Here is a 143,452-nt window from a genome sequence, read left to right as displayed (position 1 = left end):
TTAAGCATTTCAGCTGCCACCTCAGCTAAGGGTCCACTGAGCTGCGGCCTCAGCTCTACCATTTATTGGTCTGTAGAGATGCTGTACCCAAGGCAGACCTTTTCAAAGTTTTCTAAGAAGACCTCGGTATCATCGCCTGCCTTGTAGGTGGGAAACTTTCTGGGATGGGAAGTGGTACCTGGAGAAGGATTGCTAGGTTTTTTGGTATATTCTGCTGAGCCTTTGTCTTCTCCATCTCCAGCGCATGCTTTCTCTCTTTTTTCCTTTTCCTCCAGTTCTTTGTCCCTTGCCTCCATAGCTCTCTTGTGGGCAGCCTCTTGGTTTTTTTCTGCCTCTTTCGCTGCCTCCATTTCTTTGTCCTTTGCTCCATATCTCTCCTGTGGGCAGCTTCTAGGGCTTTTTCTGCCTCTTTCGCTGCCTCCAGTCTGATTAACTCCAATTTCTGTTGTGTCTTGGTTTCTGTCATCTTTGCCTCTGTTTTTAACTAACTTTACACCCAAGAGTTAGAAATAAAACAAACAAACAAACAAAAATTTGGCTTGTAAAATTTTGCTGTGCTGTAATATGATACCTACATTCTCTGATAGTGATTGTCAGCCTACAGAAAAATCCTTTAAAAAAAGAACAAAAACAAAACAAAACAAAAAAACCCTAACTCCTTTGTCTCCAGGCAAATAGACAGAAAACCCCTCTAGTTGCTCTTAGGTAAAAAAAAACATCTTCAGGTCTGTGAAGACTTATAAATTTCCCTGCAGGAGGTTAACTACCCTGCCTTTAGGTAGATAAAAGTCCAGCTCACAAAAGACAATTCCCTTTTGTCGCTGCTCTGGCCCCCAATCAGAGAAAAAAAAATCCTCTAACTGCTTTCAGCTTAAAACCTGCTTTCCAGCAGCCCAAAGGAAAAAAATATTTCCTTTTAAAATCTGTGCTTCTGGTTCAAAAAATCTCAAATTGATTTCAAGTTAATCCCACCACTCTGCCACCATGTCAAGGTTCCTTCCCCACTCTGAACTCCAGGGTACAGATGTGGGGACCTGCATGAAAACCCCCTAAGCTAATTTTTACCAGCTTAGGTTAAAACTTCCACAAGGTACAAACTATTTTCCTTTTTCCCTTGGACTTTATTGCTGCCACCCTCAAGCATCTAACAGATATATAACCGGGAAAGAGCCCGCTTGGAAACGTCTTTCCCCCAAAATCCTCCCCAAACGCTACACCCCCTTTCCTGGGGAAGGCTTGATTAAAAATCCTCACAAATTTGCATAGGTGAACACAGACCCAAACCCTTGGATCTTAAGAAAAATGAAAATGCAATCAGGTTCTTAAAAGAAGAATTTTAATGGAAGAAAAAGCGTCTGTTGTGGGGACAGTTTGACAGTTTGACCATGTGCTTGATTGGTGGTTTGAAAAGTGTGAATTGGGAGTGCTTTGTTCCAGGTGAGCCTTGAGTGGGCCTGACTGTATAAAAAGCCAGTCAGCTGTGAACCAACTGAGCGGCTAACAGCAGAGTGACTAACAGAGGGAGTTCGCCTGGGGAGAGCCCGCTAAGGCTTACATCTTGCTGGCTTCTCTGAGTAGTTACTACAACTCCTGAGGAAACTCGTAGAAGGAAGGCAATATGGATGGGGGGTGTTCAGCTGTTGTGACCTGCACTGGATGTGCCATGTTTGTCTTTCTTACACAGGACAGAGGCAACTTTGTCTGTACAAAGTGCAAGCTGGTCTCCGTATTGGAAGAGAAGGTTCAAGGTCTGGAACAATGTTGCATAAGAACAGGTTTCAGAGTAACAGCCGTGTTAGTCTGTATTCGCAAAAAGAAAAGGAGGACTTGTGGCACCTTAGAGACTAACCAATTTATTAGAGCATGAGCTTTCGTGAGCTACAGCTCACTTCCTCAGATGCATATCGTGGAAACTGCAGCAGGCTTTATATATACACAGAGAATATGAAACAATACCTATTCCCACCCCACTGTCCTGCTGGTAATAGCTTATCTAAAGTGATTTCCAGCACAAATCCAGGTTTTCTCACCCTCCACCCCCCCACACAAATTCACTCTCCTGCTGGTGATAGCCCATCCAAAGTGACAACTCTTTACACAATGTGCATGACAATCAAGCTGGGCTATTTCCTGCATAAATCCAGGTTCTCACATCCCCCCCACCCCCATACACACACAAACTCACTCTCCTGCTGGTAATAGCTCATCCAAACTGACCACTCTTCAAGTTAAAATCCAAGTTAAACCAGAACATCTGGGGGGGGGGGGTAGGAAAAAACAAGAGGAAACAGGCTACCTTGCATAATGACTTAGCCACTCCAAGTCTCTATTTAAGCCTAAATTAATAGTATCCAATTTGCAAATGAATTCCAATTCAGCAGTTTCTCGCTGGAGTCTGGATTTGAAGTTTTTTTGTTTTAAGATAGCGACCTTCATGTCTGTGATCGCGTGACCAGAGAGATTGAAGTGTTCTCCGACTGGTTTATGAATGTTATAATTCTTGACATCTGATTTGTGTCCATTTATTCTTTTACGTAGAGACTGTCCAGTTTGACCAATGTACATGGCAGAGGGGCATTGCCGGCATGTGCCAGCAATGCCCCTCTGCCATGTACATTGGTCAAACTGGACAGTCTCTACGTAAAAGAATAAATGGACACAAATCAGATGTCAAGAATTATAACATTCATAAACCAGTCGGAGAACACTTCAATCTCTCTGGTCACGCGATCACAGACATGAAGGTCGCTATCTTAAAACAAAAAAACTTCAAATCCAGACTCCAGCGAGAAACTGCTGAATTGGAATTCATTTGCAAATTGGATACTATTAATTTAGGCTTAAATAGAGACTTGGAGTGGCTAAGTCATTATGCAAGGTAGCCTGTTTCCTCTTGTTTTTTCCTACCCCCCCCCCCCAGATGTTCTGGTTTAACTTGGATTTTAACTTGAAGAGTGGTCAGTTTGGATGAGCTATTACCAGCAGGAGAGTGAGTTTGTGTGTGTATGGGGGTGGGGGGGATGTGAGAACCTGGATTTATGCAGGAAATAGCCCAGCTTGATTGTCATGCACATTGTGTAAAGAGTTGTCACTTTGGATGGGCTATCACCAGCAGGAGAGTGAATTTGTGTGGGGGGGTGGAGGGTGAGAAAACCTGGATTTGTGCTGGAAATCACTTTAGATAAGCTATTACCAGCAGGACAGTGGGGTGGGAATAGGTATTGTTTCATATTCTCTGTGTATATATAAAGCCTGCTGCAGTTTCCACGATATGCATCTGAGGAAGTGAGCTGTAGCTCACGAAAGCTCATGCTCTAATAAATTGGTTAGTCTCTAAGGTGCCACAAGTCCTCCTTTTCTTGTTGCATAAGAGAAACTGAAGATTTCCTGGACAGACATCAGAATATGCTTCTATGGGCACAAAGTTCTGAAGATTCAGAGCAGGCTGCGCAGCGGGGACAGGAGGACGGTGAAGAAATTTGGCAGCATGTGACCTCCAGAAGAAGAAAGAGGAGCGTCCATGTACCAGCAATGCAGATACAGGTAAGTAACTGTTTTCATGTTCTCTCCACAGGTACTAATGCGGAGAGGGGACTAGATGATACATCTGAGGGAAGGGAACAGAAGGAGACTCCACCAATTGGAAGGCATGAGATGCACTGTCCTAGGGTTGGGGGTTCCACGACCACCACTCCCAAGAGAAGAAGGCGGGCGGTGGTGGTCGGGGACTCTCTCCTCAGGGGGACTGCGTCATCTATCTGCTGCCCCGACCGGGAAAACCAAGAAGTCTTCTGAATCCAGAAACTAGGATTCACGATGTGACAGAGAGACTGCCGAGACTCATCAAGCCCTCGGATCACTACCCCTTCCTGCTTCTCCACGTGGGCACCAATTATACCGCTAAGAATGACCTTGAGCAGATCACTGCAGGCTATGTGGCTCTGGGAAGGAGGATAAAGGAGTTTGAGGCGCAAGTGGTCTTCTCGTCTATCCTCCCCGTGGAAGGAAAAGGCCTGGGTAGAGACCGTCGAATCATGGAAGTCAACTAATGGCTACACAGGTGGTGTTGGAGAGAAGGCTTTGGATTCTTTGATCATGGGATGGTGTTCCAAGAAGGAGGAGTGCTAGGCAGAGAAGGGCTCCATCTAACGAAGAGAGGGAAGAGCATCTTCGCAAGCAGGCTGGCTAACCTAGTGAGGAGGGCTTTAAACTAGGTTCACCGGGGGAAGGAGACCAAAGCCCTGAGGTGAGTGGGGAAGTGGGATATTGGGAGGAAGCACTAGCAGGAGCACGTGACAGGGCAGGGCTCCTGCCTCATACTGAGAAAGAGGGACGATCAGCGAGTTATCTCAAGTGCCTATACACAAATGCAAGAAGCCTGGGAAACAAGCAGGGCAAGGGCAAGTCATGCCTGACTAATCTAATTGCCTTCTATGACGAGATAACTGGCTCTGTGGATGAGGGGAAAGCTGTGGACGTGTTGTTCCTTGACTTTAGCAAAGCTTTTGACACGGTCTCCCACAGTATTCTTGCCAGCAAGTTAAAGAAGTATGGGCTGGATGAGTGGTCTATAAGGTGGATAGAAAGCTGGCTAGATTGTCGGGCTCAATGGGTAGTGATCAATGGCTCCATGTCTAGTTGGCAGCCGGTATCACGTGGACTGTCCCAAGGGTCGGTCCTCGGGCCGGTTTTGTTCAATATCTTCATTAATGATCTGGATGATGGTGTGGATTGCACCCTCAGCAAGTTTGCAAATGACACTAAACTGGGAGGAGAGGTAGATACGCTGGAGGGTAGGGATAGGATACAGAGGGACCTAGACAAATTAGAGGATTGGGCCAAAAGAAATCTGATGAGGTTCAACAAGGACAAGTGCAGAGTCGTGCACTTAGGAAGGAAGAATCCCATACACCGCTACAGACTAGGGACCGAACGGCTCGGCAGCAGTTCTGCAGAAAAGGACCTAGGGGTTACAGTGGATGACAAGTTGGATATGAGTCAACAGTGTGCCCTTGTTGCCAAGAAGGCCAATGGTATTTTGGGATGTATATGTAGGGGCATTGCCAGCAGATCGGGGGACGTGATTGTTCCTCTCTATTCGACATTGGTGAGGCCTCATCTGGAGTACTGTGTCCAGTTTTGGGCCCCACACTACAGGAAAGATGTGGAAAAATTGGAAAGAGTCCAGCGGAGGGCAACAAAAATGATTAGGGGACTGGAACACATGACTTCTGAGGAGAGGCTGAGGGAACTGGGATTGTTTAGTCTGCGGAAGAGAAGAATGAGCGGGGATTTGATAGCTGCTTTCAACTACCTGAAAGGGGGTTCCAAAGAGGATGGTTCTAGACTATTCTCAGCGGTAGAAGAGGACAGGACAAGGAGTAATGGTCTCAAGTTGCAGTGGGGGAGGTTTAGGTTGGATATTAGGAAAAACTTTTTCACTAGGATGGTGGTGAAACACTGGAATGCGTTACCTAGGGAGGTGGTGGAATCTCCTTCCTTAGATATTTTTAAGGTCAGGCTTGACAAAGCCCTGGCTGGGATGATTTAGTTGGGGCTTGGTCCTGCTTTGAGCAGGGGGTTGGACTAGATGACCTCCTGAGGTCCCTTCCAACCCTGATATTCTATGATTCTATGAAAAAGTAAAAGAATCACCTCTGTAAAATCAGGATGGTAAATACCTTACAGGGTAATCAGATTCAAAACATACAGAATTCCTGTAGGCAAAACCTTAAGTTACAAAAAGACACAAAAACTGGAACCTACATTCCATTCAGCACAGCTTATTTTCTCAGCCATTTAAACAAAACCAAATCTAATGCATATCTAGCTAGATTACTTTTTAAGTTCTAAGACTCCATTCCTGTTCTGTTCCCGGCAAAAGCATCACACAGACAGAGAGACCTTTTGTTTCTCCGACCTCCCCCCACAGCTTTTAAAAGTATCTTTTCTCTTCATTGGTCATTTTGGTCAGGTGCCAGCGAGGTTATCCTAGCTTCTTAACCCTTTACAGGTGAAAGGGTTTTTCCTCTGGCCAGGAGGGATTTTAAAGGTGTTTATCCTTCCCTTTATATTTATGACAGCCACCATCTTCATACTCCCTCAGCACAAATGAACGTAACAATGCCCTGTTTGGGTCATCTGAACCTGGGAGCTCTGGATGAGAAGCCCAAGCTGCTTCTGCAGTGGTTCTCAGCAAGGGGTGCATGTATCCTCTTCCTTCCAGGGGGTACATCAGCTCATCTAGAGCTTTACAACAGGCTACATTAAAAGCACTTGCAAAGTCTGGTACAAACAAAAATTCCATACATTCAGTGACTGGTTTGTACTGCTCTATGTACTATACACTGAAATGTAAGTACAATACTTATATCCAATCAATTTATTTTATAACTGTATGGTAAAAATGAGACAGTCAAGTCTTCAGTAATACTGCACTGTGACACTTTTGTATTGTTGTCTGATTTTGTAAGCAAATCGTTTAAGTGAGGTGAAACTTGGGGCTATGCCAGACAAATCAGACTCCTGAATGGGGTACAGCAGTCTGGAAAGGTTGAGAGCCACTGAGCTAGAGAATGTGATCTCCTAACACAGAAACAGTATCAGAGTCATTAAATGTGATACAGCTGCTAGTGGGTGACCCAAAGCCCCACTGTAGCGTGAGTTACACAAACACCTAATTTGGCATGTTCCTTCTGACAGTCTGTCTGGTAAAGTGAGCCTTGGCTGTGCTATCTCAGAGCTCTCCCTCGAGTGAGCTGGGTAGCTCTCAGTTACCTTCGCTGGGAATGGCTAAAAATAGCCAGAGCTCCGCGAACCAGCTGAGCAGCGGGGAACAGCTGAGCAGCGGGGAACAGCAGAGCAGCACACAGCAGGAGTTTGCCTGGAGTGAGCCTAGTGAGGCTTACATCTTGCCAACTTCTCTGAGGAAGCTCATAGTAGGAAGGTGATATGGAAGGGGGGGGGGGGGTTTCAGCTATTGTGACCTGCACTGGATGTGCCATGTTTGTCTTTCTTCCACAGGACAGAAGCGACTTTGTCTGTACAAAGTGCAAGCTAGTATCCATATTGGAAGAGAAGATCGAAGGTCTGGAGCTACAGATATCGACCCTGCGTTGCATATGAGAATCTGAGGATTTTCTGTATAAAAGTCAGGATATGCTTCTACGGGCACAAAGCTCTAAAGATTTAGAGCAGGTTGCACAGCGGAGCCAAGAGGCCAGTGAGGAAGCTTGGCAACATGTGACCTCCAGAAGAAGAAGGGGGAATGTCCGGGTACCAGCAACGCGGACACAGGTAAGTAACTGTTTTCATGTTCTCTCCACAGGTACCATTGCGGAGAGCAGACCAGATGATACATCTGGGAGGAGGAAGCAGAAGGAGACTCCGCTGGTTGGAAGGCATGAGATGCACTGTCGTGAGGTTGGGGGTTCCAAGACCACCACTCCCAAGAGAAGGAGACGGGTGGTGGTGGTCGGGGACTCTCTCCTCAGGGGGACTGAGTCATCTATCTGCCACCCTGATGGGAAAACAGAGAAGTCTGCTGCTTGCCAGGGGCTAAGATTTGCGATGTGACGGAGAGACTGCCGAGACTCATCAAGCCCTCGGATCGCTACCCCTTCCTGCTTCTCCACGTGGGCACCAATGATACTGCCAAGAATGACCTTGAGCGGATCACTATGGACTACGTGGCTCTGGGAAGAAGGATAAAGGAGTTTGAGGCGCAAGTGGTGTTCTCGTCCATTCTCCCCGTGGAAGGAAAAAGCCTAGGTAGGGACCGTCGAATCGTGGAAGTCAACGAATGGCTACGCAGGTGGTGTCGGAGAGAAGGCTTTGGATTCTTTGACCATGGGATGGTGTTCCATGAAGGAGGAGTGCTGGGCAGAGACGGGCTCCACCTAACGAAGAGAGGGAAGAGCATCTTTGCGAGCAGGCTGGCTCACCTAGTGAGGAGGGCTTTAAATTAGGTTCAGAGAGGGAAGGAGACCAAAGCCCTGAGGTAAGTGGGAAAGCGGGATACCGGGAGGAAGCACAGGCAGGAACGTCTGTGAGGGGAGGGCTCCTGCCTCATACTGAGAATGAGGGGTGATCAGCAGGTTATCTCAAGTGCCTATATACAAATGCACAAAGCCTTGGAAACAAGCAGGGAGAACTGGAAGTCCTGGTGATGTTAAGGAATTATGACGTGATTGGAATAACGGAGACTTGGTGGGATAATTCACATGACTGGAGTATTGTCATGGATGGTTATAAATTGTTCAGGAAGGACAGGCAGGGCAGAAAAGGTGGGGGAGTAGCACTGTATGTAAGGGAGCAGTATGACTGCTCAGAGCTACGGTATGAAACTGCAGAAAAACCTGAGTGTCTCTGGATTAAGTTTAGAAGCGTTTACAACAAGGGTGATGTAGTGGTGGGAGTCTGCTATAGACCACCGGACCAGGGGGATGAGGTGGATGAGGCTTTCTTCCGGCAACTCGCAGAAGCTACTAGATCGCACGCCCTGATTCTCATGGGGGACTTTAATCTTCCTGATATCTGCTGCGAGAGCAATACAGCGGTGCATAGACAATCCAGGAAGTTTTTGGAAAATGTAGGGGACAATTTTCTGGTGCAAGTGCTAGAGGAGCCAACTAGGGGGGGAGGTTTTCTTGACCTGCTGCTCACAAACCGGGAAGAATTAGTGGAGGAAACTAAAGTGGATGGGAATCTGGGAGGCAGTGACCATGAGTTGGTTGAGTTCAGGTTCCTGACACAGGGAAGAAAGGTAAGCAGCAGAATACGGACCCTGGACTTCAGGAAAGCAGACTTCGACTCCCTCAGGGAACTGATGGGTAGGATCCCCTGGGGGACTAACATGAAGGGGAAAGGAGTCCAGGAGAGCTGGCTGTATTTCAAGGAATCCCTGTTGAGATTACAGAGACAAACCATCCCGATGTGTCGAAAGAATAGTAAATATGGCAGGCAACCAGCTTGGCTTAACGGTGAAATCCTAGCGGATCTTAAACATAAAAAAGAAGCTTACAAGAAGTGGAAGATTGGACAAATGACCAGGGAAGAGTATAAAAATATTGCTCGGGCATGTAGGAATGAAATCAGGAGGGCCAAATCACACCTGGAGCTGCAGCTAGCAAGAGATGTTAAGAATAACAAAAAGGGTTTCTTCAGCTATGTTGGCAACAAGAAGAAAGCCAAGGAAAGTGTGGGCCCCTTAATGAATGAGGGAGGCAACCTAGTGACAGAGGATGTGGAAAAAGCTAATGTACTCAATGCTTTTTTTGCCTCTGTCTTCACGAACAGGGTCAGTTCCCAGTTATCTTTGAAAACTCGTGGCGAAGTCCCGGATGACTGGAAGTAGGGGCATAGCCAGCAGATCGAGGGACGCGATCGTCCCCCTCTATTCGACATTGGTGAGGCCTCATCTGGAGTACTGTGTCCAGTTTTGGGCCCCACACTACAAGAAGGATGTGGATAAATTGGAGAGAGTCCAGCGAAGGGCAACAAAAATGATTAGGGGACTGGAACACATGAGTTATGAGGAGAGGCTGAGGGAACTGGGATTGTTTAGTCTGCAGAAGAGAAGAATGAGGGGGGATTTGATAGCTGCTTTCAACTACCTGAGAGGTGGTTCCAAAGAGGATGGTTCTAGACTATTCTCAGTGGTAGAAGAGGACAGGAGAAGGAGTAATGGTCTCAAGTTGCAGTGGGAGAGGTTTAGGTTGGATATTAGGAAAAACTTTTTCACTAAGAGGGTGGTGAAACACTGGAATGCGTTACCTAGGGAGGTGGTAGAATCTCCTTCCTTAGAGGTTTTTAAGGTCAGGCTTGACAGAGCTCTGGCTGGGATGATTTAATTGGGGATTGGTCCTGCTTTGAGCAGGGGGTTGGACTAGATGACTTCCTGAGGTCCCTTCCAACCCTGATATTCTATGATTCTATGACCCCCAGAATATGAAACCTTGGCTCCCATCAAGGGCACAGAACAGCGGACAGGTCAGGCTTGACAAAGCCCTGGCTGGGATGATTTAGTTGGGGATTGGTCCTGCTTTGAGCAGGGGGTGGGACTAGATACCTCCTGAGGTCCCTTCCAGCCCTGAGATTCGATGATTCTATGACAGTAGTCAGTGGAGAAAGCCTGGGCTTGCGGGTCAGTATACCTGTCTCTAGGCTAGCGGACACCCTGTGTGGGGCTCTGTCTCTTTGGTTTTGCTTCCCAAAATCGCCTGACGACGGGAAGCGTCGATGCTATGGCGGGACACCCTGAAGCAGGGTCAATGTCACATCACATGAGTGAGAGCTGGCCACCCTGGAGTCACAGGGTGTTGGAATGTGCCACCCACCCCTGTCCTCCGTCCCCGTCCCCAGCCCTCAGGTACTGGCTGACCGGCCTGCTCCTGGCCCCAACTAATGCTGCATCTGGACAGCAGCCTGATCTGACATCAGCCCCACCACCAGTGCTGCGCTTGGCACAAGCAGGGTAGCTAGACACACAGAACCCCTCCCCCCACCTTCTTTCTTCCCATCCCCTCTAGCTGCTCCTCCCCCTCTCCCCAGCATCTAGCTCCCACCCAGCACACTCCGGGTGCAGCTCCCGGCAGGCTGCACACTCTGCAGGTGGATCATCAGCAGCAGCCCTTTGGGTCTAGTACAGCTCAGTAAACAAGCTGGGCTTCTTTCGCTGCTCCCTTACTCAGCTCTACGCCATGCAGCCCCACTGATTTCAGGGGAGCAACACAGCATCACACTGGAGTATTGGGGTAGCACTCACTTCAGCCTGGATGTCATTTTCCTCACCGTTCTGTTTAACAATCCCCTTGAGGCCTGAAACCTGTCTTTTTACTATAATAATGTATCCCTCCTTTGTATGTACACTGATTGTTACTGTAGGGCTGCACACACCGTTTTGTTGTCGTAGGACTACACACTGATTGTTATTGTAGGGCTGCACACACCATTTTGTTGTCGTAGAGCTACGCACTGATTGTTATTGTAGGGCTGCAAACATCGTTTTGTTGTCGTAGGGTTACGCACTGATTGTTATTGTAGGGCTGCACACACCGCTTTGTTGTTGTAGGGCTACGCACTGATGGTTATTGTAGGGCTGCACACACCACTTTGTTGTCGTAGAGCTACGCACTGATTGTTATTGTAGGGATGCACACACCACTTTGTTGTCGTAGAGCTACACACTGATTGTTATTGTAGGGCTGCAAACATCGTTTTGTTGTCGTAGGGTTACGCACTGATTGTTATTGTAGGGCTGCACACACCGCTTTGTTGAATCATAGAATCATAGAATATCAGGGTTGGAAGGGACCTCAGGAGGTCATCTAGTCCAACCCCCTGCTCAAAAGCAGGACCCATACCTAATTAAATCATCCCAGCCAGGACTTTGTCAAGCCTGACCTTAAAAACTTCTAAGGAAGGAGATTCCACCACCTCCCTAGGCAACGCATTCCAGTGTTTCACCACCCTCCTAGTGAAAAAGATTTTCCTAATATCCAACCTAAACCTCCCCCACTGCAACTTGAGACCATTACTCCTTGTCCTGTCCTCTTCCACCACTGAGAATAGTCTAGAACCATCCTCCCTGGAACTACCTCTCAGGTAGTTGAAAGCAGCTATCAAATCCCCCCTCATTCTTCTCTTCTGCAGACTAAACAATCCCAGCTCCCTCAGCCTCTCCTCATAACTCATGTGTTCCAGACCCCTAATCATTTTTGTTGCCCTTCGCTGGACTCTCTCCAATTTATCCACATCCTTCTTGTAGTGTGGGGCCCAAAACTGGACACAGTACTCCAGATGAGGCTTACCAATGTCGAATAGAGGGGGGACGATCACGTCCCTCAATCTGCTCGCTATGCCCCTACTTATACATCCCAAAATGCCATTGGCCTTCTTGGCAACAAGGGCACACTGCTGGCTCATATCCAGCTTCTCGTCCACTGTCACCCCTAGGTCCTTTTCCGCAGAACTGCTGCCTAGCCATTCGGTCCCTAGTCTGTAGCTGTGCATTGGGTTCTTCCGTCCTAAGTGCAGGACCCTGCACTTATCCTTATTGAACCTCATCAGATTTCTTTTGGCCCAATCCTCCAATTTATCTAGGGCCCTCTGTATCCTATCCCTGCCCTCCAGCGTATCTACCACTCCTCCCAGTTTAGTATCATCCGCAAATTTGCTGAGAGTGCAATCCACACCATCCTCCAGATCATTTATGAAGATATTGAACAAAACCGGCCACAGGACCGACCCCTGGGGCACTCCCCTTGACACTGGTTGCCAACTAGACATGGAGCCATTGATCACTACCCGTTGAGCCCGACAATCTAGCCAGCTTTCTACCCACCTTATAGTGCATTCATCCAGCCCATACTTCCTTAACTTGCTGACAAGAATACTGTGGGAGACCGTGTCAAAAGCTTTGCTAAAGTCAAGATACAATACATCCACTGCTTTCCCTTCATCCACAGAACCAGTAATCTCATCACAGAAGGCGATTAGATTAGTCAGGCATGACCTTCCCTTGGTGGATCCATGCTGACTGTTCCTGATCACTTTCCTCTCATGCAAGTGCTTCAGGATTGATTCTTTGAGGACCTGCTCCATGATTTTTCCGGGGACTGAAGTGAGGCTTACTGGCCTGTAGTTCCCAGGATCCTCCTTCTTCCCTTTTTTAAAGATTGGCACTACATTAGTCTTTTTCCAGTCATCCGGGACTTCCCCCGTTCGCCACGAGTTTTCAAAGATAATGGCCAATGGCTCTGCAATCACAGCCGCCAGTTCCTTTAGCACTCTCGGATGCAACTCATCCGGCCCCATGGACTTGTGCACGTCCAGTTTTTCTAAATAGTCCCTAACCACCTCTTTCTCCAGAGAGGGCTGGCCATCTATTCCCCATGTTGTGATGCCCAGCACAGCAGTCTGGGAGCTGACCTTGTTCATGAAGACAGAGGCAAAAAAAGCATTGAGTTCATTAGCTTTTTCCACATCCTCTGTCACTAGGTTGCCTCCCTCATTCATTAAGGGGCCCACACTTTCCTTGGCTTTCTTCTTGTTGCCAACATACCTGAAGAAACCCTTCTTGTTACTCTTAACATCTCTCGCTAGCTGCAGCTCCAGGTGCGATTTGGCCCTCCTAATTTCATTCCTACATGCCCGAGCAATATTTTTTACTCTTCCCTGGTAATATGTCCAACCTTCCACTTCTTGTAAGCTTCTTTTTTATGTTGTCGTAGGGATACGCACTGATTGTTATTGTAGGGCTGCACACACCGCTTTGTTGTCGTAGGGCTGTCCATAGGCACTGGGCTGAACACCTTAGGGTAGAGAAATCTGTGCTGCATTTCTGGCAGGTCTTCCCCTTAAGCAAAGGAAACCCTGTTCCTTAGGGAGGGGGCTTCCCAGGGCCCACTCCTAAGAAGCAGGCCCTAGACCTATGCTTCCTTCACCCTTCCCCACTCCCTGTTCAGGGAATGAGCCCCCCGCCCCGCACACCTGAGGAGGGCAGAATGGGTGTGTGTACAGGTGTGGATGGACGTGCTGAGAGCAGGTGGGCTCATCCATGCTCCACACACCCTTACGTAGTCCCCACACTCAGCCATGCATCAAACTCTCCGAGCTAGAGCACTGCATCTTGGGACAGTTGTTCTTGAAGGGCTGCCCCACATTACAGAGGAGAGAGGCTGTAAGACACAGTCTAGCTCTTGGTGGTGTTCAGGGTCTAGAACTTTGTGGGTGGCATTTGTCCCTGTAATGATATTCCAGCCTCTTCTCCTTGCAGCAAAAGCACCTCCTGGGAACTAGGACGGGGCCTGCGTGCCCCCAGCTGAAGCAAAGCTCTGAGCGTTACTCCCCCTCTTGCCATATTTCACTATAGCCAGTTTTTAAACTTCAGGCCATTTGTTTCCCTACAGGATGGTGCTTCCTCTGGACATGCTCCTGCTCCATCCTCCTCCAAGGACTCTCTGCTTTGTGTGGGTGACGGGTTTCACTCACCATTGGGCCTGGGAATCAGCTCTTGTCCAATCTAGCGCCCCCTTTAGTTACTTGGTCGCTCGCCCCATGCCCCCTCTCGCTCTCCAGGACTCAGGGTGCTCTCTATCTGTGACTCAGCTCTCTGGCCAGGGCACTATATACCCTTCCAGGGTATTGCTGGGTCATTGGACCACCTGTCCAGATGCCACCTTCACCAGTCCTGTGCCACTTCCCAGTGCTGATCGGGGAACCCAGGCCTGCCTGCTGCTCCGGGTTCCAGTCCAGTGGCCTTATAAGCAGCAGCTAAGGTCTACGCAGTCTCAGCCCTCACTGCTCTTTCCCTGGCTTTTTCCTGCTCTGCCTTCCACAAGCTTTCTTCCCCGCAGCTCCTCTGGGAAACCCCTTCTGTCAGGGACAGGATCCCAGGTGGGCTTCCTCCTACCACCTCTCTGTGCCCAGAGAGTGACTGCGGACTCTCTCCCTGCAGCCCCTTTCTGCTGCAGCTTCCTGGCTTTGCATCTTACCCAGTGTCTCCCCCAGCTGGGCTTCATTGGCAATCGGTAATTTATCGACCACACCTGACTTCTCCAAACCCAGGTGTAGCCTTCAAGATTAATTGGCCCCTTCTAAGACAACTTAACCCCTTCAGAGCTGATGTGGGGTGAACACCCCATCATATACTTTCCCCTTCAAGGCTGCAATCCTGCAATGATTCAGGGCAGGAGAGCATTTGGGGCAAATGTCCCAAAATCTGTGAAAAACTGAGACATCAGAGAGCAGAGCTTGATTTCAATAATCCCGTGGACAATTCTGGATTGCAGGACATGGCCCAAAGACAGCTCAAAAGAGAGGTGCTGACCAGAGTGGCTCAGCGTCCCTATCTTTTGAGGCAACTCCAAACCAAACAATGTCTGATGCAGACAGGTGGGAGGAAGGCTACAAACCTGTACACAAAGGGGGAGCCTGCGGCAAATGCAGACAACATCAGTTAGAAAGAAAAGGAGGACTTGTGGCACCTTAGAGACTAACCAATTTAAATTGGTTAGTCTCTAAGGTGCCACAAGTCCTCCTTTTCTTTTTGCGAATACAGACTGACACGGCTGCTACTCTGAAACATCAGTTAGATGAGTGTCCAGCAGGACAGATGTGCCCCAAATGCTGAGCTCTTTCAAAAAGGTGCCCTTTAGTGTCACTAGAGCAGCTGCTGAGCATGTTGTAAAATCTGGCCCTTTCTTGGATGCCTGAATAGGAACTGAGTTCTTTTAAACCCCACTCTAGTTGTGGGCGCTGAGCACTTGGAAGTCTTGCCCTAGATGCCAGAAGGAGCAGTCCAGGGTTATCTGTATTGTGGGGACCCTCCTCCCCGCTTTCTCACTGAAGAAAAAGGCGTAAGAAAGTTGAAAATTTAAAAATATCATTGGGGTGGGGAGGGAGAGGGGCTATGTCTCTGGAACTCCTTGACCAAATGACCCCAGTTTTGTACCAGAAGCTCTGCCTCAGGCCCTGAACTAGTGTGCCACATTTCAAGCCAGTCTACACTATGCATATGGTTTACAGAAGGAGTGGCCAACCCATGGCTCCGGAGCCCCATGCGGCTCTTCAGAAGTTAATATGCGGCTCCTTGTCTAGGCACCAACTCCAGGGCTGGAGCTACAGACGCCAACTTTCCAATGTGCCGGGGGTGCTCGCTGCTCAACACCTGGCTCTGCCACAGCCCCTGCCCCCACTCCACCCCTTCCCGCTCCCTCCCCTGAGCCTGAGGTTCCCCCCTCCCCCCAGAGCCTCCTGCACACCATGAAACAGTTGATCGGGAGATGCAGGGAGGGAGGGGGAGGCGCTGGGAGTGGGGTGGGGGAGCTGATCAGGGGCTACTGACGTGTGACTGTGACTCTTTGGCCATGTACATTGGTAAATTCCGGCTCCTTCTCAGGCTCAGCGTGGCCACCCCTGTTTTACAGAGAGTTTTGAAAGCTGAGCTTTAAACAGAAACCTTGCTGCCATCTTAACTATGAAGGTGCTGTTGCTCTTTTAATAGCAAACTTGGTAAATTGTAGGTTTCAGAGTAACAGCCATGTTAGTCTGTATTCGCAAAAAGAAAAGGAGGACTTGTGGCACCTTAGAGACTAACCAATTTATTTGAGCATAAGCTTAAATGCATCTGATGAAGTGAGCTGTAGCTCACGAAAGCTGATGCTCAAATAAATTGGTTAGTCTCTAAGGTGCCACAAGTACTCCTTTTCTTTTTGGTAAATTGTATCTTCTCTTGTATAAGGTGATGTACTATCCTTGGGAGACACAAGACGGTGCTGTTAATATTGTCTTACAAGGGGCGTGGAACTGAATGTATAGGCCGTTAGATCTTGGAGAAATGCTGTGTTAATTGCGGTGCCGGTCTTTTTTTTTCTTTTTTTTCAAGCTGAGAATGTCACCAGTGAAAGGTTGTTCATTGCCAAAGTCACTCAAAATAGTTTCCTAGCTGCAGTGCTGCTATCTATAGGATCTACCCCCCTGGAAACTAACTTATTTCTTCATATCAAAAAACTGACACCAGCAAACTGGGACCCTAGTACCGCTAGCAGGTTAGCAGTATGCCAAAGGAAAGACTGCTCTTGGAGAAATGCTGGGTAATGGCTCCCTCCCTTCCTGCCATCCCCAGGCTACCCATGCACAGAATGTCAGGGCACGCATTGCCCCGGGTTGCTGGGGGAGAGGCAGCGGTATTGTTGCTGAGCTTAGGGAGGGCTCTGCTCACAAGGGATCCCAGCTTGACAAAGGCAGGGGCAGGAGAGGTGGGCTGGGAGAGTTCAGGGCAGCTCAGCTGCCAGGAAATTCATTCCAAAATGAGGACACAGAGAAGAAAAGCCTGAGGAGGAAAATCAGCAAGGGCAGCGGGAGAAGATCCAAGTGAAGGAACTGCTTTGTGAGGGCAGGGACTCAGCAGCCGCGGCTGTCAGTGCTGACACCAGGGGACTTACCAGGGCGCTTTCTGCAGCCTGGAGTGAAACATCTCTCAGCTCAGCCACATCCATCTGTCCAGCCTCTCCTCCCGGAGAGGCGGGTGTCTCTGACAGGCACTTTGCAGAGGGGAAATAAAAAACCCCAAGCTTCCAAAAATCAATTTCCTTCCCGGCCTCCTGTGCAGTATGTGAGGGGAATTTTAAAGAGGCCTCAGCGGCCTGGTCCCTGGGGTGTTAGGCATAGGGCCCTGCTACCTGCTGAAACTACACTACTTCCAAACGCAGCGTCCTCCTCCTCTCCACGGGCCTGCTCGTCAGGGCTCTCTGTCTGCCACCATGCTGGGAGGGAGGGGTTAGGGATGGCGAAACTGGGGGTCCCTGGCCTCAGCAGCAGCTCCACCTCAGGGAGAGACTAAGCGCGCTGGGGGGCCGTGAGCTCTGTGTCGGGGCCGTGTGTTGGAAAAGAAGATGAGCTCCAGTAGTGGCCAGGGCACATCCCTCTGGCCCTTGGGCAGAGCTGCCTCAGGGGCAGTCGTAGAGGGGACTCCACCACCGGAACCCGGAGACAGTCACTGGCTCCAGTCTCACCACCCAGCTCCAGCCCCAGCCCCAGCCCCAGCCCCAGTCCCGCAGGCAGTGAGCCAGGCCGCTCAGCAGCTGTATTTATTGGTGCCGGTGCCCCCGATGTGCCAGGAGGTTTCCAAGAGTTCCCTGATACTCCCGGCTCGGAGGAGCTCACAAGGCTGAGGCTGGGGGAGGGGAATACAACGGCAGCGCAGATACCAGCGATAGAGCCATCTAGAGTCGCTCTCAGCAGCACAGCAGAAGAGGGTTTAACGAGGAGGGATGGAGCAGGGGTCTTGAGGATGAGCTCAGGTGGGTGGGGCTCTGCACAGGGGGCCGCAGAGATGCTGGCACCAAGGGGATTGTGTGAGAAGCTGGCAAATGGTGCCCAAGGCTGGGAGCGTTGTTGGAGTCAGGGGGACTCAGAGCTCACCAAGGGATATGAACAAATAAAAAAAAAACATTTTCATTTTGTTGAACAGGCATTTCCTGTGGCAAAAAGTTTCTGTCTGTCTAAGGTGCTTCCCTGGCCACATCACGGCAGTGCGCGAGTGCCTCACAGCCTTAATGGGTTTCTCTCACATACCCTGGGAAGCAGGGCTGGGCTGATGTCTCCACTGGACAGATGGGTTCCAGAGGAACCAAGTGACGTGCCCAAGGTCACACAGGGAGCAAGGATCTGAGCCCAGGTCACCCAAGTCCAAGGCTGCTCTCAACCCATGGCTCCATCCTTCCTTCCCTTCTGGCCTGCTCTGCCTGCCGCTGGAAGTTCTTCTCCGGGTCCCACTTAATGCCCTCCCCCCCAATAGCTCATTTCCTTTCAATGACCCACAAACCTCCAGCTATCCAGTCCTAACCATTGTGACCTACTTGCTCTCCTTGAGCCAGATGCCCCCCAGTGGCCTAGGTGCTCCCCAGATAAGACCCCCCTCAAGTGACTTGATCTCAGGAGCAGCAGTAAATTCCCACCAACACTCCATCCCTTGCACGTATGCTCTGTGACAGTGTCAGATTCTTTTATTACAAGATCTCAAAGTCCTGCAAGAGGAGACTTCAGGCTCAGCAAATAGGCAACGCAGGAGCATGGACTTTAGAGAAGGAAAAGGCCTACCTGAGTCCATCCAGCCTGTGCCCTGGGGCCAGGGTAGGGCTGCTCCCTGCAGTATATGCTCCAGTGTCCTGGTTCATCTAGTTTTAAATGACTCCTGCTTCTGCTGCTGTTCCATTTAATAGGTCTCTATGTTAGCATTTATCCAGAAAGGGGAGGAACACTCCAGGCAGCAAGCTCTCAGATTACAGACTGACCAAGGAGCGCTCCCTCGCTCTGGGGAGCCTATGGAAAGTAGTTGGAAACCATGAAAGCAGTTTTAATTTTGTTCACAAATTATCAAAAGGATATAAAGCTGAAAAAAGAATTTTCTCCATACAAATAACCATATTGGGGCAGGATAACAGGCTAAGGAGCAACCAGTGTGAATCACTAGATCCAGTGTCAAGTTTGAGACATTTGAGCTACTGGGGGAAAGCTTAGCTACTGTTTCATTTCAAACAGTTACTGTTCGCCAAATATTTATGAAAATAACAAGACAGAGCATTGTGACAAACTGAGTGTGCAGTACAGGTGAAAGGGATGGAAATCCTTGAGGAGTTTCAATCACAGAAATTCACAGCTTTGTGCAGCACAGAGTAATATCAGATATTCAGAAATATTTTGTTTCTATTTCCCATCATTTTCGAATATCTACCACACTTTTATTCTACCTAAAGCAACTTCAACAGCTACGGCAAAAAGATGTTTAAATGTAAGATATTTATCCTCTTTGAACACAATTTCTATGTTGCTATTAAGAAACTGGTAAATGATTTGTATACGTGATTGCAATTTGATAATAATAATAAATAACAGTAACAATAATGCATTTTCTAGTCAATGCCACTCCAGAACCAATGCATCATTTAGAAATAGTTCTGGGATGGAATATAATTCATTATTTTATTTTTCTTTCTCATAAGAACCTCATTGAATTTGTAATGCATGTTATATTTTTTGGCAAAGAACCATAAGGCTTGATCCAAAGCCCACTGAAGTCAATGGCAAGGCTCCCATTGATGTCAGGAGGTTGGATCAGGCCTACATTAATTCAGCTTCACTTTTGCTGTCCCAGCATCAGGTCTTCTTGAACTGCTGCTCACAAACCAGGGAGAATTAGTAGGGGAAGCTAAAGTGGATGGGAACCTGGGAGGCAGTGACCACGAGATGGTTGAGTTCAGAATCCTGACAAAAGGAAGACAGGAGAGCAGCAGAATATGGACCCTGGACTTCAGAAAAGCCGACTTTGACTCCCTCAGGGAACTGATAGGCAGGCTCTCCTGGGAGAATAACATGAGGGGGAAAGGAGTCCAGGAGAGCTGGCTGTATTTTAAGGAATCCTGATTGAGGTTGCAGGAACAAACCATCCCGATGTGTCGAAAGAATTGTAAATATGGCAGGCAACCAGCCTGGCTTCACAGTGAAATCCTTGTTGATCTTAAACACAAAAAAGAAGCTTACAAGAAGTGGAAGATTGGATAAATGACCACGGAAGAACATAAAAATATTGCTCAGGCATGCAGGAGTGAAATCAGGAAGGCCAAATCACAATTAGAATTGCAGCTAGATAGGGATGTTGAGAGTAACAAGAAGGGTTTCTACAGGTATGTTAACAACAAGAAGAAGGTCAGGGAAAGTGTGGGCCCCTTACTGAATGAGGGAGGCAACCTAGTGACAGAGGATGTGGAAAAAGCTAATGTTTTTTTTTGCCTCTGTCTTCATGAACAAGGTCAGCTCCCAGACTGCTGCACTGGGCAGCACAGCATGGGGAGGAGGTGACCATGTGGAGAAAGAAGTGGTTCGGGACTATTTAGAAAAGCTGGATGAGCACAAGTCCATGGGGCTGGATACGCTGCATCCGAGGGTGCTAAAGGAGTTGGCGGATGTGATTGCAGAGCCATTGGCCATTATCTTTGAAAACTCATGGCGATCGGGGGAGGTGCCAGATGACTGGAAAAAGGCTAATGTAGTGCTCATCTTTAAAAAAGGGAAGAAGGAGGATCCTGGGAACTACAGGCCAGTCAGCCTCACCTCAGTCCCTGGAAAAATCATGGAGCAGGTCCTCAAGGAATCAATTCTGAAGCACTTAGAGAAGAGGAAAGTGATCAGGAACAGTCAGCATGGATTCACCAAGGGCAAGTCATGCCTGACTAACCTAATTGCCTTCTATGATGAGATAATTGGCTCTGTGGATGAGGGGAAAGCAGTGGACATGTTATTCCTGGACTTTAGCAAAGCTTTTGATATGGTCTCCCACAGTATTCTTGCCAGCAAGTTAAAGAAGTGTGGGCTGGATGAATGAACTATAAGGTGGATAAAGAAAAGGAGTACTTGTGGCACCTTAGAGACTAACAAATTTATTTGAGCATAAGCATTCGTGAGCTACAGCTCACTTCAACGGATGTATTCAGTGGATAGAAAGCTGGCTAGATCATCGGGCTCAACGAGTAGTGATCAATGGCTCCATGTCTAGTTGGCAGCCGGTATCAAGTGGAGTGCCCCAAGGGTCGGTCCTGGGGCCAGTTTTGTTCAATATCTTCATTAATGATCTGGAGGATGGTGTGGATTGCACCCTTAGCAAGTTTGCAGATGACACTAAACTGGGAGGAGTGGTAGATATGCTGGAGGGTGGGGATAGGATACAGCAGGACCTAGACAAATTAGAGGATTGGGCCAAAAGAAATCTGATGAGGTTCAACAAGGACAAGTGCTGAGTCCTGCACTTAGGACAGAAAAATCCCATGCACTGCTACAGACTAGGGACCGAATGGCTAGGCAGCAGTTCTGCAGAAAAGGACCTAGGGGTTACAGTGGATAAGAATCTGGATGTGAGTCAACAGTGTGCCCTTGTTGCCAAGAAGGCTAACAGCATTTTGGGCTGTATAAGTAGGGGCATAGCCAGCAGATCGAGGGACGTGATCGTTCCCCTCTATTCAACATTGGTGAGGCCTCATCTGGAGTACTATGTCCAGTTTTGGGCCCCACACTACAAGAAGGATGTGGATAAATTGGAGAGAGTCCAGCGAAGGGCAACAAAAATGATTAGGGGTCTGGAACACATGAGTTATGAGGAGAGGCTGAGGGAACTGGGATTGTTTAGTCTGCAGAAGAGAAGAATGAGGGGGGATTTGATAGCTGCTTTCAACTACCTGAGAGGTGGTTCCAAAGAGGATGGTTCTAGACTATTCTCAGTGGTAGAAGATGACAGGACAAGGAGTAATGGTCTCAAGTTGCAGTGGGAGAGGTTTAGATTGGATATTAGGAAAAACTTTTTCACTAGGAGGGTGGTGAAACACTGGAATGCGTTGCCTAGGGAGGTGGTAGAATCTCCTTCCTTAGAAGTTTTTAAGGTCAGGCTTGACAAAGCCCTGGCTGGGATGATTTAATTGGGGATTGGTCCTGCTTTGAGCAGGGGGTTGGACTAGATGACCTCCTGAGGTCCCTTCCAACCCTGATATTCTATGATTCTATGATTCTATGAACACATGATTTATGAGGAGAGGTGGAGGGAACTGGGATTATTTAGTCTGCAGAAGAAAAGAATGAGGGGGGATTTGATAGCTGCTTTCAGCTACCTGAAAGGGGGTTCCAAAGATGGATCTAGACTGTTCTCAGTGGTGGCAGATGACAGAACAAGGAGTAATGGTCTCAAGTTGCCATGGGGGAGGTTTAGGTTGGATATTAGGAAACATTATTTCACAAGAAGGGTGGTGAAGCACTGGAATGCGTTACCTAGGGAGGTGGTGGAATCTCCTTCCTTAGAGGTTTTTAAGACCTGGCTTGAGAAAGTCCTGGCTGGGATGATTTTGTGGGTGTTGGTCCTGCTTTGAGCAGGGGGTTGGACTAGATGACCTCCTGAGATCTCTTCCAACCCTGATAGTATGTGATTCTAAGATCTAACCCCCTCTACCCTCCCCCACAGCAGCGCCAGGAAACCTAGAGACCTAATCCCCAGAGCAAGGATTATTCACTTGTGTAAGGTTAATGGGGGCAGGGAATATTGGTTTGCCTGGTTTTAGTTTAGAGGACACTGGGCATTTTTAATGTCTTTAGTATTTCCAGTCTACGCTCCATTAATTGTGGTAATGCCACAGGGCACCATGGCCAGGACGCAGGGCACCTAGGCAGGGCACCATGGCTGGGACACAGGGCACCGTGGCCGGGATGCAGGGCACACATCATAGCATGGATGTTGTTCTTGGCCTGTAGTATTTATTAACACATGAAAGGGGTGGTTTCAGTTGCAGCAAGACCCTAATGCTGGATTTCCTGCCCTTTCTGCATTTCCCAGCTTGGACCCCAGCACAGGGGAGCTTTGGGAAGGGAAGTCCCACAGCTTCCTCCAAAATAAAGGTCCATAAGTTGGTATTAAACTAGGCCAACATGAGCCCTCACCTGGCTGCTCACTCCTGCTGCCTCATGCGCTGAAGTGGCCTGTTTCACTGCGGTATCTCCTGGCTGGCAGGGAGCAAGGGGAGAAATTGGCAAACTTTAAACATCTATTTCTTAGGAGTTATGAAATTCACCTTTCCAGTGGGTGCAGCAGGCACAGCTTGCCTGGCTCTCTGGGGCAGGGCCCTCGGCCAGTCGTGCCCGCTGGGGCAGGGCCCTTGGCCTGTCACGGCCTTCACAGCAGCTGTGTGTTAATTTTCTGCTGTTTCCTTGCTCAGTGTTTTGAGCTGCACACACCCTCCTTGGGCTGCCAGGCCTCCACCATAAGGAGCCAGGAAGGCAGCTCTTAAAGAGCTAAACTTACAGAGGGGTGTGTGTGTGTGTGTGTGTGTGTGTGTGTGTGTGTGGGAAATGCCAGGTGTGTAGTGAGGATCCCGGCAGAATTATAACGGCCCTGAGGCTGAGCTCCCCAGCAGTGGCCCGGGCAGAGGGACATGTGGCCATGGGAGGCTGGCAGCATCTGCTAGAGCTTTGTGCTAGAGAGCTGACGGAGTCCAGTGCAAGGTTCCACCCTGCTGCTGCACTGATTCCTCTGTAAGGGCAAAGCAGCTGCTCACTGAGACCCCGGCACTCGCTCTGCTGGTGGACAAGCCTCTAGCAGCTCTCACAGCCCAGCTGCCAGCCCCGCACCTTTACTCCTCCCAGCATCATGTCTCCCTCTTCCCAGCAACCAGGCAAAGTGTCACATCAAAGAACGGAGCTTTTTGTTTATTACCCGTTTGAAGTGCTGCTAATTTTCAGTATGCATGCAGTGGCGTTCGGCTCTCCTCTCCCAGAATGGATGCTTATCGCATTGCTCTTAACTGACTGGAGACTTCCAATTTTAATCTTTTATTCATAATCTTCTTGCAGCTCAGACACAGAAAAAACATGTACATTCAAAACCTCTGGGAATTGAAAATTTCATAAGTGCTGCTGACCCTTCCCTGGCAGCACAGGATGTGAGAGGTATAAAGGAATGCTAATGAGACACTTTTCCTTTGGCTAACTGAGTGAGAGGGGCCCAGCACTGCCGGGTGCTGCTGTCCTCACTGGTCCACACATGCAGGGAGAGCACAGCCAGGAGGGCTGGAGCCAGACCATCCCTCCAGGCCTGGGGACTGCACACTCTGAATACATGCTCCCTCACATGCACACTCCCCTGCTTGCACCCTCACCTGCTCACACATATAATCATGCTCACATCCAGCTATGAGCGTGTGCACTTAGTCACCGACACATGCACACATGCCTGTTCTCCAGCACACTCACCCCTGCTTACTGTTTGCACCCACAAATGCACACCGGCTAACCCTCCCAAATGCATCCAAACTTGCAGGCACACTCCTTCACTCACACATGCTCCCTTGAACATGCCCATTCACTTGTATGCATATTGGATTACACACTCACCCTGCTGTATGCCCAGCTCCACAGCCATCTATACACATTCACCATTTGCACTAACTTGTCCGCAGTCTCTTGCACACTCACATGCTCAGCCTGACTTGCTCTCCCTCCACATGTGATCTTTTATGCTGAACCCTTGTGTGTAGTTGTGAAGGCTGGCGGGCTCCTCTGTATTAAGTGATGAATACTGTATGTGCAATATGATTGGCCCATTGCTGTAAAGGATAGTTTCTGGCTGACTATCTGGAGTTAATCTCTCACCAGCAGAAGTTGGGCCACTAAAAGATTTTCCCTCCACCACTTTGGCTGTCTCTAGGGCTTTAAGTCAAAAGGGATTGTTAGGAGAAAGAAATAGGAAGCGAGTCAATGCCTAGAGATAAGATGCCTCTGGGGTAAAACCTTCATGGTCCTTCAGAGACCAGTGACTGGGCTGTTAACTGGGAAGAGCCTGCCTGCCTGGGAGCAACTGCAGAAACAAGGACAGCTACAAGCAGATTGCATGGGGGATGCAGGCAAAGGGGTATGTCAGGGACCAGCAGCAGTGCCGCATGAAAGCAAAGGAACTCTGCTAGGCATACCACAAGGCCAGGAAGCACGGCAGTAGAGCTGGTGCTGCCCCCCAGACCTGCTGTTTTTACTATGAGCTGTAGGCTATGCTCGGCGGAGACCCCACCAGCGCCATGCAGACCACCATGGACACATTGAAGGAGCCAGAGGCAGAGACTCCTGCTGTGAACAGAGAAGAGGAGGAGGAAGGGGACTCCAGCCATCCCGTGAGCCAGGACCTCTTCAAGAGCCCACCACAGTCTAGCTAGCCCCACCAGTTGTTCAGGGATGAACCTGATGAAGAGGCAGAGACCTTCGGTAAACGTGAGTGCATTTTTCCTTACGCTGTTTACGTTTAAAGATGGCGCCCGGCCCATCCCCAAGTTAACAAGACACAGGTGTCGGGGGTTTTATTGCTTTACTGATACGAAAAGAGGTAGCGCTGTAACAAACAGAGGTAGCGCTGGGATCTGGTTTTCATTCCCTTGTTGGGCGGGCAGGGGGCAGAGTAGTTTATGTACACATCGGGGTGACCCTTTATCTTCCTGAGAGAACTCAAGGAAACATTCATGGAGGAACTCAGCCATACTCTGTAACTCTCCTGAAAGTTTCTAGGGACAGCAGCCTTATTTCTTCCTGCACTGTGGGACGCTTTCCAACACCACTGTGTGACAAGTTCGGCTGGCACCATTGCAGTAAACAGGCTAGCAGCATACAGGCCTGGGCAGTTTTGGGTTGCCAGTAGCAGCTGTGTTCTCTGTGCCTGTGTGACCCTCAGGAGATATCAGCTAAAACCCCCACTGCCTGTGGACCATCGTGCCAATATCCTGGGCCATTGCCCCATACTTGTACCTGGGTCACTACCTCCAGCGTTGTGAATCCCAGTGATTTTCAAGGCGTGGCGCTGCTGGGTGTCATCACACCTACGCTTCTCAGTGAATCAAGTGCAAGGAGTTTTCAACCCAGTAACTCCCAGGGTGTCACTCAAGTGGGGGTGGCCCCAAGCAAAACTGCAGCGTAGACAAGGCTCCAGCATGCTCAAGACTTTTTCTCATCATGTTCTCTGGGTTAGACGGCCTCATGGTGAATGCCCCAGCTCCTGGCTCTACATACAGCCTGCTCTAGTGCTGCCACTCGGGAAGCTGCACCCTCTGGGAACTGAATCCAAAAATGACAAGTGTAGACACAGCCTTAACCTGAGGGGGTTGGAAATCTTTCGCTACTTTTCCGAGGCAAGCCTTAATCCCTGTGATCCCGAAGCACTTCCTCCCGTTTGACTAAAGCTGAACCTCAGCTTGTTGCACATGCCTTGCTTTGACAATTGGGCACAACTTTCTCAGCAACTGGGAAATAACTCCAGGGTGTGGCTCTGGCCTCTGCTCCCGCTCCTGCGATTACTTGAGGCTCTCCAGAGCCAAGTCTGTTTCCAGACTGGGATGAAATGGGATTATGAGCTTTCAGAATGCGTATATTGATATCCTCTGAGGAGTTCTCAGGCTAAGAGACATGTCTATTGTGATTTACAACATAGATATTGTTTAAGGGAAATTTCTAAGGCAACTGTATCTGTGGAGCCAGCTTTTAACCAGTTTAACTGTTAGAACATCGATAGTGATGTTTCAATCTCCTATCCGTTTATGCGGAGTAATCTTCTTGAACACACAGCTAAGTGTAAAGTGAAGAGGGACGGGGGCCAGGAATCCAGTGTCCTCAGCAGTTGGGCTGATATGTGAGCAGATAGGAATATCAATAACGATCAAGCAGAAATTGCCCTTTGTTCACTTTAGCCACAGAGCGTGTTTGACCTCAGAAAGATTTCATAAAACTGACACAAAGAAGAGGGATTGTGCATGTGTAAAGTCAACGTGGGCAATGTCACGTAGAACTGCTGGCTCTTTTAAAGTCCTGTACCACAGTGACCAAGCACCTTAATAATGCTGACAGCATGCAGGGGTTTGTATTATTAATGATGTATCCCAGTTCAGCTTGGACAGATAGCAAAGCAAATATAGTGGGATTGCCTGGTCAGTACCTAAAAATGGCACTATCCATTACTAGAGAAGGAAATCTAGTCCACCAATGAAAGAATGGATTACTTGCCTTGATGCCTGGCTATCACTGCAACAGGATGTCTCTGCTTGGGACACAAACTGCCCTGGGGCCGAACCCTGTGAGGTGCTGGTGGGCACTGGCTTCCACTCTATGAAAGGAATTGATTTGGGCTGCGAGACTGGGCGTGACACTGTCATGATCCTTTCTACCTTTGCTTCTGTTCCATGCAGGGCTGGCCCACAACACTTTGGCACCTGAGGTGGGGAGCTCAAATGATGCCCCCATGCCCCCTTGCTTGGGCCAAAACTTTGAAAGTTCTCAATTCTGCCTTCTTCCTGTTCTACTCCTCTGCTACCAACCCCAATAAAGGAGAACTAACAACTTAAAATGCCTTGTTCAAAAATCTTAAATAACACTTCACTTTCAAATGCCTGAACAGCAAATGTAACTTTTCCTGTCTGCATAGTAAACACTGGCATTGTTATCTGTTTGAATAATCAAAGTGGTGCTTTCCGTGCTGTCTTGGTTGCAAAGATTTGAACTGCTTCCTGCTGAAGGTCCACAGTCTGCGCTAGCTCATGCTCTATTGACCACCCTCTCCTGTGTCTTTGTGGAGCGTAGATGTGTTTTTATTAACTTCAGCTTGGAGAAGCTGCGTTCTCCACTGGCAACTGTTACAGGAAGTGTTAGAAGTATGCGCAGAGCAACAAAAGCATTTGTAAAGAGGGTGATCATCTTATTTGTGCACATATATTCCAGAACAGCCTTTGGAGTTGATCCTGCTGAAATGTATCTTGAAAGGGCTTTCAGTTCATCACCTAAATCACTCGCATCAATATCGCGCATGTCATCATGTGTCAACACTGTCTCTAGTGCCCTGCACTGCTGGTGTAGGTCTTCTTCGGGTATAGTGAGGTGTTTTGGAATATCGTACAACATCCCAAATATACTGCTGTCTTCCCTGAGCTGCATGAAACATTCTTTAACTGACTGTATTGCACAATCTAGCAGCTGGTTAAAGAGTTCAACTTTGAATTGTTGTTTGGGGTCTCTTATGGGATTATCCTGGGCCTCGTCATCAAAATATCTTCTTCTTCGGTGACTCTTGTATTCTTGAATGGCTGGGAAAATAGTTTCAGTGTGAAGTTCTTCTGCCAACTTCTGTGCTTTTCAGAACGTTTTGACATCCCCCATCTGACCGGTAAGACTGTAGGTATGACTTTGCTTTGTCCAGTTGTTCCATTGCTCCAGATATATCAAGGTCAACACCTTGGAGTCTCTTGCTTACAACATTTATTTCAAACAGTATGTCATGCCATAACACTAAGCCACACAGAAATTTGAAGTTATGTATGTTTCTGGTGATTCCATTTCCCTCTGCCACTGTTCTCCCACGAACAGTTCCTGTCATAGCCTTATCCTCCATAATGGCAACTATGGCATCATCTATCTTCCCAATTTGGTGTTTCATAGAATCATAGAATCATAGAATATCAGGGTTGGAAGGGACCCCAGAAGGTCATCTAGTCCAACCCCCTGCTCAAAGCAGGACCAATTCCCAGTTAAATCATCCCAGCCAGGGCTTTGTCAAGCCTGACCTTAAAAACCTCTAAGGAAGGAGATTCTACCACCTCCCTAGGTAACTCATTCCAGTGTTTCACCACCCTCTTAGTGAAAAAGTTTTTCCTAATATCCAATCTAAACCTCCCCCACTGCAACTTGAGACCATTACTCCTCGTTCTGTCATCTGCTACCATTGAGAACAGTCTAGAGCCATCCTCTTTGGAACCCCCTTTCAGGTAGTTGAAAGCAGCTATCAAATCCCCCCTCATTCTTCTCTTCTGCAGGCTAAACAATCCCAGCTCCCTTAGCCTCTCCTCATAACTCATGTGTTCCAGTCCCCTAATCATTTTCGTTGCCCTTCGCTGGACTCTCTCCAATTTATCCACATCCTTCTTGAAGTGTGGGGCCCAAAACTGGACACAGTACTCCAGATGAGGCCTCACCAATGTCGAATAGAGGGGAACGATCACGTCCCTCGATCTGCTCGCTATGCCCCTACTTATACATCCCAAAATGCCATTGGCCTTCTTGGCAACAAGGGCACACTGCTGACTCATATCCAGCTTCTCGTCCACTGTCACCCCTAGGTCCTTTTCCGCAGAACTGCTGCCTAGCCATTCGGTCCCTAGTCTGTAGCTGGGCATTGGGTTCTTCCGTCCTAAGTGCAGGACCCTGCACTTATCCTTATTGAACCTCATCAGATTCCTTTTGTCCCAATCTTCCAATTGGTCTAGGTCCTTCTGTATCCTATCCCTCCCCTCCAGCGTATCTACCACTCCTCCCAGTTTAGTATCATCCGCAAATTTGCTGAGAGTGCAATCCACACCATCCTCCAGATCATTTATGAAGATATTGAATAAAACCGGCCCCAGGACCGACCCTTGGGGCACTCCACTTGATACCGGCTGCCAACTAGACATGGAGCCATTGATCACTACCCGTTGAGCCCGACAATCTAGCCAGCTTTCTACCCACCTTATAGTGCATTCATCCAGCCCATACTTCCTTAACTTGGTGACAAGAATACTATGGGAGACCGTGTCAAAAGCTTTCCTAAAGTCAAGAAACAATACATCCACTGCTTTCCCTTCATCCACAGAACCAGTAATCTCATCATAAAAGGCGATTAGATTAGTCAGGCATGACCTTCCCTTGGTGAATCCATGCTGGCTGTTCCTGATCACTTTCCTGTCATGCAAGTGCTTCAGGATTGATTCTTTCAGGACCTGCTCCATGATTTTTCCAGGGACTGAGGTGAGGCTGACTGGCCTGTAGTTCCCAGGATCTTCCTTCTTCCCTTTTTTAAAGATTGGCACTACATTAGCCTTTTTCCAGTCATCCGGGACTTCCCCGGTTCGCCACGAGTTTTCAAAGATAATGGCCAGTGGCTCTGCAATCACAGCCGCCAATTCCTTCAGCACTCTCGGATGCAACTCGTCCGGCCCCATGGACTTGTGCACGTCCAGCTTTTCTAAATAGTCCCTAACCACCTCTATCTCCACAGAGGGCTGGCCATCTCTTCTGCATTTTGTGATGCCCAGCGCAGCAGTCTGGGAGCTGACCTTGTTAGTGAAAACAGAGGCAAAAAAAGCATTGAGTACATTAGCTTTTTCCACATCCTCTGTCACTAGGTTGCCTCCCTCATTCAGTAAGGGGCCCACACATTCCTTGGCTTTCTTCTTGTTGCCAACATACCTGATAGGCTACTGCCACTACCTGCCACTACCTGCCACTACTAACATACCTGCCACTACCGCAGTGGAGCCCCGGGCCCTTTAAATCACTGAGGAGCCCTGGGGGCTCCCAGCTGCCACCGCTATCCCAGGGCTCTGGGCTCTGGCAGAGCTTTAAAGGGCCTGGGGCTCTGCTGTGGTAGCAGCTGCTGGAGCCCCGAGACCTTTAAATCCCCGCCTGAGCCCTAAATGTCTTAAATGTCTGCCGGAGCCCCACCGCCACTACCCCAGGCCTTCGGCAGCAGGGCTCCAGCGGGGATTTAAAGGGCCTGGGCAGTAGCTGTGGCTGGAGCTCTGGGGCTCTTTAAATCCCCACCAGAGCCCCCCCACCCCTACCCCAGGGCTTGGGCAGCAGGGCTCAGGCGGGGATTTAAAGGGCTTGGGGCTCCAGCAGCCACTACCTCCCCAGCCCTTTAAATCCTCTCCGGAGCCCCGCCGCCGCTACCCCAGGGCTTTGGCAGCAGGGCTCAGGCGGGGATTTAAAGGGCCCCGGGAGGTAGCGGGGTCTGGTGCTCCGGGGCCCTTTAAATCCCCACCAGAGCCCCGCCATCACTACCCCAGGGCTCGGGCAGCAGGGCTCAGGCGGAGATTTAAAAGGTCCTGGGTGGGTAGCGGCAGCTGGAGCTCCGGGGCCTTTTAAATCCCCACCAGAGCCCCGCCACCGCTACCCCGGGGCTCAGGCAGCACGGCTAAGACCGGGATTTAAAGGGCCCCGGGGCAGTAGCAGTGGCTGGAGCTTTAAATCCCCGCCGCAGCCCTGCTGCCGCTACCACAGGGCTTTAAATTGCCCTCTCGGAAAGCCGGTCCTGGTACAGCGCACCAGCTCTTACCGGTTTGCTGTACCAGAGCATACGGGCTTACTTTCACCTCTGCTCAACACTCAATTGAAGGGGACAAATAAGCAGGCTAGTAGCAGGTCCTGAGTGAGGGAAGATATCAGTGTCTTAAGGGCCTAACTGGCTCCTACTACTTCATTTGATTGCCTGGTCTCCTTAAGTGGGTTCAGGGAAGCAGCAGGAAACAGGAAGCTCCCTGAGAAGTTGGGGTTAATCAGTCCAGGCTCCTGGGGTGCTAGTGAGGTACATAAGAGGCTCCTCCTCCTCTCTCTCCCTGCAGCTCCTGCTGCTTTCTGTTATGCCCCCTCACTTTTTCTCCTGCCTGCCTGTTCTGTCTCTTGTGCCCTCCTTCCTCCAGCACAGCACTCCCCCATCTCTGTGCATCTCGAGCAGAGAGAATCCAGATGCACCAGCAGCAGACACAATTGTCTACACTCTGGGTCCTAGTGGCATTCTCCCCACCCCCCCACAACAGTCTGGCACCTGAGGCAGCCGCCTCAGTTCCCCTCATGGTAAGGCCAGCCCTGGTTCCATGGCGGTTTCAATATAGTAATTCTAGAGACTGAGTGTTTGCAGGTTGGTGTCCCTGGCTCTCTGCTGGGGATGCTCATGGGGGGGAAAAGGGGGACGGGATGCTGATTGCTGGGGTTTATCTCTGCGATAAATCTTTGGGAAACATGTCAAATGGTTACTTGGCTGCACAAGCATCTCCGTTTGGCATTGTAAATATGCTGAGGGCTCTGTAGGGGCTCCTGGGTTGGGAGGGTTTGTCTGCTTGGCCAGCTGGTCCCCCACAGCAGGACTGATTTTAGGATTCCCATCTACAACCCCTGGTTTCTTTCTAAACAGATAGACAACATGCCTGGCCTGTGTGTCACTCCTTGGACGCCCCCAACCCTGAGCCCACGCAGCAAAACATCTGTTCCTGTCTGATTAATTGCCCTGCCCTTCCCCCTGCTGCTTCCCAGGAAGCTCAGAGATACCCTGACAACGTAGGTAAATGGGAGCACAGGTGGCCTGAACCTGCCAGGCCCACCTGAATGTACAGTCACCTGCCCCTTTGCCCTGCTGCTTGGCTGGCCCCTTCACTGCAAGAACATAAGGACTTGGATAATCTGAAAACTAAACTGTGTCTTCTGGCTTCAGCATCCAGTGGGGCCATGCTAAAACACATCAGGAGATAAAACACATCAGGAGCCAGCCTCTTGGCCCCTGGTTGGCTAGCCCTGGCCGGGACTGTTTTTCTCAGGAGTTGCAGGTACCTCTTAAAGAGGGGGAAGGGAGAATCGTAATGTTACAAAACTGGAAACTCAGGTCCCTTGTCACAAGTGGGGGCTTGGGGGAGGCTATCTAGTGAGCGGCTATTAGCATGGACATGTTTGTTTAATTTGCAGAGGTTAATAATATTGTAGCTGTGCAGAGGACTCTGAATAGTAGTCCCCTATAACCCCATGGATATGTCACTCTGCATGTTGCATGCTTAGCTGTCAGCCAGGTACGCCTAGGCCAGTCTCTAACACACATAAGCTCCCTGGGGGCAGGTGCTTGCTTTTGGATTGAATGCCTAAGGTGAAACCCCCTAAATCTGGCAGAATGTGAATGTCAGCTTTATGAATCAATGCAATGTGGAAGCTTAAAACACCCGGCAAATTTCTGCTCCCCACTTCCTGGGGTGAGTGATGCTTTTGATGGGCATATGAAATATCTGCCTTTGACATTTTCACCTTAGTAAGGGTGGTGAGCAGCATCTGTTCACAATAATGGTGCAAGGAAACACATGCTTCTCATGCTTTAAACATACACTCATCCCTTTTTGCCCCTCCAGATCTGCAGATTCCTCCGTAGCAGATCCTGGTGGCTTTCTTCTCCGTTATAGCATAGCTAGGGTCACAGGTTCATTGCTCAAAAGCAGTTCGCCTGCCTTTAGTTTGGATATTTATAATGATTTTTGAATTTGCGGGTGGAGCCAAGTATTGTATCTGGGTAAATCTGCAGTACCCAGAACCTACCGAAAACTGACAAAGGCTAGGATTCAGCCAGGCCTGCAGATGAAATTGAACAGACTTGCTGTAGCGACTCCTTGGGACCCTGGCTCAGCGTTAGTGCTTGACATAAGCCTGTTGCTGAGGTTATTCTAGGCTAGGCCTGTTGGAGCCCTAGCAGGAAATGTGCATCCTTGGAGTGTTTTACTTTTCCATTTTGCGTTGGTCTTTTTGTCACAGCTCGTTTCTCTGTCAGGCCCAGAAAGGAATTGCTGCTCTATTCCTGTGGGGCCTGTCGTAGTAACTGGACCTACAAGCACACCCTCATTGTGGGTTCCGCTGGAAGAAGTGAGGGGAAGTTCAGAAGATGGTGCAGTAACTGATAACAGCAGGTGGTGATGGGAAAAGGTATGAAAGGGAGACAGACAGACAGCCTGAATGAGTCCAAAGCCAAGCACTGCGGTCAGATCATGCCTGGTAAACTGGAAAGTGCGGAACTGGAAATCAGTGAACCAAAATTGCCACGTCAGAAACTAGGTGCCGTTGGGCTATTGTGCCCATCACTCCTGTTAGGATATAGATATTCAGGCCTGTCTGTAAAGGCCTAGACTCTAAGAATTTAGGTGTATTCTTATCAATTAGCTAGTTCTAGAGGTATAAAAGAAAGAATCAAAATCACTGTCTGCCGATGTAAGAGCCTTCTCTTACTGTGACAGTCTGAGGCCCTGTGCTTAGGCTAAGGCCTTTGGCTAAGCAGCAGAGGCAGCCATAAGCTGGGAAGCGACCGGTCACCTCCTCCCATTCCAAACTAGTCACACTGAAAGAAGGTGCTATTGGGCTGTTAGGATACAATCCTGTCCTGATGATGCCTATCGCCTCCAGAGAAAGGGAAGTGCCTAGAAGATGTAAAAGGAAATTTAGGTTGATAGTTTTCTGTTTGGTAAGAACTCGCTTATCCATAGCTGAGATGTGAAATCCTCATTTCTTTGTTGTTCTATCACTGTAGTCCCCATTTCCCCACTGTTTGTCTGCATAATCTCTGTCTGGTTCTGTGATTGTTTCTGTCTGCTGTATAATTAATTTTCCTGGGTGTAAACTAATTAAGGTGGTGAGATATAATTGGTTAAATAATCATGTTACAATGTGTTAGGATTGGTTAGTTAAATTTCAGGAAAATGATTGGTTAAGGTATAGCTAAGACGAACTCAAGTTTTACTATATAGTCTGCAGTCAATCAGGAAGTGTGTGTGTGCGTCAGTAAGTGGGTGGGTGGGGAAATTGGAATCATGTTTTGCTAAGGGGGAAAATGGGAACAGGGAATGGGGGTGGGGAAATTAGAATCATGTTGAGCTAAAGGCAGGAAATGAGATCAGGGACACAGGTGTAAGGCTCTGTGGTGTCAGAACTGGGAAGGGGACAGAAGGAAACTGGAATCATGCTTGCTGGAAGTTCACCCCAATAAACGTCAAATTGTTTGCACCTTTGGACTTCGGGTGTTGTTGCTCTCTGTTCATGCGAGAAGGACCAGGGAAGTAAGTGGGTGAAGGAATAAGCCCCCTAACAACTCCCTTTGTGAGGCCTTAAAGAAAGAGATGTAGAGGAGAAAAATTGGCTACTGGGCCAAGCTTCACCATCACGGCTGCCTCGTCCACCATCTCCTGGGACCCAGGGCCTTTGTCCTCCTGGTCCTGAGAGAAGTCCTGACCACACCTGGCCAGAGAGAGGGACCCAGGTGACTCCTCCATCCAACGAGCACCCAGGATGAAATGGGATTGGACTGTAACAACAACAGCAATGACACTAACTCTTCTCTTCCCACCCACCCATACAGACACATTCATGCTATGCGCACACAGACACCCTATGCACACACACTCATGCTACACACATGCCTGCACTTATACACACATGCACATCCATGCACACTCACACTATGCACAAAATGCACATGTGCTTGCATTCACATACAAGTGCATCCATGCACACATATGCTTTGCACATACATGCACACACATCCATACACATGCTATGCACACACAAACACACCCATGTGCATGCACTCACACACTCATGCACTCACACTATATAACTCATATTGGCTTTGCCACGCCCCATTTCTCAGCTCAACATGCTCCTCGAGCTGGGAGCCTGCCCACAGAATCTCACACGTAAAATAACCGAAAGGCCTGCCCTGTGTGTGCAGTGCTGTGTGGGGCGAGAGAAGGGAAGGGGTGCTGACTCCTCTGGGCAGGGCCCCTTGGGCGGCCCCATGCCTCCCGGAAGGGATGGCAGCAGCCGCCTGTGGATTCCTTAGCAGCTTCACCAGCCCTTGTGCCCCGTGCGAGCAGCCCCACATGACACATTTGTCAATAAGAGACAGAGAAATGGGCAATGGGAAGAGTTTTATTGTCCGGGAAGAGGTGCAGACTCAGACCATAAAAGAAGGGCAAGGAAGAGAGAGGCAAGGGCCATCTAGCAACTCCCTGTCCCTGGGGACCTGGGCCCATCCAGCAACACTCCTCTGCCAGGGACCAGCACCTGGCCAGCAACCCCCCATCCTCTGGGTACCAGGGCCCATCCAGCAACTCCCATCCCCAGGGGTTGGGGCTGTCCAGCAACCCCACCCCCCATCCCTGGGTACCAGGACACATCCAGCAACCCTCCCCGTCCCTAGGGACCATCCAGCAACCCTCTGCCCCCCGGGAACCAGGATCTATCCAGAACCCTCCTGCCCTTATACCTCCCATGTGCCGCAGGTCGGGTAAGGCCCAGCCAGCACCCTCCCCCACGCATTCCATGTGCTGCGTAAAGCTCCGAGTACACAGACCCCAGGATTGGCGCGTGAGGGGTCTGAGTGCACAGAGGGTGCAATGTACCTAGAACCACATACTGCATCTAGCCCTCGTTCGGAAGAGCTTCCATAGGAAGCAGTAGAGTGCCCACGATATAGTCCTAGAGTAGAATTGAGATGTAGACGCCCTGGATAGAAAACTAAACCAAGCCCAGGGAGGGTTTAGCTTAGCCAGGATTATTGCAGACTGGAAAATGGCTTTAACCCCTCCCCCCACATCCCACCATCCTCCAGTTCATCTGGCGCTGCTGGAAGGCGACCTCGGGCCAAATCCTGCTGTCACATGTGCTGGTGTAAATCCAGACTATCCCTACTGGGACCAACGGAGTGCCTCTGGATTTCCTCTGCCATAACTGAGAGCGGACTCTGGCCTCGCCTGCGAACCGGCATGGGTCTCAGACACACAAGTAACAGCAGCATTGGGTGGAGCTCTTTGCCCCTGCCCCACGGAGTGGGGCCCCTCAGTGAGCTCCGGCTACATGCCCCCTTGAAGAGTCTTGGCAGCGTGGCCACCTCTGGGCTGGGCTTTCTGTGCTTTGAGATCATTTTTGCGTGTCTAAAGTCAGACATAGTAAACCAGCTTTGAACATGGTAGAAAATTGTATTTACAAAGGGGAGCAAGAGGCCCGCTTTCCTCTCCAGCCTGTGCCAGTCCCTCTGCTTCGAGCAAGTCTCTGCCTCTGGGGACAGCTCAGTGCGTCCAACAACCTCAGTGCACTGGCCTGCTGCCTTCCAAAGCCCCGCATCGTGCCAGGGCGCGCTCACCAGCAGGGGGCGCAAGCAGGGAGCTGGCGCAGCTCCTGTCAGGGTGGCGTGGAGAAGCCCTCACCTGCTGGGCAGCCTGGATCTGACAGCTGGGCACAGCCTTGGGCAGGGGCATGGTGTGTTCGCAGCTCGGCGTGCTGCTGGGAGCAGTGCCGCTGGTGACTGTCTCCAGGGGAGGCTTGGCCAGGCTCTGTGAACACAATGAGGCAGACTGGCTCGGGCAGCCCCTGGCTGTTTTTAGGCAATGTAGGAACAGAGTTCAATACAGCCCCCTCAGACACGGAAGAAGATGTGACAGGACCGTGAGAGGGGACACGGCCCCTCATGCGGCACAAGACTGACCTCTGCTCCGGAGGAAAACCTGAGCGTGTAGCCCTAAGACACATGCTCTCCCCTCGCCCTGGCCTGCCTGTGCTGGGTTCAGTGCTGGTGCATTCAGGAAGTGGTGACTTCCTAGCGGGTTCTGGGTTCTCCTTTGACAGCACGTCTCACGTCTCCCCGAGCAGGCGCCAGTGCTCCTGGGCCCCTCTCCCCAGCTCCAAGGAAGTCCCCTCCGCTCACAGCACCCGTGAAACTGCCGCAGGAGGCTCAAGATGGTCCAGTTTCCCAGTGACTCTCCTGAGAGCAGTGGCAATGACCCTGGGAGCCTCATGGTCTGGAGGTCTTGGGTAGAGCAGGAACCATCACAGGGTGGTGGGAGTGGGCGCTTTGCTGTCTCTGCCATGCAATGGTGTGGGAGGCCCGGCTAGGCTCAGAGATCCAGCTAAGCCTCCAGGTAGTACAATAGCAGCTCAGACACAGTCGGCAGCAGCGCATGGAAGAGACTTGCCCGGCTGCTCCCGCCATCGCTGTCAGTCAGTGCTACTCCCTTTGCAAGGCCCAGCCTGGTCAGCACACCCCGTGTGGTTAGCTTGCTGGAGCAGCTTGGTAGTGCTGCTCCCTTCTATTGCACAGCCCCTAGCTAGGCCATGCTAGGAGCCCCGGCCCCGCAGGGACACAGGATGGAAAATGAAGTGGCCTGCCCTGCTCTGGAGGCTGCTCCTACCTTCAGCCAGAGGAAGGAGCCAGCAGATTCAGCAATGTACCTGGAAAGCTCTTCCACTTTCCCTTGGGAGCGCGACTCACAGCAAGGCAACAGAAAGCCACAGTGGCTCAAGGTTCTGGCTCGGCGCTTCTCCCGCTGGCTTTGCTCGCCACTCTGCCAGGATCAGTGCTTTTGGACTGCCAGCTGCTGGGTCTGGGGAGCTGGCGATTAGAGATGCCGCCTGGGGCCACTGGTGTTCAGCAGCTGAGACCTCATGATCTGGATGCTGCTCAGAATCTTCTTCTGGTGCCCCATGAGGGTGATCCCCAGGCTCCGAACGTCACTGTGAAAACAAAGGGAACGTCAGAACCCCGGCTCCCCCTGTGCTGCAGGCCAGGCCACGGGGCTTCCCCTCCACTGGCTCAGCTGCACTCACCTGCCAGTGGCGGAGCAGCCATTGTCTGGTCCTGAGGGCTGACGTGCTGTTCTCAGGAGTGACTGGCTGTCTTTCTCCATGGCCCACACCAGGGCCCCTGCCCCTGTGCCATCCCCAGGGGGAGAGGGAGGCAGAGGGGAAACAGCTCCTGACAGGCTAAGAGCAAGTAAGAGCGATGCTCTGAAATTGGATTCTGTTTAATGAGTTGCTCACAGATAACCCAGTCAGACACACAGACCGATGGACAGACAGCCCTCTCCACTCAGAAGCTTCTCTGATGTGTCCAGGAAACTCTGATTAGCATCCCCTCATTCTGCAATCATGCTGTGCAATGGCCTGACTGTCACTGAGCTTCCACTGTGTAGCCTCCCATCCAACCCTGCTGGACACACCATCTTGTCACACACACACAAGTGCACAGAGCCCTATGCACGCACGCACACACACACATGGAGCCCTACGCATCACACACAGCCTTATGTATGTGACGCAGCGGGGGTGGAGTGTTGACCTGGGAATGTGGCAGGGGAGTCTCACTGGGGATGGGGTACCTGAGGGCCTGTAACCTGAGCCAGGAGTGGGAGGGGAAGGGGAAGGTAACACCTCTGCCCGGGAATGTGGACAGAGGCTGCAGGAGAGAGCCTGCTAGGGGAGTTTAGTTTTCAGTTTGGTGCTGGGTGGTGGAACACAGGGAACCCCAGGGCTGGGGTCTAAGGTCCCTGCTCCCACAGAAGGACTTGACTGAGGGGTCCTGGTGGTACCCACAAGCTCTGTTTTAGACTGTGTTCCTATTGTCCAATAAACCTTCCATTTTACTGGCTGGCTGAGAGTCACAGTGAATCCCAGGAAGAGGGGTGCAGGCCCCGGACTCTCCCAGACTCCGTGACAACTGGTGGTAGAAGTGGGATCTACTGCACCCTGTGAACAGCGCTTCCTGCAGTAAGTGACTGGGGAACAGTAAAATGAAGGGGGATTGACGGGGACCAGGTGTGCTGAAGATTCAGAGAGAGAGACGGTTTCCGGGGGCGGTTAACCCCTGGGAGTGTGTGACCAGAGAGAAGGATTTTTGCAGTAACAGGGTCCCCCGGGGGATTGCAGCGAGCGGTCCCAGGGGTGGAGGAGTCTGCAGCTCGACCCTGGCAAAGAGGTGGTGACCTCAAGAAGGACTGGAACCCTAGGGGTTCTTCCTGGAAACCATGGAAAGCTGTCCCGGCCTGCAAGTGGTCAGTAGGGAGATGTACGCTAAACGCCTAAAGAGCGACCTGGTGGAGTTGTGCAGGCAGAGGGGGCTGCACATTGTGAGGTCCACCAAGGAACAGCTGATTGTCCAGTTGGAGGAGAGGGATCGCTTGGATGACCCGATCCCTGACCCTGAGGTAAGCCGCCCAGTGGATGCAGCGTGGGCCCTGTGGCCTGACCGGGCTGGGAGGGTTCAGACTGCCTCCGAGGACATCCCAAGACCCTTCCTACCTATGCCTAGGGGAGGGGCTAGGGGAAGCCCAGCGAATACCGAGGGCACCCTGACCCCGGCAGCCAGCAGGGGATCCTCCTGGCAGAGCTCCCCATCCCTGGAGCGGAGGCGGCTGAAATGGGAGAGGGAGATGAAAATGAGGGAGCTGGAGGATCATGAAAAGCAGCATCAGCATGAGCGGGAAGAGAAGGAGAGGCAACGTCATCATGAACTGGAGCTGGCCAGGCTGAGGAGCAGTGGGGCACTGGCTGCGGTGAGTGACGGGGGACCCAAGACTGCAAGGAGCTTTGATAAGTGCCTCCTGGCCCAGCGTAAGGAGGGGGAGGACATAGATAGCTTCCTGACAGCCTTTGAGAATGCCTGTGAGATGCACAGGGTTGACCCTGCAGACAGGCTCCAGTTTCTCACCCCCTTACTGGACCCCAAAGCCGTGGAGGTGTACAGCCGAATGAAAGGGGCGGAGGCAGGGGACTACGAACTGTTCAAACAGGCCCTACTCCGTGAGTTTGGGCTGACCCCCGAGATGTACTGGAAAAGGTTCCGGAGTCAGCGTAAAACGCTTGAGGTCACATACCTACAACGGGTCAACCGAATGCAGGGATATACCCACAAGTTGACAGCTGGGTAGTAGGGAGGAGTCCCAAAAGAACAGGCCCCCCACGATGCAGAGAGAGAGTCACCATGGGACCTCCCAGCGGGGAAATGTGGAGAACCCCCTCCCAAGGGGAACGCCTGGCGTCAGCACCCTCCAACCTGCTCGAGGGGACCAACGTGACCTGAGCTGCTATCACTGGCCAGAGAGGCCACGTACAGACCCAGTGCCCCAGGCTCAGGGACAGACTGAGCAGACCCAACCTACCCAGGGTTAACTGGGTAGGGACCCAGCTGGACGAGGGGCAGACGGCCCAGGCAAGGGGGGCTGCCAGCTTACCACATGCTCAGGAGGGAAGAATACCCCCGGCCAGCTCCGCCAGAGGGCTGGAGGCTCTGGACTCAGGATTGTCGGTTTACAGGGTGGGCGCAGGGCTGTCCCTCCGGAGAGAGTGCCTTGTTCCCCTGGAGGTGGATGGGAGGAAGGTCAATGGATACTGGGATATGAGCGCGGAAGTGACGCTGGCCCGGCCCGAGGTGGTGGCCCCAGATCGGGTGGTGCCCAACACCTACCTGACCCTGACGGGGATGGGTGGGACCCCATTCAAGGTGCCCGTGGCAAGGGTACACCTGAAATGGGGCGCCAAGGAGGGCCCCAAGGACGTGGGGGTGCACCACCATTTGCCCACTGAGGTTTTGATGGGGGGGGCCTAGAGGACTGGCCAAGCAACCCCCAGACCGCCCTGGTTGTGACCCGTAGCCAGAGCCGGCGAGGGGCACTGCGCCCTGACCTTGGGGAGGGTGCCACACCGGAGGCGCAGGACCCTACCTTGGTGGGGAGGGAGCGTCGAGGGGCACGGCTCAGAGAGCCTGTGACCTCAGACCCGGCCAGTGAGAGGAAACCGGTCACCATCCCTTCCCCAGCCGCTGAGTTCCAGGCCAAGTTGCAGAAAGATCCCTCCTTGCGGAAGCTCAGGGACCTGGCCGACCTCAGTGTGGTACGGACCATGAGGGGAGGCTGCCAGGAGAGGTTCCTGTGGAGAAGGGGTTCCTGTACCGAGAATGGGCTCCCCCAGGGGAAGTGGAGTCCTGTGGGATCAGGAGGCAGTTGGTGGTCCCCAGAAGTATCGCCGCAAGCTCCTGTACCTGGCCCATGACATCCCCCTCGCAGAGCACCAGGGAATCCGGCGCACCCGGCAGAGGTTGCTACAGAACTTTTACTGGCCTGGGGTCTTTACCACGGTCTGGCAGTATTGCCGATCCTGTGACCCCTGTCAGAGGGTGGGGAAGGCCCGGGACAAGGGGAAAGCGGCTTTGAGACCTTTGCCCACCATAGAGGAACCTTTCCAGAAGGTGGCCATGGACATAGTGGGACCTCTCAGCAAGACGACCCGCTCGGGGAAGAAATACATTCTGGTGGTGGTAGATTTCGCCACCCACTACCCCGAGGCAGTGCCCTTAGCTTCCATTGAAGCCGACACCGTGGCGGATGCGCTCCTGACCATTTTCAGCCGAGTGGGGTTCCCCAGGGAAGTCTTGACAGACCAAGGATCCAACTTCATGTCGGCCCTGCTCCGGTGCTTGTGGGAGAAATGTGGGGTCCGGCACAACTGGGCCTCAGCTTATCACCCCCAGTCCAATGGGCTGGTGGAGATGTTCAATGGGACGCTAAAGATGATGCTGAAAACCTTTATGAACCAGCACCCGCAGGATTGGGACAAATACTTACCTCACCTGCTGTTCGTGTAAGGGAGGTACCCCAGGAGTCTACCGGATTTTCGCCTTTCGAACTGTTATATGGAAGGAGGGTAAGGGGCCCCCTGGACCTGATGAGAGATGAATGGGAGGGGAAGGCCACTCCCAATGGAGAGTCAGTGGTGGAATATGTCCTGATCTTCTGAGAGAGACTTGCTGAACTCATGGGCCTGGCCAGGGAGAATCTGGCCAGAGCCCAGAAGAAGCAGAAGGTCTGGTATGACCGCACGGCACGGGCCCACACCTACGCCACCGGGGATCAGGTGATGGTTCTCATCCCCGTGAGAAAGAACAAACTACAGGCCACCTGGGAAGGCCCTTTCAAGGTTGTCAAGCAGCTAAATGAGGTAAACTATGTGGTGGAGCTGTTGAACCGGGTGGACCACCGCCGGGTGTACCATGTGAATATGATGAAGCCATATTATGCCAGGGGGAATGTGGTGTTGGCCGTGTGTGGACATTGGGAGGAGCAGGGAGGTGACCCTTTAGTAGATCTATTCCCTGGGACCAGAGCGGGTTCACCCCTGGAAACAATTCCCCTCTATGATCAGCTAACCCCTGCCCAGCAAGCTGAGGTCAGGGGGGTGCCGCATCCGCACCGACAGCTGTTTTCCAACCAGCCTGGATGCACTAATCTGACTGTCCACTGGGTGCAGACAGGATCGCACCCGCCGATAAAATGCTTCCCCTTCCTAGTCACAGGGAAAACTGCTCAGGACCTGGAAAGAGAGGTCAGGGACATGTTGGCTTTGGGGGTGATCCAGCCATCAGCCAGCCCTTGGGCCTCACCCGTGGTGCTGGTCCCCAAAAAGGACGGGTCGATCCGGTTCTGTGTGGACTATCGGAAGCTCAATGCCATCACTGTATTGGATGACTACCCTATGCCCAGGCCTGATGAGCTCCTAGACAAATTGGGAGGAGCTCGATACCTTACTACCATGGACCTTACAAAGGGCTACTGGCAAGTGCCGCTGGATGCAGATGCCCGGCTGAAATTGGCCTTTATCACGTGGGGCTCTATGAGTTCCTGACCCTGCCTTTCGGCCTCAAGGGAGCGCCGGCCACCTTCCAACACCTGGTGGATCAGCTACTGAGGGGGATGGAGGACCATGTGTCCCAGGTTAGACAAGTGCTGGACCGACTCCAGGAGGCTGGGCTGACTGTAAAAGCAGAGAAGTGCAAGGTGGAGATGGCTGAAGTATCTTACCTGGGCCATTGGGTGGGGAGCGGCCACCTAAAGCCCCAACCAGCCAAGGTGGAGGTGATCAGAGTGGCCCGCTCCCTACACCAAAAAACAGGTCCAAGCCTTTATGGGGTTGGCAGGATACTATCTAAGGTTTGTGCCCCGTTTTATCGCCATAGCCACCCCCATCACCGAGCTATGCAAGAAGGGGAAGCCAGACAAGGTGGTCTGGACCAAGCAGTGCCAAGAGGCTTTCCGGGCACTGCAGGAGGCTCTGGTCAGTGGCCCAGTTCTGGCAAACCCAGACTTTGACAAGCCCTTTATGGCGTTCACCGACACCTCAGACATGGGACTGGGGGCGGTGTTAATGCAGGAGGATGAAAAGGGGGAGAGACACCCCATCATGTACCTGAGCAAGAAGTTGCTATCCCGGGAGCAACACTACGCGGCCATCGAGAAGGAGTGCATGGCCATGGTGTGGGCCCTCAAGAAACTAGAGCCATATCTCTTCAGGCGACACTTCACCGTGTACACCAACCACTCTCCCCTGACCTGGCTGCACCAGATGAAAGGAGCCAATGCCAAACTCCTGAGGTGGAGCCTGCTCCTGCAGGATTATGACATGGACGTGGTCCATGTGAAGGGAAGTGCCAACATGATAGCGGATGCGCTGTCCCGGAGAGGGGGCCCTGAACTTTCCCAGGTCACTGGTCAGAGTGACCCCGCTCAGATCAGTCTCGAAAGGGGGAGAGAAGTTGTCACAGAGTGTGGGGGAGTCCGAGGCCTGCACCCCTGTTCCTGGGATTCACTGTGACTCTCAGCCAGCCAGTAAAACGGAAGGTTTATTGGACAATAGGAACACAGTCTAAAACAGAGCTTGTGGGTACCACCAGGACCCCTCAGTCAAGTCCTTCTGGGGGAGCAGGGACCTTAGACCCCAGCCCTGGGGTTCCCTGCGTTCCACCACCCAGCCCCAAACTGAAAACTAAACCCCCCTAGCAGGCTCTCTCTTGCAGCCTCTGTCTACATTCCCAGGCAGAGGTGTTAACTCCCCCTCCTGGCTCAGGTTACAGGCCCTCAGGTGTCCCATCCCCAGGGAGACTCCCCTGCCACATTCCCAGGTCAAAACTCCCCCCTCCCTGCTGCGTCACACCACACAGAGCCGTATGCACACGCATGCACAAACACACACAGCCCTATGCATGTGCACACACACACAAACACACAGAGCTCAGCATCACCTGGGGGCATTGGCTCAGGACTGACTCATAAAGAAGAGCACCAAGGAGAGACGCACCAACTCCACTTCCTTCAGTATCTGGATTTTCTCCCCTCCAGGTGCTAAGTAGGCCTAACACTGCTTAGCTTGTAAGATCTACAGAGCCCAAGGTAGGAGGGCAGCAGAAGGTGATGGGGTGACCAGTGGTGCCATCCCCTACATCAGTCACTTCTCCCCCTTCATACTCACTCGATGTTCATCCGCATCACCATCCCCAACGAGGAATACCCCGCCACCGCGAAGTTCTCCCGATAGCGCCCCAGTTTGATGGAATCCAGCCAGTCCTCCACGGTGAAACGGCTCGTGAAATCAAAGAAACCTCTGTCAAAGGGAGTTTGGGTGAACCTAGAAGACAAGAGAAAAGGCATAAACTTAGCGCTAAGGGGCGGATCAGCGAGTGGAGTCAAGGTACCAAGAAAGCAGCCATAGCCCAGGCTGTGCAGCTGGGGATGGCAGTCTGACACCCCAGCATTATTCTATCATTGCACAATTACCGCTCCCCACGGCTTGTGTTTCCACAAGAAGTGAAGGTCAGGGGTAAGAGGGCTGGGGCCCTCTCTGGTCAGGCAGAGCCAAAGAGAGGGTTACTGGAGGGTTATCCACATTGCCAGGGCCTAGTATTGTGTATGCACTTCGGTGCCCGTGTGTATTTTGTGTGTACAACTGAGCTTTGTGTGGAGATGGGCTGGGCATGTGAATCCAAGTGTGTGAAATGCAGCTGCTCCACTCACGGCTGAGCCTATTTTCAAGAGACATCTTTTCCAGGCTGGTGTTAGCCAGGCCTGCGGCCAGGACCGTGCTGAAGCCATAAGCACCAGGCTAGGAGGCTAGTGTGGCTCATTATAGTTATGGCCTGGACTGTGTTAGCCATAAGCTTTAGCTTGGATGGAGGCTTTAAGTAGGTCTCTGTGGCTCTGATCCATCCATTGTGTTGCCCATCACTGTGGTATGTGAGTGCCTGATGTGGCCGGTGCCAGCTCAGAGCCTGGGCTTGGCTCGGTCTCTGACTGTCTCACTGTGGCAGTGAACTAGCTCACTGTCCGCTCTGGCTTGGTGTGAGGCTGTAGCCAGCAAACAGGCATAAAGTGGCCAATGTTAGTCAATGAGAAGCCATTGTTGCCATATCGGGCAAGAGTCTCTCTCCAATTCACTGTGGCTATGATGCACTGGCTGGTGCTGTGGCTGGCCCTACCAGGTTACTGTGGCTGTGTCTGGCCCCACTGGTTCACCATGGCTCTGGCTGGTCTTACCAGTTTGCCTTGGCTGGCCCTACTGGTTCACCATGGCTGTGGCTGTCCTTAATGGTTCACCACCAGTTTGCCGTGGCCGTTGCTGGCCCTACTGGTTCACCATGGCTGTGGGTGGCCTTACCGGTTCACCATGGCTTTGGCCGGTCTTATCAGTTAGCCGGGCTGTGGCTGGCCCTGCCGGTTCACCATGGCTGTGGCAGGCCCTGCCGGTTCACCATGGCTGTGGCAGGCCTTACCGGTTCACTGTGGCTGTGCACTTGAGATGCTCAGGGTTGCGGATGAGCTTGTCCAGGATGCTGACGATCTGGGAGAAGCGTGGCCGCTCACTGCGATCCTTCTGCCAGCAGTCCAGCATGAGCTGGTGCAGGGCTGTAGGGCAGCCCATGGGAGCAGGCAGGCGGTAGCCCTCCTCCACTGAATTAATGACCTGAAAGATAGGTTTGCTCGGGGTGAGCACAAAGCCCTCCCAGAGCGCACTCTGTGAGGGCCTGGCTCTTTGCTCCAAAGCTCTGCGTAGCCAGCCACAGACTGAACTCGCAGAGCAGCTGCAGCAGCAGCTCAAGCAGCAACCAATGGCCACCGGTGGTAGCAGGCCCCTGTTCTCTGGAGGTCTCACGCTGAACACACCATCCCTTGGGCTGACTGGCTCTTTGCGCCAACCCCCTCCCACTCTCCAACCCCTCCCTTCCTTTGTCTTTTCCATCTCGGCAACCCCCTAACACAACCTCACCTAAAGCACATATATAACATGCAGTGGTGACACCCCGTAACAAGCAGTGGGGCGGGGACACCCTGTCACACGCAGCGGGGCAGGGACACCCAGTCACACACAGCGGGGCGGGGACACCCAGTCACACACAGCGGGGCGGGGACACCCAGTCACACACAGCGGGGCGGGGTCACCCAGTCACAAGCAGCGGGGCGAGGACACCCAGTCACATGCAGCGGGGCGGGGACACCCTGTCACACACGGCGGGGCGGGGACACCCAGTCACATGCGGCGGGGCGGGGGCACCCAGTCACACGCGGTGGGGCAGGGACACCCAGTCACACGCAGCGGGGAGGGGACACCCAGTCAGACGCAGCGGGGTGGGAACCCCCAGTCACACGCGGCGGGGGCACCCAGTCACACGCAGCGGGGAGGGGACACCCAGTCACACGCAGCGGGGAGGGGACACCCAGTCACAAGCAGCAGGGCAGAGACACCTAGTCACATGCGGCGGGGCGGGGACCCCCAGTCACACGCGGTGGGGACCCCCAGTCACACGCGGCGGGGACACCCAGTCACACGCGGCGGGGAAGGGACACCCAGTCACAAGCAGCAGGGCAGAGACACCTAGTCACATGCGGCGGGGCGGGGACACCCAGTCACACATGGCGGGGCAGGGACACCGAGTCACACGCGGCGGGGCGGGGACACCCAGTAACTTGCCGCCGTGAGCCCTCATGACCTCTCCATTAACATGAGGTGCCGCCCCTAGCAGAGGGAGGGAGGGAACCGGCCTGATACCAGCCCAGCCGGAGGCAGGATGACGCTCCCTTACATCACGGTTGGTCATGTTCCAGTAGGGCCGCTCCCCATAGGCCAACACCTCCCACATGACGACGCCGTAGCTCCACACGTCGCTGGCTGAGGAGAACGTGCGGTACGCGATGGCCTCGGGGGCCGTCCAGCGGATGGGGATCTTCCCCCCCTGAAACACAGAACACAGGGTAACCGTCCATGACAGGCTCCACCCAGGGCAAAGAGCTGGCACCTGGGCAGCAAGGCCATTCCGCAGTTATTGCGGAGAGCTGGAGCTGGGCCTCACTGCCCTGAGCAGGAGCTGGGGTCAGGCATGCATTGGGAGTGTCCACTTGCATCAGCCTGGAACCTGCCATTGGCATCTCCGGGACCGCCAGCACGCCCAGTCTGTTACAGAGACCCACCGACTCTGAACCTTTTGTGCTTTCAAACACCATGGAGTCTCCCGGGTCTCCCAGCAAAAAGCTCCCAGGCCTGGTCTTGCTTAGCCTAGTTCCCTCCATTCTTTGAGACCAAACAAACAGGCCCCAAGCCCTGTCAGTGCTGAGGGTCCAACCCGCAGCCACTAGGTACACACAGCATTATGTAAGGGGACTGTTGCCCCCTTACTAACATTCAGTGGGGGTGTTTTAGTTGCTAGCTCCCAGTACTCAAAGGGGAAGGGTCGATGGGGAATCAGAACCCTGAGACTGACAGTCCCCAGGAACAATGGGGAGAGGCCAATGCTCCAGGTCAGCCTGAATGACAGGGCGGGCAGGCTAATCAGGGAGTCAGGAGGCCAGGGAGGTCCCCTCCTCCGTGTGAGCTAGAATTGCCTGGGTCAGACAGAGGGGGGCCGAGCTAAGGAGAAAGCAGGGCCCAAGCTAAACTGGGGAGCAGAGTTGTGCCAGATCCAGAGAGAGCAGACCCTGTCCTGGGAGCAGAGCTGCAGTCCCAAAGCCAGAGGCACAGCCCAGGGAGAGCAGACTTGCCCTGGGAGCACAGCTGCAGCAACCAGAGCCAGAGGGGCCAGAAAAGCAGCCCACAAAGCAAGTCAGGGCTGGGAGCAGAGTCACAGAAGCAGCCTGCAGAGCAGACCTGTCCTGGGAGCAGAGCTGCAGCAACCAGAGCCAGAGGGGCCAAAGAAGCAGCCCAGGGAGCTGGAGGCAGAGCGGCAGCAGTGCTGAGACAAAGTGGTGGAGCTGGGGCTGGAGCAGTCCGGAGCCGGGTGCGGTGAGCAGCTGGGGAGAGTGAGGGGGACCCTGGGGAGCGGGCCCAGCACAGGGAGACACCTCAGCCAAGAGGCTCTGCAGGCCAGGCTTGGATCGTAACCCCGACAGGGCGGAGGTGACACTGGGAAGAAGGGTCCTACCACCTAGAGCCTGAGAGCGTGTAGCCACCACCAGAGCAAGTGTCCAACCCACAGCATCCCTACAGCACAGCCAGGGCCGGAGAAGGAGGCCTGGGACTTACAAGGAACAGACTGTGAACTGCCCTGACGTTCCAGGGACACTGTTTGTGATGTTCCCTGTCACAGAGCGGAGTGATGTGTTTCCTTTAACCTTTCCCATTTTTCCTTATTCTTTTAAAAATTAATTGTTGATTAAATAACTTGCATTTGCTTTAACTTGTATGCAATGGTCAGTGGGTCAGAGAAGTGCCCAGTGCAGAGAGAGTACCCCGGAGTGGGGACACCCTAGCCCCTGTCCTAGGTGACCACAGCAGGGTTGGGGATCAAGGCCCCCAGGAATCCTGGGCCCAGCCTTGTTGGGGTTACGAGGACTCTGCCAGACAGGAGAGGGGAAGGGTAGTCCTCAAGGGCAGGGAGGCCTCTGGGCAAAGGAAGTGGGAGCGAGGAGTCAGATCCTTTTGCTAGCCCACTTCACCGGGGTCGTGCAGAAGCCAGGAAAGTTCCCCACAATAGCGGGACAGTTCCCCCGCTTACAATTAGCTAGACTTATAGCAGCCCTAAGAACCAGTGGACCCCGGGCAGGGCCTTTCCCAGTGTAACGTTGCTGGTGGGGCTATAGAGACTGAGCTTAGAACAGGCAGCTCCCCACTCACCCCCTCAGAACATGACATGGCTTTCTGGTTCGGTGACCAGCATCAGCAACACTGCAGGGCCTGAATGTAAATCTCCCTTCCTTTCACTGGGTCAGAGAGCTCATCTAACTGGGAAGGTCATACGGTTCCTCCTCCCTCCCATGAATTGTTAGCAGCTCCGTTCTCTCCTGGGCCTTGTCTACACTGGCAAAGTGGGACCCGTAATTCACTACTGGTAGCAATAGTGTAGGCAGGGGTCAGGCACTTCCATCACTGTGTCAGCTACCCCAGCTCAGAACAGGGTTAGCCAGAAGACACGCTGAGCCCTAGCCTGGCTACGTGGGCGCATTCCCAGGGTGAGTGAGGAGTCCTGGCTTTGCCAGTGCAGATGCAGCCCTGCCATCCTGTCGCAGGGGTAACTCTGGAACAGTTAGTAATGGCAGCATGAGAACACAGGATTGGCTTCTAACGCCAGACTCTGGGCAGGCGCTGATGCTGAGCAAATGCGTTCATTTCAAATATGACCTGACCCAAACCTTGGTAAAGAGGCTGAATTTTAAATACCATTTCTTGCCCCTGCATCAGGCTCGAGACCGGATGTACACCCATCGCTAGCACCCACTGAAGCAAAGCTGAATGAAGTTGTCTGCCCAGAACATCTGGAAACCCTCATCTAGTGACTCTCTCAGTGGCAAATGCCCACGTTGGGTAAAGCTTGCCCTAGTCTACCCTAGAGTGCCCCAAATATATTCAAAGCAAGGGCATGGGACAGGTGGTAGATCTGGAAACTGGAGCAGGATTGACAAGGGCCAATGACCAGCTCAGGGCTTGTGTCATGTGACACATCCCAGCCCTACCAGGATAATCTCATGGTGTCACCAAGGCCGAGTACCGAGAGTTTTGCTTGCACGCAGGACTGAACCTGAAAGCACCAAGAATTTAGCCTGGCTGCTGGAAGGCTTCCACCAGCAGGTGTCCCACAGAGCTGGATATAAGGAAGACAATCAGGCAGAGAGCAGTCTAATGTTTAGACTCCCCAAAGCCTAGAATCTGGGCCCCTTCTCCCTACACCTCACTGAGGAACGCAGCCTCTGCCCTGAAGGTGTCTGGTGCGGTGCTGCAGGGTGTCCCGCATGCAAGCCCGGCAGGGAGAACAAGCCCAGAAATTATTAGTCATTGGAAGATGCATGTGTCACGGAGTCCCTGTGCGATGCTCTGGAACTGCTCCCCATGAAGCCAGTCAGGACTCTGGGGCAGTCTCCTTTCTGTGAGCAGCCTGTCTTCAGGACACAAAGCTCTCACAGCTTCCACCTTCCTGGGTCTGACCTCGGAGCATTCAGCATCCTCTGCCCCTCTATGCGCTTCCCACAGCGAGTCCACTCAGGCGGGGCTCCTGGGGAAGGCAGAGGGTCCTGCACCCCAACTTCGCAGTCAGACGTGACTCTCAGCAAGCCAGTAAAACAGCGGTTTATTAGACGACAGGAACATGGTCTAAAACAGAGCTTGTAGGTACAGAGAACCGGACCCCTCAACTGGGTCCATTTTGGGGGGCAGTGAGCCAGACAACCAGGTCTGCCCTTCACTCCATGACTCCAGCCAGCCCCAAACTGAAACTCCTTCCATCCCCTCCTCCCCTGGGCTTTGTCCCTGTCCTGCGCCAGGAGGTCACCGGATTCCTTTGTTCTCCAACCCTTTAGCTCTCACCTCGCAAGGGGGAAGGGCCCAGGCCATCAGTTGCCAGGAAACAGGGTGTTGGCCATTCTCTGTGTCCAGACTCCTGCACACACCTGCCCTCTAGGACTCTGCAATGATCATACACCCTTATCCCACCACCTAGATACTTAAGAACTGCCTAGGGGAAACTGAGGCACCCCCACACTATTCAGAGGAAACATTAAGAACAGTCCCACTTCGTCACATCTCTCCCCCCTTCGAGATCGAACTGAGCGGGGTCACTTTAGCCGGTGACCTGGGGAAGTTCAAAGCCACCAAAGTTCCCATGGATGCCCCAGCATCTCTCCCATTCCTTGGTTGGAGTTACACCAGGCCCTTCCAGTTTCAGGGGGTGATCGATAGCACTCGCAGGCCACATGTGGGAAGGTTTATGCGGCCTGCCCTTTGGCCACCCCAAAACCCCAGGGGGTCAAACTGGGATTGAACAACAAGCTGGCCAAACACTGCCACTTGGTTATAGGACTGTTTAACTTTCTTAACAGCTTTCACTCCATCTGAGACCTTCTCAAAGCTATCCACACTGGATCTTTCAACAGGAAAGTCAGTGGCTTCATTCACAACAGAAAATTTCTGGCTGTTAGAAACTGAAACTTTCTTGATTAAATCAAAAAGAAAAGGAGTACTTGTGGCACCTTAGAGACTAACCAATTTATTTGAGCATGAGCTTTCGTGAGCTACAGCTCAGCTCACAAAAGCTCATGCTCAAATAAATTGGTTAGTCTCTAAGGTGCCACAAGTACTCCTTTTCTTTTTGCGAATACAGACTAACACGGCTGTTACTCTGAAACTTGATTAAATCACTTTCACACCCTTCAGTTGCAGTAAGCTGCTTGCAAAGACTCCATGAGGTTTCCTTTCCTTTGGGCTTTCCTATGCAACAATTCACCCCTCACAGAAATTCTGCTCTTACCCTCTTTACCTAGGGCTTGCTCTAGAGGAACACTTTGCTGAGCAACAACAGACTCTTTCTGGGTCTCCCTTACATCCAAAATTACCTCTGGCCCATCCGGCGGATTCCTACACAATCCCCTTTCAGGCAAACTTGCAGACTTCCTAGATAAAAGGTCAGAAGCCTTCTCCTTCCCTTTGCCACACACAAGTTCAGGAATCTTTTCCTTGCTACAGGTTTCAACACCCTCAGCAGGTAACACAATCAAATCACCTTCATGCTCTCCTTGTGCCCCGGCTATGATCTCACCCTGATTTAGACAGAGTTGCTACACCCTTTCCCAACAACACACTAGCAACAGGCAAAATACAAGCACCAGAATTGTCTGGTCTCTGGGATTTTACATAGACACTAATTGGATGCGACCTAGTTACAGGGCCATTCTCCCAAGCAGATACAAACTTAGGACCCTTCCCTTCCTGGGCTTTAGCTGAATCCAGAACCAGCTCTGAGACAACTGCACTACCCTCAACCGTCACAGGCTGAAAGGCCCCTTCTGTCTACTCCACAGACAAAGAAGAGCTGGACACACTTTCTCCTTTACCAGACACACAGCTTGGGATCTCATTCCCCTTGGTCACAGACAACTGCTTGGAGATTAGGGTAGCTCCCTCCATAGGCAAGTCAGTACCCCTGACAGACACAGGCACATTTCCTTCACTGTCACAATTCTCCACCCAGGTAATAGGTAAGGTCCAGGGACACTCATCTTCCACTCTCCTCGCCTTCCCACCCTGCTGACTAGACACAGCCATCAGCTCACAAGGCTGCCTAGGCTCATCCAAACTTTCCTTACCAAGCACCTTGCCACTCCCAACAGATCCCCTGCCCTGCCTGTGTCTCCCCCCACTCAGCTGTGGTCTCAGCTCCCACTGTGCTCAGCGCTGCCGTTGCTGTCCCAGTAGGGGTAGGCAGCGAGCTCGCTGCTTTCCTCACGGCATCAGAGCCAGCGTGAGCCCCCTCTTCGGTGTGCAAGGGGGGCGGAGAGCCCCAGGGGTCTGGTTACAGGCAGGCAGGTAGCCTGAGTCTAGCAGCTCCTCCCTGCTGCCAGCCAGGTCATCTGCATTTTCACTGGCCATTTCCCTCTCCACCAATTTGTTCCCTGGATTCAAATTCAAACCCTTGACCGTTACAGGAGCAGGGCCTGGATCCTGTCCCAAAGAGACACAGTCACCCCACAACAGGGTCTCACAGCTGATATCCTGGAGAACCCCAACGGCCAGCCAGCCCCACTCCTCCTGGGTCTGCACAGGGATCTGGGCCATAGGCAGGGCGAGGGGCTTCATCCCTGGGACCCTCACCCAGCTCACACAGCCCCTCAGCATCTGAGGCTGCACCACCCAGGGGCTGACAACAGTTTTCTCTGTCCCAGGGTCTCGCCACCCCAGGAATGTCTCCCCATTGACCATCACCTTCCGCTTCCACTGGAGGTCCGAGGGGCCCAACCCCAGGAGACTCCACACAGACATATAGGTTGGGGTCAGGAGTGGGAGCCTGTCCACCTCCCCACCCATCTGGCTGACGGAGTCTATGGCCTTGGGACCCAGCAAGGGAGCTAGACACCGTGGCTTTTCCACAGGGTCCCCCTGGTTCAAATCTCCAGCCTGCTCAAAGGCAGTGTGGTGGGCATCCACATCCCCCTGCTCCTTAACCAGGGGCAGCAATTTAGTCTCGAGGTTCCCTGTGGAACTGGCCCCCTGGGGTCTATCCCCACTCACCCCGGGGAGGTCCCCTAGGCCTCTCCACTCCCCCACCGCCAGTTCATGCTGCTGCTGCTTCTGCAGCTCTTTCTCGGGCTCTCGCTGTCTCTCACCGTCCTCTTGCTCTCTCAGACTCAGCTCCAATCCCGTCTGTCTCCGATCCCCGGATGGGGAACCCGATCGTGAAGACCCCCGTCTGGTCGGGGACAGGAGTCTTGGAGATGCCTGGCTCCCACTCCAGCTGCTCACAGATCCTGCTATAGCCCCATTTGGGGTGAGGAATCTGTTCCTTAGAGCCGTCATCCTCCTCCAGCTGCACGATTAACTGGGCTTTGGTGAACTTTCCAATGCTCAACGCTTCCTTTCTGCACAGGGTTACAATGTCCTTCTTAAGGAGATGGTGACAGGCCATCACTCTGCTCTTCCCGAGTTGTTGTGAACTCACAGGCCTGCGTGCTCTCAGCTTCCCATGGTTTCCAGGGTGAACACCTAGTGTGCCAGCCCTTCTCGAGGTCACCACCTCTTTGCCAGGGTTGAGCGGCAGACTCCTCCGCCCCTTGGACTGCTCGCTGCAATCCCCAGGGGAACCCTGTTACTGCAAAAGTCCTTCTCTCTCCCAGGGCCAAGCCGCAGGCTCCTCCGCCCCTGAGACTGCTCATTGCAGTCCCCAGGGGGACCCCATTACTGCACAGTCCTTCTCGCTGGTCACACACTCCCAGGGGTTAACCGCCCCCCGAAACCGCTCCTCTCTGAGCCTTCAGCACACCTGGTCCTCGTCAATCCCCCTTCGTTTTACTGCTCCCCAGTCACTTACTGCAGGAAGCGCCATCCGTGGGGTGCAGTACATCCCACCTCTGCCACCAGTTGTCACGGAGTCCCTGGGTGATGCTCTGGAACTGCTCCCCATGAAGCCAGTCAGGACTCTGGGGAAGTCTCCTCTTTGTGAGCAGACTGTCTTCAAGGCAAAAAGCTCACACAGCTTCCATCTTCCTGGGTCTGACCTCGGAGCATTCAGTATTCTCTGCCCCTCCGTGTGCTTCCCACAGTGCGTCCGCTCAGGCGGGGCTTCTGGGGAAGCCAGGGGGTCCTGCCCCCCAACTTCGCAGTCAGACATGACTCTTAGCCAGCCAGTAAAACAGAGGTTTATTAGACAACAGGAACATGGTCTAAAACAGAGCTTGTAGGTACAGAGAACTGGACCCCTCAACTGGGTCCATTTTGGGGGGCAGTGAGCCAGACAACCAGGTCTGCCCTTCACTCCATGTCTCCAGCCAGCCCCAAACTGAAACTCCCTCCAGCCCCTCCTCCCCTGGGCTTTGTCCCTGTCCTGGGCCAGGAGGTCACCGGATTCCTTTGTTCTCCAACCCTTTAGCTCTCACCTCGCAGGGAGGAAGGGCCCAGACCATCAGTTGCCAGGAAACAGGGTGTTGGCCATTCTCTGTGTCCAGACTCCTGCACACACCTGCCCTCTAGGGCTCTGCAATGATCATACACCCTTACCCCACCACCTAGGTACTTAAAAACTGCCTAGGGGAAACTGAGGCACCCCCACACCATTCAGAGGAAACATTAAGAACAGTCCCACTTCGTCACATCTCTCCCCACTTCGAGATCGAACTGAGCGGGGTCACTTTAGCCGGTGACCTGGGGAAGTTCAAAGCCACCAACATTCCCATGGATGCCACTGCATCTCTCCCATTCCTTGGTTGGAGTTACACCAGGCCCTTCCAGTTTCACACCCTCCCTTAGGTCGGGGGTGATCGATAGCACTCGCAGGCCACATGTGGGAAGGTTTATGCGGTCCGTGCCCTTTGGCCACCCCAAAACTCCAGGGGGTCAAACTGGGATTGGGTCTTCTCCCCAACAAGCTGGCCAAACACTGCCACTTGGTTATAGGACTGTTTAACTTTCTTAACAGCATGTTTACCCCAGGGGAATGAGCAGCCAACCACAGAGATCCATGGCTTCTCACTCTCCCTCTTACTTCCCCGTTGGGTGGATTTAGGTAAGACGTGAAAGACCAGACACACACACATGCAATCTATGTTAATAGAACGCTGTTTAGATTGCAAAGTTGAGCACTCAAAGGTTGAGAAATGTCAGCATTACAGTTACACATGTGGCCTTAATTCTACATCTTTGTGTGTCCCTTCTGTGCACTGAATGAGGCAGGGTCCCATGGAAAATATAGTATGTGACCATGTTCCTACAGACTGTATCAGAATACAAATCATCGCTTTGGCCAACACTTCAGGGACTGGAGCAGGAAACCCTCCAGAGCTGAAAACATGAGCTAAATAGCTAGGGTTTGTAATGGAGAGCTGTACCAGACCTATGCCCCATGGGGAGTGGGCTCAGAGGGGACACATGACACAGACTGGCACTGACCAGTGGATTACGTATGGAAATGGGGGTCAAATTGATGTTGTGTAGACAACTGTAAATTTGACATTTCCTAATTCTTGCGTGCTTGACTTTGTAATCTAAATCAGTGGCTCTTAACCTTTCCAGACTACTTTACCCCTTTCAGGAGTCTGATTTGTCTTGCCTACCCCCAAGTTTCGCCTCGTTTAAAAACAACTTGCTTACAAAATCAGACATAAAAATACCAAGGTAGCACAGCCACGCTAGTACTGATAAATTGCTACTTTCTCATTTTTACCATATAATTATAAAATAAATCAATTGGAGTATAAATATTGTACGTACACGTCAGGGTATAGCATACAGAGCCGTATGAACGTTTAGTTTGTACTGACTTTGCTAGTGCTTTTTATGAAGCCTGTTGTAAAACTAGGCAAATATCTAGATGAGCTGATCATAGAATATCAGGATTGGAAGGGACCTCAGGAGGTCATCTAGTCCCACTCCCTGCTCAAAGCAGGACCAATCCCCAATTTTTGCCCCAGATCCCTAAATGGCCCCTTCAAGGGCTGAACTCACAACCCTGGGTTTAGCAGGCCAAAGCTCAAATCACTGAGCTATCCCTCCCCCCAATGTACCCCCTGGAAGATCTCTGCAAACCCCCAAGGGTAGATGTGCTCCTGGTTGAGCACCCCTGATCTAAATTATGTGTGCAGTGTTGTTGTAGCTGTGTTGGCCCCAGGATATTAGAGACACAAAGTGACTGACTTGTGCTGGTCCAATACAAGATGTTACCTCATCCACCTTGTCTCTCTAGTCTAATGTATGTTTGTTTAACACAGTTTTTGTTTGTAATTTCAAGATTTTCTTTAAAAGAAAAACCAAATTCTGTGATGTATAATTGTGTCACCCAGCCATCCCATCAGGCATCACCAGGAGGATTTGAACCCTGAACTTCCATGATTGTAACACATACTTAGACCACATTACCTGCTGTACCTGCTATATGAGGAGAAGGGTGCTAGCTCAGAGGGGAATGGGGTGGGCTCTCTCCCCCCTCCCATGCCAAGAAGCAATAGGCTCCTGCCCCATGTGGTGCCCCTAGAGTGGGGGATGGGCTCCTACCCTATGTGCCAGGTCTGGGAAGGAATGTGGTCTGGGTGGGAGCCTTGTCCAGCTCTCGGCCTCATTCCCAGCACTCCTGCTGCTCTGGCAGCTCCTCGGGCTGGGGCTTGTCCTTAGACTGTTTATTCTGGCAAGCTGCCAACATTTCACGAAGCCATGCAGGCCAGAGAACGGAAATGATGATTTTTATGTTTCTGTCTCAGCCAAACCGCAACAGAATTTTATGGGACAAGCAAAAGGCACGTCTCTAGCCCCGGTGCTTTGCCCCGGCGGAATGTCAAAGGCCTGCAGCATATAATGGAGGGGTGAGAGCACCTCAAAAAAAGGTCACAAGAATCTTCTATAACCAAAACATTAGTTTACCTAAATCTAGGGGTTAGCTCTTCCTAAAATAAGAAATCCTTTGCTCCAGCCAGCAGTGGGACTCAATAACTTTAAACCATTTTTAAACTACTGAACCAATCTACTTCAAACTCAGCTTGTTCTGTTGATCTCACTGAGATTAAAACATGAGGCCAAGCCTGAGACTGTATGCATGGAATAGTGTGGTGGCATTTGTGTGAAACTCCGAGACAGAGGAGTTGTTACCTCACCCAGTTACATGGGAGATGGAAGGAGAGAGGAGCTAGGGTCTGAACTGAGGGTGGGACCAGGTGGGAGGAGGATTAATCTGGCCCCTCCCACGCCCCAGAAGAGGGTGATTTGGGACTCTGCACAGTGTGTGGACTGTCTTTGAGAGGAGGCTGGGGAAGGTGCCAGCTCCCACTGTGCTGCAACTCCCTCCATGAACGGCTGCATAAGAAACGAGTTTGTATTATGTGATGAATTGTCAGATAATTTATAATGGTCTAAAGGGGTCCATATTTCATGGCACCAGCACAAGAGGGTGGAGATCAGGCTGAGCTTCCCAGCCTTCATTCCTTGCTTCAGACTGTCTGATTTCTCTCCCTGAAGAGTGCATGGAATGCCTGCTGCTCTTTATGAATCAGCCCAGAGAAAAAGGCAAGGAAAGCGCAGAATGTACCGTGGTGGTGTACGCAGCGTCCGGGTCATCCTCGAGGATTCTCGACAGGCCGAAGTCGGACACCTTGCAGACCAAGTTGCTGTTAACAAGAACGTTACGGGCGGCCAGGTCCCGGTGCACGTAGCCCAAATCGGAGAGGTATCTCATGCCGGCGCCAATGCCCCTCAGCATGCCCACCAGCTGGATGAGGGTGAACTGCCCGTCATGTTTCTGGAGAGAAAACATCCCTGATATTATTCCTGACCTCTCGCCGGGCACCTGACAAACACTGATTCTGCATGGTGACTTGGACCTCGCTGACCTTGAAGGGAGGGATAGCTCAGTGGTTTGAGCATTGGCCTGATAAACCCAGGGTTGTGAGTTCAATCCTTGAGGGGGCCATTTAGGGATCTGGGGCAAAAATTGGGGATTGGTCCTGCTTTGAGCAGAGGGTTGGACTAGATGACCTCCTGAGGTCCCTTCCAACCCTGAGATTCTATGATTGTAGAACCAGAACCCTGTCCTCGTTAAGCTACACTCATTCAGCTCATCTGTTGCAATCTGTAATGCCCCCACACTTGGGCTCCAAACCCAGACACCTCCCAGTGCAAACCTAGCCAGGTCAGCGGAAATGAAGGACAGGTTTTACTCCGGTCACCTCCAACCTTCAACCCTCCACTCTTCCCACTACACAGCTCTGGCAGATGATCCTGTGCACTAGGATGTCCTGCCTCTTGCACTCGGATGCTCCTTGTGAGAGCCAGTGCAGATGCCTTGGAGCTAGTGTTCCCTCAGTGCCTGCAGCTTTTACTCAGCGGTCACCGTGGTCATGAGACTGCAGTGTGTGGATCAGCCTGTTCTTCTCCCTCATCAGCCACTCAGCCCTGAGGAATGTGCAATGAATAAAAATACAGAGGAGCTGATTACCTGGAGAAAGGAATCTAGTGAGCCATTCTCCATGTATTCGGTTACAATCATTACTAATTTGCCTGCAGGAGACAAGAGAGGTCAAGTTAATAGAAAAGTCACCTTCCTCTGGGAGCCCTGGTGCCTGCCCAGTGCAGGGAGGGAAGCAAATCCAGGGTCACAGGGACAACCAAGCTGTTCCCACAGCCCTGCAAAGAGGTGGTGAGGTCCCATTCTGATGACGCATGTGAACCACACCAGTGTGTGAATATAGCACTAACACATCCTACTCGGATTCACACATCCAACTCGCACTCACACATCCTACTCGCACGAAAGCATCCTACTCGCATGAATGCATCCAACTCACACTCACACATCCTACTCGCACACACACATCCTACTCACACTTATGCATCCTACTCGCACGAACGCATCCTACTCGCATTCACGCATCCACCTCGCAGTCTCTCTACAGGTGCCATTGTTGTTGTTAAGTCAGTTTCATTGTCTAAATGAAATTTGCATCCCATTACCATAATGCTTTGCATTTCAATGTGCCTTTTAAAACTAAGACTTCACATTACATTACAATTCAATAAGATACGGCCTTTAAAATGAAGGCTAATGGGTAGTGCTTCTCCTAATCCAATAACCCCGATCTCTGGCATTGGGGTGCAGAGCGGAGTGGAGTGAGGGGAGCCACCACATGTGATGTTACAAAGGACCCTGTCAGGCATCCCATTTCACCTCCCTCAAATGAATGGTTGGAAAAGCCCCAACTAACAGCATTCTCCCACCAGTGGTTTGAGCTGCAGCCAGGAATAAACACTTCATTTCGCTAATGACATTAGAAGGGAAAGGGGAAGAGCACCAGTCCTGCGAGTGACAAGCTGTCTCCCTCTCAAGATGCTAATCGGGAATGTCAAAAGGAGAGAACGCTGCTGGGCTGAGGAGCCGGCTCCTAGACTCCAGAGCCTGAATCTAGCAGCAGAGACCCCGGCTCATGGTAGGACTTCATTCTGAGCCTCCTGGCGAGTGGCAATCCAAAGGCACTTTATTATCAGCTCCCAAGAATTCGGTGCTGTATGTGCAGCCCCAGACAATGAAGCCCTCAGAGCAGGTATAGTGAGGGCAGTGTCAGGACAAGCTTCGCCCTCACATTGCCACCTGCCAGTGCCCACCCAGCCCTTCAGCAGGGGCCCTCTAGGAACATGTCTCTTTGGTAGGCCTGCCAACGGGTGCCAAGCCTACCAGTTGTCTCTAATGTAGCACCTGCCTGTTGGGAACTGGTGGGAGCTCCCACCCATGACATGTTTACCCCCATGTTCGGGACACATTTCATATTGGCCCTCTGTGCCCCACCTTCCTAATTCCCTCTGTAGTTCCCACTGGATACTGGAGCCTCCATTCCTGTCCAACACTCTCCGGTAGCATTGCAATAGTCAGTCACGCAGCTGCCGCATTTCACCCCACGGGTGGCTGCATTTCGATGGTGAACAGAGGGATCTCGGCACAGAAGAGTTTGCATTTTGGTTTGTTTTATTGGGGATCCCTGGGGATGAAAGGGGCTAGCAAAGTGCAAGGCCCCATTAGTGAGATATACATTGTGCAACAGCTGGCCAGCCCCTGGGGACCTGATTGTACGGGGGTCTCTGCCAGGCTTGGGAGAGGAAAGCACTTCCTGAGGGCTCTGGCTGTGAGATCAGATTCCCCTTTGTCCCCGTGGTCCTGCACTGACTATGTGACTGCCCTCTCTAATCTGTTGCACCCAGCCACGTACTCCTGGTGACCACACCCTCCAGGTGGATAACATTGGGGTGGTCGAACTGCGCCATGATGCTGGCCTCGCTCAGGAAGTCTCGTCTCTGCTTCTCCGTGTAACCTGCTTTCAAAGCCTTGATGGCCACGGGAAGCTCCCTCTTCCCTGGCACATTCAGGTGGCCATAACACACTTCCCCAGATTCTCCTGCAAAGCAAGAAAAGACAAGGGAAAGGGCTCAGCTTTTCAATTCACTGCAGCTCCCGGGCAGCTCACCAAATCAGCACTCCTTCAGCCACTAAGGCTAAATGGATGTCCAGAGCCAACAGATAGGGGCCTGTTTTCTAGAGCTGATAAAAAGATGCAGCATGGTCCAGTGCTTAGGGAGTCAGGACTCCTGGGTTCTACTTCCTACCACACACTCACCATAAGGAATTATTGCCTGGCTCTGTGCCTCAGAGGCATAAAGACTCTTACCCACCTTTGTGCTTGCATAGCAATGATGAGGTGTGCTAAGCACGTCCTATTATGGGATTTCCAACTTCCCTCAAAACAATGTGGGTACAAAGCCAGGTGAAAAGCAAGAGGAGGGCTGGTTTAGTGAGAATTCCTGACACCTCCCAGCCTGGGGTCCCTGGAAGCTCTGAGCTCTCGTATCCTGGCTGGTTCTGTGCAATTGCCAAGGTACTCAGACTCTGTGCAGCCATTGGATACCATGGGTGTCACCAGCAGCTGACAGCTGGCTCGCTCACCCTCTCTCTTGTGCGCTTGCCTTCCAACCCCCTATTCTCAGCAGATATCACTTTTCAGAAAAAAATCAACATTTTTGCTGAAATGGCTCCAGCATCTTCTCAGCCCGGACATGTACTTTGGGGGTGGAATTCAAGGTAGCAGCATAGGAGACACCCGTGCATGGACAGCCAGAACTTCAGCTGGCGCAAGTCGGTGTCCTTCCATTGGCTGCAGCTGAGCTACACCGATTAACACCAGCTGAGCATCTGGCTCGGGATGGTTCATTTCATACATTAAAAAATTCTGCACATGCTTTTTGTGCTCAGAAAGCTATGGAATGGCTTAAACCCTCACTGAGGATCATCATAACACTCAGCACGAGCTGTATTTATTTAGTCCCTTGAGTCTCCAGAGTACTGCACAAACATTAGCACCATAGCCCATGGGAAGAAATGGGTTTCTGAAGGAAGTTCTAAGGGTGTGAAACGCACAGAGCCAGGGTACTCACCGGACCCAATGACTTTCTCAATTTTAATCCTTGAGGCCTCGATCTCTCGTGTGAACTCGTGCACAGCTTGGCAGGGGTCCTCGTACGTGTGTGGGTCCACGTAGAACTTTGACTCAGGGAACTTCACTGTTAGAGTTCAGTGGGGAAATAAAAAGCGAGGTCATTCCAACAGCAAACAGCAATGCCGCCTGGGAGCCAGAGAGGCGGCAGGAATCCTTAGGGCCACATACAGAGGAGAGATGCCCCAGTCAGTGAGGACCTGCTCTCTGGCACCCAACTCCAGGGAAAGCCAAATTCCCCCTTCAGAACACAGACCTCTCGAGACCTGCCCAAGGGTGCAGATACCCAGAGGGACAAAGAAAGTAGCTGGCCCAAAACTCAGCCCCTGCTGAGAGGCAGAGAACAGCTGACCCCAGACACATCTCCATCTACCTACCCTGGCCATTCTGATAGTGCATCTTCTCCTCATCTGAATCCTGGAAAGCCTTGCTGTAACCACAGTGCCTGCCATGGAGACAGAAGAGGCAGAGGGAAGACTCCTGATCCATCAGTTTTGCCTCCCATCTCACATACACTCAGGCGCGGGTTCCTGGGAAGGGCTGCAAGTGAGCAAGGCGCAGTACCAGAGATTCACCCAGAAGCTGAGCTGGAGCTGACTGCGACTGCTGCACCCCGTCCCCCACTGACAGCAGGGCACACAACAGCTGCACTGCTGATGTTCACCCCCCGCCTCCAGCTTTCAGTTTGCCCAGACCAGGATATCCTGTGTACCACGTCCACAGTTCAACAGCAACCAGCTCAGAGAACACCAGTCCATCCATCCCCCCATCTCACAATGATAATCTGCTCTTCCCTGCTCTGAGTTTGTCCGCTGCACGTGACCTGTAGCCCCATCGCAGTCTGGCAGCCCCTCTGGTCAACCTCGATTTAGGGTCCAGAAAAGGTGTTTTTGTGGCTTCTGTATCTCTAGACCACAAGTTACACAAAACTGCCTAATGGCACTGTCACTGTTGAGCATTTTGAAACATCAGCATTTCATCCCACCCTTGCCAGCCCTCCCATAATCAGCAGTATTTCACATGAATTGGAGCAGACAAAATCAAAGCAGCAGAGTCCTAATATATGAAATCCATGTATTTAACATTTGCAATATCAGTCAATAACAACACATATTTGAATAATAGGGCACATGAGGTGGAGGGCTGAGGGTATAGCATGGATCTTAATTGTCATTTGAGACAGTGACCACTTTTTATTATGTGAAAAATATTCAACAAATCATAGAATCATAGAATATCAGGGTTGGAAGGGACCTCAGGAGGTCATCTAGTCCAATCCCCTGCTCAAAGCAGGACCAATCATAGAATCATAGAAAATCAGGTTTGGAAGGGACCTCAGGAGGTCATCTAGTCCAACCCCCTGCTCAAAGCAGGATCAATCCCCAATTAAATCATCCCAGCCAGGGCTTTGTCAAGCCTGACCTTAAAAACTTCTAAGGAAGGAGATTCTACCACCTCCCTAGGTAACGCATTCCAGTGTTTCACCACCCTCCGAGTGAAAAAGTTTTTCCTAATATCCAACCTAAACCTCCCCCACTGCAACTTGAGACCATTACTCCTTGTCCTGTCCTCTTCTACCACTGAGAATAGTCTAGAACCATCCTCTCTGGAACCACCTCTCAGATAGTTGAAAGCAGCTATCAAATCCCCCCTCATTCTTCTCTTCCATAGACTAAACAATCCCAGTTCCCTCAGCCTCTCCTCATAAGTCATGTGTTCCAGACCCCTAATCATTTTTGTTGCCCTTCGCTGGACTCTCTCCAATTTATCCACATCCTTCTTGTAGTGTGGGGCCCAAAACTGGACACAGTACTCCAGATGAGGCCTCACCAATGTCGAATAGAGGGGGACGATCACGTCCCTCGATCTGCTCGCTATGCCCCTACTTATACATCCCAAAATGCCATTGGCCTTCTTGGCAACAAGGGCACACTGCTGACTCATATCCAGCTTCTCGTCCACTGTCACCCCTAGGTCCTTTTCCGCAGAACTGCTGCCTAGCCATTCGGTCCCTAGTCTGTAGCTGTGCATTGGGTTCTTCCGTCCTAAGTGCAGGACCCTGCACTTATCCTTATTGAACCTCATCAGATTTCTTTTGGCCCAATCCTCCAATTTGTCTAGGGCCCTCTGTATCCTATCCCTGCCCTCTAGCGTATCTACCACTCCTCCCAGTTTAGTATCATCCACAAATTTGCTGAGGGTGCAATCCACACCATCCTCCAGATCATTTATGAAGATATTGAACAAAACCGGCGCCAGGACCGACCCCTGGGGCACTCCGCTTGACGCCGGCTGCCAACTAGACATGGAGCCATTGATCATTACCCGTTGAGCCTGACAATCTAGCCGACTTTCTACCCACCTTATAGTGCATTCATCCAGCCCATACTTCTTTAACTTGCTGACAAGAATACTGTTGGAGACCATGTCAAAAGCTTTGCTAAAGTCAAGAAACAATACATCCACTGCTTTCCCTTCATCCACAGAACCAGTAATCTCATCATAGAAGGCGATTAGATTAGTCAGGCATGACCTTCCCTTGGTGAATTCATGCTGACTGTTCCTGATCACTTTCCTCTCCTCTAAGTGCTTCAGGATTGATTCTTTGAGGACCTGCTCCATGATTTTTCCGGGGACTGAGGTGAGGCTGACTGGCCTGTAGTTCCCAGGATCCTCCTTCTTCCCTTTTTTAAAGATTGGCACTACATTAGTCTTTTTCCAGTCATCCGGGACTTCCCCCGTTCGCCATGAGTTTTCAAAGATAATGGCCAATGGCTCTGCAATCACAGCCGCCAATTCCTTTAGCACTCTTGGATGCAACGCGTCCGGCCCCATGGACTTGTGCATGTCCAGCTTTTCTAAATATTCCCTAACCACTTCTTTCTCCACAGAGGGCTGGCCACCTACTCCCCATGCTGTGATGCCCAGCGCAGCAGTCTGGGAGCTGACCTTGTTAGTGAAGACAGAGGCAAAAAAAGCATTGAGTACATTAGCTTTTTCCACATCCTCTGTCACTAGGTTGCCTCCCTCATTCATTAAGGGGCCCACACTTTCCTTGGCTTTCTTCTTGTTGCCAACATACCTGAAGAAACCCTTCTTGTTACTCCTGACATCTCTCACTAGCTGCTGCTCCAGGTGCGATTTGGCCCTCCTGATTTCATTCCTACATGCCCGAGCAATATTTTTATACTCTTCCCTGGTCATATGTCCAATCTTCCACTTCTTGTAAGCTTCTTTTTTATGTTTAAGATCCGCTAGGATTTCACCATTGAGCCAAGCTGGTCGCCTGCCATATTTACTATTCTTTCGACACATTGGGATGGTTTGTCCCTGTAACCTCAACAGGGATTCCTTGAAATACAGCCAGCTCTCCTGGACTCCTTTCCCCTTCATGTTAGTCCCCCAGGGGATCCTACCCATCCGTTCCCTGAGGGAGTCAAAGTCTACTTTCCTGAAGTCCAGGGTCCGTATCCTGCTGCTTACCTTTCTTCCCTGTGTCAGGATCCTGAACTCAACCAACTCATGGTCACTACCTCCCAGATTCCCATCCACTTTTGCTTCCCCTACTAATTCTTCCCGGTTTGTGAGCAGCAGGTCAAGAAAAGCTCCCCCCCTAGTTGGCTCCTCTAGCACTTGCACCAGGAAATTGTCCCCTATGCTTTCCAAAAACTTCCTGGATTGTCTATGCACCGCTGTAGTGCTCTCCCAGCAGACGTCAGGAAAATTAAAGTCCCCCATGAGAACCAGGGCGTGCGATCTAGTAGCTTCTGCGAGCTGCCGGAAGAAAGCCTCATCCACCTCATCCCCCTGGTCCGGTGGTCTATAGCAGACTCCCACCACTACATCACTCTTGTTGCTCACACTTCTAAACTTAATCCAGAGACATTCAGGTTTTTCTGCAGTTTCATACCAGAACTCTGAGCAGTCATACTGCTCCCTTACATACAGTGCTACTCCCCCACCTTTTCTGCCCTTCCTGTCCTTCCTGAACAGTTTATAACCATCCATGACAGTACTCCAGTCATGTGAGTTATCCCACCAAGTCTGTTATTCCAGTCATGTCATAATTCCTTGACATCACCAGGACCTCTAGTTCTCCCTGCTTGTTTCCAAGGCTTTGTGCATTCGTATATAAGCACTTGAGATAACCTGCTGATCGCCCCTCATTCTCAGTATGAGGCAGGAGCCCTCCCCTCACAGACATTCCTGCCTGTGCTTCCTCCTGGTATCCCGCTTTCCCACTTACCTCAGGGCTTTGGTCTCCTTCCCCCGGTGAACCTAGTTTAAAGCCCTCCTCACTAGGTTAGCCAGCCTGCTCGCAAAGATGCTCTTCCCTCTCTTCGTAAGGTGGAGCCCGTCTCTGCCCAGCACTCCTTCTTCATGGAAGACCATCCCATGGTCAAAGAATCCAAAGCCTTCTCTCCGACACCACCTGCGTAGCCATTTGTTGACTTCCACGATTCGACGGTCCCTACCCAGGCTTTTTCCTTCCACGGGGAGAATGGACAAGAACACCACTTGCGCCTGAAACTCCTTTATCGTTCTTCCCAGAGCCACGTAGTCCGCAGTGATCCGCTCAAGGTCATTCTTGGCACTATCATTGGTGCCCATGTGGAGAAGCAGGAAGGGGTAGCGATCCGAGGGCTTGATGAGTCTCGGCAGTCTCTCCGTCACATCGCGAATCTTAGCCCCCAGCAAGCAGCAGACTTCTAGGTTTTCCCGGTCAGGGAGGCAGATAGATGACTCAGTCCCCCGGAGGAGAGAGTCCCCGACCACCACCACCCGCCTCCTTCTCTTGGGAGTGGTGGTCGTGGAACCCGCCATCTCAGGACAGTGCATCTCATGCCTTCCAACCAGCGGAGTCTCCTTCTGCTTTCTCCCCCCAGACGTATCATCTGGTCCACTCTCCGCAATGGTACCTGTGGAGAGAACATGAAAGCGGTTAGTTACCTGTGTCCACGTTGCTGGAACCCGGACATTCCCCCTTCTTCTTCTGGAGGTCACATGTTGCCAAGCTTCTTCACTGGCCTCTTGGCTCTGCTGTGCAACCTGCTCAATCCCCAACTAAATCATCCCAGCCAGGGCTTTGCCAAGCCTGACCTTAAAAATATCTAAGGAAGGAGATTCCACCACCTCCCTAGGTAATGCATTCCAGTGTTTCACCACCCTCCTAGTGAAAAAGTTTTTCCTAATATCCAACCTAAACCTCCCCCACTGCAACTTGAAACCATTACTCCTTGTTCTGTCATCGAATTTGTCTAGGTCCCTCTGTATCCTATCCCTACCCTCCAGCGTATCTACCTCTCCTCCCAGTTTAGTGTCATCTGCAAACTTGCTGAGGGTGTAATCCACACCATCCTCCAGATCATTTATGAAGATACTGAGCAGAACCCGCCTGAGGACCGACCCTTGGGGCACTCCACTTGATACCAGCTGCCAACTAGACGTGGAGCCATTGATTACTACCCGTTGAGCCTGACAATCTAGCCAGCTTTCTATCCAACTTATAGTCCATTCATCCAGCCCATACTTCTTTAACTTGCTGGCAAGAATACTGTGCAAGACCGTGTAAAAACTTTGCTAAAGTCAAGGAACAACACGTCCACTGCTTTCCCTTCATCCACAGAGCCAGTTATCTCGTCATAGACAGCAATTAGATTAGTGAAACATGACTTGCCCTTGGTGAATCTATGCTGACTGTTCCTGATCACTTTCCTCTCCTCTAAGTGCTTCAAAATTGATTCCTTGAGGACCTGCTCCATGATTTTTCCAGGGACTGAGGTGAGGCTGACTAGCCTGTAGTTCCCAGGATCCTCCTCCTTCCCTTTTTTAAAAAATGGGCACTACATTAGCCTTTTTCCAGTCGTCCGGGACTTTCCCCGATCGCCATGAGTTTTCAAAGATAATGGCCAATGGCTCTGCAATCACATCCGCCAACTCCTTTAGCACTCTTGGATGCAGCGCATCCGGCCCCATGGACTTGTGCTCGTCCAGCTTTTCTAAATAGTCCCGAACCACTTCTTTCTCCACAGAGGGCTGGACTATAGACACCATAAACGTGTCTATTCAGCAAAATGGTAAATATAATAATAATTGTAACCAAATACTTCATTATGGAGACATTATAAATGATTACTGGTGTTCTGTCTCATTCCAACAACAGCGGAGTGTCCCAACATGAGTAATACAGGTCACTACTTGTCATCCCTGTTTTCATCTGCAAATGCTGATTTTGTCAGGTCACTACTCACTCCACACCTCCAGAGCATGTTCAGAATATGGTTCCTGGCAATCTGGCTCATAGATTACAAGGTCCATTACCCTCGATTAACTTCAAAATATCTGTGCGCCATTGTCTGGTACAGTTTTTGAAAATGGAGACTTGGAACTATCATCGCGTATCCATCCATCCATACTGCAGTGGATCCAGCGGTGGGGCAGCTAGATCCAAAGCACCTGAATATGTCCTCATTTGACATTTCCTATAAGTGCTTCGCTTGGTGGTGGTAAGGAGCCGAGCTTTGGTTTTGATATGGTACCTTTGCCAATTTTCGCTGCCCATGATTTCTGCCATGCTTCTAACATGGGGCCCAGTTTGATTGTCTGTAGCATCCAGCCAGGAATTGGGTGCCTATCCAGCGTCAGCAGGCACTGGTGTCACCCAGCAGAGAGAGGGAGGACCCAGCTTGCAGAATTTTCAACAGAGTCATTCTGATGAGGCCAAAATAGGAAGCTACTGTATCACAGCCTGAGCACACGGACAGCGCACAGGCCTGGTGCAATGTTCCGGTGCTGCTCTGCTGTAGCATGGATGTCTATTACAGCTCTCTCTTGGACTCTGGGTTCCATAATCACTAAATATGTTAGGCTCTGTTCAAGGTAATGATGCAAGAGTAAGAGAAATACATCAATGTCATCTGATAATACCGACTTTTCCACCACTTTCTCTTTTGCAACCATCACTGTTTGATGTCTGAGGATGTTCTTTGCTTCCTCATGCGAGGTGACCATATCTCCTCTGTTGACCTCCGCACCCCCCTGGTTTATTTCAGCTCAGGTGTTTTCTCTGCCTTTAATAATTCTGCTCAAATGATGTCAAACAAACTCTTTATTTTCATTAACTGTCAAGACAACTTTCTGCGGAGGTACCTATGCATTTGTCCTTAAATGATGCTTCTGTAGCTGTGCTCGATTTTGTGACTCTCACTGTGCTGAAGGATTTGCACGTGTCCGAGACAAAGTATACATCACCTGCTGCTAGCTCGTGTTCAGTATAGATTCTGAAATTTGTCACAAAGCCCTTGATGATACCACGTGCTGGCAAGTGTATGGCAGAACTGTCAGTGACTGTGCAGAGGACTTCTTAGGAAGGATGTCTAGCTGACACCTCTGTCTGCAGCTGCTTCTTTAGCTTAGATTTAGCCTCGGCAATCCTGTCACCAGAGGCAGCGAACGCTGATGTCGGTACAGGAACCAATCACCTGTCAAAATATTCTTGATGTCAACCTCTCATGAACTTGCTTGTAGGCCTATCACTCTTCCATAGATAAGCTCAGTGTCAAATATCTTTGTTGGCCCAACCTGTGCATGCTTTTCGCACTGCCAGCGTCTCTGCTCTCCTTGGTATTGTGTCACAGAACCTGAGGGAGGGCCAGCAATGTTCAAATTCACGCATTTGGAAAATTCCAGCTGTAAGTGAGTTGTCTACATTGATGGTTGTGCTACTCTACCACTGTCAATATTTACTAATGCCTCTGAGAGCCTAGTGGCGTTTAAGGGATCAATGCACAGGTCTAGCTTCTTACTTATGGCTTCTCTGTATATTACATCTGCAGCAATCCTCGACTTCATTTTGCCTGTGTGGATCTCCTGTATTGTGTTTGGTGTGTGGTGAGTGTTTGGTTTATAATTGATTAATGTCTATAATTGTCCAGTATTTGAAAATTAATTCGCATGAGTGAAGATGTAAGAATTTGTTGTGAGCATGCTCAGAGAGTACAGGAAGAAAATACCTTGAGTCTCAGTTTGGGGGAGGAGGGCGTTTGCTAGAAAGGTACACAGCTAGTACAAACTCTAATACAGACATCACATATGTACCTCCTAGCTCCATCACCAAACATTAGTGTGCAGTTTTCATTAAAAATATTTGAACTTCAATGAAAATGCTTTCACTGCCACCTGGCTCATATTTCAAAATGCTCAATAGTGACAAGGTATCATCAGGCAGTTTCTTTGAACTTAGGGTCTTGAGATTCAGAATCCACAAAAAAAACCTTACACCAGGCGTAGTCAATTATTTTTTGTCAAGGTCCAAATGTCTTGGCCAAGGTATAGTCACAGTCCAGATTCTAGAGAAAGTAATAAACAAGCCAATAATGATAATAAATAAATGAAAAGATTTCAGGGGATGTTCAAAAGTGCCTGGCGGTCCAGATTTGGCTTAGTGGTCCGGATTTGGCCCGTGGTCTGCCTGTTGACTGACTATCCCTGCTTTATACTGACACTAAAACCCGGTCCTAGCAAGGTGCTACCAGACTATTGCTTTCCCAACAGGCCTATTTCAGATCAGCTCCAGGTCCCCCTTCTCCTGTGTCACACTCCTGAGGTGACCAGGAGCCCTGTTCTTGTCTATCTGATCTAACTCTCCCCAGGACCACTCTGGTCTCTTAGATCATTTCCTTGGTTTGCTTCCTGCTCCCTGCCATTCTGTCTCCACCACCGCTGCTCTCAACGATGCTCCACTCCCTGTCAGGCAGACCGAACAGAATCCCCAGGTGTGGCGCTAAGGCAGCCTCTTGCCCTAGCTCTAGGGGGAGCCAACATGAAGTGTCTTTGAGTTCAGCATGCAGTAACCTCTGCGGGTCTCCTACCTCTTCTTGCAGATCAGAACCACCAGCAGGATTACAAGGCCAGTTATCAGGGTCAGGCAGATCCAGATGATTGTCATGGTGTCATATCTGAGAGCTACTGGAAGAGAAACATCACAGAAGGGGAACTCAAGGGGCATGTGCTTGGTGTGAGGCACCCACTAACCCAGCCTCTGTAAACCTACATTCCATAATATATAACACTCTGCCCCATTGCCAGACCTTCCACTGAGGATCTTGATGGGAAAGGAATTAATCTTCCTGACCCCCTATGTAGGGACCTCTTTGCAGATGGGGAAACTGAGGCATGGACCTAGACTGGGCAGTGTGGCACAGCAAACGTGTGGCAAAGGTGAGTGCAGAACCCGGCAGTGCTGGCTGCCACTTCCTTGCGCTAATCATTGCAATGGCATTTCTCAGGGCGTGAGGAGCCCTGGGAGAATTGTTCCCTCTGTCTGACAGTTGCAGTGTCGCTCCTCCCCACAGAGCGACTCGGCAATTCCTGCAGGGAGCAGCAAGCATTGCAAAGCCCTGCCCGGGTTCCCATGCTCTCACCAGGTCGCTAGGATTTCTGGGGGCACGTCCCGTGGTTCTTTGTGCTGCAGTAAATTGGGACGCTCTGTGAGTCTTTCCCAGTGCATTGTGGGAGTACTTGTCTATCCTTCTGGGCACACGGCAGGATTGTGGGAAAGCCCTGGAGGATGTCACACCGCAGTGATTTCACCTGCATCCTCACTGCAAAGAGCAATCACACTTCGGGAGGCCACTCGTCCGATTTGAAGCCAGATAGTCCTGGTTTTGTGGAGCACTGGCCCTGTCCGGGAGAGACGCAGCACCACACATGACTTTGTCCAGGGAAAATGAGAGGAGAGAGGAAGAAACTGTGGATACAGGAGGACACTGGTGGGAACAGGGGTGGGGGCAGCATCTCCGTGCAGAGTGACTCAGCCAGGGCCCACACAGATGGGCAGGTGGATGCAGGCAGGGGAGGGGGGAAGTCCTGTATTCTTGGGATGTGTCAGTGGCCACCCGAAGGTCAGAGGGGTTTGTGTGCGGATGGTGGGCAGGGTTCGAAGCAACGCCCAGCTAAGAGCTGGGCTAGCTCTGCAGGGAAGGCAGACCCAATGAGGTCTCTTCTGCCTTTCTCCTAGTCTACAGTGTAGTGTCCCAGGCCCTTGCCCCCCGAGCTTTCCCTCCCCATCTCACACCTGCTTACACTATCATGTGCCACTATCCATTTCCAGCTGCTCATAATCCCCCAAGCAAACCCCTCCACCCAGATGCCAGCTGCTGCACCAACATCAGTGCCTGGCACTCCCAGCCTGGCTTCCAGGTCAGCAGAACCACCACTCCCTTCTGACTCAGCCCTCACCTCCCCGTTCCCTTACTCCTCTCCCTTCAGCCACCGACTGACTGTGCAGCGGATCCCACTCCGGCCGAAGTCAAAAGCAAACAGCCCCCTGACCAAGTGCTGTGCGTCTGGGTGTGCACTTTAACCCTCGTGCCCAGGCACGCACTTCCGCTCTCTCCCCGACCTCATCCTCTCGTGCACTCACTTGCTTTCCCGGTCTCCACCTCCACCATCTGGCTGAACCTCCCACAGCCGGCAGAGGTCCGCGCCCGAACCTGGAAGATGTAGCGCGTTGCAGGCTTGAGCCCAGAGACAGTCGCACTTGTGCCTTTGGATTTTAGAGTGGAGTAACTCTGCATTTCCTTGTCCTGTTGGAGAGCAAGGCAAAGATCTCACTGAGAGAGTGCAGGGCCTGGGGAGGAGCCTGGAAGTCACTCTCTCTATGTGTCTGGCTGTTAACAGTAATTACACCATGCAAACAGTAGCCTAAACTATAACCCTGGCTTAATGCACCATGGCCAGGCTGCGGGGCTGGGCCAGCAAATTGCTGTTACCTTCTCGTAGTACTTGACCTCGTACTCCAGGATGATGCCGTTGGGTTGGTCTGGCTCATGCCACAGCAGCGTAACGCTGTTCTGACCCGTGCTCTCCTGGCGAAGCACCACCACCTGGGACGGGGCTGAGAATGAAGACGACAGAACATCAGAAAGTGGACTTGTCTCCAGTGACAGATCGAGCCATGCTGCAGCCTGGGAATCCAAGCATCTGGATCCCTGGATCTCTGGAACTTCCAGAGCCTGTTCGGAGTCCAGCCATTGCCCCAATCTTGGGGTCTCTAGGCACACGCTCAGAGGGCAGCCCAGCTGTCTAGCACCTTCCCCGAGAGCAGGACCTCGCTGTCCAGTTGCCCAGGGCCCCGGCACAGCACTGACCCGTCTGACTGCCCCACACTAAAGCACAATCTGTCCCAGAACTTCATTCTGTTTCCTAGCAAGGAGGGGCAGCAACCTCCTGCTGTCCCAGGCCATGGGTGCTGCTCTCTCTGTTTTGGGTTCACAAAGGTAGAGCAGATTCACAAACCTTTCTTGTCAATGGGGCCTCAGTTACACCCTTGCCAGCCCACGGCACCAGAGTGCAGAAGAGTCTGTCTAGCTAATCATCAGCCAGGCCAGGCTATGTGCCAGGGGCAGGAAGAGCCCCCCACCTGCACAGCTGGCATCCTCGGGCCCCAGGCACACTCCTTGCTGCTGCCTATCTTTTCACTCCATCATTGTGGATGGATGTAGGGAGGCACAATGGAACATGCCACTGTCACAAGGAGAGAGGGTACCAATGAAAGACTCCAGTGTCATTGTGGGTGGATGGACCGTTCTGATCATCCTGTCTGACCTCGATAGCCCAGGCCAGAGACCCCATCCAGCCCAGAGCACTGAGATAAGAGATGCCCACTCTCGATCTAAAGACCCCAAATGACAGAGAATCCACCACATCCCTAGGCAAGCTGTTCCTGTGGTTAATTAACCCATTTCCACTTTAATGTATCTCGCTTCACCTTCCAGATGCCGGACCTTGCTGTGCCTTGGCCGGCTAGATTACGGGGCCCCCCCCTCACAGGAATCTTCTCCCGGAGGAGAGGCTTGCACAAGGATCAAGAGACAATGTGTTACAGTGGGTGCCTGGGAACAATGATAACGCACTACCCCTGGTTATGCTGGGTTATTAGAAGAGCGATAATGGAATATTCCATTTTTTCAGTTGGTGGGGGGCAACAATAATGGAATACCCCATTGTTTTGTTGGGTGGATGGGTGGGTAGCAATAGAATATGCCATTTTTGGGGGCAGCAATAATGGAATGCCCTATTGGTGTGCCAGGTGGGAGGATCGGTAATCATAATGGAATATTCCAGTTTTCTGGTGGGGGGGGGTGAGCAGTAACATTACACATACACCCCCTCAGTGCTGTGGTGTGCAGCTGCAGGGGAGCTGCATTCGTGTTTTAGCTATGGACCAGGATGCATCATAACACTGGCTACCCAAGAGGTCTGGCCGCCTTATGGCCTGTGCCCCCAGCAAGCACTGTCCCATGGCATCACTACAAAGGCTGGCGGACTGAGATCAAACAAAGGGAAACTTTCTTGTCTCCCTGGACCTGCCTGTGGGATTCCCTGCCTCAGGCTTTCAGCAGACAGATAAAAGGGCCAGAGAACTGCATGATGATCAGCATTAACACTGTAACTGTGCAGGCTCCGAGTGGGGGCCAGGAAGGGATAGTTCACCCACCTATAGCATTGCACGACTGGCTGGTTTATTACAAGGAAAGGGTCTTGCTATTTTCTAAAGCCTCAACTTGCAGCCCTGCTGGAGGCAGAATACAGGAGAAGATGGGGCCTGTGGGGTTTGGGCATGGAAATGGTAACTCCAGGTAGCACTGGCTGCCCCGTTCCTGTGCAGACAAGGTGCTGTTGTTTTTACCGCACTGCAGCTAAGGGAGGTCAAGCCCAGGTGGTGTGTACAGGGCCTCAACTAGCCACAGTCTGCTGGGCTGCAGTACATTTCGCATGTTTCGACAGGGCTGCTTGGTGCCTCTTGCTCTAATGCACACACAAAGATCGCATCTGTGCAGATAATGCCTTTGTCAAAGCTCCTGGGGACACTCCCCACATGTTTCTTCCTGGCCACAAGGGTGACGCTAGGGATCAGCCTATGAGCTGCCCAACTCCCAGCTTTTGTGCCGCCACCACTGGATTGGGTTAGAACAAAGTATAGTTAAAACAGCACAGAAACTATGTGTAGACAGGCCTCGGGGAACACTGACCCGGAACAAACATTCAGGGAGCATCCAGACTGGCCCATGTGACCATATGAACTAACTGGAAGCGATGCAAGGTCAGAATCCCTAGCAAAGACAGAGGCCAGTGGGAAGGTGACCCAGGCCCAGAAAGCCCTGCTGGGCGCAACAGAAGGGAATACAAGTTAAAGCAATCCCTATGGGCAGAGAGAGCACTGAGGCTCCGCACTCCACAGCAATCCCTGGCACTCCTGAACTCCAGGGATTGGTGAGATTCCCCGAAGAGCTCAGTAAAGATTGATTGAATGGGCCTAGCCAGTCCAGGGAGTATGGTCTATCCGACACAGTCCCCAGCTGGCCCCTCTCCGGAGGAGAAATCTCTGCAACAACACACACTGCACTTCCCAACAGCAGGTCAAAGCGCAGGGTGCAGAGCAGGAGAGAGAATCCACTCCCAGCTCACATGAACTGACCTAAAAAACAGCACTGAGATTCTGATTTCTGCACATTCAAATGGGAGCCGACTCCGCCCTCCTGCTCTGAGTGGTGGAGCTGTCGGGATGACTGAGAACGACTATTGACTATCGCACTGAGCACGGCTCTCCGCTTTGCAGGTTGGTGCCTCTTTTACATTGAGTGTCCCTTTAAACACCTCCAGCCACACGGCTAAACTTCTGTTCTTTCCAGCCTGCCTGTTTCTGCTGCTCCCAGCTGCACCTGTTCAGCATGTCACATTCTACGAGACAAGCTAACTAGGGAGCATTCAATATCTGTCTATGCAGCCAGCCATTGCAGGCATTTAGTGCCTGTCCCCTTAGCATGGGTGTGATACCACTGGGGCAGGGCCGGCAGGAGGGGCAGGGGAAGGGCGGATGTCCTCCGGGGGGCGGGGGTGGGGTCAGTTGGGAGCCTGGGCAGCTGCAGGAGACAGTTTGCAATAAAAGGCCTTGTTCCCCTCACTTATTGTGAGCTGACCCAGGCAACTCCTTTGACTTCTCTGGAGTTATTCCCAATTGACACTTGTACAGGAGAGCAGAATGAGCCCTGGTTTACACTACCCATGTACATCAGTATAACAATGTCGTTCGGAGGTGTGGATCTCTGAACGAGGTAGTTGTACCGATCTAACCCTGGGGCTATGTAGATGGGAGGGCTTCCCTCAGGGAGGTGCTGTACTTGTGCCGATGGGAACTCTCTGTCGGCGTAGGTAGCATCTCCACCAAGCACTACAGCAGTGCTGTCAGTGTAGGCAAGCCCTGAGGCTCCTCATCATGTAATGCTCCCTGTGCTTGTTTCCAACTGGGGAGCACAGCTGGAAGAGCCAGTCCCTGCACTGGAGATGGGCCCCAAGGTCCTGCTCTGAGCCAAAGTGGGGAACGGCTTCCTGCGGAAAGAGGCTGTTTCTCAGCAAGAGATTGGAAAAGACAAGATATGCATGAGAGAGACTTTCCCCAGCAAACAACACAGGCACCTGCTAGCTGCTGGCCCTTGTGTGAGATGGGAAAGGAGCACTAGATGGAGCATGAACTTTTTCATGGTCCTTTGGGAAGGGAGGTGAGGAGCAGGCCGGGGGGGTTCATGCTCCACTTAGTGTTCCTTGTCAATAAACAAATGTCCGGTGTGCCCCCGGCCTCCTGTGGAAACGGCGCAGCCCAGCGTGAGGCCACAGCTGAACGGCCAGGGTGTTGAGGCCGTGGCAATGAAGCAGAATGTGAGGGGCTGAAAGCGAACTGAAGAAGATTAATTCCCCGCTCGCTCAAAGCATGTGTCTGCGGATGGTGGTTCAGCGGTGAGCCCCAGACAGCTCCGTCTCCCCAGTGCCGGTACCACACCGGCTGAGGCCACAAGGGCCATTTCTCACAGATGCCTGAGTAGGAGCTACCATGACAAGCCAGCATTTGTCACAGGCCCCACACACAGTGACTGTGGCTTATTCCCCTTCTGAGCGCAGGAAAAGCAGGGCTGACTCAGATCCCTCGGGGGGCCTTTAGGTAAACGCTGACCCCCCTTGGAAGAAGGTCCAGCTGGACCCAGTGGGGAGCTGTTCACATCAGTTGCCATGGGCCAAGCCTCCTGGGGGTATCTGCTCCTCCTACCTGCCTGGTTCGTGGTGATGTTGACAACGGCAAATCTCTTGGGCTCCAGGCTGAGGTTGGACACGCCATTGACAGCCTCCACCGAGAAGGAGTAGTTCATGTGGGCCATAAGGTTGGCCACGGTGAGGGCAGCCTGTGCCAGGCTCATCTGCTGGGGAACAAAGCGGATCCCGCTGCCGCACGCCTCGCACTGGCCCAGGTCCCATGTGCAGCGTCTGCAGACCACGTTATAGGTGATATCAGTGCGCCCCCCCTTGTCCAGGGGCGGAGCCCACTCCAGTGTCACCAAGGTGCCATTCACACTGGAGACCAGGTTCACAGGAGCAGAGGGGGGCCCTGGAAAGGAAGCAGAGATTCATCAAGATTGGTGGGGTGTTGTGCTCGGAGTTGGGGGGGGCAGGCCGAGAGAAAAGCTCATGGAAGGTGATGTGATCCATGGGAGAGAACAGAGTGATACTGGCTGACTAGAGGATGACTGACATGCTCTGGGTGTATGTTTGGGGGGGAGGAAATAACACAGCTTAGATACAGGCTGACCTGAGGGTGCCATGCCCTGGGTGTGTGTGTGGGGTGAAGGAAATAACAGATCCTAGGTACAGGCTGATCTGAAGGTGACATGCAGTGTGAGAACCTGACGAGAATAGGATTGTTGATAAATTGCACAGTCAATTGCTTGACAATACGTTGGTTTATTACGAAACATACTCAAGAGACTAAATGACCAGTGTGTCAGGTTTATTAATCTGGTACAGGAAAGGGCTCTATAAAATACCTGTCTCCAAAGAGCAGCCCTATGCAGCGATGTTACATTCACCTCACGCAGAAGGTGCACTCCCCAAGTCACACATCCTAGCTGGTATTATTTATATGATGATGTTACAAGTTACATGCCACTACAGCCTAAGCCAGCAGTTTGTCCCACTTCCCTAACTTGCTGTTCTGTTCCTTCCTTAGCTTTGTTTTGTATACTAGCTTTCCAGGTACTGGTCCGTGAAGGTACTTCCCTAGCTGGGACTAAGACATAGAACGAATTGACGTTTCTGGATTTTGACAAGTTTCCTGTCTGCTTTTGCCAAATGCTTACTTCAGCAAATGCAAGGAGTTATGGGATACTTAGCATAAGTGAACAGGATTACTGTATAGGCTGGTTTGGGCTTTATCACTGTTACAATATTTGTGCTTTATGTTATTGCTCTGTGCACACTAATATACATATATGTATGGTGCAGATAATACATTTTATTACTATGATATATATTTATACGCTAGCCAGCATATATTACTTAACAGGCCCCCCACTTATTGCCTTGATAATTGTTATAGTCAAGGCCACATCTTTGCCAAATGGATGTATGAATTAGTGGTGAGGGCCTTTATATGTGATTTAAAGTGTTTTAACAAACTCCATAAGTGGCAATAGATAATTATCACAGCTAAAACTAATACACCTTGTAACACAAGCAAAGTCTTAAATGCAACCTCTATCCAGCTGTGGGAAAACAGTATTTTAAGATCCCCATCATGAATAAAAAGTTATTCAAGGCTTGTTCTGCCTTGTGCATGTCACTGTTAATCTGAATGTGTGTGGTTTCGTCTAGTAATGTTTTTAAATTTAAAGTGATTAATAAGCACATTAAAACTGGTAGGTAAATTTTAACTTCATTCCAGTATTTGGGCTCACTTCGGATTCATTTTGAAAACTGGGATAGGAATTATTATAGTGTGTTCCACAGCGCTATGTACATGAGGGGTAAAACAGAAATGTGGAGTAGTGACTTTATAAGTGAGGCCTCCATGTATAAACTTCTTGTAATTAGTTACTACACAGTACTGTCCATCCATGTTATAGGTTACCCTTCCTGCTGGTTAGCACCTGCTGGAAAGCTTTACTGGGCCGGAGACAGGCACAGCTAGCTTCTCTGTCTCATACTAGGCTGAACCATTGTGACCACACACATGAGCTGAAATGTCAAAAGCATCCCTGGCATAATAAGCTGTGTGAGGTGCTTTTCAGGTTTGCATGGCTGCATGATACGCTGCTAGTTGACGGAGAGCCAATTGTTTCTTGAAGATGCTGTCTTCCAGATAACCGACTGAATGACCAGTAACCAATTTATTAAATATTGCTGTGTCAGGCTCCAATATTGTTAGTGAAGCTAAAAAGAAATGTACCTGGAACCAGGCACTGAGCAAGGTTGTTTTAACAACACATATCTCCATTAAGATACTGTGTCACTCAACCTGAATTACGACTGGTACTTAAAGGGAATTTGTCTACATGACGCTGCCGGTTAGCCATAGTTTTTGTTAAACACTGAGGGCAATACTAGGTAGGTGTTCATCACTGATGAGGTCAGGCAATTTTCCTTCCTCAACGTTTCCTAATGAGTCGGTTATGGTTTCTTTACCAGTCTGGTTTTTCCTTGCCTTTATATCACTTGCTGCAATTAGTTTGTTAACTTTCTTTGTGTCTGATTAAACAGTTTAGCAATGTATGCACATTGCAAATCAAATAGATATCCAGATTCAGATAATCTTGAAATGTAACCAATAATTCCATCTAGATTTTGGAGTCTACTGTTTTGAAAGTTACCGGACTATGGAATAGTCTTTTGCCCAGGCCTCGAGTTTTGTGCATTCCTGATAAGGTACTATTATATTAATTAACAAAGTAGTATACAAAAGTGATATATTTGCTTTTACACAATAACCAAATTTAACCATATTTCACTGAGAAAGGATTAAAACTATAGGTACATGCATGAACTCACTTTGCTTAATAATACACAATTTAAATAACAGTTAGACCTGGCCTGACTAGTGATCCATCTTTATATTGTCTCTCTAGTCGATTGCATACTCATTGTTCATATACAGTAGGTTGAGGTGTAGTTGACCAGTCTATTATTTATACTGCACTTTACCTTCTTCTTCTGATGCGCGGGGGTTTCTTCACTGTGCACTGATATTTCCTGGTGTCTCCGATCTATGGGATTCACCCTTAAATCACTTAATTTGGTTAATATGATTAATTTTTTGTTTGTAGTTATATTTCTCTTGTTTTTAGAAACCCTAATTTATATACAGGTGAACTTATCTTATTTACAGTGTACTAGGGCCAAATCATTTATAACACAAGCTCTGCTTTTGTTCTAATTTTCTCAGTGCTTTAGCACAAGTATAAGAACATAAGAATGGTCATACTGGGTCAGACCAAAGGTCCATCCAGCCCAGTATCCTGTCTACTGACAGTGGCCAATGCCAGGTGCCCCAGAGGGAGTGAACCTAACAGGTAATGATCTAGTGATCTCTCCCCTGCCATCCATCTCCACTCTCTGACAAACAGAGGCTAGCGACACCATTCCTTACCCATCCTGGCTAATACTTCGATTAAAAAACTAACATGGCACACATTAAATGGATTAAAAGCTGGCTAACTGATAGTTCTCAAAATGTAATTGTAAATGGGGACTCATCACTAAGGCCTGGTCTACACTGGGGGGATCGATCTAAGTTACGTAAATTCAGCTATGTGAATAACGTAGCTGAAGTCGACGTACTTAGATCTACTTACCGTGGTGTCTTCACTGCGGTAGGTCGACAGCTGACGCTTTCCCGTCAACTCTGCCTGCACCTCTCGCCCTGGTGGAGTATCGGAGTCTACAGGAGACTGCTCGGCGGTCGATTTATCGCATCTAGACTAGACGCGATAAATCAACCCCGTTGACCCAGCGGGTAATGTAGACAAGCCCTGAGTGGGAGTTTTTCTAGTGGAATCCCTCAATGATCTGTTTTTGGTTCTATGCTATTTAAACATTTTTATCAGTGACCTGGAACAAAACAGAATCATCACTGATAAAGTTTGCAGATGACACAAAAAACCAGAGAGTGGTAAATAATTATGAAGACAGGTCACCAATATCGAGCAATCTAGAACCCTTGGTAAGCTGGATGCAAGCAAACAACATGCATTTTAACATGACGAAATGTGAACGTAGAGATCTATGAACAAAGAATGCAGGCCATACTGGCAGAATGGGGGACTCTGAAAAATATTTGAGGGTCAGCATGGATAATCAGCTGAACACAAGCTCCCAGTGTGACTCTGTGGCCAAAAAGGCTCATGCTATCCTGGGATGCATAAACGGGGGAATCTCGAGTAGGAGCAGAGAGGTGATTTTACCCTTGGTTTGGCATTGGCATGACCGCTGCAGGAATCCTGTGTCCAGTTCTGATGCCCACAATTCACGGAGGATGTTGATAAATTGGAGAAGATTCCAAGAGCCATGAGAATGATTGGAGGATTAGAAAACCTGTCTTATAGTGATAGACTCAAAGAGCTCCGTCTATTTAGCTTAACAAAGAGAACATTAAGGGGTGACTTGATAACGGTCTACAAGTAATTACACTGGGAATAAATATTTAATAACAGGCTCTTCAGTCTAGCAGAGAAAGTTCTAACATGATCCAATGGCTGGAAGTTAACTCTAGGCAAAATCAGAATGGAAAAAAGGTGAGAGTAATTAAGCATTGGAACAGCTTACCAAAAGTCTCAGTGTATTCTCCATTCCTGATAACTTTTAAACCAAGATTGGGTTTTGTTTTTTAAAAAGATCTGCTCTAGGAATTACCTTGGGGAAATTCTCTGGTTTGTGTTATACAAGAGATCAGACTAGATGATCACAATAGTCCTTTCTGGCCTGGGAATCTATGTAGCTATGAATCCATGGCATTCACATGCAGAGAGACAGGTCCCATCTACACTAAGAAAAAGACGGGTTTAAAACACGACAGTTACATGCTTTAAAATCTTTGTGGAGTTAAGGCACATTGTAGCTTTGGCATGTGAGCTATCCTGATTGAAACACACACCTTTATCCTAATGCAGTCATGCCTCCAGGACAACACAAACACCCCGAGGTACACTCACAGCGAGCGCCCCAGACACGCATACAAACACACACAGAGCATGGCAAATCTCCCATTGACTCCATTGGGGCCAGGTCTCCAGCCTGATGTTTCTAACACATTCACCCGTGTAGTGTCAGGGTTCCCTCTCGTCCCACAGACAGATACTCCCTCACCGACCTTCTGGCCCTTCCCACTTGCATGGGAATCTCCCTCTGCTGCTGTAGTCAGGCTGATTCGGGTTCTGTTCCCTGTGTGCTGTGGAAAGTGGGTGGGCAGGCTGGGGTGGGCAGTCTTAGGCAGATGGGCAGGTACTTACGCGTGCAGGCTGCAGATGGGGGATCTTGTGCTGCCCGGTAGTAGCTGCTGTCACAGCGGCACACCTGTGCAGCCCGGCTCTCTGAGTAGCTGTGCAGGGGGCACTTTGCACACAGTTGGTCACCAGGGGCTGACTTGTAAAATCCCAGCTCGCAGGCTAGAGGAGAGGGGGAAGGATGCAGTCAGAAGGCAGCACCCAGCACAGACTCATCCACTGGCTTGGTAAATCCCATATCTACACACTGAGCTCAATGTCCCTAAAGGAGATACTTGCTCCGTGAGAGAGCTTCGCTCCTGCCCCTCCAAAGGGACCTCCCAGCTCGCTAGCTCTTCCCTGTCCTTTCTAGAAGCCCCGGAGAGACCAGTGGCAGGGGGCTTTAGGGTCCCCATATACCTCTGCATGAAACTGACCCAGGCTCCAGACTGGTTCTGCCCTGCTGCTGCCTACAGTGGCCTCCTAGCACCACCCACCAGTTGGTGCTTCCCAGCACAAGGCAGGGGAGTGGGCCGAGCAGCAGCACAAAGTAGGCGAGACACCCAGGCAAGGTGAGGGGGGATAATTAATTCCCTGCTAGAGGAGGAGGCATGGCCTGTCCAGGACTCTGCTATTCCCTGCCATAGCATCCCCTTCAGGCCTCCCCATATGGTTCATGTACCAGTGCTGGGTAATAATATGAGAGGCCTCCATGCTTGTAAAACAAAATTAAACTATTAAGAGAACCATTTCCAGAAGTGCAACCAGTGCAGCTGACATTCCAGCCATGTGCACACAGAGTGACTTCCTGGGGCCTCCTCCAAACTCTGCCCTTCTGCAAGCTGGGCTCCTCCCTCCAAGTTCCAGGCAGGCTGCTACACCTGGCACATGGAGATTTTCCTTGTCGATTAATTGCAGGACAGTGTTTTCAGTGGGGTGCAGCTGAGTTGTATACCCCGGGCTGTGTCAGCCCTGCAAGGCAAGGTGGAGGGATAGCTGAGAGCTTTGGCTCCTGATGCCTAATTCCCTTCTCCTTCTCACCAAGGGCAGATAGGCCTGTGTGGGAAGGAGCAGAATTGCCCAGGAGAAGCTGACAGTAGTTTTGGAGTAACAGGTGAGGCAGGGAGAGGGAAGGAGGGAGCGGAAGAGCACAGTAGCTCAGGGCCACTTCTAGTCCCTTCTCTCCTGCTGTGATGCGTGTCCTCCCAGCAGCTCTCCCTCTTCGCAAAGCTACAGTCAGCTTCTCCTGAGCAACTCCTCAGAGACATGGAGAGGGCAGCAAGGGCCCGAATCTGCCAGAGAAGGGTCTTCTCCCTCCTCCTCCACCACTCCCCGCCCTGCCTCAGCTGCTGCTTCCTGCCCTGACGAGTATGGGACAGCAAGCCTGACTGGGCTTCAGTGTGCTAGGAAGCCTGCCAGGTAGCACAATGAGAGCTCTGGCCAGGAGAATTAGGGTCTTATCCCAGCTCCGCCAGATACCCTGTGTGACCCGAAGCAAGTTACTCAGACCCTAATTTGGATGCCTTCATTTTTGGGTGCCCAGCTTGAGGTACATCAGTTACGTGCCCATAGGGCTTGGCTTGGGCAACATTGCCAACTCTGGCAATCTCATTGTGAGTCTGGTGACATCTGTCGTTTTCCTTGAAACATGGCGGTGCATGAGAATCTGAGTTTTTATTTCACAAAAGAACGTTTCCAGCCCTCCTGGTGGTAGGGAGAAGATGGAAAGCGTGACCTGCGCACACTCCCCAGAAGGCAAAGAACTAACACTTCTTCTCTTCATAAATCTAGTGATTCTTGAGCCAGTCCTGTGGATTTTGACTCATGATTTCTTAACATCAGAGCCTGGCCATGTTGCTCCAGGCACCTATGTCTGGCCTTTGGCCATCACCTCTCTGTGCCTGTTTGCACAATGCAGAGGCCAGTATGCACCTTCCTTCCAGCTCCACTCCCCAGCTGTGGGAGATGCACTCACTTATGCCCCGAGCTGGCAGGGCTCGTGTATGCAGTGTTTGTGAGGTTGCTCGTCCTCTGGATTTGTGCTTTCTGACCAAGGAGCTGGAGCTGATCCCCCAAATTAGGGGTGGTGAAGTCAGAGCCAATTTGTCACTGCATGCTGCTCCCATTTATCAGCTCTGGAGAGACAGTTGGCCAGGAAAAATGGGAACACAAAGCATGACAAATTTTCATTGAGCAGGAGTTGTAATCGTTTAGAATTTAATGTTGTAAAGAAATGTTAATTACCTGTGGCAATGATTCACATTTATTTTAGATGTAGTCAAGGAGAAAATTATGCTAAATTACCACTGTTTATACATGCTCCACATGAAACACAGCAATGGGCCAGAGCTGGTGTGAATGTGCAATGGTGTCTTGGCTATGACACAGGTCAGACATTCAGCCAGATCCATGCGGATTTGTCATCACTAGGATGCATAAAGTCCGCGGAGCAGACCAGGGGATCTTGGTCAAGTCTCTGATGGAGACAGGACATGTGTACTGGACAGTTCCTGTTCCAGGGCCATGGGGTGTGTGTGTGTGTGTGTGTGTGTGTGTGTGTGTGTGTCCCCACATGCAAGATGGCTTCTGTGGCAGGCATGTGAGACAGTGTCTGAAACAGGCTATGCTAGAGCAGGAGTCCATGTACTAGAACATATGGATTGTTCTGTGGGCTACATAGTCCTCCCATATCTGCATTTTGGGAGACCGGGTAGATAATGACTGTGTCCTGGAGTTGGCACCTATTCGATCAAAAGCATGTTACCATACCTATTGGGATGTCCCACTCCCACAGCTCTGGTCCTGCTAGGAAACGCAGGCCAATAGCGTGTGGGAGAACAGACACTCAATGATTAGTGGTGAGAAGAACAAACCAGCAGGGAACTGCCATTGGGTAAAATAATTTAACAAGCCCCACAGACATTACTCTAACACCTACAGAATGAAATAAAGAATGAGATGGTCTCTAGGTTATTTAACCCACCCTGTAGCAGGAGTAGAATTCCATAGAATGGTCCAGAACAACCTATAGCAAAATTATCCAGCTCTATACAGTGCTCCTGGACATTTCCATCTCGGGAGAGCCGTCTGGGGAGTATCCAGGATGCCATGGGGATTTATTTTGATGTACAACAATGCTGCACAAGGTGTGCTGACAGATAGCTGTACGCAAAGAACATGCACATGGCAGCATGGATCAGCAGTCACAAAACACTCCTGTCTGCTCCGTCACCCCTCCCAGAATATCTCCTCCCACATAAACCATGTCAGCTCACCCCTTCCTGGGCTCACAGGCAGGCCTGGCAGTGTATCCTAGTCTGGAGACCAGCAAGCTTGGGTCTAAACTGGGGCTTGGCAGCCTAGCTGGTTCCACTGATCTGAACTGCCACAGGAGGAGAAAGTGAGTTCCTTAGGTCCTTGGTATGGGGACTTGGGTTGAATTCCCTGAGTTTCCATATATCCATGGAGTCCGATGACCTGGGGCTACCATGAGCAGAGCTCGGGGTACACTGCCAAATATTTTCAGTGGATAGTCATTAGAATCCTTAAACGATCACATTCTGCTCCCTTCCTAGGGTGAGAAATGGCAGGTCTCCAGTAACTTACTGAATATTCATGGCAAGCCAATGTCAAGTTCTGTTGGGCACCCTCATGCTGAGACGTTTGTTCATCCGAATGGGGAGTGGGGACATCATGTGACCTATCCGTCCAATCTGGTCAAAAGAGCTTGAATTCTAGCTTTCTGCCACTCACAGAACGGGATTGCAAAGGAGATGCTGTTCCATCCCAATGTACCCATCCCTCCCCACAGATGGACCTCCAGTGAGATGATTGTGTAGCCCAACTCTGGGAAAATCACAGTCCGCTCCTAAAGCAGAAATATTCATCCAAAAAGGCGTTGTGAATTACAAGCCCAGCTCTAGCTAAGAGGCAGTGCCACAAAGTCAGTGCAGGACCTGGGAGGATCACGGGGATCAGGGTTAATTAGAGCACTGGGGACTATAGTAAGGAATGGTTATGTGGGTCCACTTCCTCCTCTACACACACGCATACACACGCATGGAGCACATATGCATGACAACCATCAGGGTGTGAGTAGGAAATCTCTAACCCAAAGCACTTCTGCCTCAGGCTCTCAAAGCACATACACTTGCATGAAATATACACTTGCTTCTAAACCCATAACCTGCCATTTTAATGCCACTTGGGCATAATGATGCCAACATCACATGATTTCTGCTCCGTGCCTCCCACCACAGTGATTGGAATCAGTGGCTCTGCTTCCGGCACAGACCATCCACACATCTCAGCCTGGTGCTGCAGCTCCCCCTCTCCACATCCCAGCTCCTGACGCCTCCTGGCAGCTGCTGCCTGTACTGGGAGGTCTCGGGAGCTGGCAGTCTTGTATCAATAAGAGAGAGTGTGGGGCAGGCTCTGCCAAGCCATCTGTAGCTTGGGCCATTTGTTTACCTCCCACTTATCCTCTGGGAACAGAATAACATCTGCTAATAAGTTGGCAGGGTAGCAGAAATGATAGATGAACCTGTCAAGGAAATGATAGCCAAGGATCAGCCACCCTGTATGTCCAAGTTGGTGTTGACGGGGCCTAGTACTCTGCCTAGGGAAGCGATTTGGAGAAGGAAAGGCAGCTTTGGGAGTGGCGGGAGATGGAAGTGCAGCCTGCTTGGAGTTCCTGGCTGGGGTCCTTCTCTTGTCTGTTCTCCTCAGGAGCAGGAAGGCAGGAGTGGGGGGTACATCCAGGAGTAGCAGTGATGCTGGGTAGCCCTCTTGCGCTCAGCACCGGGAGCTGGGACTCAGGATTGTTCCATTCGTTGGTCATGCAGAAACCCAATAGTCATGAGAAATGCCCCTTGGTATGTGTGTACGTGACAGGCTGACATGGAAATGAATTCATTATCATCAATCACTCCCTCCAAGTTCTCTTCTAAACAGCCTCAAAACTCCACACCTTAGCGCTCCCTGTACAGAGACAAACACCCCTGGAAAGGAAGAGGCTCACTAGGTGTCCCAGATGGGCCCTGTCCTGGACACACTGGCTGTGTCCGCTTGTAGGAAGTTTTCAGCATGCCCAGCCAGTGGCTGGAAGGCCATGTCAATGGAGGGAGCCTATCCTCCATTGTCAGACACATAGAAGAGTCGAGTAGAGCAGGACAGTGACCTCCTGTAGGTCTTATGTAGGACACTCTTGTTAATACACCCCCAACATGAGCTTCACCTTTTTCACACCTGCATCACCTTGTTCATTCACATTCCATTTATGATCCACTATAACCCCTCTATCCTTTTCTGCAGCAGTCTGCCTTGCCAGTTATTCCCCATTTTTGTAGCTGTGCATTTGATTTTTCCTTCCCAGGTGAAGTACAGTGCACTTGTCTTTACTGAATTTCATCTTGTTGAATTCAGACCAATTCTCCAATTTATCAAGGCTGTTTTGAATTCTAATCCTGTCCTCCAGAGTTTCTGTAACCATGCCAAGCTTGGTGTCATCTCCAAGTTTTATAAACATATTGTCCTCTCTGTTATCCAAGGCATTAATTAAAATGTCTGGGACCCTTCCCGTTTCTTCTCTCTCCCCATCCAGCCTTGCAGCAAATCCTGTTGCTTCCCCCTCTGTAACATTCCTAAATCATAGAATCATAGAATCATATAATATCAGGGTTGGAAGGGACCTCAGGAGGTCATCTAGTCCAACCCCCTGCTCAAAGCAGGACCAATCCCCAATTAAATCATCCCAGCCAGGGCTTTGTCAAGCCTGACCTTAAAAACTTCTAGGGAAGGAGATTCTACCGCCTCCCTAGGTAACGCATTCCAGTGTTTCACCACCCTCCTAGTGAAAAAGTTTTTCCTAATATCCAACCTAAACCTCCCCCACTGCAACTTGAGACCATTACTCCTTGTCCTGTCATCTTCTACCACTGAGAATAGTTTAGACCCATCCTCTCTGGAACCACCTCTCAGGTAGTTGAAAGCAGCTGTCAAATCCCCCCTCATTCTTCTCTTCTGCAGACTAAACAATCCCAGTTCCCTCAGCGTCTCCTCAGAAGTCATGTGTTCCAGACCCCTAATCATTTTTGTTGCCCTTCGCTGGACTCTCTCCAATTTATCCACATCCTTCTTGTAGTGTGGGGCCCAAAACTGGACACAGTACTCCAGATGAGGCCTTACCAATGTCGAATAGAGGGGAACGATCACGTCCCTCGATCTGCTCGCTATGCCCCTACTTATACATCCCAAAATGCCATTGGCCTTCTTGGCAACTAGGGCACACTGCTGACTCATATCCAGCTTCTCGTCCACTGTCACCCCTAGGTCCTTTTCCGCAGAACTGCTGCCTAGCCATTCGGTCCCTAGTCTGTAGCGGTGAATTGGGTTCTTCCGTCCTAAGTGCAGGACCCTGCACTTATCCTTATTGAACCTCATCAGATTTCTTTTGGCCCAATCCTCCAATTTGTCTAGGTCCCTCTGTATCCTATCCCTGCCGTCCAGCATATCTACCACTCCTCCTAGCTTAGTGTCATCCGCAAATTTGCTGAGAGTGCAATCCACACCATCCTCCAGATCATTTAGGAAGATATTGAACAAAACCGGCCCCAGGACCGACCCCTGGGGCTCTCCACTTGACGCCGGCTGCCAACTAGACATGGAGCCGTTGATCACTACCCGTTGAGCCCGACAATCTAGCCAACTTTCTACCCACCTTATAGTGCATTCATCCAGCCCATACTTCTTTAACTTGCTGACAAGAATACTGTGGGAGACCGTGTCAAAAGCTTTGCTAAAGTCAAGAAACAATACATCCACTGCTTTCCCTTCATCCACAGAACCAGTAATCTCATCATACAAGGCGATTAGTTTAGTCAGGCATGACCTTCCCTTGGTGAATCCATGCTGACTGTTCCTGATCACTTTCCTCTCATGTAAGTGCTTCAGGATTGATTCTTTGAGGACCTGCTCCATGATTTTTCCGGGGACTGAGGTGAGGCTGACTGGTCTGTAGTTCCCAGGATCCTCCTTCTTCCCTTTTTTAAAGATTGGCACTACGTTAGCCTTTTCCCAGTCATCTGGGACTTCCCCCGTTTGCCACGAGTTTTCAAAGATAATGGCCAATGGCTCTGCAATCACAGCCGCCAATTCCTTTAGCACTCTCGGATGCAACTCGTCCGGCCCCATGGACTTGTGCATGTCCAGCTTTTCTAAATAGTCCCGAACCACCTCTTTCTCCATAGAGGGCTGGCCATCTACTCCCCATGTTGTGAGGCCCAACGCAGCAGTCTGGGAGCTGACCTTGTTAGTGAAGACAGAGGCAAAAAAAGCATTGAGTACATTAGCTTTTTCCACATCCTCTGTCACTAGGTTGCCTCCCTCATTCAGTAAGGGGCCCATACTTTCCTTGGCTTTCTTCTTGTTGCCAACATACCTGAAGAACCCCTTCTTGTTACTCTTAAATCCCACCTATCCTCTCTCCAGCCCTCCTGCCAACTCCCGGGGTCATGCCACGGCTGCCTCTTGTAGCTTCAACCTTTCCACTGTCCCTCACACCCCCCTTTCCAAGCTTCAGTCTATCCAACAACTTGAATAACCTTCCATCCCCATACTCCCCATGGGCCCCGTCACTGGCCCCATCTCCTTCCACCCACTCTCTGGGCCAAATTCACCATGGTGTAGCCACACAGAAGGAATCACATGAATGGTGGAGTGAGCCCACGTCCATGCATACTGATCAGCTCACCTTTGGGTCTGACCCCTTGTGTGGCAGTGGGACCTCATGCACAGTGGAGGTTGGGACTGAATGGAAGAAGCATTTTGCTAGGCACCAGCACCCATACGAGCAAGAGACAACATAAGCCAATGAAAAGCTTGGATTGGGATCAGGCCTGCTGTAATAGAAACCAATGCAGCCTGGGCTGAGAGGCTATGATAATTATCTTGCTGCGAGAAGTGGATTGTGTGATGTTACATTCCATATTCTTTATGGAAATATGCTTATGATATGGATATGACATAACTAAGATACGTTTTATGCAAGATGGGTCATGTCATTGAAAAGGTTATGATTTACTGAATGTGATTATCCAGTTTGTATGCATGTATCATTTCTGTGTCTAAAGATAGGAATATGGACTATGTAACAATTACAACTGGGTGTGTATTTGAAAAACACCCACCAGACAACAGGCCATCAGATTTGATGGGCCATTAGAAAAAAAAAACAAGACTGTGGAGATACTAATCTCTCTCCTTCCTGGGAAGCATCCTGGGCCATAACTGTGACAGTACTAGGTCAGGTGGTCTTGTCACCATTATCTTGGACTTCTTGTAACTTTCCACTAAAAGGAGAGGGTGTGTGTGTCAAGTTTGGGAAACAAAAGTTTCCGATCTTATGTAAATCTTATTTAGGGGTGGGGAGGAAGGCAAATATGACTCTCCTCAATTGCCTACCCAAGAAGAAGGACTGCTGAAAGAACCTGAAGGGACAAAGGAACTAACCTGAAGGGAAAGGCCAGAAGGTCCAGTCTGTAAGAAGAAATAACTGGAACTCTGAGCTACAGAAAATCTGCACCCTGCTTAATTCAACTTTTGGAGTGAGAAATTACATTTTGTCACCTAAAAAAAGAAAAGGAGGACTTGTGGCACCTTAGAGACTAACAAATTTATTTGAGCATAAGCTTTCGTGAGCTACAGCTCACTTCATCAGATGCATTTGTCACCTGTTTCTTTAGTGAATCAAACTTAGTTTGCATGTTTTGTTTTATTTGCTCAGTAATCTGCTTTGTTCTGTTTGCTATCTTATAATCACTTAAAATCTATTCTTTCTAGTTAATAAACTTGTTTTTGTTTATTCTGAAACCCAGTTTGTCCAATTCATAATGGGACGGGGGGTGGGGGGTGTAAGAGGCTGTGCATACACTCCTCCACATTGAGGGAGGAGGCAGATTTCATAACATACCTTTGGGTCTGCACTTCAAGGGAGGTGGACACCTGAGTGCTGAGGCAAGTCCCTTAAGCTGAGTCTTCCCAGAGCTGATCTCAGTGTCTGTGTCTGTCTTTCTGCACCTGGGTGTGGCCCTCTCTGTGTGTGTCCTAGAGGAGGCTTAAGAGCCTAGCTCAGCAAGATAGGGTAAAAGGGGACCGAGGCTGGCAGAACAGGCGGGCTCAGTGGTATCCCAGTACATCCGGTGGCACCATAAAGGGGGCAACTTGTCATAGACTGAGGTGGGATGGACTGAGCTGGATATGCCGCAGGCCTTTGACAAACTGGAGAGAACATTGCATATGCTCACATACATTAGTGTATGCGGTGTTGTAGCCATGTCAGTCCCAGGATATTAGTGAGACAAGGTGGGTGAGGTGATCGCTTCTGTTGGTGAAAGAGACAAGCTTTCGAGTCACATGTAGTAGAAAGGGAGCCTGAGACAAGGCCTTGTATCAGAGGCCCGGTGTGAGGCCTGAGGCCTGAACTAAAGTAGTGGTAAAGCCTTGCTAATATAAAGCAAAGTTAGCAAGAGATAAGCTGTGAGCAGGCTCACAGAACCTGGCAAGAACAGGGCTGGTATTGCAAAAACACACACGTTCCTGAGAAGTGCTAGGTACAGGACACTCACACAAGCACATTCCAGAAGGGCAGTACCAGAACACCCCGATATCAAGTATGGTACAAGCCCCCCTCCAAAGATAATGAGAACACAACTGACCCCTCCTAAACATAAGGTCAGGATGAGAGTGTGACTGATAGAAATGTTTTGATCGAACCAACGTGTACATAGTAATGGGTGGTAACTAACCGCATCAGAGGGGTAGGGCCGTCCTTACCCATATGCAAAGCATGCAGCTGTGCAGGGCACCAGGAAATTTGGGACACTGCATTTCCTGGTGCCCTGCACAGCTGCGTGCTGCTCCAGCCCCTGATCTGGCTCTTCCCCAGGCCCCCGCCCCTGCTCCGCCCCAGCCCCCCGTCCCCCCAGCACTCATCGGCGGTGCGGCTGAGGCTGGGTTGCAGCACTCCTGCTGCCGGCGAGTGCAGCCCCAGCCCCGCCCGCACCCCCCTGAGCTCTGCAGCAGGGCCGGGCCTGCACTCTGCGACAGCTGAGTGCTGGGGGGGGTTCCCCCCTGCCCCCCAAGGCAGCCCCACCCCCCCCACAGAGGCCTGGGGCCAGCCCCCCTGCTCCCCCCCTTGGAGGCCTGGGGCCCGCCCCCTCCCCCACAGAGGCCTGGGGCCAGTCTCCCCGCTAACCCCCCATGGAGGCCTGGGGCCAGCCATCCCGCTTTCCCCGCACGGAGGCCTGGGGCCAGCCCCCCCTGCTCCCCGCCCCTTGGAGGCCTGGGGCCCGCCCCCTCCCCCACAGAGGCCTGGGGCCAGCCCCCCTGCTTTTCCCCCATGGAGGCCTGCGGCCGGCCCACCCGCTACCCTGCAGCAGAGGCTTGCCCCCGCCCATGGGGGCAGGGGGGGCTGCGTAGGGCCCCAGAATTGCTAGGGCTGGCCCTGCAGAGGGACAATACGTAACTTGTTTGTATTGGTGTATAAAGTGGTCTCTCGGGGGGCGGGGAGGGGGTGTCAGTGTCCGGCGTAGGCGGCAGTGGAAAGTCCCACCACTGACTGAGCAGGTCCATTGTCACTGGCATACATGTAACTGTAGACATTGATCCGGGGAGCTAGGGCCATGCTTCGTCCACAGTAAACCTGACCAAGTGCCTTCGCTACTAAACCAAGTGTCGTGGTCTCTCTGGGCAGTTTGATCGGAGCCTGCTGAATGGGCTATTTGGCCAGAGCCAGTGCAGCACGCAGAGAGAACACATGCCCACAGCTAACGTATGACGACACTACACAGAGCTCTTCTTCAGGTCTGGGAAAGGTACTGAGCAAATACAGATAGTTCAGCATAAGTATGAGCCACTTCACCTTGAATAGTCCCTTAGAATACCAGTTTACTATTTATGCTAAACTATCTGTTTGCTCTTGTATTTAGCTGTGACACTGGGAGTACCTTTCCAGGCCTGAAGAAGAGCTCTGTGTAGCTCGCAAGCTTGTCTCTCTCACCAACAGAAGTTAGTCCAATAAAATATAACACCTCCCCCACCCTGTCTCACATACATTATTTACAGCGGAGCAGAATTCAACCCAATAGGAGAGGAGTTGGTGTCAGTAAGAAAGACAATGGAGAAGTCTTTCCAATATGAGCTTGGCCAGGCTAAAGAAACCCTGAGTGTGGGATTACCAGCCAGTGGCATATGTGCAAGCAAAGGGCATCAAATTCAGCTGCATGGCAAGTTTACAGATTTTGCGGCCAACCAATGGAAAAGGTTGAGTCCCACAGGGCCATGTGCTAGCAGCCAAGAACGGAGAAGTTCTTTGTTTTTTCTAGTTGTGCAAATTGGGGCCACGGCAGTCCAGGCTGGCAGTGTCCCAGACTGAACTGTAGTTGCGGGCAGTGTTCCAACAGGAAAGGGGGAGATGCAAAGTGTGCGTGTTTTTGTGTTTCTGTTGTGAATTGAAGTGGCAGGATTGAGAGGCCTCTGGTCAGCCACACAAGGGGGCAGCACAAACAGCATTCATGCAGCTTCCCACAGTGTCACTTCCCTGCCCAGTGGGAACTAAAAGCATTTCCCATGTGAGTCCCTGAGTGTTCATCAAATAACGCCTGTCAGTCAGTACTAAGGGCTGATCTGAATGGGCGGCTTCCCAGAGACAGGAAAGATTCCATTGGCCTGATTCTCCTCTGCTTTTCCCTCGTGTTGTTAGTTCTACCTCTGCTACAAAGTGGGGTATAACACTCCCAAACCACAACCCTCTGGGCCCTCGCACTGCTGCTCCCAGTCTGCACTGATGGCGTACTCACTTTGCCTGGCTGCAACTGACAACATGAGAGGCAGGACAGTGGCCCATCAGTGCAAGAGGGATCACAGCACATAGCAGAGCAGGTGGAATTTTGTAGTCAAAATGTAATTATGGTGGGAAATAATTATTCCTCACAATGACTTTTTGTGTGTGAAGGATTTCCCAGCTGAGTAATACTGCGCTCTGCGACTGCAGAAGGGAATTTCTAGAGTGCTGAAGTCCCCTAATTTACTGGAAACCTGAGGCAAGTGCAAAGACTTGGTGGGCTCAGAACAGAATCCCATGTGCTAACTGCACATGACACAGTGTGCAGGAGATGAGCGGGACCCGTGAATTACCTGGTAGGAGTCTAGGTGAAGGGACTTCTTCTAGGAGAAGGCCCTTTCCCAGGAGCCACATGGCCAGGCTATTTAGTCCAATGGTCAAAGAGGCCCCCAAAGATTTGAAACCAGAAACCCCGAATGACTTTTCTTCACTCTCCAGGCCAGTCTGGGCCTCTCCCTGTCGTCTCTCAGATGCTATCGGCCCCATTGCCAGCTTTCAGCGATCATTTGTTAAACATTTTCCACCCAGCTTCATCGCACTTCCCCTCTCCTGTGGGAAGAGTTCGGTTAACATCCACAAAGCCAGCAACTGCCACCTTCAAACCCCTTTTGCCGCCCAGCCTACGAAAAACTCAACAAAGCTGGGCAACCAGTGAGCCGTGACCACAGCTCCCTACAATGGCCCAAACACCTCACTGTGTTCCCCCACGTCTACCTGAGCCCACTACTGCTTTCTCTCTTGTGTTAGACTCTGATTCTCCGCTCTCTGGGGCAAAGCCTACTTGTTTGTTCCTACATGTTGGTACAGGGCCTGGCACCACGGGGCTCCAAGGCAATGCAAATAAATATTGGTAAGAATTGAAGAGAAAGGTCAGCAGTGCTCTGGCCTGGGTAGGGCAGGGGAAAGCTGGCTATCTCGGCCCTGGCCTAGCGGGGTTCTTACCATGAAGCCACATGGGGCGGGGGCGCTTTTCTTCCCTCTGAAAAATAAAAATATCTTCCTGCATGTGAAATGAATTACCAGGCGCATCCTGGCAGGATCTTCCAACCCTGGCCCAAGTTGGAATACTCTTGGCCAAAGTTCCAGAGCTAAGCTACCTTGGGAAGTACCAGGACAGGGCATTGTGCGCCCCAAGTATTCCCAGGCCAGCTGTCCAGCTGCCTCTCCAACCCACCCCTGGCTTGGCGACAGGGAACAGGGGCTGGGCTCTGCTGTCTTGAAGGAAGCCCTGCTACCACAGGGTGATGTTCCCTGGTGACCAACGGGAACCTCCCTTTAAACCGTATCAGTAAAGGCCTTTAGCATCGTCCAGCATTCTCTCCCCTTCCCCATGGCTGCTGGGTGCCTGCCCCCTCTCCAGGGAACATTTGTACCCTCTCCCTTACTCAGGGGCTGGCGGCACCCATGACCCCTCTTCTAACTCAGGGGCTGCCTGTGCCAATTCTTCCCTCTCATTCAAGGGCCGGCTGCACCACAGTCGTCTCAGCATGCCCCAGCCCCGACCACGGAGAAGGCTGAGCCCCCTCGGGGTGGTGGAGCCCATGCTGGGCCGGCCTCAGCCTTTTTGCTGCTCCAGGATGCCCCACACCTACGGGGAAGAGCGTAGGTGGCCAGAACGCCACAGTGGCCTCTGGTTCATTCTTATGACTGCTGCCCTGTGCACTTGCCATTCAGTGCAGGGACAGCAAATCGACAGAGGACTGGGATCCTTCAGAGCGGGCGACAGCCCAGACATAAAGCCTGTGCTGTGTCTGCGTGACAGGCCCTGTCTCAGGGGACCCGAGGAAGGCCAGTGGCGAAGCTGCTCAGGCAGGGGCTGCTGTGCATAAGGCTGTCTGTCTGACGGATTCCAGGCTCAGAGGGTTTTGCAGGGGGGAGCGAGAGGGTAGGCTCACCAGCCTCGCCTGCCAGCCACTTCAGACCAGGAGCGGGGTCACGGCCCGGTTACGGTGCTGGGCAGAGGCACGGTTGCAGAGGGATCAGACAGCCTTTGAAGGGCTCCCAGCCAGAGGAGAGCGAGGAGTGAGCTGCATTTCCCATGCAGTTAAGGGAACAATAACCAGCTTATTGTCTGTGAAACAGGAAACTCTCTGGAGAGACGGCAAGCAGCAGCCGGCCTAGCAAGAGCCAGTGCCACTTCGCCAACAAGTGCAAGAAGCTTCCGTGCCAAGCCCATCTGCTGAGATGGCCAATTCTCGCTCTGCCTCTGATCCACATTACTGGGGAAGCCACAGCTCCGTTTCTGAGCAGATCCCTGGGGCCTGAGCCCAGCTGTTCATTCCCAGGGTTACTGGATGGGGGGGCAGGAGAGGGGACCCCAGCCCCGGAATGCTGAGAGGGAGATTGTGGGGCGCCGCTGCAGCCCTCTAGCCCCAGGAAGGCAAGCGGTGTGGTCCCAGCCCCTGGAGCCCAGTGGCACAGCCAAAGTGGGGGCCTGGGGGCAGAGTGTGGGCGGGGCCATGCCTGGCTGTTTGGGGAGGCACAACCTCTTCTACCCACCGCCCATGAGCCCAGGAATCTGCAGCCACCCATCTGTACTGAGCAACAAACGCCCTGTGCCTGTCCCGGCAAGCCCAGGGTGTAGTGCCTCTTCCAAGGCCCTTTCCTCAGTGTTGCAAACCACAAGCCTCGCTTTCAGCTAAGGCTGGTGAAAACACCAATGCGTCAACATTCATTGGGGGCCGATCACATTCCCCAGCATTTGGACGAGAAGGGCACAATCAAACTGAGAAATGTCGAGTTTCCAGTGAGCTGGGACTTCCCTATGCCCCCTCTCAGCAGTGGTGCAGCCTGTTCCAGAGAAGGCACACACTGTGCTCTCTTCTGGAGACCTGGATCTTTCTCCTTGCTTTCCTCTGTCTAGAGTAAAAGGCATTTTGAACTAAAAGTGCCTCAGTAATCTCTGTGCCCGGGGCGCTTGGATGTGGCCAATCCCCATGCCCCGGGGTGCTCGGACATTGCTGGTCCCCACGCCCGGGGTGCTTGGACGGGGCTGGTTCCCATGACTGGAGTGCTCGGACATGGCTGACTCCTGTTCCCAGAGCAATATTGTGGCATTTGCCACTTGACCATTACCAGAAAGGTCAGCGTAGAACAGGGGTTCTCAAATTGGGGGTCGGGACTCCTCAGGGGGTCATGAGGTTCTTACATGGGAGGTCATGAGCTGTCAGCCTCCAATCCAAATCACGCTTTGCTTCCAGCATTTATAATGGTTTTAAATATATAAAGTGTTTTTATTTTATAGGGGGGGTCGCACTCAGGCTTGCTATGTGAAAGGGGTCACCAGTACAAACATTTGAGAACCACTGGCATAGAAGGAAAGGCATGAATACATAGCTGTGACTGAGCAAGGCCACCAAGCTGTGACAGCTGCTGACTTCTCCCAGCACTGGTGCCTTGGAGCTTGGCACACAGCTCCCCTCTGGGCAGCACTGGGAGTTTGGCCTCAGAGTAAGGGCAGCCAAGGGCCTCAGGAGACAAAGATCCTGGCTTGTGAATAATGCAAATGAGTGAAGAAGAGAGGCACAAACAGCAGGGGTTACCCCCAGCCCACCCCGGGCCCTCCTGCAGCTGGCATGCTGTCCTGAAGGGGCAGCCCAGGATCTGCCCAGCCATGGTACTCCTTGGGTGGTGTGAGGCTGGGGACAGGAGGGGGGCATGGCCAAATGCACAGTGCTGCACCAGATCCTCATCAGGCTGCAATCTGCTGTGTGCAAACGTAGGATGGTGTGACTTGTACCAGGTTGTGGCTATGTGGGTGTGAGGGAAAAGGGGTTACACACACACACACCACCCCTGCTCTAGCTCCTTCCACCTCCCAGGGCATTACAAATATCCATGAGACTCGCCTCGTCATGCCCCCAGGAAGGTGCCTAGGGCAGTGTTCTCATCATCCCCATTGACACAGGGGCAAACACGGCACCATGGGACTTGCCCAAGATCACACAAGTCCATGGCAGAGGCCTGGGTAGACTCCGGGTCTCAGTCCGGCAAGAGAGCTGTGAGAGCGCCCTCCTCAAACGAGCTGGTTAGAAGACGGATCCTCGAGGTGAGCGTTCTCCACTCTGGAGCCAGACGGGTAATCTTCCTTGTGTGCTGGGACTGTGCCCATGCCCAACGTGAGCTCAGTGAGGGTTAGGTTTACACTGCCTTGCACCTGGGCTGCAGGTAATCCTGTAGCAGGAGTATTCGCTCTTGCTATCCTTGGCTTACTGTTCTGCAGTCTGAAGCAAAGGCAATCCCGCATCTCTTAGGTGACCCGTCCCGCAGTCAGACTGCCCAGCTCACGGATACTCTGTGGGCTAGAATGATACATCCAAACTCTCCAGCAAACAGGCACGAAGACCAAAACTAACCAGAGAAATTGGGGCCAGGCCAAAAACAAGGCCCTAATTTCTCCATGAGCATTATTCCTATTGAACAGTGACCAGCTCTGGTCCTAAAGTCAGCAAGTTCCATATGCCTCTTGCTCGTGTTTTACACATTTCTATTTGTTTGTTTGCATCAACACTTCCCCGAAGACACTGCAGAGCCAGATATCACCACGCTGCCTGAGTGAATGGATGTAGGTCAGTTTCCAGAGAGCAGAGATTTGTAGTCACATGACTATATTCCTAATAGGCATAACAGATTAGCTACATACACATAACTCACCATCTGCTAAACAGACTTTAACCCAACTTTCCGGAATAGCTCATTTATACCTTGTGACCAGGAAAAAACAGGCCCTGGAGTCAATTTTTGAGAGCGGTACAAGCCACGGGGAAGAGGAATTTGGAAGGACTGGCCATTTCACCCCAAATTCCCAGCAACTCGGCGTGTCTCCAAGGGAGTGAGTGACCATGACCTGGATGTGCACAGTCCTCGCCCCCAAAGGACCCCTCCACACCACAAACTGGAACGAATGTTCCCAGGCACCAGCACGGTGGGACCTGGGAGCGGTGGGTGAGTAAAAACGCACCCTGACTCCAGCGGAAAGTGCAAGTGCAGGCAGCAGGACGTAATGGCTCCGGCACGACTGGCTGGTGTTCCCAATAGAGCAGCCCAGCTCTGACACAGTGTGCCGGAGGCCCTTTGATGACTGCAAATGGCTGGAGTCTCCATTTTATTTCTCCGGAGAATGACGTGTCTCCTACTCCCACCTGGCGGCTGCATCCGTTGGTCCAGGTCCCACACAATGGCTGGAACAGAGGCACAATGCAGTTTACATAGGGACTGTCCAGTTTGGCTGATGTGCATGGCAGAGGGGCATTGCTGGCACATGATGGTGTATATTACATTGGTGGACGTGCAGGTGAATGAACTGGTGATGGTGTGGCTGATCTGGTTAGGTCCTGTGATGGTGTCGCTGGTGTAGATATGTGGGCAGAGTTGGCATCGAGGTTTGTTGCATGGATTGGTTCCTGAGTTACTATGAGTTACTATGGTGCGGTGTGTTGTTGCTGGTGAGAATATGCTTCAGGTTGGCAGGTTGTCTATGGCCGAGGACTGGCCTGCCTCCCAAGGCATGTGAAAGTGAGGGATCGTGATGTCTTCTGCAGTTTCCACAGTATGCATCCGATGAAGTGAGCTGTAGCTCATGAAAGCTCATGCTCAAATAAATTGGTTAGTCTCTAAGATGCCACAAGTACTCCTTTTCTTTTTGCAAATACAGATTAACACGGCTGTTACTCTGAAACCTGAGGGATCGTTGTCCAGGATGGGTTGTAGATCACTGATGATGCGTCGGAGAGGTTTTAGCTGAGGACTGTATGTGATGGCCAGTGGAGTTCTGTTGGTTTCTTTCTTGGGCTTGTCTCACAGCAGGAGGCTTCTGGCTCTGTTGATCTGTTTCCTTATTTCCTTGTGTGGGTATCATAGTTTTGAGAATGCTTGGTGAAGATCCTGTAGGTGTTGGTCTCTGTCTGAGGGGTTGGAGCAAATGCAGTTGTACCTCAGCGCTTGGCTGTAGACAATGGATTGTGTGGTGTGTCCAGGGTGGAAGCTGGAGGCATGAAGGTAGGCATAGCGGTTGGTGGGTTTTCGGTATAGGGTGGTGTTAACGTGACCATTACTTATTTGCACTGTAGTGTCTAGGAAGTGGAGCTTCCATGTAGATTGGTCCAGGCTGAGGTTGATAGTGGGGTAGTAGATAGAATAGCCCAGTTGGGGCTCTAAGGGTATGTTGATTTTTTCCTTCCCTTTCCATGGGAAGGAAACCCTGGAAGAATTCCACCATGATTTCAACAGCTTCCTCCCCACCATCAACCTCAGCCTGGACCAATCTACACGGGAGGTCCACTATACGGGAGGTCCTACCTTCATGCCTCCAGCTTCCATCCTTTGCTCATGTTTGATTCGTGAAAATCAGGAGGGTTTTATATAGGTTGCTATAAAATATGTACGTTTGTCAAAAGGGAGCAAGAGCGGAGAGACTGAATGAAACCAGAAACCTCAGCAACATGTCAGCAGGTGGGTTGCAATGCAGAGAAGTGCAGTGAATGCTTTTCAAACCACAAGGTCATAGTAACATGGCATGAATTAATTGTAACCCCTCCTGAAACAGTTCTGGTGCAAATGTCAACATGGCCAGTTCAGTAGAGGACTCTTCCATGCACAATGGCTGCTAAAAATTGACCATCAAATGTGAGCATTGGGAAGGAGGTAGAGAATAGTGGAGGGTACATTGTAATGGTAATTTTAGACATGGATGGTTCGATGTTACCTTGAACATCGTGATCAGCTTCGGATTCCTCATCTTGAGAAACATCAGACCAGAAAATGGAGCGGTCAAGAGAAAGGCAACAGAAATGATTGGCACACAGTGGAGGTGGACTTAAATACAAGGTAAATGAAACAGAACATAACCAGTGAGTTTGGGAACAGGAAAAGGCAATAGTAAAAGGCAATAGCGGCGAGGTACATGCAATGATAAATGGTCTCCTGTCTGCCCCATCCCTTAGACAGATGACATGGGGAATCAGTGACACTAAAAAGCAGCACAATGAGAATGTATGAAAGCAAAATCAGTTCCAGCAATACGATATTGAAGCCAGTAACTTCCGGCCAGATTCTGGCAGAGATACAAAGTAGCACCTCTCTGTGTGAGGATGCCCCCAATCTAGAGAGGACTCCCTGTTCCCCCTGCCACTCTGTGTCCTTCTCAAGAACTAGTATGTTCTTATGTTCTTATTAGAGTAGAAAGATCCAGTTAACATGCTTCTCCCACAATCCCACACTGCCCCCCATGCCTTCCCAGGCACCGACATAGAAGTAGAAATCAGCAAGTGCTAGGAAATTGCTTTCTAGTATAAAGCAATTACCCCAGAGTTCGGGTTCGCTTTGGATCATTATATTTTGTAAACTATGTCATATTTTTAAGGCTATTGTGACACCCTGGTACCCCCCTATTCACCACTGTCATATAATTAGGATATGTTTTGTACAAAATATGTCTTGTGAGGTATCATTCTAAAAGTCTTGATCTGCTAGACATTAATATCCCATTGGATTGTATGCGCTATCATCGTCGTGTGTGAAGTTATGAAGTTTGGCTCTGTGTGTGTTACTGAAACACGTGGTGAAGTTGAATACACCCACAAGCTGCCTTTCGGGTACAACAGTAAAAAGGCCAAACAGTGTGAATGGCTTATTCAGAAAATGCACACAAGCACCAGGACTACTCCAGGAACTGTGGACAACAGAAACCTCTCAGAGACAGCACTGCACAATGGGGACTGTTTGACCCAGGTCATGGCAAAGGAGCTTTCCAACAAATGGGAAGAAGATATAAAAGGGAGAAATGACATCATGATGGTACCTCACTCTCCCTACAACAACACACCTGGAAACAGCTGAGGAACAAAGACTAAACTGGGGGAAGTGCTGGTCCCAAGCTAAAGGGATTTTTAGCCTGTGAATGGAACACCTGGGGATTCCAAGCTATAAGCAAGTGCAGCTTGCCCCTTAAGAATCTGCAGTATGCTTGTATCATCTCTTAGGGTGAGAATCTGCTATTCATACCTGATCTATGTAGTATATTAAGTTTAGTTTGTTTTGTATTTGCTAGATAATCTGCTTGGATCTGTTTGCTATCACTTATAAACACTTAAACTCTATCTTTTATAGTTAATAAACTTATTTTTTCTTTATCTAAACCAGTGTGTGGGAATCATAAAGCAGGGGCAAAAAGACACTATATATTCCTCTCCACATTGAGGAAGGGGGCAAATTTTATGAGCTTACGCTGTACTGTTCCCTGTGCAGCGCAAAACGGTATAATTTTGGGTTTATACTCCAGAGAGGGTCTGTGCCTGAGCAGCAGGTAATTGCCCTAGCTGTAGCTTTCCCATGCAGGGGCTGGTCAGAGAGCCTGCATGTAACTGCAGCTGGGTGTGTCCCTACCTGTATGCTGGTGAAACTGCAGGTTGGAGAGGGCTTTGCAGCTTATCACAGCAGTACAGTGTAATAGGGAGGCTGGTGGGTCAGGGGGGCTCAGTGGTACCCCAGTTCCAGTTGGCACCCCGGGAGGAACCCATCACAGCTGTGTCTACACTACAAGTAGAAACTGTCTTGTTCCCTCTCCCCATCTGGTTTAGCACTGGCACGGTTCTAACCAGGGAGATGCTGGCAGCTTACAATGAGCGTGAGAACCAGACTTCAGGAGTGCAGCTGTCAAGGCTACTTGGCTAGCTGAAATCTGCAAGACACACTAATGACCTTTGGGTGACATCTGATCGAAAGGTCCAAGTTCAATGTTACTTCCTACCACTCTTCAGCAGCTCACAGTGGAGGAACGCATCATGGGGCCCACAAGCCGCTGTGCAAGCCAGGAAGAGGTTAATGGACTACTGAAGGCCCAATTAGCCCAAATTAAGATACCTGGAATAGGAAAAGTCTTCCAGGGAGGGGCTTAAAAAGAAGATCCCTGCTCAGCTGGAGGAGAGCAGGCACAGAGCAACTGTGGGGCTCTGACTGTGGGAGAGAAGGCTGGGGGCAAGGAAAGTAGGAGCCTAGTAGATTCCCTGTGGGTAAGGGAAGAATTTGTTTATGATGCTTCAGACTTGTGCACTTTGAATGCACCGGGAGGGCAGACCTGTCAGTGACCTCACCTGAGGGCTGAGTCTCTGCAACCTAGCAGGTGAGGGTGGGTGGGCAGAACAGTGGAAGATCAGCTGGGAAACCAGGATTGAGGGGCTGCTGCACCACACGGTGCCACAAGGGGCCACTCTGATAAGGAAGCACTGTAACGAACCTGTAGCAAATCCCAATATTATTTTGCAACAAGAACACGGGCAATAAGTGACTCAACCCGTCAATCACCCCATTACCAGTGTCAGCCTGGGGAAGGGTGTATTCAGGGAATATATTTACACACTCAAGCAAACGGATACAGATCTTTGGATCTAAGGTTCGCGTGCTGGATAGGTGCAGAGTTCATTTTTCATAGTGAAAAGGGCCTTTCCGGAAAGATTTATAACCTGAGTGGATCTGTCAAAATTGGAAATTAGCCATTTTAATTGTCAAGCAGACAAGAGCAAGATTCCAGCGCCTGGCGCCCCAGCGATTTTTCATTTTCTGCTATTGGGCCGAGAGGATATAAATCACTCTGTGGAGGCCTAATCATCTTTCTATAAATATCAGGGAAATTCCGTTTTGGCTTGGAGAAGAAATGAAAGACGAGATCCTTTGCCTTTACAGCAGTGTTTAAAATGTGATTCTGAATTAATTTCCTTTTGCCTTTCACAGGCGGATGCCTTATCTGTCAAAGCTAAAGATGTTTGAAGAGTGGAGGGCTTTCCACTCAACCCATTTTTCTAAGTACCTACCAGAGTGATGGAAGACAGGTCAGGAAAACGGAGCCGGTCAGTACTCGGGGATGGGAGGCTAGATCAGCAGAGCTGGGGGCCGATGAACCTCAAGCCCAGGTGTGGGATGAGGCAGATGGGCACCCAGCTTGCTACTTCCTACGCACCATCCCTCCTACCTTCTGTAGTCACCTTTTGGGGTCCCTTTAGCCTGGGCCTCAGCCCAGATTTAGCCTCCTGTCACTCAAGTCATTAACGTTAATCTGGCCTGTTTGCTGCGGGCACCTCCATACCACAGCTGCCAGCCGCCAAGATCCACATCTGCCCTCTCATTGGAGGGAATCACCAAATGCCTCTTGCTGCTGCATTCCTGCCCTGCCCCACTGAGGTCAGTGGGAGCTTTATCACGGCCGGCAGCGGGGGCCTGATCCAGCCTCAGGTGCGCACCCCTGCCACGGTCTGGTGCCGTTTCCCACGCCAGCAGGGTGCTATGTTCTTCCCTCCGGCAGGCCTGGAGGCTGCAGCTCCCACTCTCTCTGCCTTTGTCCCTGGGGAGGGAGCCAGTTTTTAGAGCAACTCTCCCACCCCACTTCTCCTTTGAGTTGAAAGTAATTCAGAGTCAGAGCCTTGTCTGACACCAGCAGGGCATTCTGCAAGAGCCTGAGGTGAGGCCTGCAGCCTCCAGCCCCAGTTCCTGCGGCAGAGGGGCACCAACCCTGCCAGTGTCTTGCGGAGTGGGTTCCTCGAGCAGGGTGATGTGACCTGATCACTACCCTCCATGGCTCCCCACCTGCCACTTGGAGGCTGAGCACCGCTCTGCCCCTCGCCCCAATCCTCCCTTGTCTTTGTTCGCGCCCTGTCCCTTCCACTCTGCCAGTGCTCCAGCCTGGCTCCCTCTCTGGCCCCACTCTGGGTGGTCCGCCAGCCCTTCCTCGTGATCCCTCTGCAGCAGGGGCATTTGTACAGTGTGGGGCTGAGAGTCATTGAATGAAACTGTAAACCCTGCATATGATGGAAACCACTTTAAACCAGGGTGTGCAGCAGGACCCCTTTTGCCCCAGTTCCAGCCCCACAGCTCTGCTGTGTGCTGCTGCCAGAGAATCCAGACAGCTGTGAATACAGCTGTGCATCCAATTGGCCTATTCTTACTCCCATTCCCTTTCTTCAAATGTCTGTCGTTAGATCCTGGGTTTCTCTGAGCATCGGACGTTGGTGTTTGGAAAGTGCCCAGCATGCAATGGGCGCTGCTGCTAATGCTAATTAACATTCATGACGATGATGGGTCAGCGCCTAAGGGATAAACATCCAACAGCAGAACTTCCTCCCTGGCTAGCAGGGTCGGGATGGAATTTGGGCCCTGGACGGTGGTAGTAGAAGAGCACAACTGAGCTGTGCACAGAAGCACTGAATTCTGTTCCTTTGATATGTGTGAACAGAGCTGCCAGCAAGCTGTGGAAATGGGCCAGGTTCTCCCCTGGTGTCGAGCCACTGAGTTCAGGCTCTGTGGGCTTCAACAGAGTTGGCCCAGCAGAGAGCCTGGCCCAGGGTTTTTTGAATCCTCAACGTGTAATGCATTTCAGCAAAAAATGATTCATTCTGCAACATATTATTCATGATTCAGTATTGCCCTGGTTAAAGCGTGTCAGCCCGGGTGAGGACCAATACCTGCTCCACGCAGCCAAGAGCGACTTATCAGAGCAAACAGCCCACAGGCTGCACAGAATCCATCTGCAATGTTTAGTGAAATAAAACGACATCGGGGTCATTCTTGTTTTGTATATAACTCTGCTGCACAGACCAAACACAGACACACTCCCTGCTTGGAAGAACTTAATGGGCTCTTGACCGATTTGCTAACTGAAAAAGGGGGATGCTTTTCCTACAGAGCAGCTCATCTAGCTATGCACCTGTAGAGAGGCAGAGACAGCCCGGGGTAGGAGAAGTGGAGAGTGCTGTCAATTCCTAGTCATGAGAGCGGCTTGCAAGAAAGATTCCCTTTCCCTTTGAGCTCTCCAGGGGGTACAAAGGGAGTCATAAAGGCAGTGAAGAACTAATACCAGGCTCTGACATCTATAGATGTGACATGCTTATAACCTTGGCACATGAAGCTAGAAACCACGTCAGCTCTAATTAACAGCATTCAGAGGCCTGGTCTACAGCTAACACGTAGGTCAACCGAGAGGGTGTGAAGCATTCACACCCCTTAGAGATGTAGTACAGCAGACCTAAGCCCTAATGTGGACGCTCCTCGGTCAATGGAAGAATTCTGCCATCAGCCCAACTACTGCCTCTTGTGGGGATGGATTCCCACCACTCCAGAAAGCCCGCAGCAAGTGTACACTGCCACTACTTTGACAGAGTTGGGGGGGGCAGAGTTGGGGGGGGACGGAGTGTCCAGGCGGCCATCTGTTCTTCTAAGGGACTTATTCCCAGGAATCAGCCAAAGGAGAGTGAGTCTTGCTGAGGCTGGCACCAAGAGTTACATCCAGCTGCAGAGTGAATTGCTGTTAGCTAGTGCAGACACCAATGCTGACCCCTGTATACGGTGTTGTCGCATTCTGTACCACCAAGCAGCATCCCGGAGCTGCCATATTAACCCCCGTCATATAATTATGACATATTTCATACAGAACAGGCCAGGTAAGATATCATATGAAAGGTCATGATCTGCTGAAACCCACTGTTCTGTCCAATTATGTATAGCATCGGTGTGTATGCCGTTATGAGATTTTTCTGTACGGTTATTACTGAAATATGCTGTAAATTTGAGAGTCTCTACTGCTCGGTGAACCACTCCCAGGAGGGTGTCAACCGACCATTAATCAGCAGGGGAGGTGGAATCAAGGGGTTTACAATTCAATGACAGTGGTGCAAGCACCCCACAGTGGTGACTGCTCAGCTCAATGACTCAGCTGCACAAGACTACCGGGGGGATTGCTCAACGCTGTGACTCAGCAGAGCCCACCAGGACATGTCTGTGCTCGTATTTTCCAGGCACATGGTCTGAGGGTATAAAATAAAGGACAGTGGCATCATTCCTTTGCCTATCTTCTCCCCCATCTATGCTGGAAGCAACAAGAACACTGGAAAGATAAAGACTTTAACTGAGGAGACTGGTCCAGGCTTAAGGGACAAGCCTGTGTATTAAGATCTGTAACATCCAGTGGGGTGAGCAAACTGCCTGGTCCAAATACTGCCTACTCTAATAAGGTTTAAGATTTAGACCGTGCACTTACCTTTCATTTTCTTTGGTAACTAGCTCTGACCTTTTATGCCTCCCACTTATAATCACTCAAATCGATCTGTCTGTAGTTAATAAATCTGTTTTATATTTGGCCTAACACAGTGTGTTTTGGTTGAAGTGCCTGGGAAATCTCAGCTCGGTTTACAAAGGCTGGTGCAGGTCCTCTCCACATTGAGGGAGGGGCGGACTGGGTAATAAACGTACACTGGTCAGGCTTCTGACCAGGGCAAGACGGTACAGCTCTGGGGTGTAAGTCTGGGGAGCTGGGGGAAACTGGCTGGTGCGTTTCCCTGTGTGATTTGTGTGTGGCTCAGGGTAGCTGGGTGTGGGGCTCCACGTGCTGTTGTGCTGAGTGATCACAGCGCCTGGAGGGGTTTGTTGCTTGTCACTAGCAAAGCACTGGGAGAGACAGCCCAGGCTGGAGAGTTAAGGGGGCACAGCTGTACCCCAGTTCCAGGCTGTACTCTGGGGATCCCATCACAGCTGTATCTACTCACACACATCACACACGTGTGGCAGTGTACCACACAGCACTGCAGGGTACAAGGCAGACAAGGGGCCAGAGGGGCAGAGGAGGCAAGGAACTTTGCAGACACAATCACAGCCTTCCTCTAGACTTGCTACAGGAAGCATGGGCCAGCCACTACGTGGGTGCAGCTGTGGAACCCCGGGGCTACCCCGTCACGCCATGTGTCTAGTCATGGAGAGCCACAAGGCAGCTGCAGTAGAAGAGCGGCCCACAGCACCACAGATTTAGGGGGAGGGGGAGACTCTAATGACTCTAATCTCTTTGCTCTGCCAAGATAAAGATTTGTTACTGCTATTGCCTGGCAGAGGTCTGTCTCAGGGCCCGGGCACCTGGGGTGGAGGATCTGACACTGGATCTGCACAATGGACTTCCGATAAGAACAGCAGGGTTAGATACAAAAGTGACTTTCTGCCTAACCTGCCCTACCCCCCCCCCTTTACACACACCATGGCACCAGAAACCCTTTGCTAGCAGCAATAACTCCCCCAAGACACCCGAGGAAGAGTTAAGCCAACGATCCTAGGTATCCCAGGATAACACTAAAATCAAAGACACCAGGAGAGGTGGAATTTAAGAAATGAGCTCTTATTCTGGCTATTCTCCCAACTCCACAGAACTCTAGACTCCCCAGGGCAGAAAACGGTCTCAACAGAGCCTGGGTCTTTTCCAATGTGACTTTGAAGGTTCTAACCCTGCGTCAAGTCTTGTAAGATGAACAACAACGCTTGCCTGGCCCCTAAATTCAAACAAAGCCCAGTGTCCCTTATAAGCAGTGTCAGGATGAGCTCCGCCCTGACATCTGGTGGTGAGGTGTGGCAAGTTGTGGAAAAGAACTTCAGGGGCCGATCTCATTTGCTTAGGCACACCCACCCCGTCTAGAATGAGGCCATAGCTGCCCAAATGGTCACTTTGGCTGCTGTGGGATCCCCAGTGTCTCTGTTATTGGGGCAGGAAGAATAAATTGTTATTACGCTGATTATGGGAACGGTGCTTGGAACTGTACTTGGCCTTTTGTTATGCTGGAGGGACTCACCATCAACTAAGTAGCACTCGCTAGGCAAGGGTCATGGGTTTTAAAACTCTGTGAAGGGAGAGAGGCTAGGGGCAAGTATTAACACTTGGTGGTATGGGCCCCTTGGTGAGGGTCTTACATGCTAATTGTATTTACTCCTCTATGCACTGTGGACTATCAGAGCTAATTTTGATTTCATTAGGAGTCTAGTTACAGGCTGCTGAGCTCACTTTGGGCTAATGGTGCACCAGCACTGAGGCTCCCCTGCTACTACAAGCTGAATTCATCAAAGAGCTGAACTGACTAAGGATATGTCTACACTACAGAATAAGGTTGAATTTATAGAAATTGGTTTTATATATTTGAGTGTGTGTCCCCCCACAGAAAACGCTCTAAGTGCATTAACTCGGCAGAGTGCTTCCACAGTACTGAGGCTAGAGCTGACTTCTGGAGCATTGCACTGTGGGTAGCTATCCCACAGTTCCTGCAGTCTCCGCTGCCCATTGGAATTCTGGGTTGAGATCCCAATGCCTGATGGGGCTAAAACATTGTCGCGGGTGGTTCTGGGTACATATCGTCAGGCCCCCGTTCCCTCCCTCCCTCCGTGAAAGCAAGGGCAGACAATCGTTTCGCACCTTTTTTCCTGAGTTACCTGTGCAGACGCCATACTATGGCAAGCATGGAGCCTGCTCAGGTAACCGTCACTGTATGTCTCCTAGGTGCTGGCAGACGTGGTACGGCATTGCTACACAGTAGCAGCAACCCATTGCCTTGTGGCAGCAGATGGTACAGTATGACTAGTAGCCATCATCATCATCATCATCATGTCTGAGGTGCTCCTGGCCACGAGCACCTGGGCAGACATGGGTGCAGGGACTAAATTTGGAGTGACTTGACCAGGTCATTCTCTTTAGTCCTGCAGTCAGTCCTATTGAACCGTCTTGTGGTGAGCAGGCAGATGATATGGATTGCTAGCAGTCCTACTGCATCATCTTCTGCTGAGCAGCCATGAGATGTGGATGGCATGCAGTCCTTCTGCACCGTCTGCTGCTAGCCAAAGATGTAAAAGATAGATGGAGTGGATCAAAATAAGAAATAGACCAGATTTGTTTTGTACTCATTTGCCTCCTCCCCCATCTAGGGGACTCATTCCTCTAGGTCACACTGCAGTCACTCACAGAGAAGGTGCAGCAAGGTAAATCTAGCCATGTATCAATCAGAGGCCAGACTAACCTCCTTGTTCCAATAAGAACAATAACTTAGGTGCACCATTTCTTATTAGAACCCTCTGTGAAGTTCTGCCTGAAATACTCCTTGATGTAAAGCCACCCCGTTTGTTGATATTAATTCCCTGAAGCCAACCCTGTAAGCCATGTTGTCAGTCGCCCCTCCTTCTGTCAGAGCAACGGCAGACAATCGTTCCATGCCTTTTTTCTGTGCAGACGCCATACCAAGGCAAGCATGGAGGCCGCTCAGCTCACTTTGGCAATTAGGAGCACATTAAACACCACACGCATTATCCAGCAGTATATGCAGCACAAGAACCGGGCAAAGCAATACCGGGCGAGGAGGCAACGTCAGCGCGGTCACGTGAGTGATCAGGACATGGACACAGATTTCTCTGAAAGCATGGGCCCTGCCAATGCATGCATCATGGTGCTAACGGGGCAGGTTCATGCTGTGGAACGCCGATTCTGGGCTCGGGAAACAAGCACAGACTGGTGGGACCGCATAGTGTTGCAGGTCTGGGACGATTCCCAGTGGCTGCGAAACTTTCGCATGTGTAAGGGCACTTTCATGGAACTTTGTGACTTGCTTTCCCCTGCCCTGAAGCGCATGAATACCAAGATGAGAGCAGCCCTCACAGTTGAGAAGCGAGTGGCGATAGCCCTGTGGAAGCTTGCAACACCAGACAGCTACTGGTCAGTTGGGAATCAATTTGGAGTGGGCAAATCTACTGTGGGGGCTGCTGTGATGCAAGTAGCCCACGCAATCAAAGATCTGCTAATATCAAGGGTAGTAACCCTGGAAAATGTGCAGGTCATAGTGGATGGTTTTGCTGCAATGGGATTCCCTAACTGTGGTGGGGCCATAGACGGAACCCATATCCCTATCTTGGCACCGGAGCACCAAGCCGCCGAGTAAATAAACCGCAAGGGGTACTTTTCGATAGTGCTGCAAGCTCTGGTGGATCACAAGGGACGTTTCACGAACATCAACGTGGGATGGCCGGGAAAGGTACATGACGCTCGCATCTTCAGGAACTCTGGTCTGTTTCAAAAGCTGCAGGAAGGGACTTTATTCCCAGACCAGAAAATAACTGTTGGGGATGTTGAAATGCCTATATGTATCCTTGGGGACCCAGCCTACCCCTTAATCCCGTGGCTCATGAAGCCGTACACAGGCAGCCTGGACAGTAGTCAGGAGCTGTTCAACTACAGGCTGAGCAAGTGCAGAATGGTGGTAGAATGTGCATTTGGACGTTTAAAGGTGCGCTGGCGCAGTTTACTGACTCGCTTAGACCTCAGCGAAACCAATATTCCCACTGTTATTACTGCTTGCTGTGTGCTCCACAATATCTGTGAGAGTAAGAGGGAGACGTTTATGGCGGGGTGGGAGGTTGAGGCAAATCGCCTGGCTGCTGGTTACACGCAGCCAGACACCAGGGCGGTTAGAAGAGCACAGGAGGGCGCGGTACGCATCAGAGAAGCTTTGAAAACCAGTTTCATGACTGGCCAGGCTACGGTGTGAAAGTTCTGTTTGTTTCTCCTTGATGAAACCCCCCGCCCCTTGGTTCACTCGACTTCCCTGTAAGCTAACCACCCTCCCCTCCTCCCTTCGATCACCGCTTGCAGAGGCAATAAAGTCATTGTTGCTTCACATTCATGCATTCTTTATTCATTCATCACACAAATAGGGGGATGACTACCAAGGTAGCCCAGGAGGGGTGGTGGAGGAGGGAAGGAAAATGCCACACAGCACTTTAAAAGTTTACAACTTTAAAATTTATTGAATGCCAGCCTTCTTTTTTTGGGCAATCCTCTGTGGTGGAGTGGCTGGTTGGCCGGTGGCCCCCCACCGCGTTCTTGGGCGTCTGGGTGTGGAGGCTATGGAACTTGGGGAGGAGGGCGGTTGGTTACACAGGGGCTGTAGTGGCAGTCTGTGCTCCAGTTGCCTTTGCTGCAGCTCAACCATACACTGGAGCATACTGGTTTGGTCCTCCAGCAGCCTCAGCATTGAATTCTGCCTCCTCTCATCACGTTGCCGCCACATTTCAGCTTCAGCCCTGTCTTCAGCCCACCACTTACTCTCTTCAGCCCGCCACCTCTCCTCCCGGTCATTTTGTGCTTTCCTGCAGTCTGACATTATTTGCCTCCACGCATTCGTCTGTGCTCTGTCCGTTTGGGAGGACAGCATGAGCTCGGAGAACATTTCATCTCGAGTGCGTTTTTTTTTTCTTTCTAATCTTCACTAGCCTCTGGGAAGGAGAAGATCCTGTGATCATTGAAACACATGCAGCTGGTGGAGAAAAGAAAAGGGACAGCGGTATTTAAAAAGACACATTTTATAAAACAGTGGCTACACTCTTTCAGGGTAAACCTTGCTGCTAACATTACATACATAGCACATGTGCTTTCGTTACAAGGTCGCATTTTGCCTCCCCCCACCGTGTGGCTACCCCCTCAACCTTCCCCCCTCCCTGTGGCTAACAGCAGGGAACATTTCTGTTTAGCTACAGGCAAACAGCCCAGCAGGAACGGGCTCCTCTGAGTGTCCCCTGAAGAAAAGCACTCTATTTCAACCAGGTGACCATGAATTATATCTCACTCTCCTGAGGATAACACAGAGAGATAAAGAATGGATGTTGTTTGAACGCCAGCAAACTTACACTGCAATGCTTTGTTGTACAATGATTCCCGAGTACGTGTTACTGGCCTGGAGTGGTAAAGTGTCCTACCATGAAGGACGCAATAAGGCTGCCCTCCCCAGAAACCTTTTGCAAAGGCTTGGGAGTACATCCAGGAGAGCCGCGAATGCCAGGGCAAAGTAATCCTTTCACATGCTTGCTTTTAAACCATGTATAGTATTTTAAAAGGTACACTCACCGGAGGTCCCTTCTCTGCCTGCCGGGTCCAGGAAGCAGCCTTGGGTGGGTTCAGGGCGTACTGGCTCCAGGTCCAGGGCGAGAAACAGTTCCTGGCTGTCGGGAAAACCGGTTTCTCCGCTTGCTTGCTGTGAGCTATCTACAACCTCCTCATCATCTTCTTCGTCCCCAAAACCTGCTTCCGTGTTGCCTCCATCTCCATTGAAGGAGTCGAAGAACACGGCTGGCGTAGTGGTGGCTGAACCCCCTAAAATGGCATGCAGCTCATCATAGAAGCGGCATGTTTGGGCCTCTGACCTGGAGCGGCCGTTCGCCTCTCTGGTTTTCTGGTAGGCTTGCCTCAGCTCCTTAAGTTTCATGCAGCACTGCTTCGGGTCCCTGTTATGGCCTCTGTCCTTCATGCCCTGGGAGATTTTGACAAAGGTTTTGGCATTTCGAAAACTGGAACGGAGTTCTGATAGCACGGATTCCTCTCCCCATACAGCGATAAGATCCCGTACCTCCCGTTCGGTCCATGCTGGAGCTCTTTTGCGATTCTGGGACTCCATCATGGTCACCTCTGCTGATGAGCTCTGCTTGGTCACCTGCAGCTTGCCACGCTGGCCAAACAGGAAATGAGATTCAAAAGTTTGCGGTTCTTTTCCTGTCTACCTGGCCAGTGCATCTGAGTTGAGAGTGCTGTCCAGAGCGGTCACAATGGAGCACTCCGGGATAGCTCCCGGAGGCCAATACCGTCAAATTGTGTCCACAGTACCCCAAATTCGACCCGGCAGGGCCAATTTAAGCGCTAATCCACTTGTCAGGGGTGGAGTAAGGAAATCGATTTTAAGAGCCCTTTAAGTCGAAATAAAGGGCTTCATCGTGTGGACGGGTGCAGGTTTACATCGATTTAACGCTGCTAAATTCGACCTAAAGTCCTAGTGTAGACCAGGGCTAAGAGCTGAAATCACTGAGCGTTGTGTTAAGTAGTGGGGGAGCCTGAAGATATATTGTGGAGCAGTTTGCGGGATGGCTGGAGTGCCTTGTGGACAGGCTGGTGGAGCAGTTCATAGGATGGCGGGAGCTGCTTGTGGGCCGCGGAGCTGAGTGAAGCAGTTCGTGGGGCAGCTGGCAGAGCGGAGCGGAGCCCTATGGAGCTGTGGGGCGGTCAGCTTCAGATCATGTAAAGTGCCCCTTACCTCCGCCCCCATCTCCACCCAGGTTGGGAGGTAAAGCTCTGCAGATAAACTTTCGGACTCTGGGGCTGCCCTGACCAGGGACAGAGACTTTTGGGTCATTGGACTTTTGGGACTTTGGGTGATTTGGGGTTGCTGGACTCAAGAACCAAAGGGAAAGGGCATGCCCCAATTTGCTTGGGGTGGGTTTTTTTTGCTCATGGGTTGTGTTATGAATCCTGTTGGTGGTGTTTCCCCAACATAATGCCACATTGTTTCTCTCTGTTATTAAAAGGCTTTTTGCTACACTCAGACTATGTGCTTGCAAGAGGGGAAGTATTGCCTCTTGGAGGCGCCCAGCAAGGGTGGTATGTATTTGTCCCAGGTCACTGGGTGGGGGCTCAAGCCGGTTTGCATTGTGTTATTGGAGTGGATCCCCTAGATATTGAACCCGGCCCTTGTAGCTGCCAACTCTGACGGGCAGAAGGGTTACACCCTGTTTGCAGAGTCGAAGCTCTGCTCCTCTAAAAACCTCGCATGAAAAACCAAAAGCAAACAAACCTGCACAGAGGGGTCTCCCAGGGAGCCCAGTGCATGGAATTCTGTACACACGCAGCCCCTTGCCAGTTGCGCAGCCTGCTACAGGGCTATTGCCTGCTCACCAGACTCCTTATCACAGTTTATACAGTTGGCAGCATGAACCCCTTCCTGGGGCGGGGGGGCTCTTGGGGAAGTCTCCTCTACACCCCTGGAGGCTGCAGGGGTAGCTCTGGTTGATGATGGGATTAAGGCGATAACCTTGTTTTATACATCTTAGTGTCTCTCTTTTGTTCGCTTTGCTGTCAACTCCCTGCCAAAGAGAAGTGAGAGAGGCAGCGCTTAGGTATGCAGGAGGGAGGGCTCTTCTCTCTGGCCATGAGCTGCTAACAGCCAGTGCACGGAGCAGCTCTCAGCTGCTGGAGGGACATTCCCAGCGTAAAGTTGTAGCTTTCTACAAAGCAGGTTTCCTTGCCTGTGTCACCAATAACACTGATGGGGATAACCCACCTGGCTTCCTGACCCGCTCACACGCTCAGCCGTTCACACGGCCGATTCGCTTTCAGTGTTTCCCTCAGCTCGGAAAGGAAAACAGACCAGGACGTTTCACGTCTGTTTTGTCAGTTTCCAGCCAATGTCACTGTCAGGTTCCTGTGCCCTAGCACAGTGCTGCAATGTCTGGATTGCAAATGCAGCAAGGTAGGGTGACCAGATGTCCCAGTTTTATAGGCACCTATTACCCCCCACCCCTGTCCCGATTTTTCACATTTGCTATCTGGTCACCCTGATGCAGGGGAATGTCTACTTGTGAATAAAAGATCAAATAAAATAAATAAAATCCCCCCCCTTACCCACTGGAATTTATAAGAATGTTCACGGGACCATTTCTGCTGTGAGAGTTCATTGTGCAAACCCTATATTCTACGGCTCATTTTGACATGTTGGTATCTTTGCCCCCAGCCCTCCCCTTTAAGAGGTAAAGAGAGACTTACCCACACAGAAATCTCTCTGCTCTTGGTAGCCAGCGCTGCACACACATTTCCCAATGGGCACCAGCCATTCCCCCTCAGCACTGCAGTACATTTTGGGGGTGTCTCTCTCCTCAGAGTGCCTCACACATTCGCCCCGCACCTCCACCAAGGAGGAGGAGTCCGCCCCGGTAACCACCTCGGAGAAGGACGCCAGGTTCCTGACCATCGCGGGGCACTTCTTGTAGTATACCCGGACAGAGACGATGGCAATGCAGGCCCCTATGTCCTGGAAAGCCAGGTAAAAGCCCCGCTTGCTCAGGGGTCCCACGCCCCTCACCTCGGTGTTGAGCTTGAGCCGCCTGACCCCCAGGTCTACGCTGGTGAAGCTCTCGTCGGCTGCTATGGTATCAATCTTCACAAACTGGCTCTCCCGGGTGCTGGTGCCCAGGTCCCGGTCCGACTCCAGGTAGTAGAGATTGAATGTCTCCTTGCAGGTGCCCAGCACCCCAGGCATACTGTTACAGTCCCGCAGAGTGAACTTGATCTCAGCATAAACCCGACGGGCACCGTCCCGTTGGACCCAATTGCTGCGCAGCCAGTTGTTCTGGTTTGGGGTCATGACATTACAGACTTGGTAGGTGTGGATAGGGGTGAAAAATTCATCCATTTCATTGATAGAATCCCACTGTGGGACAGAGGGGGAGAGGTTAGTATGAACACGCACATCAGCCATTCACTGATACAAGCCCTCGGACGGGGGGAGAAGGGTGAGTGTGAACATGCCCTTCATCTCCCCACAACAGAACGGTTGTAACTGCAGCTGAATGAATGATCTTTTATGAATAAAGCTGATTATGAATTTAGGGGAACACTTTGCGGGTCTATGGGATTTAGGTGCACAAGCCCTATTTAAAGCCGCTGGTATTTGTGCTCCTAAATCCCTTGGGTGCTTCTGACAAATCCCCCTTTCCTTGAGCCCTTTTGCTGTTTTCAAATTGTTGGCAAACCCACCCTGATTTCCATGGGTGTGTTCCCTGTTCGTGAGGATTCACCAGAGTTCCTGGGAGCAGATCTCAGGTTCTGGGAAGCTCACAAACTGTCCACTGCAGCTGGACACGGTTATTAATGGTGTGTGATTGGTCCCTTGGGTCCCAGCTTCTGCTCCCTGACTGGATGACAAACATTTTAAAGAGGTGACTGTTGAATGACAAACAACAAAGAGCAAAAAATGAAAAGCACACAAGCTACCTTTCCTGCAGAGTTCTGTGATGTCGGGACTGGAAAATGCACTCTTGCATCAATTAGCCAAGCTCCTCCCCCTGCCAACAGACCCGTTCCAGCTTCCTTCCTGCCCCTGGCACCGAGAGCTGGCACATGGGGCCTCTGACCAATCTCCTACCTTGCTTTTTCTCCTCCTTAACTAAAGGAGCACATTGCAGGTTGCTTTTTTTTTGGAGGGGGTTCCAGAAATCAGCCAGAGCAACCAGAAGGGGCCAGGTCCTGGCATAAAACAAAGGTTTGGGCTCCAGAAAATCTGTAGTAATAATTCCTGCTCAAGCCTCCCTCTCTGCGACTTGTTTGCTGTGCCTAGTAGAGGCCCTAGACTGAGGGGCAGCACAAGATGTCCTGCTGGCATCTAACTCGCAAACACTGCGACTGCAATGAGAGAGGCTGACCGGAGAGGTGCCTTGGGGCTCTCCCGTATCTTCCTTGCACACTGCTCCTTGGGTGGCTGCCCTGACCAGTGATCCCCCCAGACTCAGCCATCAGCACTGCTCTGAACACAGCCCGGTGAGTGACTGTCATGCTGAAAATGGGGCTCTGGTCTGGGGCTCCTCCAAACTTACCTGGTCTCCTGCCTTGCCACCTCCCACTCTTGTCCTCCTCCCTCTCTCTCCTTCCACCAAGACTAGCCCCATTCTTCTACTTTCTCTGGTCCTGAGCCCTAGTCCCTCTCCCCAGCCCAGGGACATCCCAGCGCACGCCACGGTGCCACCCAAGTGGAAGCCCCACAGGATGCAGCAGTGGGGCCCAGCCAATGGGCTGAAGGGCCCAATCTCCCAAAGGCAGGGATCCTGTGTGTCTGAGTGGGGAAGGGAGGGAGGGCAGGAGGGAGCCAGGACCTCTGGAGCAGAGACTCGTTTGAATGTGGTAAGGGCTCAGACCCTGCTGGGAGTGGGCTGGAGCTTTGGAATGATACTGCCCCCGCCCCCGGACGCTGTACTTGCCCTTCGCATGAACCGCCAGAGAGTGACATGCAGAGTGACACTGGGGGCAGGCCCCTGGCTCAGCCATGGCCCTTGCTGATGCCTTGCCTGCTACGGAAGGCCCGGACTCTGTCAGGACACTGGGGCTCCTGGCAGATCTGCCCGAGCGCCACGGACACTATAATACTTATTGCCAGGACAACACTCCCCTGCCCCGTGTTTCAGCAGTGGTGTTTGAACTCAGGACCTTCAGATCCATAGCAGAGACCTCGACCACTAAAGTCAAAGGAGTACTAGAGTAGAAGTAGCAGTAGGCTGTTACCCTGTATGTGGAGGAGCCGCTAGAGGGCAATATGACACAGGGTGCAAGCACGTTTCACTAGCAAAGATCTTTCAGATCTGAACCAAGCCCTTAGAAATGTCACTTGTGTTTCAGAATCTGACCCCTGAATCCATGTGTGCCGCCCCCTGCCCCCAAGGCCTCTGCCACAAACCCACTTCAGCTCAAGCTCTTTAACCCAGACACCAAGCCCATCAAAATGGCCCTGTCCCTGTCACCCCCAGATGCTGTAAGCAGCCGCATGGGCCCTGCTTTTCTAAGGTGCAGGACATGCTGGTCCCTGGAAGTGCGAAGCCATTTAGAGCTGAGAACTCTCAACTCTGCTTTGCCAAACCCCATATTATCCTGTCTAGCCCTGCTGACCTCAGGCCTGTTGGCTCCTTCTGCACCACATCATGTGAGCACATGGTTAGTAGGGATGGAATGACATTGGGACAGTTCACGCTTCCTACTGCCTCTACCTCCAGCAAAAACAAACCTCCTTTCTGGCAGAAATTTTGCATCTCTAGTCTCCTGCAAGAGGAGAACTTCTTTGCATCTCACAAGGTTTAAGGAGGGTTGAACCTCCAACTTCCAAAATGCACCTGCAACTTCCAAAATGCACTCACTTCTGGAAAAGTCTCCTAACTTTCTATTGCTGTCCTAGAGCTCAGATTTGCCTGGAAAAGAGAGGAACTTCCCGTGTGTTGCAGTCATTAGGCCTCAAGGAAAATGAGTTCAAAGGGGATATTGAAATATGCTGATGCATAATTGAAAAGTTAGTCACTCGCTCTGGAAAAATGAACTTCTGCTTACTACAAAAATCACCTCCAAAATCATACAGCTGCATTGAGGCGTCTCGTGCATCCACCCCACAGACACAACGTGATGCGCATGTTAGAAATATGCCCAGGATGGCATTCAGAAAGGCCATGTGTCAGCTCGGTAGGACCGCTTTCCGACCCCAGCAACTGTGCAGCACCAGAGAGAATGGGTAAGTCTACCCAGAAGTTTATGGGGTGATTGTAAAACAGGGAACCATATCCTGCTAGCTTTCATCTATCTAGCCCAGATAACAGTAGCAGTGAAGAGGTGCAGGCTAGCTGCCCCCGTACAAGCTCATCAGCTTGCTAGCCTGCGCAGAGTCCAGGCCAGTGCACCTTCACTGCTATTGTTACCCAGGCTAGATTAAAGCGAGCTTTGGTATGCCTACCTGTGCTACAATCAGCCTAAAGTGCAGTTGACGTACCCAGTGGGCGCAGGACTCCTGCAGAGTTCATAGCCCCTGCCTCTGGCTACCCTGAATTGTAGGGATTCCATCTTCAGCACATTTGGGGACGTGGAGTGAAACTTAACAAACAAGCCTCTGGCAGCTGAGCATTCCTGCTTTGTCTTCACTGCAGGGTTTACTTGAGTTATCTGCGTTCAGGTTAACCCCCCCTCGAGTTCGTCCAGCTCCAGTGAGAGTGGACACACTGCGAAGTAACACTGGAACTGCACAGAGCGATTGGGTCAGCAGCCGATGAGCATTAGCCTGCGCCCCCAGCCAGGGCAGCCAACTCGAGGTCAGGCTTGTCTACCCTGCACCACAGTGCAGGCCACGGGAATTGCAGAGCGCACCAAAGTGTTGCAATCTAGCTGCCCCATGTGGACACTGCCACACGAACTAAAAGGCACCTAGCTCACGTTAACACAGTCCTGTTCGCGAAGGTGAACTAGGTACCTGTTAGGTTGTGCCAGCAGCATCCACACAGGACAGTTCAAGTGCAACACTCTGGTGCACGCAGTTCACCCCCCCCCCCGTGGGCCACACTGCAGCACACTGTAGACATAGCCTCAAAAGTGCAACACACTCAAGGAAAAGGTTTGTGTGTGGATGGGAGACAAGACAGGGCCGACACTTAAGTTAACTCTGCAGTGAAGACAAGGCCTCAGCAGGTTATAACTAGAACTAGCAGGAGTCTAGAACTCCTCAAAGAAAAACGGAACCCAACCTTCTCTCTGGCCTTTTGCCCCAGGCACCACATCCACTTCCCATTGACCAATGGCTCACAAAGACAAAGCGGCAAACCCAGCCCATGATTACAGCCCCTCTGCCATCATCCTGGTCCAGGACTTTGATGGCCTCATTCACTGATGCAATAGCTCCCAAGCCAATGCTCCAGATTGGCCAGTTGAACTTCTCCACATCCATCATGATCACGTGGAAAACACCCCACCAACCCCCACCTAGGCAGGCCCCTTCCCGATACACTGGGGAAGAGTGAGGGGTCATGTCACTGCATCAGACCAGACTGTTAGTATTCACACAAACAGAAACGCATTTGTGAAGTAACAACACGGGGTTCTCTCTCTGGGGTGAGAAAGGGCTGAGCTCAGGTTGGTAAGTGAACGTTTCCAGCCTCTGTTCGCCCCAAATCTGCCGGCCCTGTCCAGGGCCCTGTCCTACCAAAGCAATAAAAAGAGTCAGCAAACCCAGTGGGCCCGGGGGGAGCTGAGGGGACAGGAGCCAGGACATGTACCACGCTATAGCACAACACAACACAACACAGCGCTGGAGGGAGTGGCACATCCCACTACAGCACAACAGGGCACTCCCCTCTCTGGAGTGAGTGGAAAGCCGTTCTCCAGCACGCAGGGAAATGTGCGGGGGAGGACGCTAAAGCCATTGTCACAATTCATTGGGCACAAACGACACCAATGTCTGTTTTCTGTCTTTTCCCTGCTGAGCCCATTGAGACATTAATTGCAACTGTGAGCTGGAAAAGGCGCCTGCCCACCCCACTGTCAGTGCCATGAGGTGCAGCCCCAGGATCGCTCCCTGCCCCCAGTGCTCACCAGACACCGCGTGAGCTCTCCGCTGCGAGGTGTCACTGGGAGCTGGGGCTCAGGGCAAGCAAAGAACAGGGCTCTCTGGGGAATGTGACAAGCCAGAGTCCAGCCACTTATCCACTGAACCCTCACAGAATCACCAGTCCCGCGGTTCCCAAAGGAGCAATACACTGCCCCTAACGAGTCCTACCCTAGAACACAGCTTCTGCGGAGCACACAGCACTGAGATATATTTATAGTGAAAACATGGATCCGGGTATTATCAAAGAACAGAGAGTGACGTGATAGTGAGTAAAAATATTAGGAACAAATGGCTACACATAAAACAAAATCACAACACGCTTCCTAGAAACTACACTTAACTCACAGGCTAACGTCTCAGACACTTATCTCATCCAAAGTTCTCCCCAGTGTTTTCACCCAAGCCTGGCTGAGATCCTTTTTTCATGAAGCAAACTCACTGTCCATTTACTTACCCAGTGAAGGATGCTGGGGTGTCTTCTTTGTTCCCTAAATATACTTGACAAAACCTTTGCTGTGCCCCTCCAGATAGGGTAGTGTCCCCCCACCACTGCTTGCTTCCCTGGTACTTTTCTCTTTGAAGTTTTCACAACCCTTTGTTAGCATTTCATTCAGACTGGTGAGTGGAGCCGACTGTGACCTGTGCAATACTTAATTAACATGTAAACAGCCAGCTAGGGAAACACTTCTTGTCTGATAACAAACCTGGTGACCTGTCCCTACGCACAGACCATAAGAACATAACATACAACCTATGTACATCCCTACTTATAACATCCATACATGCGTCTCACCATGATTTTGATGACCAGTATGACACTGGCTTTCAGTTGACACCTCCCATGACACTTCTTGGATTGCATATACCAGGCCCAGAAGATCCCTGTTACCCCTCTGCACCCCCTCCATGCCCCTTGTTGGTTGGCACTAAGAGGTTCCTGGGTCACACACATTCATCCTGCTTGTGCCACACCCAAGCCACACCTGCCCATGCCTGATGGCAAGGCCTCTCTACATTACTCCTGAGCACCTCTCGGGCATGCTCAGGTGGGTGGTCACTACGCAGGTGGCTGGGGGTGATACTGTTAGCCCAGCCTGTTCCCTGGCTGGCCTCAACCCAAGGTCAAACCTGCAGGGGACCTTCCTACTTTTCAGGTGTTCTTTGCTTGCTCTTTGCCCCTGGCCCCCTAATAAGACCATGTCAGTGGGGTCAGACCTTACTCCACCTCCACAGGGCCTCTCCTGTGCGGCCTCTGCCCTTGGCACCATGGCTTGGCTTTCAGAGCTACGTGGCTCATTCTCTGCACTGCAGGCTGGCACTCAGCATGGTGTGGTGCTTGCCAGCCAGCAGGCCCATGACCTTCCCAGTCTGGCCTTCCCCACGCCTCGCTCTCTCCTCCCTTTGCAGGCATCTGACGGCTCCTGAGAAGAGCTCTCACCCTTGACACTCAGGCTGCTATTGGAAAGCGGAGGTGGGTCGGGGCCTGGGACGTTTGCGGGGAGCAGCAGGCAGGGAGGCTGGGCAGGTCTTTGAGTCTGACCTACCTTAGAACTGAAGTGAAAGCAGCGACTCTGGGCTGCCCCAGCCTCCTCTCTGTGATGTAAACAGGTTTCCTTTCTCAGGGCTCCGCTAATGTGCATCGCTTGCCTCTGGGGCGGCAACCAACATGCCTGACTCAGCGTGCCACTCACTGCTCCGCTTCCGAGCACAGACTGCACGGGGCTTCTCTAGCAAAGACTTCTCCAGCCTAATGGTGGAGCCATGGAACGACCACAGGCCTGGTTGCAGGCGGCACACACGGGGAACCAGCACCCGATAACAGCGCTGAGACACTGACACTGACTTACACTGGGTCTGGGAAATAACAGAATGAGGGAGTCGAGTCCTGCCTGCCACAGGCAGCGCAGACCCATCCTCTCTGGACTAGCCCTTCAGGGCCAGGGTCACTGGGATCACACTGCAGCTCTAGCAAGGCCCTGAGCCCCTGGGGGGATTCGCCAGGAGGGGTGGTGGGCAGGGGTCCAGTCATCCTGGCCTCCACTCCAGGGTCTGAAACCAGGGACGCAGGGAGAGACACGGAGCAAGGAAAACTTCAACGGAAAGCAAGTCAGGATGGCCACCCTCTGCTTCAGCATCTCTTAGTGTAGGAAGATTCCAGCTCGTGGGCTAAGGCTTCCTCCTGCCCCGATCCCAGCTCCTGGGCAGAAGACTGAGCGACTACTCCCCTGCTGCCATTCTAGCGCAGAGCGTGCCGTGCTCAGCCCTGCTCCCTGCGACCAGCTGCCATCCTGTTCTCCTCCCCTGGCCTGGCAAGGCTGCCACAGCCTCCCTGGGTGCTCTTGGTGCACAGGTGCTGACTTCCCAATGTGCTGGGGCGTGCTCAGCTGCTGGCTCTGCTCCAGGCCCCGCCCTCCCACCCCCTTCCCCGAAGTCCGCACCCTGCCTCTTCTCACCCTCACCCCACCCCGTCTCTTTCCGCTCTGTTCTACCCCTTCCCTCGAGCATGCCTCCTCCTCACTCTTCCCCCCTCCCGCCCAGAGCCTCCTGCACGCCGCGGAACATGGGGAGGGAGGAGGAGGCACTGATCGGTGGGACCCATCAGTGGGTGGGAGGCTCTGGGAAAGGAATGGGGCTGATTGGGGAGCTGCCGGTGGGTGCTGAGCACCCACCACTTTTTCCCCCGGAGTACCCACAGAGTCGGTGCCTATGCCTTGGTTTTCCCCTCTATAGAACCCCTCCCAGCCTCGCGGAGAGGGCGGCGGTGTAGCTCCTTCAGGGTTTCCCAAGCACTCTGAGCTCCTCTGATGCAAGCTGCTAGAGATCAGCCAGTCGTCACCATTATCCGCTGCGCCGTGTAAACATGCCAGGCCCAGGGTGTGGCTCCCAGGTCCCATCCTCCATCATGCCAAGCTGTTAGGGATGGGGGCAGACATAAGCAGGCCCAATGGGCACCACTGAACACTTTCTTTTACCTTGCTGCGGGCAAGTATGACGCTGGGCGGGTCAGTTGCTCCCTCTACTTCTGATGGGCAAGACAGCCAGAGCCTGAACTACGAGTGACGCAGCGGGAGGGAACAGCTTTCTGCAGCACCTCTGCAGGTGCTGGGCACGATCGGCACAGCGAAGGGCGAAGGCTCAGCATCTGGAAACACCAACTCAGGAAACCCCAAGGGGCTCATTCCTCGGGGCAGGGGCCGTCTTTGTCTCCTGTTTTCATATACTATGATGGCTGGGCCATGACTAGGGCTCCTGGGTGCTACAGTAACACAAATAATTCACAGTAACAACAGGGGAGGTACTGTCTCTCTGCCAGAGGGTCTGTTGGGCCGCAGACCAGACCCCCATGGGGAGTGGTGGATGTCCCATCACTTGGGATTCCTTGGGAATATTCCCTCTGGTTGGAAGGAATGATCTGGAGAGGTCTTTCCCATCCCTGATAGCTCGCTCTAGCAAAGGCTACCAAGAGTGTCTGATCGCCTGGTAACTTCTACTGATGGGAAGCTGGTGCCACTGATTAAAAGAACTATATCAAAGCTAGGTCTTTTTATTAACCCAGAGTGTGTCCTGCCTGAAGAGGGCCTAGAGTGATCCCGCATCAACTTGGGAGTGTCACTAGGTCCCTGTGCTCCTGGGCCACCAGCGTGGGACAAGATCCCATCCTGTGTGTGCGTGGAGAGATTCAGCACCCAGGGACAGGCATTAGGCAACTCTGTGACTTTAAGGGTTTCTCTCTTTTACAGTAATTACAGGACCCCAAGGCTAGTTGCCCTTCCCGGGAGAGGCGTCTCTGCCTGGCAGAGCTGACTTTGAGTGAGGGGCTGAGGAGGAGGGGATAAGGATCAGTTCAATAACGAGGGCGCTGTGCGTGCACCTGGCCTCTCCAGCCGTGCTCACTTCGGCCTGCTCCTGGCTGCTGGTTTGAAGTGGCTTTTATTAAACGAAGCTCAGCTCGTCCCCCGTCACTGTGATAAGATCCCCCAGAGAGACGAAAATGAGGACATCATAATTAGCGCGGTGAGTGCGCGGCGGGGGGAGGGAGTGCAATTCCATCAGCATTCAGGGGCTCGTTTAATAGTTTAAATTAAAGTCAACATAAGTTATAAAAAAAGAAATACCAGATTATAAAAGGGAAAAGATGCAAACAGCAGATAGCTCTGCGGCTGAGCAAGGTCTCCAAAATCTCCCCAGGGCCTGCATGGTGCAACGGAGGGGGACGAGGAGGAAAAGGGGAAGTTGAAGGGAACGAACACATAAGGAGAAAAGCCTGGCTCCATGAAAGAGCCTCAGCCTTGCTGTTTTCCATGACAATCCCCCAAATGGCTCCCACCCTCTGGCTGTGCCAAGCCAGAGGGCTCCATGAAAGAGCCTCAGCCTACCCAGTCCTGAGATCATGCCTACGGGGGACAGCCACGGAGCCCTCACTGCTGGTCCTGCCAGCATGGTAGAGCTGCCACTGCCCCCAGAAATGTCCTGAGCTCTTCCCTGATGGGCACTGAGCTGCGAGTCCTTCCCAGGAGCCAGCAGCACAGTCAAGTGGAAGAGGGAAAATAACCCACATTATTGTAGCAATAAAGCATTAAATGTGGTTTTTAATAGTGACAATCCCCATAAAATCAGTCACTCTGATGGCTAACAAGGGATTTGTTAGGCAGTTAACTACCCTGAGCTTTACCTCAGGCCGTTAACTGCTGGTAGTTACCAGCATCCAGGGAATTAGCTGTAAGTGCTTTTATCTTGTTTAAAATCTTTATTTTCAAAGGCTCCGCTCCTCCTGACATACCCATTTTTAAATGAATATTAGCTGCACTGTGGCATGTTCTGTTCTCTGCTTTCAGTGCCAATATTCATGCAGGCAGAGCCCAGACCTTCCAGAGAAACCCCTGGAAATCTCATGGCAGGCCAAGGGGGTCCCGGGCAGCTGTAAAAGCCTAGATATTCCTGCAGCATATTCCTGACCACTGTTGCCTGATACTCTGCTGCACCTGCAGACCCATGGCTCAGGGGTCCTTTCTGGAGGTGAGGGCTCCACCCCCACGTTCTGTGCTAGGCAGTTACAAACAATGCAGATGGGAGTGCCTGCATTCAAAGGCTGTTGTAAGCAGCAAAGCATCTCCGTTCTTAGCCCAGGCCTTCCAGAGCAGTGAACTCTCCCAGCTGATAGCACCCAGGATGGCTGAGGGGTTGGCCATGGGGTAGGAAGCCCCTCGCCTCTAGTGTGATGGTACAAATGCCTTGTAGAAAAAGAGCCGGCCTGACTCACTCCGACCCAAGAGCTGTTATCATTGACTGGCTGTCCGGTGGGAGGGTTCAGGTCCCAATGGCTTTCCTGGCAGCAGGCTCGGGAGAGAGGCCAAGACCTTCCCTGCCAGAAATGGGAGAGACCTTAAGTGGGGCAATGAGCCAGACGCTCCTCCTGTCTGTGCTGTGACTGCTCCGTTGATGCAGGAGATCAGCCCCTGGCCACCCCGCTGGTGCTTTACCAGCAGGAAACTTTCATCTGTAACACACAAGCACGACAGGCAGCTTCTCCTGTGGCGTGCATCTCAGCTGGTTGTTTAAGCAAATTTGGTGCAATTCCACTGATACTTTTTGGATTATTCCAGAGCGATAACAAGCTGGTTTGGGGGGTTTTTGTTCCTGGCCTGCGTTCAGGGCACCCAAAAGCAGCTGCACAGTTAAACCGAGAGTGACAGAGAGAGAGGCACCTGCCACATAGCAGGAAATCAGTCTGGAAAACAAGCAGCAATTTCTTCTGAGCAACACACTGCAGGCAACTGACCGTTACCCAGACAGACAGACGGAGAGATTACAAACCAGGCTCTACTGCCAGATCTCCAATGGAGTCCGTGTTCACAGAGCAGTTGCCAGGATCCTCGTTAACAAGCAGATGACAATAACCAGGATACTTATATCCAGGATCTCACAACACTTATAAAATCACTTGTCAATCACTGAGTGACTAACCCTCACAAACTGCCCCCTGTGGGGGAGGTCTGTATTATTAGCCCCATTGTGCAGAGGGAGAAATGAGGCATGAGGAAGTTGAGCATCTTGCCCAAGGCCACCTGGTAAGGTGAATGGTAAAGCTGGGGGTCTATCCCGCTTCCCTGCTCTCACCACTAGAGAAAGCTGCCCCTCAGTTCTCCTCCCCGGACTGACAGGAGGCAGGCGGCCAGCTCCTCTCAGAGCCATGAGCCTTGACAAAGGCAAATGTGTCCGTGTTTGTGTGTGGTGAGACTGTCCCGCCGTGTGTCCACGTGTGTGTGCATCCAGGTGAGAGGGGGTGGGGTCAGGCAGGGTAAGTGATTTGACTGCCTTGGCAAAAAGAGTCCCACATCGACCACAGACTGTGAGTTACATGAGAACCAGCACTGGCCACACAGGCCGTGAGAGAGAGGGTGGCCCTTTGTTCACTAGTGAAAGGGCAGTTTTTCAGTCTGGCTGGAGGCCTGGCTAAGGCTTCTGGAAGTATCTAGATCCCACTGGGCATGTTTAGGGATTTAACACAGCTATTAGCATAGTCACACCCCTCTGGCATGACATCTTCTTCTTTGCATTGTCCCATCCATACAAGTAGCCTGGTCCTTTCTGTCCTCTGGGATTGAGCAGAGCAGGAGGGAGGAGGCTGCAGCGCCAGCTGCCAGAGGTCCTGGTGGAGGTGCAGGGGATATCATGGGGAGTGGGGGCGAGGAGAGGGGAGGGGGGGTTGTGCCATCCAGGCGTTCCCTTCGTAATTAGCATTGCAAGAATCATTCAGCCTCTTTAGATACTCGGTATCTGAACAAAATCATTTCCTGTTTGACTTTGTAAATCAAAGGAGATGATACAATAATTAATAATATGTTGACTCATCTCATCAGCATTTTAATTAGTCAGTAGAAATGCAATTTGCAGAGGGGCTGATGGGTCATGTGCTATGCGGGCACAGGGGAGGGGGGTACTGGGGCACTTTGTGGCAGGGACTGGCAAAGGGCAGGGCGAGAAGCAGGAAGTGAGGTTGTTTGACGGCACTGAGAAGAGTTTAATTGTCAGTGTGAAGGGAACGGTTCCAGGGAGGGAGTTGGCCGTGAACCTCTTGGGAGCGCTTTGAAGTTTTAATTGAGAGGAGTGGAAGCCTGCAGGAACAGGGCGGCCCCCACTAACCCTTCCTCCCCCTGCATGTGTCACCGAGATGGAGGGTGACAGTCAGTGTGGCTATTACAGCCAATTACGCACCCGTTAATCACCCAGAGAGAGGAAATGTCAAACCAGACCCCAACACCTCCCGCTGCCTGCCCTTCCCTGGGGTCAAAGGGCGCCCAGCCCGAGCGCACTCAGGCGGCTGCGTTTGTGCTTCCGGCCCTGGCTCCTCTGTCTGTGAGGCTCAGACAGAGCAACTCACCAGCGCCTCCCACCAGCTGCAGCTGAAAGTGAGGGAGGAGGTCCCTTTTGAGGCTGCCAGTCCAAATCCAATCTAGGGCAATGATGACTGAAAGTTATCACCATCTGCAGCTACAGCCTGCTAGGGGCCTCTTGGAAATATGGTTGTTAGCCTCTTGGTCCCGCTCCTAACAGACAACAGTCCACATGAGAACACATACCATCCCCACCGGCGCTTGCCGGCCCATCCCAGCCTAGGGGCAGGCACTGTTTGCAGAGAGACATGATGGAGGAAGCCCAGGCTGCCATGACACCAAGACCACATTGAACAGTAAAGAAAAACAAAGCCCAGTTTTCACAGCCCCCTGACTCCCTCAGAAGGCAATGATCCTCCTGAAATTCGGCATGCTGCAGCTCATCCCTGGGCAGTGCTTTGAAGCGATGGTGTTTTAAAAATTGCCTTTCCAGAGCCATCAGAGTTTCAACCTGGCTGGGCCCAGAAGGTCTAGGTGTGTTTTGTTTCCTCTTGCTGAGAAACCAGCCAGTGTTTTGGGGAGAGTCAGGGTGAGCATCAAAAGTAACAAGCTGTTTCAAACTGGGTAAAGCGCAATGCATATAAACACGGACCAGTCTAAGCTGCCTTTCCGAGCCAGTCTGCTGGGCTAAGCCAGGACGTGGAGGACAGGAGAACCGTGAGAGATGCAGCAGGGCAGGCATCCTGGAGGGGTGTGAAGAGGGGCCCAGGGAAGTAGGGGTCTCAGCTGGGGGAATCTGGGGAGGCAGGAAGCGGACTGCATGGACGAACAGCGGGGCTAGAAGCCTCGAAGGCTCCTGTTGCTCTTAAGCGAAAGCGGAGCTTTGCTGTGACATTCCTAGAGGCCTCCGAGTGGAGGAGCAGGGGCTCCAGCAGCCCGCTCTGTGGGGCCCTCATGCCAACTCTGCTAACATTAGCAGTTGAACAGGATTGCCATGTTCTCCACCAAGCGAATACCATTGGTACCAGGCTGCAAAGGTCCCCTGGGGCATTCCATGCAGCTCCCGCCTTGTAATTAGGCAGAACCTGATAGATGACGCTAATTTGGTGTTATCCTTCCCCTGAGCCCCCGGCAGATGGCGCCCCTTTAGGGGCTGGTGCTCTGTGCTCTTGTAGTGCACACAGAGCACATTGGCAGCCCACCGTGTGCCCGTGCCGAGGGAAACCCACCAGTGCTTGGTGTGCGCCTGGGGTCTGAACCTGGCAGCGGGCTTAGAGCACGGCCCTGCTGGGAGGAAAGGGAGGCAATGAGCGTGCTGGGGGGCATGGCTCGGGGGGTGAAGGATGAGATGGCCTGTCTCTTGATGGAGGAAGCTAGAGTGAGAAATTCCATCCCTCGACAGGAGGCGTCTGTGACAGATTAATCTGGCCGTGAGCCATATTTCACATGGGACAGAATTAACGCTGGGAATGAAGGCTCAGCATTAGAGGAGCCCTGCATCTTCCACGCAGGCTGAGATGCCTTCAGGGTGACCCTCCAGCCAAGGCAATTAACACCCTGAAGCCTGGTCATTCAGGCCAGGACCACGGACAGCCAGCCCTAGGGGGGAGAGCAAGAGCTTTATTTAGTTAGGTAGCTTTTCAGAGAGGAGCCTGAGCTCAAGATGCCTTTGCCAAAAACAACCAGGCTCAGTAAAATCCCAGTGTGACAATATGCCCCTTCCCCAGGCCAACAGCTACCCCCGCAGCCCCTCCCTCCCACAGCTTGGGTCAGTAGCGGGTCTGAGAACAGGCCCTGATGGGCAGCAGATGCCAGCGGGGGGAAGAGCGGGTTACATTCTAAGGTCTGGGGCCTTGACAGAGACTGTCCTGCCTCTCTGTTATGCAGCAGGGGGAGGGGGCGACTCAGACATCCACACTAATTTCAGTGGGGGCAGGATGGCACAAGGAGACAAGCATCTCTCAGGCAGGCAGGTCCCAAACCACTGGGGGCTCCACAGGGAAAAAACAATGCCTTAAATTCTACCCCACGACCCTGGCACCACGTGGATGTTGGAGCTGGGACCGTGGCACGGGCTCCCTCTGAGACACACTGCTCCAGGGAGAAGCTGCAGCATTCCGCACCAGCTCCTGTCTCCAGGTGTCACGGGGTCCGTCTACACAGCTGCTGGGAGGTGTAATTCCCAGCGCAGGGAGTTGAATATCTGCTAGCTCTGCTGGAGCTAGCCCCTAAAGATAGCAGTGGGGCCATGGTGACATGGGTGGCTCAGGCTAGCCGCCTTAGTACAATCCCACCTGACTCCTGGGTATGTTTCTTAGGTGGCTAGCCTGAGCTGCCCGTGCCCTTGCAGTCCCACTGCTATTTTCAGGTGCAGCCAGAGCACAGCTAGAGGATGCATGTCACCCTCCCAGCGGCTGTGGAGACAGACCCTTGGAGTGCAGCCCCCTGCAGAGTCCCGTGTAGCGTCTAAGCGAGTGGTGGCAAAAGCGTGGACGATGCAGTAAGGGCTGTATCTGAAAGAAATGGTCACAACTGCTGAGCCCCGAATGAATGGTAGAAAGCCACCCAGATAGCGCTTCTGCATGGTAGTGCTTCACAGCAGCTAGCGCCCCAACTGCCCCCCAGCCTGGGAACTCATGGCAGATGCATCCTCAGCACGTGGGACAGCATAACCCTCAGCTATCTTCTGCTTGCTCCCCAACCACGAGCCGCTATCTTACCTAGACTGAGCTCAGCCAACCAGCTCTCACCCGTGTGCCAGTCTCATCCGCCCCTGGGCCAGGTCTTAGGAGTCCTAGCTGGGCTTGGGGAGGCAGTAATGGAGAGCTGGGTGCCACCAGCAGCCTGCAGGCATATCGCATTGCAAGCCCTTCCAGCGGCCCCCTATACACTGAGAAGGAAGGGGAGGGGGCATGCCGTGGAGCTCCACATGAGAACACCCTCAGGGAGCAGGAGCCCTGCCCCGTGCCGCCCGGTGATATTGTGCTGCTTTGGCCACTCCCAGGGTAGCAATACCGGCATGGGCACACAATCTTAACTCATCGCCAGGAGGTCTGCCAAGGCCAGCAGTGCGGGACCCAGTCCTGAAACCACACCGCCAGGACTCAAGGCTGCCAGAGGCATCAAGTTGGTCTGAAAATTGTTGGAGCCACAACCATCGTAGACTCCGAACCAACAATGCGAGACGGCAGACAGGGAAGTAGCTAGCCAGATCATCAGTGCAGCGAGTGACATTCTCTGGACACAGCAGCTGCCCTCCCAATGGACAGGTGTTGACAATTCCCATCAGCATCAGACACAGCACCCCCTGCTGGCCCTCGCCAGCCAGGACAGACCTGGATTCAAAGCACAGGCTGTTGGACAGAGGGTAATGAGATGCTCTCCAGTCAATGGAGAAATCGTCACGAGGGCACATCTTCAAAGGCTATTTTAAGTGGCAAATATGGAACACAGAATCATAGAATCATAGAATATCAGAGTTGGAAGGGACCCCAGAAGGTCATCTAGTCCAAACCCCTGCTCAAAGCAGGACCAATTCCCAGTTAAATCATCCCAGCCAGGGCTTTGTCAAGCCTGACCTTAAAAACCTCTAAGGAAGGAGATTCTACCACCTCCCTAGGTAACGCATTCCAGTGTTTCACCACCCTCTTAGTGAAAAAGTTTTTCCTAATATCCAATCTAAACCTTCCCCACTGCAACTTGAGACCATTACTCCTCGTTCTGTCATCTGCTACCATTGAGAACAGTCTAGAGCCATCCTCTTTGGAACCCCTTTCAGGTAGTTGAAAGCAGCTATCAAATCCCCCCTCATTCTTCTCTTCTGCAGGCTAAACAATCCCAGCTCCCTCAGCCTCTCCTCATAACTCATGTGTTCCAGTCCCCTAATCATTTTTGTTGCCCTTCGCTGGACTCTCTCCAATTTATCCACATCCTTCTTGAAGTGTGGGGCCCAAAACTGGACACAGTACTCCAGATGAGGCCTCCCCAATGTCGAATAGAGGGGAACGATCACGTCCCTTGATCTGCTCGCTATGCCCCTACTTATACATCCCAAAATGCCATTGGCCGTCTTGGCAACAAGGGCACACTGCTGACTCATATCCAGCTTCTCGTCCATTGTCACCCCTAGGTCCTTTTCCGCAGAACTGCTGCCTAGCCATTCGTTCCCTAGTCTGTAGCTGTGCATTGGGTTCTTCCGTCCGAAGTGCAGGACCCTGCACTTATCCTTATTGAACCTCATCAGATTTCTTTTGGCCCAATCCTCCAATTTGTCTAGGTCTTTCTGTATCCTATCCCTCCCCTCCAGCGTATCTACCACTCCTCCCAGTTTAGTATCATCCGCAAATTTGCTGAGAGTGCAATCCACACCATCCTCCAGATCATTTAGGAAGATATTGAACAAAACCGGCCCCAGCACCGACCCTTGGGGTACTCCACTTGATACCGGCTGCCAACTAGATATGGAGCCATTGATCACTACCCGTTGAGCCCGACAATCTAGCCAGCTTTCTACCCACCTTGTAGTGCATTCATCCAGCCCATACTTCCTTAACTTGCTGACAAGAATACTGTGGGAGACTGTGTCAAAAGCTTTGCTAAAGTCAAGAAACAATACATCCACTGCTTTCCCTTCATCCACAGAACCAGTAATCTCATCATAAAAGGCAATTAGATTAGTCAGGCATGACCTTCCCTTGGTGAATCCATGCTGGCTGTTCCTGATCACTTTCCTCTCATGCAAGTGCTTCAGGATTGATTCTTTGAGGACCTGCTCCATGATTTTTCCAGGGACTGAGGTGAGGCTGACTGGCCTGTAGTTCCCAGGATCCTCCTTCTTCCCTTTTTTAAAGATTGGCACTACATTAGCCTTTTTCCAGGAAACACAGGAAATGAAACTGTTTATCCAAAGCAACAAATGGGTTTAGGACGGGGCGCAGGAACAGAGGGAGCTAGGGGGCCAGGGCCCTCCCACTTGTGAAGGAAGCAGGGGACTTGGGGAGAAGGGGCCGAGTGAGGGCGGGATCTTGGGGGAATGGGCAGCATGGGGGCGGGGCCTCGGGGGAATGGGAGGTACAAGGGTGGGGGTTCAGGGAGAACAGGTGGTGCAGGGACCAGGGCACAGTTGGGGTGCCATTGCCCTCCTCCACACACACACTTTTAGGGACCTTCTGCCTATCCTAGTTTAGGAGGCCAGGAGCTGGGGAGCTGGCATGCTAGGAAGCCACCATCGCTGAAACCCAGACAGCGTAAAGGTGGAGCTGATCGAAAGTTTTTCAACTAACCTTTTTTCTATTGAATAACGCCGTTCTGTCTAAACCAAAATGTTTCGCAGAAACCTCCTGGTTTTGAAAAGCCTAGCCTGGCACTCACCAGGGTGTTAAGAGACTCACCTTCAGGCCCAGCTCTGCCTCATTTGACATAGAGACTTGACCTGGAATCTCCCACATTGCAGGTCAATGCTCTGCCCACTGGGCTGCCTCTGTCCTGCTCAATATTTAATTATTTATACAAAGTGAAACAGTTTTGATAGACTGACTCTAGCCTGGTGGTGACCACATGGGAAAGAGGAGAAAGCTGAGTCAAGGACACCACAGTCACAGGCCTGGGAGACAGGAAGGCTAGCGGAGTTGTCAGTTAAAGAAGTTCATCCTGGAGAGAGTGAGTGTGAGTTGGTGGCAGGACACCTGAGAGAAGCCACCACCGGCTGCAAGAGAGGGTGGAGGCTGGACAGAGAGGTTTGGATGTTATCAGCATGGAGGTGGTGGCTCTAGCTATGGAAGTGGCAGAGGTCACCCAAAGAGGCAAGAAGAGGAGGGAACTAAAGACAAATGGCACAGGAGCAGAAAGAAGAATGCGGAGATGCTGAATGAGCAGTCAGCACAGCGGGAGAGGAAGCAGGAGCCAAGAGACGAGTGAACGCAAAGGCAGAGGATGTGCTCAGCTGTGTCTCAGGCAACAGAGGGACCCAGGAGAATAAGAAAATTAACTTAGGATGCAAAACTACACATCAGGGCAGATCCTAAGCTAGAGTAAATGGGCAACGATCCACTGCAGTCAATGCAGATACGCTGATTTACACCTGCTGGGGTCTAGCCCCGGAAGATTAACCAAAAGGATTCACTAGAGAGCTGGTGGGAGGGATTGAAAGAGTTGAATGTGACAGGTAGAGCTTGGCAAAGGAACAGCCACAGGGCGAGATGTGACAACAGTCCTTGAGTGTTTGAAGGGTGTGACTACCTAGGAGGGGAAGGAATTGTGTTACAAAGGATGTTACAAAGGGGAACGGAATGAAAGTGAACAAAGGAAAATTGACTCTGAATGTCAGAAGCAGCACTGAAGCAGGGTTGTCCTGTATGAACATGTGGAATTGTTTCCTGAAGGATGTGGCAAAAGCCTCGTTGCCTGAGTATTTAAACCTAGGTTGGACAAAGCATTGGAGACCATATTGTGAGGTCTGACGCTTGTGTGCAGTAAGGCAGCGTGGCTGGAAAAGGTCTAACCATCTACAATATATTCTGTTTGCAGGGTACTCATCATTGCAGTTTCTAAAATTAAAGTCAGAGCTGAGCCAAGGATTTGATGTAATTACATATTTGATAATATTCTACATAAAATCTCCTCATCGTTATTATTAAGAATTCACAGTTCGGATCACTCCTTCTCAAACAGATAGAGCAGAGAGAGAAAGACTCCAGCAACAGATCAGAGAAAATGATTGGAGCCTTGGAATGATTCCTCTATGAGAAGGAATTGAAGAGATTAGGGCCACGTAGTTTAGAGAAGAGAGGAAAAAGAGGGGACCATAAAAACGCAACACTTCTGAGAAGGCCACTCCGGCACATTTCAGTTCTGCTAGAAGCTGTGTTGCTTCGTTCTGATTGGTCACGTAACGAGTGGGACTGTTTTTGTTCCCTGATTGGATGAGCACAAGTCTCAGAGCAAGCACCAACACCACCACAGCCAACAGCCGCTGATTAGTGGGAAACGGCTGGCGGCATTACATAACTGCCCCTCCCTGACTCACAGATGTGCACATGTGTAGCCAGATGCTGATCCCGTCTCATCCTGAAGTGCACCTGAGTCCGTGTCTGGCCCAGGAAGGTGCTATTCAGTGTGAGGGAGGCTCAATGTGCCCAATGGAGACAATGAAACCACAGGGCTACGGCTAAACCCTCATGAGAACCTGGCCCTCTCCAAGTCCCATTTCCAGCTTGTGACTCTGGCTTTGACACTGGCCTCTTGCAGTGCCCAACATAATGCCAACAGGCAGTGGGGCACTCGGTGACACAGGCATCCGGGAGAGGAGCAGATGGGCTGCAAATCACAGCTGAGAAGGCTGCAAACGGTAACTGGGCAAACAAATTGGTGTTGGTTGGTATTTCGCTCCCAGGTTGGGTCCACTATAAACGTGTGTTGTCAGGGGTGCTGTCCTTGGGTGGGGGAAGTCGAACATGGGGACCTGTGTGTGTGTGTGTGTGTCCCCCCACATGAGGGGGGAGGGGAGGTATGCACATGTTTGGAGCACAGTTGCTGTGTTTGAATGTAGGTGTGTCTGCATGGCTTGCTTGTGGGTACGCGTGATGGCGACAGCTTGTGCTGTTCCCAGCTGGGGGTAGAAATCGGGGGATCGTGGTTACAGCCCTTTCATGGCCCGTCAAGGTGTGTCACCAGCAGTGCGGTCTTACAGAGTTGTCTTTTAGCAATACCAGTTTCCTGCCACACAAATATCCCTGTTGCTCTATTAGTGCAAATTGTAATCTTGAGGCTGATAAGAAACTGCCGTGTAGCTCCAACCTCCTGGGTTGTGCTAGACAACAACCAAAGGAGACGCCAGCTCCTGAGCATGCTCACCCCAGTACAGCCGCGTGGGGCCTGAGAACACCTCACCACGGAACACCCACCCGTGCCGAGGAGACGTCCGAGGGCAACAGGACTGCGCTACAGACCCTTCTGGCAAACTCTGCTAGGCTCAGCTGCAGGCTGAAGAGGCTTGTATGTTCAACAGGGAGAAGGCATTGCTGTCTCATTTCCATTTACACCAAAGCTGCCCAGAAGGGCCACAGGCAACATGCCCTACCGGCTCCCAAAGACCCCATTTCGTCAGTGTGCTCATAGCCTCATACTCACCCCGTGCGATGGGTAGGTCAGCCAGCCCCAGTCTCCGGGGATCATTGCTGTGTCCAACAAGTTCACTGGAAAACACGGGAGGAAAAAATGCATTAGAAAACTGCTCACCTTTCACAAACACCCTGAAAAGCAGCACAGCCCAACCTACACCGTGAGGCTCTGTGCTCCCACCCCACAGCACAACCCAAGCTACACCGTGAGGCTCTGTGCTCCCACCCTGCAGCACACCCACCTACACCGTGAGGCTCTGTGCTCCCACCCCACAGCACAACCCAAGCTACACCGTGAGGCTCTGTGCTCCCACCCTGCAGCACACCCACCTACACCGTGAGGCTCTGTGCTCCCACCCCACAGCACAACCCAAGCTACACCGTGAGGCTCTGTGCTCCCACCCTGCAGCACACCCACCTACACCGTGAGGCTCTGTGCTCCCACCCCACAGCACAACCCAAGCTACACCGTTAGGCTCTGTGCTCCCACCCCGCAGCACACCCACCTACACCGTGATGCTCTGTGCTCCCACCCCACAGCACACCCACCTACACCATGAGGCCATAGAATCATAGAATATCAGGGTTGAAAGGGACCTCAGGAGGTCATCTAGTCCAACCCCCTGCTCAAAGCAGGACCGATCCCCGACTAAATCATCCCAGCCAGGGCTTTGTCAAGCCTGACCTTAAAAATCTCAAAGGAAGGAGATTCCACCATCTCCCTAGGTAACGCATTCCAGTGCTTCACCACTCTCCTAGTGAAATAGTTTTTCCTAATATCCAACCTAGACCTGCCCCACTGCAACTTGAGACCATTGCTTCTTGTTCTGTCCTCTTCTACCACTGAGAATAGTCTAGATCCATCCTCTTTGGAACCCCCTTTCAGGTAGTTGAAAGCAGCTATCAAATCCCCCCTCATTCTTCTCTTCCGCAGACTAAACAATCCCAGTTCCCTCAGCCTCTCCTCAGAAGTCATGTGTTCCAGACCCCTAATCATTTTTGTTGCCCTCCGCTGGATGCTTTCCAATTTTTCCACATCCTTCTTGTAGTGTGGGGCCCAAAACTAGACACAGTACTCCAGATGAGGCCTCACCAATGTCGAATAAAGGGGAACGATCACGTCCCTCGATCTGCTGGCAATGCCCCTACTTATACAGCCCAAAATGCCATTGGCCTTCTTGGCAACAAGGGCACACTGCTGACTCATATCCAGCTTCTCGTCCACTGTCACCCCTAGGTCCTTTTCCGCAGAACTGCTGCCTAGCTATTCGGTCCCTAGTCTGTAGCTGTGCATGGGATTCTTCCGTCCTAAGTGCAGGACCATGAGGCTGTGTTACTCCTCGGGAATTCTGCACCACTGTGCATGTGCAGAATTTATGTCCCCCACAGATGTCTTTGTTTCCCTGCAGAAAACTGACCTTCTGACAGGGAAGCAAAGGGAAGCCACAAGAGCAGTCATGCGGCCCTCCCCAGCAGTAGGTTTCAGGTACCCAGGGCAGCCGGCAGAGAGGTAAATCACTGTGAGGCAGGGGGTGGAACTGAGGAAAGCCTGGCTGGTGGCTCCTACCCTGCACCAGGCTCAGCTACTAGCTCAGCTGGGCTGGGGAGGACAGGACGTCCTCTTCCCCTACACAGCATCTGGGGCTGGGTCAGACTTACCCCCAGATTTCTCCCGCAGCTGCAGGAAGCTCTTCAAACCCCCTCCCGCCGCTTCCTGCGCCCAACACTCCTCAGCTGCAGGAGGAGGGATCCCTCTACAGGGAGCTGTTCCCCCATCCACCCAACCCCCACGCTTCCAGACCCCCTCATACCCAGACCCTCCTGTCAAGCCTCACCCCCACACTCGGAACTCCCCCGATGAGCCCCACTGCCCCTGCACCCCACCGAGCCCCAACCAGTTGCACCTGATTCCCCACCCCACTGAGTCCCCCACACCCAGAGCCCACGCCAAACTCTATCCCCTCCACACCCAGACTCCCCCATGCTGAGCCCCAACCACCTTCACCCGGACCCCCCTGCAGAGTCCCTTTACCGTTGCACCCAGAACTCCCCAACAAGCCCCTGTGCATCCAGATCCACCCCCCCACACACACAGATCCCCCACTGAGCCACCCGCAACCAGATTGCCCCACACAGAACCCTCTCAACCCACACCTGGATCCCCCCACACTAAGCCTCTCCACACTTGCATCCTGCTGGGCTGAGCCTGCCTGCCCACGCCTGGTGCACCTGGCACAGAAGGGAAGGGCCCTCATGTTTTTCTGGGACAGGCCCGGTCCTTGTGCTGTGTCAGGGTTGGGTGCAGCCTCACTGCTGAGTCTGTGTCCCGGGGTGGGCTGCATAGTGATCTTCCACCTCTGTGCAACCAGTGGCCTGTGTTCCTCAGTGCTACGCTGGAGCCTCCACATTTATTTGACAAATACAATTTGCAGAATTTTAAAATATTGTGCACAGAACTTTTATTTTTTGGCACAGAATGCCCTCAGGAGTACTGTGTGCTCCCATATCCACCTACGCTCAGAGCTCCATGGATTCCAAGGCCAGAAGAGACCACTGTGATCACCTAGTCTGACCTCCCATATCCCCCAGACCAGAAAACTTCCCCAGAATAATTCCTAGAGCAGATCTTTTAGAACAATATCCAATCTTCATTTAAAAACAGTCAATGATGGAGAATCCTCCACAGCCCTTGGTAAATTGTTCCAATGGTTATTTACCCTCACTGTCAAAAATGTATGTCTCGTTTCCAACCTCAATTTTCCAGCTCCAACTTCCAGCCATTGGATCGTGTTAGACCTTCCTCTGCTAGATCGAAGAGCCCATTATTAAACATTTATTCCCCATGTGGGCACTTACACTCTGTGATCAAGTCACCCCTTAACCTTCTCTTGGTTAAGCTACATAGATGGAGCTCCTTGAGTCTATCACTCTAAGGCAGGTTTTCTAATCCTTTAATCATTCTTGTGGCTCTTGGCTGAACCATCTCTAATATAGCAACATCCTCCTTGAATTATGAGCACCAGAACTGGACACAGGATTCCAGCAGCAGTCACACCAATGCCAAACACAGATATAAAATGACCTCTGTGCTCCTACTCGAGAGTCCCCTGTTCTTGCATCCCATAATCACATTAGCCCTTTTGGTCACAGGGTCGCACTGGGAGAGTGTGTTCAGCTCAGTATGCACCCCCTCCCACAAATCTTTTTCAGAGTCCCTGCTTCCCAGGAGACAGCCTCCCATCCTGCAGTCTTTGTTCTAGAGGTGAACATTTACAGCTAGCTGGATTACAACTGTAGATGTCTTGACTAGCTCCTCCGATACTAATGACAGATGCCGCAAGCCCCTGTCCAGACCTGACAGGCAGGAGCCCTCAGCTACTGTGGCCGCAAGGGTGACAAGAGCTGGACAATTAGCAGGGTGCTCGTTCTGCTCTCAGAGTCTGTGGCTGAGTGGGCTGGGGCCTGCATCATCATCAGGGCAAAGCAAGCAGGTATCAAGCGGTGAGATGTAGGCAGAGGGGACAAATGCCATCATAGAATATCAGGGTTGGAAGGGACCTCAGGAGATCATCTTGTCCAACCCCCTGCTCAAAGCAGGACCAATCCTCAATTTTTGCCCCCAATCCCTAAATGGCCCCCTCAAGGATTGAACTCACAATCCTAGGTTTAGCAGGCCAATGCTCAAACCACTGAGCTACCCCCGACCCTTCTCCCAGCGTCTCTTCCCACTTACCTCCTGCGGGAAGGGACAGTGCAGAGCTGGGAGAGGTGAACGGTGACTGCAGAGCAAACCAGAGGTGAAGCCAGCATGACAGATCTTTAGGGGAGCTGTGAGTGTGGGGGAGAGTGGGTGCATGGGTCTGATTCCTGTTTGCTCTGCCCTGACCCTCACCCATCCCCGCACAGGGCAGCACCTTGCACCCGATTAAACCCTGCAGAGGGTCTCACCCTTTGGGGCACTGATGTCCATGGCTGTTACTCAGCTCACCGACAGTGAGGAGCTGACTAAGGGTAACAGGCCGATTTGCAGGGGCCCTTCTCACCTGGGGTCACTGAGAGTTCCTAGTGCAGGTCCCTTGCTGGGCTGGGAAGGGACACAGCTCTAGCTCTGGTGATGTTCTGCTAACAGGGGGCTGTGTGCTCAGCCAGGCTCTACAAACTGCTGCAGATCAGGGTCCTCTGCAACAAGGATCCATGCACCGTCCAGCACAGGGGGCACTCCCATGTATCAGCCCCTCCTGAGGAAATGGGAGATGGGAGAGGACAGAGAGCAGGAGGGGCAAGGAGAAGACGGGAAGGACTTGAGACATTCTCCTGAGTCTTCCCCAGCCCAGTGCAGCACTCACCTCGCTGGGCTGGCAGTTTCTCATTGTCTTCTGGAGGCTCAGCTGAGCCCTTTCAACTCACTTCATGCATGGTGTGATCTGGCTTTGAAGTCTGCAGACCAAACGCTGCCCCACTTCCCAGCCAGAAGCAGCTACCCCCCTTCACAACTCTGCTAACACCACACGAGAGACTGGAGTTCTCAAGAACAGACTGCAGGGGAGAGGCTGCAAGAGGGGTGCCATCAAAGTCACCCCTTCTAATGCCCTCCTACCACTGGGAGCCCAGCTTAAGGAGGAGGCCCAGACAAATCAATCCAGGGAGAGGAAAGCTGCTTAGGCCAGGGGAGGGACGAGGATGTCTTTACACACTCTCAAGAGTTTTCTATTTAAGCCAGTTCAATGTCTTCTGGGAGAAGGAGAGGAAGCCAGCATGGAATAAAAGCAGAGAGGGGGGAGATTGCCTACGGGCTGCAATCTGATACACCTGGCTCCCATTAGCCCCATACAGATGTGCCCAGCAGCTCAGCTACTGCTTGGAATTAGCCTACGGGAAGTGCACGCCTGCCCCAGAAACGCTCTGCACCTGGTATGTTTCCCTGGACGCTTCAATCAATAAAGCTTGTAAGGCAAACAGGAGATTGCGGATTTCCGGAGTCTCTCGGCAGGCTCAGCCTTGTATCAGGAGCAGGACAAACTGACCTTCCATTGCTTCTATCGACCAGCAATCGATCCTCCCACCCGCTCTCTCCAGCCTTTCCCTGCTTCGCTACTGCTTGATCTTTGGCTTTCACAATCTCTTAACCCTCTGGCATGGAACCACCCCTGCCATGGCCTGTAACACTCCCTGCACTTTGCCAGCACCGGGCCTCAGACCCCCGCAAAGCACCACCCACCACCAGCTTGACAGCCCTTTGGTAGCAGACACAGCTGGCATGGCACCCACACGCCCTGCTCACATGCCGTGAGCATGTGGGTGAAACGCTGCTGGCTCGAGCTTGCTCTGGCGATGTGGCAGGCAGGCGAAAGGTGCTCAGAAAGGCCAGACACTGACTCCCTCTCGGATAGGGGTGTCTACAGCCCTGCTCAGCGAGATGGTACCCAGACTCTGGGCAGGGCTGCCACGCATTCAGGTTTTACCCGGACAGTCTGGTTTTTGGCTTCTATGTCTGGGTGCCAGTTAGGGATGCCAGGTGCCTGGGTTTTTATTGGAAAGTCCAGTTGAAAAGGGGACCTGGCAGTGTCCAGTCAGATGCACTGACTGGACACTAACAGTCTGGTCACCATGGGGCAGGGGGAGGCTCCAGGTCATTAACCCACGCCAGCCCCTGCTCAGCCAGGGCCACCTTCGACCTGCAGGCTGGCTCCTTGTCAGGCTGCAGTGGTTCCCAGAGCAGAGGGAGCCCAGCTGTCAGGGGAGGGAGGTGGAGACAATCCAGCAAGCCAAGGAGAGGGGGAGGGGAGAAAGGCACAAGCGACAGGGGCAGGGCCTTGGGGGAAGAGGCGGAGAAGGGGGCATGGCCTGAAGGGAATAGGTGAGGCAGGGGCCGGGCCTCAGGGAAGAGGTGGGGCAGGACCTCAGGGGTCCGGCTGCCAGTGATTAGAAAGGTGGCAACCCAGTCGGCACGGCCCCAAGGCACACTGGCCAGAGAGTGTGTGCTCCAGTGTGGCCACCCCAACTGCATGGCTTAGCAGAGGCAGCTCAAAATATCAGCCAGCACCTGCAGGCACAGAAACAGGGACCTTTGGCCACTGACGATGTCATCAGACAGCTGCCAAGCGTGCACCCTGATCCTTCTCTCCTCTCTGCTGATTGGCTATTGGCTCCCACCTCCTCTGAGGCAATCCCAGGATCAGGCTCTTTTGCACTGATATAACTATGTCCGCACTGGGGGTTGCACCCATTTCACTATGTCAGTAGAAAAATCACAGCCCTAAGTGAAATAATTCCATTGGTACAAAAGTGGTGTGGAGACCAGACCTGGCAGGGGACTCTAGGAACCGGAATACAAACAATAAACACCACTGCTGAACCCGCCTCAGCTGGGCTCCCTCAAGGCCAGGAAGGAGACTCCAGCAGGCAGGGCATTCTCCTCTAGCAAGGGCGGGCTCCATGCAGCCAGAGGAACAGTGCCACTTTCACTTACTATTACAACTCAGGGAACGGGTGGCGGAGGCAGGTAGCGGGGAAGCAAGCTGACTGCGAAGGGCCCAGGCATCACGCTCCTGACAGAGCAGATTAGGGGCTCTGGAGCCATTTATTAATGTTAGCAGAACAATTGGAAAGAATTTTCAGGGTTTCATTGGCTCAGCAGCAGGACGAGGCCCTGTGCGCCTGGCAGGCGCTGCACAGACTGCCAAAGAGCTGCCTTGCCCTCGGCACACAGTAATTACCTCCGAGATCTCACGTCCATTGTTATTTGTTATTGTTAATTGGAAGATTTTCTGCCTATTTGCCCTGGGTAATTCACCCAGCAAGGGGCTGGATCTGGAAGATTTCCTGCTCGGAATGCTGCAGCAGGCGACCTGCGCCCTTGGCGACACACAGGACGCCTTACTCGCCAGCCAGGCAGCAGGGAGGTCGCTGCTAGCATAGGCCCTGCTGGGACCCTCCACGGGAAAACAGTGCCC

The 143,452-nt window shown here is 51.6% G+C and overlaps 1 protein-coding gene across 1 annotated transcript; it reads right to left on the bottom strand.

The window, feature by feature from the left end:
* Positions 1-35,534: 35,534 nt before the first annotated feature.
* On the bottom strand, positions 35,535-136,566 carry EPHA8 (EPH receptor A8). The gene is made up of 16 exons (XM_073316605.1): positions 136,510-136,566; positions 115,690-116,353; positions 82,460-82,615; positions 77,233-77,568; positions 72,902-73,026; positions 72,553-72,715; positions 71,000-71,096; positions 62,507-62,574; positions 62,071-62,196; positions 60,852-61,037; positions 59,090-59,151; positions 58,184-58,393; positions 47,285-47,434; positions 45,977-46,167; positions 44,680-44,835; positions 35,535-38,118 (listed from the first exon to the last, which is right to left on the bottom strand). Exons 1-16 carry the CDS (start codon positions 136,552-136,554, stop codon positions 38,004-38,006), a joined length of 2,850 nt encoding a protein of 949 aa, XP_073172706.1. The 5' UTR covers positions 136,555-136,566; the 3' UTR covers positions 35,535-38,003.
* Positions 136,567-143,452: the final 6,886 nt, after the last annotated feature.

This window comes from Lepidochelys kempii, chromosome 18, assembly GCF_965140285.1.
Source record: "Lepidochelys kempii isolate rLepKem1 chromosome 18, rLepKem1.hap1, whole genome shotgun sequence".
Lineage (NCBI taxonomy): Eukaryota > Metazoa > Chordata > Testudines > Cheloniidae > Lepidochelys > Lepidochelys kempii.
The sequence above is the reverse complement of the archived record's forward strand: the minus strand, read 5'-3'. Positions and strand labels throughout refer to the sequence as shown.

Bases quoted from the DNA above. Each gene is read 5' to 3' on its own strand.
- EPHA8 (XM_073316605.1), bottom strand. From the start codon at position 136,554: ATGATCCCCGGAGACTGGGGCTGGCTGACCTACCCATCGCACGGG. The intron at 59,152-60,851 runs GTACGTGGCTGG...TGTCTCCTGCAG, and splicing joins GGAGGGTGTGGTCACCAGGA to GCAAATTAGTAATGATTGTA. The intron at 44,836-45,976 runs GTAAGGCCTGCC...CTTGTCTTCTAG, and splicing joins TGCACAGCCACAGTGAACCG to GTTCACCCAAACTCCCTTTG.